General features: G+C 40.5%; 8 protein-coding genes across 14 annotated transcripts; 2 read left to right on the top strand and 6 right to left on the bottom strand.

Moving 5' to 3' along the window:
• The first annotated feature begins 4,591 nt into the window (after nucleotides 1-4,591).
• On the top strand, nucleotides 4,592-7,619 carry ccn2a (cellular communication network factor 2a). Its single transcript, XM_084952773.1, has 5 exons — nucleotides 4,592-4,886; nucleotides 5,078-5,294; nucleotides 5,391-5,666; nucleotides 5,761-5,972; nucleotides 6,070-7,619. Exons 1-5 carry the CDS (start codon nucleotides 4,824-4,826, stop codon nucleotides 6,364-6,366), a joined length of 1,065 nt encoding a protein of 354 aa, XP_084808899.1. The 5' UTR covers nucleotides 4,592-4,823; the 3' UTR covers nucleotides 6,367-7,619.
• Nucleotides 7,620-8,760: 1,141 nt separating this feature from the next.
• On the bottom strand, nucleotides 8,761-16,005 carry chga (chromogranin A). Its single transcript, XM_084952772.1, has 8 exons — nucleotides 15,751-16,005; nucleotides 15,369-15,418; nucleotides 14,500-14,593; nucleotides 12,908-12,976; nucleotides 12,756-12,824; nucleotides 11,933-12,220; nucleotides 10,786-11,180; nucleotides 8,761-9,515 (listed from the first exon to the last, which is right to left on the bottom strand). Exons 1-8 carry the CDS (start codon nucleotides 15,794-15,796, stop codon nucleotides 9,432-9,434), a joined length of 1,095 nt encoding a protein of 364 aa, XP_084808898.1. The 5' UTR covers nucleotides 15,797-16,005; the 3' UTR covers nucleotides 8,761-9,431.
• Nucleotides 16,006-16,116: 111 nt separating this feature from the next.
• Nucleotides 16,117-30,307, bottom strand: LOC146371509 (phospholipase B1, membrane-associated). 3 transcript variants are annotated; one of them, XM_084952770.1, is made up of 16 exons: nucleotides 30,087-30,307; nucleotides 29,742-29,806; nucleotides 26,789-26,879; nucleotides 26,602-26,660; nucleotides 25,932-25,999; nucleotides 25,713-25,756; nucleotides 25,480-25,600; nucleotides 25,313-25,364; nucleotides 25,152-25,232; nucleotides 24,986-25,051; nucleotides 24,781-24,872; nucleotides 24,612-24,693; nucleotides 23,305-23,406; nucleotides 23,000-23,095; nucleotides 22,793-22,864; nucleotides 16,117-17,313 (listed from the first exon to the last, which is right to left on the bottom strand). In XM_084952770.1, the coding sequence occupies exons 1-16, from the start codon at nucleotides 30,142-30,144 to the stop codon at nucleotides 17,305-17,307; spliced, it is 1,158 nt and encodes a 385-aa protein (XP_084808896.1). In that variant the 5' UTR covers nucleotides 30,145-30,307; the 3' UTR covers nucleotides 16,117-17,304. The 3 variants fall into 3 exon arrangements, with proteins under 3 accessions (XP_084808896.1, XP_084808895.1, XP_084808897.1); XM_084952769.1 differs by lacking the exon at nucleotides 16,117-17,313 and adding an exon at nucleotides 19,307-22,326; XM_084952771.1 differs by lacking the exon at nucleotides 16,117-17,313 and having other exon boundaries at nucleotides 22,792-22,864; nucleotides 22,955-23,095.
• Nucleotides 30,308-30,414: 107 nt separating this feature from the next.
• On the bottom strand, nucleotides 30,415-40,935 carry sel1l (SEL1L adaptor subunit of SYVN1 ubiquitin ligase). The gene is made up of 21 exons (XM_084952768.1): nucleotides 40,377-40,935; nucleotides 40,197-40,234; nucleotides 39,744-39,933; nucleotides 38,463-38,630; nucleotides 37,641-37,746; nucleotides 36,973-37,135; nucleotides 36,799-36,852; nucleotides 36,654-36,713; nucleotides 36,480-36,561; nucleotides 36,244-36,398; nucleotides 35,671-35,727; nucleotides 35,492-35,560; nucleotides 35,092-35,169; nucleotides 34,901-34,963; nucleotides 34,584-34,671; nucleotides 34,293-34,441; nucleotides 33,964-34,129; nucleotides 33,684-33,758; nucleotides 32,691-32,863; nucleotides 32,433-32,561; nucleotides 30,415-32,283 (listed from the first exon to the last, which is right to left on the bottom strand). Exons 1-21 carry the CDS (start codon nucleotides 40,462-40,464, stop codon nucleotides 32,017-32,019), a joined length of 2,418 nt encoding a protein of 805 aa, XP_084808894.1. The 5' UTR covers nucleotides 40,465-40,935; the 3' UTR covers nucleotides 30,415-32,016.
• Nucleotides 40,936-47,017: 6,082 nt separating this feature from the next.
• On the bottom strand, nucleotides 47,018-69,695 carry arhgap18 (Rho GTPase activating protein 18). 2 transcript variants are annotated; one of them, XM_084952951.1, is made up of 18 exons: nucleotides 69,326-69,695; nucleotides 57,853-58,117; nucleotides 57,275-57,401; nucleotides 56,587-56,669; nucleotides 56,203-56,352; nucleotides 53,699-53,762; nucleotides 53,086-53,204; nucleotides 52,432-52,503; nucleotides 52,206-52,299; nucleotides 51,880-51,971; nucleotides 51,015-51,092; nucleotides 50,296-50,455; nucleotides 50,120-50,202; nucleotides 49,815-50,021; nucleotides 49,564-49,695; nucleotides 48,669-48,790; nucleotides 48,524-48,579; nucleotides 47,018-48,345 (listed from the first exon to the last, which is right to left on the bottom strand). In XM_084952951.1, the coding sequence occupies exons 1-18, from the start codon at nucleotides 69,457-69,459 to the stop codon at nucleotides 48,254-48,256; spliced, it is 2,130 nt and encodes a 709-aa protein (XP_084809077.1). In that variant the 5' UTR covers nucleotides 69,460-69,695; the 3' UTR covers nucleotides 47,018-48,253. The 2 variants fall into 2 exon arrangements, with proteins under 2 accessions (XP_084809077.1, XP_084809076.1); XM_084952950.1 differs by having other exon boundaries at nucleotides 53,699-53,765.
• A 2,288-nt stretch (nucleotides 69,696-71,983) lies between these two features.
• On the bottom strand, nucleotides 71,984-76,828 carry fkbp6 (FKBP prolyl isomerase 6). Of its 4 annotated transcripts, none has more exons than XM_084952953.1 (9): nucleotides 76,631-76,828; nucleotides 75,041-75,158; nucleotides 74,692-74,781; nucleotides 74,387-74,604; nucleotides 74,128-74,259; nucleotides 73,818-74,015; nucleotides 73,490-73,599; nucleotides 72,632-72,732; nucleotides 71,984-72,236 (listed from the first exon to the last, which is right to left on the bottom strand). In XM_084952953.1, the coding sequence occupies exons 1-8, from the start codon at nucleotides 76,703-76,705 to the stop codon at nucleotides 72,651-72,653; spliced, it is 1,023 nt and encodes a 340-aa protein (XP_084809079.1). In that variant the 5' UTR covers nucleotides 76,706-76,828; the 3' UTR covers nucleotides 71,984-72,236; nucleotides 72,632-72,650. The 4 variants fall into 4 exon arrangements, with proteins under 4 accessions (XP_084809079.1, XP_084809081.1, XP_084809082.1 ...); XM_084952955.1 differs by having other exon boundaries at nucleotides 74,402-74,604; nucleotides 76,631-76,825; XM_084952956.1 differs by having other exon boundaries at nucleotides 74,140-74,259; nucleotides 74,402-74,604; nucleotides 76,631-76,823.
• A 410-nt stretch (nucleotides 76,829-77,238) lies between these two features.
• Nucleotides 77,239-92,946, bottom strand: tmem244 (transmembrane protein 244). Its single transcript, XM_084952958.1, has 6 exons — nucleotides 87,207-92,946; nucleotides 81,992-82,077; nucleotides 81,794-81,870; nucleotides 78,408-78,533; nucleotides 78,075-78,119; nucleotides 77,239-77,865 (listed from the first exon to the last, which is right to left on the bottom strand). The coding sequence occupies exons 1-6, from the start codon at nucleotides 87,297-87,299 to the stop codon at nucleotides 77,768-77,770; spliced, it is 525 nt and encodes a 174-aa protein (XP_084809084.1). The 5' UTR covers nucleotides 87,300-92,946; the 3' UTR covers nucleotides 77,239-77,767.
• A 2,364-nt stretch (nucleotides 92,947-95,310) lies between these two features.
• Nucleotides 95,311-113,372, top strand: tmem200a (transmembrane protein 200A). The gene is made up of 5 exons (XM_084953295.1): nucleotides 95,311-96,161; nucleotides 107,484-107,621; nucleotides 107,846-108,063; nucleotides 108,141-108,304; nucleotides 108,904-113,372. The coding sequence occupies exons 2-5, from the start codon at nucleotides 107,491-107,493 to the stop codon at nucleotides 110,026-110,028; spliced, it is 1,638 nt and encodes a 545-aa protein (XP_084809421.1). The 5' UTR covers nucleotides 95,311-96,161; nucleotides 107,484-107,490; the 3' UTR covers nucleotides 110,029-113,372.
• Nucleotides 113,373-140,306: the final 26,934 nt, after the last annotated feature.

The raw sequence follows: 140,306 nt of genomic DNA on the forward strand, positions 1-140,306 counted from the left end.
TTTTCAGAAGGCAAAGGAGGGTCCAACCTAGTTCTAGCAAAGTAGTTGGTGAGTTATTTAACATCTAACATTCACTCCAACTATAACAATCAAAAGTAAACTAGTAAACTAAACAACAGATTTTTCCACTGTGTAAAATTGTCAGTTAGCATTCAGACATGTTTAATAACAGTGGTGCTAAAAAGTACAAAGCTCTCCAGACTCCCCTGTAACACCACCACAGCTCCATTATGGATTCTAACCAACTCTCCGAGGCAAATATCTCAGTCTATACTTAGTCCTGACATATCTGAGCCTGCCACACACAGAGCCATATGTTTCCTTTGGCCACCGCAGCCATCACGTCCACACATCCAGATCTGCAAAACAGGGAGAACGCAGCCAGTCAGCCTGCTGTTATTCAGAACGAAAAAAGATTCCTGAAGCTGACAGGCCAAAGTTAGTGAGCGCTTGCTTTGACAGCATCATAACAACATCCAGAAAGATAAGTTTCCTAACCTAGGCCCAGGGTTACGGTGGCTGTCCAGGACACAGCTGACCTTAAACGAAGCAGCATTCATTCATTGTACTTTTGTTACAACTGCAAACATCTTCAAACCACATTTCTAAAAAGCAGCTTAAAAACTGCCTGTGACGCATGAATCAAAGGACTAAATAAACAGCCTGACAGACTCTAGATTACTCCGCACGTCAGATAACAATGTCAGTCAGAGTGTTGTTTGTGGCAGGAGTCTATTTCTCCATCAAGCTGTTTCCTTCAGATATCCCTGAACTTGAATTTAGGTCCTGAGGCTGTAATGACTGACAACACACGCAAACACACACGCAAACACGCAAACACACACACACACACACACACACACACACACACACACACACACACACACACACACACACACACCACACTTTCTCTCACAACTGTGGTCCAGGAGTCCCTACTGTACTGAGCCAGCACAGAGAGAGAACATATCCTTATTAGGAAAAGAGCAGACGCCCTTATATGGGGAAACTTCCTCTGTAGTAACAGCCCAGTCTGCTGGCTTTCTCACTCACATTCTTTCAGCTCCAGGTTTCTCTGGGAGTTTTTCATTTCCGATTCGCTGGCTGGAGAAGAAGCAGGGCGGCCTTTCATAAGAGTCTAGCCTGGTGTGTGATCCCCATTTTTTTGAAAAAATTAAAAAAAAAAAATACACAAACCTCCGTCTAGGCCCTTTCCTGCAATCTCCACTTTGGGGTTTGATGTAATAAAATAAGCCTGGCCAGGGACATGGCACACCTGGCCTTTCAAGTTTCTCATAGACTAAACCTCATTAGGCAGGTGAGAAGTCAGAGAGCACGCAGCCTTTGTTCTTCTCGTATTTGCCTCATGGGTCTTCGTGGGCCAGGCTGCACTTTCACTGCAGTCAGGATTTGTAATCATCATTTATCCTGACTAAGACCAAATGCAGTCAAAACTTCTTGTCAGATGTGAAACAAAATCTCCGGCCTTTTCAGAATCCTCTGAAAAATGTTGTCTTTCGGGAAGTAAGAAAAGCCGCCTAAGACTCAAATCAACAAACATCCATTTCGGGAAGTGCCACTTGGACTGAGAACATTAGTCTTTGTTCCCTTAATACTTGTCCTGCATACCTTGGCTGAGCTGCTTATTCAGCTCAGGTAACTCAGAAAACTGACCATTAGGATAATGAGCAGGATGTACACCAGATGCATTCTTTTAACTGTTTGATGAATATTGGCCAGGTTGCCAGATAAATTTAGATTTAGCCGTGGTGTAAAAACTTTCTATTTTTTTAAATAACAAAGCAAAAACAGTGACAGTAACTAAGTCACTTTTGCCACAATATTAACAGGCTGTGTTTATCACCTGTATAGGTCTGATACCTACTAATCACCACTTACTGGGCCACTCACTCCTAGACATGGATAATGTTAAGTCTTAATGTAGTTGACAAGGGTAAAATAAAAAGTGCCATGCAAAAGTCTTTAACCGTCCTTCATTTCTAGATATTTTGCTAGGAAAATCGGAAATTGCAGAAATTCACTGCAACATGCAAACATGAGCAGAGTTTAAAAGGTGCTTAAACTTAATACTTGGGATGACCACCTTTAATCATTAACTCAGCCTGAACTCTCTTAGGCAAACCTTCTTTTCATGTTTGTATTTCAGTAGTCTTCAGGAGTAGTTCTCCAGGCTTCTTATAGGACATTTAAAGCTCTTCTTTGGATGTTGGCTGCCTTTTGTTCTGTTCTCTCTCAAGATGATCCCACAGTGCTTAAAAAATGATGAGGTCTGGACTCCGGGGAGACCAGTCCATCACTGATTGTGTTCCATTGTGTGTTTTTCCATCCAGGTATGCTTCTATTACATTAGCAGTGTGTTTGGGATCACTGTCATGCTGAAAAATGAATCTGTCGACAATCACCTTCCAGATGGTATTGCATGGTGGATCAAAATGCTCTGGGTGAAATGCAATCCCAAATCCTGATAGAGCCTCCACCGTGTTTTACAGATGGCTGTAGACACTCATTGTTTACTTCTCCTGACCACCTCTGTACATCTTGTTGATTATTTTAATATTTGATGATTATTTTTACCAAAAGCATGAAAATTAGAGACCTTTTTACACTGATTTTCAGTTTGGTTCTTAGGTAGCTTGACACTTCTCTGTGTATGATTTCCTTCAGAACCACTTCCACTGAGAGCATCTCTGAAGAGTTTTAAATGAATCATGAATGAATCACCAGAAGGGCCATATGCATCTCTCAGGTCCTTTTCCTCAAATTTTGTTAAGAACACACTGCACACCATACCAAGATACGCCAAGTTTTCAGCTACTAGAGCTTTGAGAATCACCTTGTTGGCTAAAAATTTTACTATTTCATGGTTGTCAAACTGTGTTGTGTATGGAATATTTTGCAGATTCAACAATGTAAGAGATGGGACTGAATGATGCATAACAAAGTGCCTGAAGATAGAATATAAAATTGGTTGTCTGTTATGTGTAGACACAACACTGGTTCAGCTATTGAGTTTGGTGCCCTTGTTGTGCTTGTGTATTTTTTCCTCATAAAACAGTCAGGTACAAAGAATGGATTGATAATAGTGAAAAAGCACCCAATCTCCAAAGAACCTTTGAAAGCCCGAAAACCTGTTGTGAAGACTATGCATCCACTATCTTTACTGGCCAATGAAGCAAAGCAAAGTACAGAAATGTTCACCAGCCTGTTGCAGGGCTAACATAGAGATAAGCAATGATTCACATTCACAGCCAATTTAAAAATCCTAATTAACCTAACCTCATGCATTTCTTTGGGAGGAAGTTGGCAGAAAACCTGCAGATCCTGCAGAAGACCCACGCAGACACAGGGAGAACATGCATATATGCAACTCCACACAAAAAGGCCCTGTCCTGTATTGACATTCAGGACCTTCCTGATGTGAGGTGCTCACCACCCCTCCACCATGCTGAACTGCTCTTGGTGTCAGCCTCATGTGGTTGTATGTGGAACTGCAGGTTCTGTCACTGACAGTTGCCATTATTAGCACAAAGGATTCAATAATTAGCACAAATTTTCAATAATAATAAGCCGGTAATACTTTTAAAAAATCACAACTTTTACTCATAATCAGTTATTTCTGTACTTTGGAACTGGCACTGTTACTCAAACAAAGAAACCTCTCTGAGTTGCTCCACATTCGGATGAGTCTCTATCTGCAGAACAAATTCACTGAGAGAGTCTGGAAGGAATCAGGTCAGGTATATCACGTACAGCACATGAGGAGGGATTCAGAAACAAAACGCTTCATTCACGGTAATGAGTTCTTAATGATAATGTGTTTAAAAGAGTAGCTAATAATCAAATCTGCAGTCCAGCCACTGATGTCAGTGCACAAGAATGCCGCTGCAGTGTCTCAGAAATAACCACATGGGCATAGAAGACAAAGTCTCTAGACAAAAGCTGCCAGGTCTCTGTGCTGGAACAAGCACCTTGACAAATAACCAGCTCAAGTTATTGACTCAAATGAATTTCCTTTCACTAAAGGCTTGCTGTTAACGTACTAAAGTACATGCTGTCATGTGCCTTTGAAGCCAGGGCTGAGGAATGCTGTTGTGGGCTTAAAGTTTTAACCACATATTAAACTTCTTGGAGTTTGTTTAATTATTGTATGTTTCTGCTTATGAGCTTCTACCTGTTTTATTTCCACTGTCCTTCCTCCTCATCAAGTTATTCGAGGCTTCACTTTTGAACTGTTGCTGCCTTTCCCCTTTTCTTTCTTTTTGAAAAATTAATATTTATAGGTACTGGCTGTCTGTTTGTGAAGTCAGTCTTTAGGAATTCCCAGTGTGGGGTCTCAGGACTGTAACCAGACTTAACCTCCCAATCCAGATGAAAGGTGCTCTGAGAGAGAGACGGTGTTGTTTGGCCGAGCAGCAGAGCCTTGCCTTCAGACAGCAGGAATGTGGGATGTCTGGAGTGGGGGGCAGGAAGCGAGGAAAGAATGCCAAGTATGTCCATGTTTGTCCAGGGCTGGCTCTCCATTCAGCCCCCAGTGACGTGCTGCGAGGGCCAGCGGGTATAAAGGAGGCTCCACTCTGCAGTCAGAACTCAGATCAACTCTTCTACCGAAGCTAAACTCTAGCTTTCACCAAGAAAGGAAAAATAAAAAAAAGACAGTGAGCCGGAGCAGCAGTTGGGAACAAGACAAGAGATCAACTTGATCAGAAAAGTTTCTCAAGCTCAAAACTTTGATGCTAAAGGACGACTTTTTCCGAGAAGGTGTTTTTGGAAGAATCTAAATTAATTACTAAAGACAAGAGAAGATGGTTGCTGAGATGAAGAAAATGATTTTGCTGCCTCTGCTGTGCATCATGCTTTCCTACATGGTAAGTCAGAAAAAAATAATTCATTTTAGTGTTTTGGTGTAGGCTTTGGCTTTAGCTGGACTTGAATGGTGAAGCCAGTGCTTTAAACTTGTCTTAATAGGCAGTGTGTTGGATGTGTGTCTGTGTTTCTAGCACACAACATGGGTATGATATTTACCAGAGAATGTGTCTGTGTGTGTGCCTGTTTTCAGGCTGCAGGTCAGGAGTGCAGCGGCCAGTGTTCGTGCCCGTCCACCCCTCCTCAGTGCCCCCCAGGTGTCAGCCTGGTGCTGGATGGCTGTGGCTGCTGCAGGGTGTGTGCCAAACAGATGGGGGAGCTCTGCACTGAGAAAGACGTCTGTGACCCGCACAAAGGCCTCTACTGTGACTTCGGAGCTCCCAACAACAGACGCATAGGAGTTTGCACAGGTGTGCCACTCATGGCTGATCTTTTCTATGACGTCTGCAATAAATCCAATGTATGAAGCAAATCATGACCCTTCTCTTGCAAATTCTACTCGACAGCTCGAGACGGAGCCACTTGTGTGTTTGGCGGCACGGTGTACAGGAGTGGAGAGACTTTCCAGAGCAGCTGCAAGTACCAGTGTACCTGTCTGGACGGAGCCATCGGTTGTGTGCCTCTTTGCTCCATGGACATCCGGCTGCCCAGCCCAGACTGCCCCAACCCAAGGCGTGTGAAAGTGCCTGGAAAGTGTTGTGAGGAGTGGGAATGTGGTTCTTCCGACACAAAGGAGAATGAAACTCCCACCACAAAAAGCTTCATGGGCCCTGTTTTGTCTGGTAAGTGTCTGTTTTTGAAGAACACAAGGCTACAGCAGGTTACAGCATAATTAGCACTGTTTTTCTAACCCAGCGTTTCCTCCTGTGTTTACAGCATACAGGAAGGAGGAGACCTATGGCCCAGATCCTTTTATGATGAGAGAGAACTGCCTGGTTCAGACGACTGAATGGAGCGCCTGCTCGAAGACATGCGGCCTGGGAGTATCTACCAGGGTCACCAACGATAACCGTGAATGCCGCCTAGAAAAACAGACCCGGCTGTGCATGGTGAGACCATGCGAGTCTCAGCTGGAGCAGAGCATTAGGGTGAGTTCTCGTTAAACAGCACCACACTCGTGACTTTTACATATCAGTAAAAGAAACCCTGCTGAAGTTGCTCTTTCCTCTTTTTTTCCTCCTGTAGAAAGGGAAAAAGTGCATCCGTACTCCGAGAGTCTCCAAACCCATGAAGTTTGAGATCTCTGGCTGCACCACCACCAAGTCCTACAGGCCAAAGTTTTGCGGCGTCTGCCTGGACGGCCGCTGCTGCACCCCGCACAGGACCACCACCCTGCCCATGGAGTTCAAATGCCCCGATGGAGAAGTCATGAAGAAGCACATGATGTTCATCAAGTCCTGTGCCTGCCACTACAACTGCCCCGGGGAGAACGACATCTTCGAATCCATGTATTACAAGAAGATGATGGGAGACATGGCGTGAGCCGCTCCTGGACGATAGGCGCTTTTGACTTGAAAACAAACACAACTCCATCTCATTTTGCAGCTCAGTATATATGTTTATCATGTTTTATTTTGCCATTTTCTCATTGTAAAAGTAGCCCAGGCGCTCGTCTTAGTGCCTGTATGTTTTGTACAGCTGATGAACATCAGCCTCATAGACTCAGACAGAGGGTTGCTTAGCAGCTCCAAAAAATCCCTGCACTATAACTTCTTTTTTGTTTTGACAAACCTGCTGTCAGGTTTACGCCCATTTCCCTTGAAAGCCTTTTTACAAACCCGTCCATTTTACTGTATGCATTTTATACCTTATCTAAACGTTGACCTCCTCTCTAAATGAGTTGTCTAATAAGTCCCTCCACCCTCCCAGTCCAAGACCAGACCTGTAAACTCTAAGCAGCTGTAGAGGGAGCATGCAGTCCACAGCAGGCCAGTGTTCCCCTGTCCAAACAGGTCTGAATGTGTCCTTGTATGTGTGTGTGTGTTTGTGTGTGTGTGTGTGTGTGTGTGTGTCTAAATTTTAGCCTTGTCTGTGTGTACGCGTTTCACTGTGCTTACAGAGTAGAGGAAAGGTCAGAGTTTCTGCCCTGGATGAGAAAGCAAGCAGCATGCTGAGTTTAGGGTTAGATAATGGAGTACAGTGGGCTTTGCCACGGCACTGAGAAAAGAAGAAAAAAACATTTTGACTATTACTGATTCAGGTCAGAAGGAGGGGGGGGAAAAGCATCTACAGGAACAAAATGTCTATTTTGTACAAAAATAGAAGAAGAGACTGGAAGAATTGTAATTTCATTCCTTTAAAAAAAAAATACTGATGTATATACTTTGTATATATGTGTACAGTTTAAGTTAATTTAAAAAGCCAAAATGTTTTCTGTGCTTCAAAATGTATCAGTGGTGTATTTTTGGTTATTTTTTACTATTTTATTGAGAAGTGTGACAAAAATGTTACATGTTTTACTTTGTAGCTGGAAATAAAATCTTATATTTTTTATACAAACATGAACTGGTCTGTCTTTAACTTTGATCCGAGACTGAGATCCTGCTCCACAACGGCTTCATTAGCTCTTGGCTTTCAGCCGACATTTGAAAGCACATTTAACAGTAGCTCTGCTAAACTGTTAGGTTTTGACACCTTATGAACTCGTGTATCACTCACTCAGAAAAAAAATAGCCTCAGTCATCGGAGCAGGCCTTCAGGCTCAAGTGATTTAAAGGGGCGTTCAACATAAAGGATGTCTTTGTTTAAGCTAATTGAAGTAATCTATAAAAATCCCTCCATTTATCTACGACATGGATGCCTTACATATTCGTGCTGCTTTTATGCAACATGGTGCAGTGCAAGCACTCAAGAAAGCTGTGTGTCATGCAATTAAATGATGTACATAAAAGCAGACAGAAATATTATAAGAGAGGATGTTTTAAATTTAATGGCATATGCATTTATTCATGTGTTTTCTAGTTATTTTTGTAAAACACATAAAGGAAAATGGAAAAGATTCCATGCAAACATGACCATTGTGCATTTTAATCATGCTGTTGCGTTACTGGCCTTTGAAAAAAAAAGAGGTAAGAGATGGTCTAATGCTGCCATCTGGTGCCCTTTCAAACTCAACCTTAAAAACCCTGAACTATATTTGTAACAGCTGGCTGAATAGTGTAGAGATGCAAAGTTCCAAATATAACTAATACAAAATATCCAGTAAACACTATCACCATTGTCCCTGTTATCTGTGATCTCTGATTATGTTCAGTAACAAAATTTTCCTGTTGAATTTTCTGTGCAAAACCTACATTCAGATGCATTATTCAGGCATTCCAAGACTGCATTTGTCTGACTGTACATGATTCAGTTTCGAGTCATGCCTACAGTAGCTATATTTACTCGAGTTGCCAAAGAAAGCAGAACTTTCACATTTTAGTTTCTCCACTGCCCACATTGTGTTCTTGACTCCATCAAATCCATGTTTCGCTCGGCAGCTCTCGACATATTGCTGTTAAAATGCAGCATTTAAAAAACCCCAGCTAACACTGTATGATAATATCTACTCTAGATATTTTCTTCTTAATAGTAACAACCAAAGAATTTTCATATTGCTGCCAAAACCAAAGGTTAAATTGCCTGTTGAAAAAGAATGTGTCAACAGCCTGTGTGTCATGCTGATGATTCATGTTGTCAGCGTTGTCGCCCACAAACAAGCACAGACTGTATCTACACTTGTAATTTAAGTTTGCAGTGGATCCTATAGGTTTGTGTGGGTTGTGTAGATCAATCTATACAGTGTGATGGTCCTGTAATGACTCTTAATACGCTCCCTTTAATATGTTAATAATAAGCTGACTTTAGAGGCATGAAAAACAGTCACCAAATAGAGAATTCCAGATAAACTATTCAATTTATTGATTTTCTTACATAAATTCAGTACAGATCACACCCCAGACATTAATCCGCTAAAAATCACTTATTGCCTTGGCTTGATTTGCATCAACTGCATCTATGACAATCATCTAAGTCTTCTCTATCTTTAACTTTGTAAGTAAATGCGCATTCCAGAAAGAGCTTTGTACATGTATACATGCCATTACTGTACAACCTCACCTTGTAGGTGTATACCTGGATTTGCCTTAACCTTTCACAATGAATCAGTGCGCACCGTTGAAATAATCTAAAAAGCAGAAGAGATACGTTTACAGAAACAGAGACGTGATTGTCGGAGAAAATGAAGCTGAACAAGTCGCCTTTCTTCGGGAATCTTCTGAAATGTTACGCACGCAAATGCACGGTACGCGCGCACTTGTGTGTTGTTAGTATGCACGTCTAGCTGCAATGTGCATCTACTGTATGCTACTCTATGTGAACGTCACGAGTGAGGCCGCGGCGGTCGGGCCTCCTCAGGAAAAATAGCGGAAAGACAAAAATCTTGTCACACATTCACACGCTCTGTGGAAACCAGGCAGCTGGTAAAGCGGAGGAGGACGAGGAGGCAGAGGAGGTTGCGGTGTCAAACTTTGTTCCTCTCTCTCTCTCTCTCTCTCTTTCGATTTCTCTCAGCCTCGCCGCAGCTCGTGGAGTTTCTGGGCAACATTTTCAAGCTCTGACTCGATGGCTGCCAGACTTTCAATCTCAGGCTCCTGCAGGTATAATGAGAAGACAGCGTGTGAGAGAAGGGACACCAGCAGTGCAAACAATCATATTTATCCGTGGCTCGAATGTCCTATCTATTAGAGAGAGCGCAGATAACGTCCAGAATGGCATCCTTTACCTTCAATTTAATAACAACTGTGTTGCAGTTTGCATCCATCAAGGCTATTGCAGTGTAAATAGCTTCCTTTCAAGATATTGCAGGGAGTCAAGCTGTAGGAAGAATCCTGCTTTAGAAGCAAACAGGTAAAACATCCTGAGGAACAATTTCATTGCATTCAGGAAGGATTTCCTTCTTACTTGCTGAGAGAAATCCCTCATATCTAAATATGAATGTATTATTAGCAGAGTTTAGTGCTCTTGAAGACTAGAAACAGCCACACACCGTATATCAAAGATGGATGCAACTCCTAGTTCTAAGAGGAACATTCTGCATTCTTTCTAATGGCCAGCAGGGGGCGACCCCTGTGATTTCAAAAAGAAGTCTGGTTGTGCAGATGTCTGATGGAAATCTAGACTTTGGTTCCTTTGATCAGGTTTTCTGATGCATCTGTGGTCTCAATCACTGGTTTCACAGCTTATTGAATGCGACATGATGTTCTTTGGTATACTCTTATAGCTGAACAACACAGAATGGAGATGTCCATCTCTAAGATCTATGGTTTAACTCCCAAAAAGATAATCAAACACTCTACCCCCCCAAAATGGAGGGAGTACATAATCGGTTCTGTTTGTTAGCAGTCTAGCGTCCACAGTTTTCAAGATTTAATGTTCACATTTTCTTTGATGGAAGACACCCAGTAACAGCTTGAGATGATTTCATTTTGGTGAAAGTTATGTCATAGTCAAGCTCACACCAAATGTAAAAAAATCAGTATAACTTTAAACATATTTTTATAGCTTGTCTTATCAGCTTTACAACAATATGTTTAGACTCTTTATTTTTTCAGCACGTCAACTTACAATGCCACAGCGATGCTGTAACAGGCTGACGTCACCATGTTGTAATAAAAACATCATAAAACTTAAAAGTTTAAGTATCCTCTTTATGCTCTCGGTGTTCCTGTTTGTGTCATTATTAATTAGCGGTTTTATTGGAGGTTATATAAAAACAATTTCCAGTTTTTATTTTAAGCTGAGTTGTGGCTTGCTATATCTCTTAACATGTGGAAAGATTCCTTTAAGCGATTTAGCACTTTTTAATTTTTGTTTCTCGGACTGTGAATCTCACAAAAAAAAAAAAAAAAGGGGAAAGCACACCTCTGACTTTCTGCTGGCGCTCCCTTCTTCCTCCAACCCCCTCCTCTCCTCCGGTGCTCTTCGAGCAATCATCTGCAGCTCCTTCTCCTCTGGACTCTTCTGGGCATTTCTTTTCTTCTTCTCTTCCTCCTCTATCTCTTTTGAATGATGAGGCACTTCATGTTGCTCCTCCTTTGTGGCTGCTTTCTTCTTCAGCAGCAAAGGCTTGGTTGCCTTGGTCCACCGCTGTAAGCTCTCCCTGTTCCCTCGCTTTGTCTCCTCCTTACGTCCTTCCTCTTTGCCCTTGTTTTTATGGAAGAGTGAGAGCCTCTTGGTCGTCTCTTCATCTTCTTCATCGGATGTTTCGTCTTTTGATTTCTTTCTGCGTGCGTCTCTCTTCTCATCCAATCCATCATCTGGGAATATAAAAAGAGTAAGATTTATTTTTATTATTTTTCCTCACTGAAACACCTCTGCTAGGCCGCTGCCAGAAAACTCCACCATCAGCAAGATTCCACTTCTTGTAATGAAATATTTCTTGCCAGCTGGCAGCACTGGACCTCAGTAGTGCTAGCAATGCTTTATGGGAATTATCAGCATGGCTGAAGCGATCAGATGACTTGGCTGAAGCTCCATTTTGCAGAATCAGTATCACTATTTCATTTTACTCAAAATAAAACAATTTCTCTGTTGAACATTGCAGAGATAGAACGAGCTGATTGCAGTCTTGATAACTTTAGAGGGTATGGGGAGATGACTGCAGTTGTAACCGAGCGCTTGAATTTTCCAACAGTGAGCTACTCATTCATTCCTGTTGACGAGCTGTCATTTTGCCAGCCGTGCTGGCCTCGCTCCCCTGCGAGTGAGGGGGCTGAGATTCATCATGTAGATGGAAGTGCTTCCATCAATCAGCCAGCCCTGAGATAGCAAGCAGTTTCCATTTACAAGGCAGTTTTTGTTTCAGCGCCGTCTCTCTCTGTCTTAAGATCCTGCTTCTACCATTAATGTTACATCTTTTCATTTGCTTTGAGTGGCCTGTATTATCAAAATAAAAAACTCGACTGCATCTTTAGATGCCAAACTCTCAATCTCCTTTTCCAATTTCCTTATGCTACTTTTACTTTATAACACATAAATTTCAAAGGAGGACCAGGAAATGTGCGCTTGCCTTTGCTCTCCTCTTCTGAAATCTCCTCTGCTCGCTTCTTATCATAGCCTTCTTCATCTTCGTCCCTCTTTTCATCCATGCCCTCCCTCCACTCCTCTGCAGACTCAGAGACATGGCTTCCCGGGCTTTCATCACTCTCCCGTTTCACCTGCACTTCTTCAGCTTCATTGTCCCCCTGCAACTCGCTGTCTTCCATGCCTGCTTCCTTTTCATCTTTTCCAGCTCCCGTCCTCTTGGACAGGATAGATCGTTCGCCGGGGCCTCCTAAAGCCTCCAACATGGATCGATCTGAAAATAGGGGAGAGTGGGGATTTAATTTACTAGAAGAAATTGATTTTCTAGTGATGTTAAAAGAAGGCGCTTACACAAAAGTACTACAGTTTATTATGGGGTTTATTGTTGTTACCCCCATGTTTTTGATTGACAGTAGGAGGCATATGTAACCCTGACAATTTAAAAAGAGCAAAACCCATTATCTTCTTCTTTGACCACATTCAAATTGCTATCCTTGTTTTTCCTTCCCACCATTGTGTGATTGACTTTGGTACTGGCACTGATTTTTTTTTAAAAAAGCTAGGTACGCTGTTATGTGGAAGGACGTCATACATGTTCTGATTTCTTTCCCTCACAGAGCCTCAGCAGAAGTTAAATCTACCTCAGCACTTTTGATGTGTTTTTTAGCGCAACTTTGCTGAAAAACATAAATAATGGAAACTATACATCACTGTCACAGCTGCTGCATTTAACCCACCGATTAGATACGCCATAAAAAATAAGAAGCATAACCACATGATGTATAGATGTATAGGAAGGTCCAGCTCACCAGGGACATCATCTGTAGCCTGAAGGGTCGGTGCTGCTGCTGTAGGCGTATCAGCTCTCCCCCGACCACCTTAAATGAAAATGAGTCGCTCGAGCCTTCCATCATTCTTATCTTCATGCACACGTAAACGAGATGAGTAATCCGTGACTCACCTTGAGCAGCGATCTCCTGCATCTCCTTCAGAAAGTTTTGATGACGAAGGATAGTAACAAGTCGGTCATCTGCACACACACGCAACCACATTAAAATGCAAACATATAACAGTGAAGAAGAAGAAGAAAAATAGCAGATAAAAGGCAGGGAATTGATGCTGTAGGGGGTAAATCACAGGTGTACATCTTTCCCTTTTCACTGTTTTCAAAGGATTCAGAGACACGTTTTTGTGGATTCATCAGAGTTAATTGCCCTGGAATTTACTGCTTTCAAAGCAAGAGCACAATTAATCATTTGGCCCACAGAGACTCCCACAGCAGCAAGCGAGCACTTGGACTTTCTGCTGACCCACAAACAGCACTGCATATAGCATGCAGCAGCAGGAGCAAGAGACAGACACTGTACTGTATCATGTTCTTGTATCAATCAGTGATCTCTCTTTTCCTTTTACTCCTCCTCTCCATTCTCCTTTCTTTCCATCCCCTACGGTGGTGTACAGTTTCCCGCTCACAGCACCCGCTCAGTAGCAAACGCTCGATGAGTAAGGCTGTGATTGATTTTTTTTTGTGTGTGTGTTTTTTTTTTTACAACAAGGACGACATCAAGGTAAAACACCATCTATGTAACTGAATCGTCTTTACCGAGTCCTAGTGACCTCTCTGTATAAAACACTCTGCAGCAGACTTTTACCCAGCATTCACTGCATCAATCCATTAACCTTATGATCAGAGCACTATGCACTCGTTACGAGAGAACGGTGGATTTCTTCTAAAATACAGCACTTTTCCAGCAAGGCCTGGCCTCTTTTAATCCGCTCTTTTATATGGGAATAACAGCAGTGAGGGTGGGGATGATGATAATAACTGACCAGGGAAATCTGTATAAATCTATAAACAGGGAGCGACCTCTACCAGTGCCCTCGCAAATTGGTAAAGGTAAGAAATGATGTAAACATACATCCATTTTTTATTTTATTCCCATGGGGCCAAATCAGAAAATATGATATCCCAAGACATTTAGCATAGTAAGATTAAGAGAGCCATCAGTTTTGTGATGAGCAAGCACTTGGCAACAGAGGGGGAAAATGCATTATAGCTGATTACACCCTCAGATTAATGGAATGTAAAACTAAAACCTAAAACACTGCCTCGATGGGGCAATATGAAGGAAACGCACTGTGTTTCTGCAGCATGTTTAAGATATGAGGATGTTAAGAAAAGGTCAGCAGAGAGGATAACACCATCCAACAGTCTGGGAAATGTTTTTATGTGAAAATCAAAGTTTTATTGGTGTTTTTAGATGGGACAAGATAATAGCCAGACTGTGGGTTATCTTACAGTCCTTATGTGTATGCAGCCTGTGTGCAGTAGAAGAAGAGACATGCTTCAGTTTTATGTAATATTCTAACACGTAATTGCAAAATCAATTCTTTTTCATTAATAACTCATTTTTTAAGTGCATGTTGCCTGTGCTAATTTAAGCTATCAATGTAGTTGTTTGCAGCACTGAGCCATGCTAACAGCCCCTTTTAATGATAAAGGACATTTGATTATGCTCAGTGTTGCCGATCTGTCTTCCTTCTTTTGCTTACCCGTCTTCAGTGTGGCCAAACACTCCTGACTGACAGGCATGGGGTGTGGCCTCGATAGGACATCTGCCAGCGCCTCCACGATGCATTTCATCACCTGTGGATGCACACAATCCAGAATCAGAGGAGAGACAGTCCCCAAATGATCCCAAAAAAAAAAAGTGAGAATTACAGTAAAACAAGCTGCTGTTGCAAGCAAGATGAATTAAACTGAATCAAAAGCAGCATATGAGTCTGAGACTCTTTGAATGCAGCTTGTGTGCCAACTTAGCCACTAATTGAAAGATATAAATCTCTTTAGATGGGGGATCAAAATTATTTCAACTCCCATTGTGCCAATACTACATCCATACATAATTTTTCACAATCTTTTTCTTCTTCTTCTTTTTTTAAAGGTGCCCAGCTTCTTCGCACAAGACCTTTGAAGTGATCAAATTCCACATTTCCCTTTAGCAGTCTTGTCTCTCCAAACCTTATTCTGGAAAGCTCTCTCTCTCCCTCCCTCCCTCTCAGTCAGTGGATTTAGCATCCTCAAAATCATGGAGGTCAAGGCTCTCCATTGCTCTCAAATTGCTTTCTATTGATTTTTACAAAGTCAAATGTGGGTTTGCCTCACAATGAAGGTGCTTGAAGCTTTAAATTATTGGGATTAAACATTGCTAATCATTGTGTGCCTTAAGAGTGCAGCTGGAGAGCAGCTAGAAGGCAATGCAGTGGATTTGTATTATTTGTCATACTGACAAGAAGAATATCCCTGAAGTATCGATTTAAAAAGGTTAACACTAACCTGCACTAGTTTCTTTTTTGCTTTTTTGTTGCTCCAATAAAACTAATATTAGAATAGAAACCAAAAACAATAAGAAAATATTTACCTTTACGTCCTCATTCTCCAGCTGACTCGAAGTCACTGGCAATGAAAGGACTGCAAGAGAATAAGAACACAGAGAGAAAAGAAAATCATGCATGTTCATTTGTTCACATGCTTTTCATAATCCCTACAGCTCCTGTGTGTGTGCGTGTGCGCTTTTCTTTCCTCACTCGCTGTGTTACTACAAGCCTCTGGTTGTTTTAGTAACGAGAATAATTGTGCCAAAGGCGCAGGTGAATTCATTGCAATTAAAGATGCGCTTGTCGCTGTCCTCGGTGCGGAACCCCGGCAGTCACAATACTTAATGCAGATTTCCTTCAACCAACCGACTGTGTCTTCATATTGCTCAACTTCATCAAGGTTTAGCTGTCTGTTCTTTTTCTTACCGCAGCTAGACAGGATTGTCAAAAGGAACAGTCCTCTCCCGATCATGTTTGGAAACGAGGCGAAGTAGCTCTCCAGGAATAATAAAAAATAGCGAAGCTTTTATCAGAAGGTTAGGTTTCTTCCCTGTAAATCAAAGTCGGTGAATTAGGGACGCATTCTGAACAAAACTTAGCCGCCTTTCGGTATTTCTGGAGAGCTAGATTTTCTGCAGCATCGGTGACCCGACAGCCTCCGTCCTCTCCGGTCTCTCCACCAAGACCTCGCCGCAACAGCACCCTTTTTATAGCGTGAGATGGAGAGAGGAAATGACATCATCCTGGGACAAATAATTGCTGTTGTACCTGATCGTACCTCGCTGGTTGTCAGGGCGTGTGCCAGTTCAGAGTGCCTCAGGTATAAAAGTGAGCATCTCTATCCCCGTGCGCTGTTTGAGCATCGATCATGTTTTTTATCCTTTGTATGGTTTAACTGGAAGCATATGTATTTTTAAATTAATTTTTGATTGTGTAGACTTTAGCTTTGATTCAAGAGGTTTATGTTATACATTTGATTTTGAAAAAAGCAACAACCGCACAGGACAAAGACACACAACAATGAAAACAGGACAAGATAAAGGGGGGTAGACAGATGGCGGGATTTTGAATAAGTAAGAAGGAATATGAAGGGTGATGATCATCATCCTGATACATATGTTTATCCGCACAATTACCACCCACAAAAATATGGATGTATATCTGAACACATACCTATAGCTATATGTATATAAATATATACACCAAGCACTGACATGTGAAGTAAATATTACTGATTATCTCTTCATCATGGCAGCTGTCAGAGAGTAAGTGAACATTTTGTTCTAAAAGTTGATTTCTTAGAAGCAGGAAAAATGTGCAAGTGTAATTATCTGAGGAGTTTGACAAGCTGTTGTGGGGTGTTCCTGGTCTGCTGTGGTCAGTATCTATCAAAAGTGGTCCAAGGAGGGAACAGTGGTGAGTCAGTGACAGGATTGTGGACGGCCAAGACTCAATAATGCTCATGGGGAACAAAGGTAAGCCCGTGTGGTCCGAGCCAACAGATGAGCTACTGCAGCTCAAACTACCTAAACAGTTAATTTTGGTTCTGATGGTGTCAGAACACACAGTGCGTCACAGTTTGTTGTGTATGGAGCTGCATAGCTGCAGACCAGGCAGGATGCCCATACTGCCCCCTGTTCACCAAGGAAAGCACCAACAGTGGACAGATGAATATCAGAACTGGACCATGGAGCAAAAGAAGACAATCTGATGGTCCGATGAATCACACTTTCTTTTACATCACGTGGGTGGCCGGATGCGTGTAGCTCACAGGGGAACACCTGGCACAGGATCCACTGTGGGAAAAAAGCAGGCTTGTGCAGGCAGTGCGATGCTTTGGGCAATGTTCTGCTGGGAAACCTTGGGTTCTGCCCTCCATGTAGCTATTACTTTGATACGTACCACCTACCTAAGCATTGTTGCAGACCATCCTTCCTTGGAAACAGTATTCACTGATAGCTGTGTCCTCTTTCAGTAGGATCATACTCCCTGCCACAAAGCAGAAATGGTTCAGGAATGGTTAGAGGAGCACAACAGCAAGTTTGAAGTGTGGACTTCAAATACCCCAGATTTAAATCCAGTTGAGCTTCTGTGGGATGTGAACCCCAGAATTGAAGGGGGAAGTCTGCATTTCCTTCACATCTTGTTTAAAGACTATTTGATCTGGGAGCTGGCGCCAGTCCCCCTCAATCCTGTACTGAATAAGCAGTCAAGAGAATGGATGTATTGTAAATAAATGATAGTGTCTCTGTCAACATCGCTGAGTGATTCCCCATAGGACAAAGAGGGATTATCAAGCTGTATTTACTGATTGTGCCGCTTGACTGCCTAAATGTGTTGCCTGGTGATATTTTATTAAAAATTATTGCTGCCATTGTCCAGATTTGCTCATGTGAGCATGTGACCCAAATCAAACTGAGCTATGTTGCAAGGTCTGTTCATATTTAGGAACAATGCAGTATTTACCTTTCTAGATTAATATTTTATAATTACAGCATACAGTTTATTGTGCCTGTTGATACAGATAAAACAGACAACCTCTTTCTCTGAGCCAAATACACAGCCTTCTTCACACATCTATTGAATGAAGCACTCTTTTGGTAACGCCTACAATAATTTTCACCTATTTAGACAAAATTTATCACAGTGTAACACATTTAATCATCATGCACAATGCTAACTACAGAACGCAGGTGTTAAATACAACTGCAGCTGTCATTAGATACAAATACTCAGAATTGAGTATGTTTTGCTTCTGTTGTTATGAAACTGATATCAGGTTAGTTCAAAGTGCATAGCAAGAAACACTGAGTTGAAGGTTGATACCAACTGTGGATGAAGAGGTAAAAGATCTTTGTCTTCCTCATCTTTTAGCAGCTCCCTGCTCTGCATATGCCCAAACCATCTCATCCCTGCCTCTTTATCTTTGTGTCTAAACCACTCGACCTGAGCTGTTCCTCTGATGTACTTGTTTACAATCCTGTCCATTCAGGTCACCTCGAATGAAAAACACCTCCAGCTCAGCCTCCTGTCTTTCTGTCACTGCTACTGTCTCCCAACCATGCATCACAGCAGGTCTCACCACCAGCTTGTAAACCTTCCTTTTCACTCTTGCTGCTATCCTTCTGTCACAAATCACCCCTGATACTAGTCTCCAGCAACTCCACCCTGCCTGTGCGCTAATCTTCACCTCTTGTGCACTGTCTGTTGCTTTGGATGGTCGACCCCAGCTATTTGAACTCATTTACCTTTACTTCTTCTACTCCTTGCAACTTCACAATTACAGCTGTCTCCCTCTCATTCACACACACATCCTGTCTTGCTTCTATTGACTTTAATTCTTTATCTCTGCAGAGTGTACCTCCACCTCTCCAGACTCTCCTTCACCTACTTCCTGCTCTCGCTACAGATCACTTATTCCACAGAATCTCCAGGCAGACCGCGTCTGTCAGTCTGTTTTTCACCAAAGAAAACAAAAAGGAGCTCAAATGCAATCCCTGATGCAATCCCACCCGCACCTTTAACCCATCTATCCACGTCACTGTCACACTGTCCTCATACATGTCCTGCACCACCCTGACATACTTCTTTGCCACTCCTGACTTCCTCATCTCTTTCTCTAGATCTACCAACAGACAGTGCAACTCATTCTGACCTTCTCTATTCTTCTTCATCAACATTCTTAAAGCAAACATCACATCTGTAGGGCTCTTTCTCAGCACTAAGCCATACTGCTGGTCATCAGTATACTTCATCTCCAAACCTCATTTCTCCCACAGTCTAAAGACATGCATCATGTTAGGTTGTGAGCATGGATTGCTATCTCTCACAATTAGCCGTCCAACAGATTATCAACTTGTCCAGGGTGTACCCTGCCTCTTTCCCTGTGACAGCTGGGATAACCTCCAACAACCTCTGCAGAAAACGGATGGAAGGTACTATGGGGTCCTAGGCTAAAACTTTTCCAAGTTACCAAATCTCTGTTTGTTTTATTGCCCCTCCCAACCTACACCAGCCACACTGAAAGTCTATACAATGATGTCTCCACAATTACTTATGACTGCAATTTGTTTTCATCTGTTCTTCTGTCATCTTCTTCTTGTTGTTTCTGCTCCTTTAATGGCTTGCCACAGTGGAGCAATGTGCGTTAACCAATCTGTATGCAATTATCCTAAACTGCATAAATATTTGCCAAAATATATTTTATACCAATGCCCTTCCTAATGGATGATTATAATTAGAACACAGTGAAGCCTGTAAATAATGTCCCAAATAGCACCCCAATTAATTTAGGTAATTAGACCAAATCTGCCACCCGTGTAACCAATAACAACACTGAAATGGGTAATGAAATGGGTTATCTAATTACAATAACTAATTTTTACTTTAAATTTCCCTTTTGCCACAATTTACTGATAAAAACAAAAAAAATTAAAAACATGACATGACAGAAATATTTTTTTTATTTCAGTAAACCCATCAGGCTTTTACTAAGAGTAAAATAAAAATATCCCTATTAATAGTCACAAATAGTTCCATCTGTTGTGCCACCCGCCTAAATGCACACAACTCTCTCACCTTGGAAAAGCTCGTTGATGGATCCTGCTGCTGTATGAAAGCTGCAGGTGTGGAAAAAAACTCAGAGAAAACATCTTCAGGGCTGGATTTTTTACAGACGTTTCAGCATGTGAAAGATACGATGGAGCAAGTAGAGTTGGGGGTTGTTTGTGATGTTGGAGGCGGTGGGTGTGTGATCTGTGTCTGATTCACCTCCTGACCAGCGGTCTTGTCACATCAGAAGTGTCAGAATTGGCAACCCTGCACCAAGTGAAGCTTTATTATTGTTTTTTCTCCCTTTTTTAAATAATTTTAATAAGACCATATCCCTGAGCCTCCTGAGATCCGACATTAAATGATGATACATTAAAACAGCAGAAACAGTACCAGCATTTTGTCTCCATTTATAAGGAGCAGACATGCACACTGGAAAATTCTAAAACTTCTGGATGTACATGTCCTCATGAGGTCATTTTCATCTTGTTACTGACATGTTCATTAAAAAACAAACAGAGCAGAGGTTTCTAAAGTGGGAGGGGGCGTTTGGACTGTTTGCAGTTTCACATTGTGCTGCTGCACCATTCACCGACATCCCAAAGATCTCATTATGCATTCAGAGAAACAATAAAGGCCAATCTGCATCAGAGCTAGACCAGAGGATCCATATTTGTCCCGCGTAAAGTGCCAACGGCTTCGTTTAAACATGAAGACGGTTTCCTTTGAATACAATAAAAGGGTTATAATGAAATCTGAAAGCTACAAGCACTAATTGAAATTCATCAAAAAGAAGCATCCAAGAAGCAACAAAGTAAACTGGCACAAAGCAAATAAATTTGAAAGAGTTTGGGAAAAAATACATGTTAGGTGATTACAAATAATTACCTTTCTAAACTCAAGTGTTATGCGTTTTATTATAAGAAAACATTAGAAAAGGGAGGCTTTCCCCATGCAAATATGACTGTTCCTACATATATGACACATGATATACTTATACAACCCAGCTGCACCACACTGAGTACATATCATATGGTTTTCCTTTCCATTCTGGAGATAAATTGCTATTTCTGTGCACATTAAAGTAACCTGAGATTGCCTTAATATAGTTTCCACCTGCCTTTGTAATCACACTGATTCAATAGAGTCAGTGAATTCTGTATTGTAGGCTCTGTTTAACCAGAGAGTACAATACAGCCATCTGCACTGGATGATTACACCTCAGCTACTGACGCCAACCGCTGACATTTTGCGGGTAAAAGATAATGACTCCACTGCTCAGCACCCAGCAGCATGAGCAACACTTAGTGTTTTTTTGTTGTCGTTTTTTTTGTTCAGTGCAATGACTGATGGTTTGCTTTCCCTCTTTTAGTGAAGAATAATAATAATATTTCAGGCACCGGAGGATGGAGCAGTGAAAGTGGGCCAGCAGCTGCCTGGAGATCTGAGGAGCAGACCTGTGACTAAATCTTCCCCCGTTTGAGAAGTCAGAGCTGTCTGGGGAAATCTACAGCAGATGATATGAATGACAAATTTTCATGTTTAAATCATTTTTCTTTTCACTGAGCTGATCGAGGCACATTGCCAGGGTCCCTCTGCGTGAGTAAACGTGCAGAAACAAACAAGCAAACAAAAGGTTTGTTTTTTATAAAGGTAAATCTGAGTAAATTAATGAGTCTGAAAACTTTTTTTAAAAAAGGCCCAGAAGTTATTAAAGAGCACAATTTTGTGATTAAAGAAACGCTCGCTTAGTTTTTGGGCAAAGTTGTTAATATTTTATGTATGAATGTATAAATGTCACATGAATCAAAAGTAGGTCGTCATGCTTTGTTAATTACAACATTTGCAATTTGTACAAAGCAAACTTTTTATTAAAAATACATATATGCTCTAAGTCTGCTCCCCAAATGGGGGAGAAACAGAAACATCCCACTACCAGGCATGCGGTTTAACTGGTATATTGTCTTTAGCGCAGGAAAAGTTATTTAAATCTCAATTAAAAACTGTAAAAGGGTCTATTAGAAAGTCACATTTCTCAGTTCAGTTCACTTTGAAGCACAGTTCACAACAACAGTCATCTCCAGGCACTTTATTTAGTAAAAATCTGGCAATATTATAGAGACAACCCCCAACCATCTGAAGCTCCCCTATCCTCATCTCGTCCATCTCCAACATCCTCTGAGATTCAGATATTTCGGCTGCATGATTGCAATGATTGTTTGTTGTCAAATCTGTCAGTTTGCAGTCATTTCCTCCATGCTGGTGAATGGCTAAAAAACTCCTTTCGCCCACTGTGTGTTTTGCCTCGGGAAAAGGAATTAAAAGCTACATAACTCCAAACTGTGCCAGGAGGAGCAGCAGGAAGATGACTGCTGGTGATGGAGCGTCAGTCTGGAGGGGAGGTTGGTCTGACTTGGCTGCGATCGGTCGAGTGAAGATATATGGGTGTTCCTACGTATATGATATGTAATATAATAACTGTAAAACTCAGATATTGAATTAAGATTTATCACAACACAAATAATGCAGTACTGCAGAGCGTTTTGAGAAGCGTGACGCACCGTAGCCTCTTTCCCAGTCTTTCAAACAGCTCTGAGTTTCTGGTGAACTAAAATTCATTTTTATTTCACCAAGCACTCATTTATTTTAATGCAGTGTCATTTATATGCACAGCAGCATGACAAAGCAGTAACAGAGTGTTTTGAGAAGCATCTAAAGCACAGGAATCATAGCAAATGGAGAAAAAAAAAGTTCCACAGCGCTGAACTTCCTTAAATCAACAGACTTTTAAACAAACATTTAAAAACATTTTAAAACACTTTCTGAAACCTAATTTCACTGGAGGAACGTTTAGTTAATATTCAATTCTTTAGACCAATCAGGCCAAACAAAGTCAAATATGGAAAGCTAATCTTACCATAGGTGGACAGATGAGAGTGATGGGGTCAGAGAAGCTGCTCACAATCGTCTTTCCTCCCTCGGGCTGAAACTGTGAGAGAAGCAGACATGTGTATTTGAACAATTACACAGTTCACATTCATGTGAATCCTACACAATAAACCCTGAATGACTCATTGACCTTTAGCCTCTTGTGCCTTTAAATCAAATACAACTTATTGTTCACCATGTTGTTCCACAGTCCCTTGGCCAGCTCCTCATGTCCCTTTATGGTAAAATGGAAGCAGTCGTGAGTGAAGAAAGTCATATCGATCTTCCCGTTCTGCTCAGAGAGACACAAAATACACTGCGGTATAGTTTTAGTGATGGACAGCATTGTTGGTGAAACATGACTCGTGAGTTTCTCAGCCAAAACGCTACAGCTGTCACACTGGGGATCACTGATGAGTCAGTCATCGCCGCGTGATGCTTCGCACCGATTGGTCTGAAAGCAGACACTTATGTCACACTGATAGCTGTGAGATGGATTACCGGGAGGCGGGGCGGGTCCGCGTTCTTCAAAAAGGGCTGGAGAACAACGGCGAAGTCGTCCCTGAAGAAGCGGTCGCTGTACAGCAGCTTCTCGAGTCTTTTCTGCAGATGAAAGCAGCATGAGAATCAATTTGTCTCCCATTCTCCTCGCTTGTGCTGTTACAATAACAGCAAACACACAAATTACAGTGAGAGCTGCAAACATGAAATCAGCATATAATGTTTTGGGTGCAATGTACCCTGTTTGCACATTTAAGTGAGTTATCATTGGGCACAATGACAAGGCAAATTATTATGGAAGATACAGTCAAAAATGCATTTTAATGGGCATTTCTTTAAGCTTTGTTTCCTTCCAAAATAGTTCTTCTTTCAGGCTGGTAGAAAACAAATGTTTAAAATACATTTCTCTGCACTCTGTCTATTAGATATTTATAAAAATGAGTGCATGTTTAACAAGACAATTTTGGTATTCTATGGCAAACGGGCTCTATAGTGCCAGGCAGTGAGCACAGAGGTCATCTGTTTGAAGATGAAGTCTGTTTATGATTGTTTGGTCACTGCCATCCACACCATCCTCTTCCTCTTTGCACAAAGGAGGAGATACCAGTCCTGTAACTGCCTGTCTCCTGGAATCTCCTCCATGCTCTTGAGACTCTGCTGGGAGACACAGGAAACTGCCTGTGCAACCTCTGCAGGGTTCAGGTATCACCTTATGTACCAGTAGTTACACTGACCCTAGTCAAATGCTAAACTAGTGAAAACACAGGAAGAAAAGATGAGGAGTGACCTCCACTTGTAAAACCATTGCTGTTTTGGGAGTTGTGTCTCTTTGTTGCCCCTCTAGAGCACCTTTCGTTAATTTCATTAACACTAAAGCAGCTGAAACTGTTTAACAACCCTCTCTGCTACTTAACTGACTGGATCAATATGTCAGCAGTTTAGCTGATGCTATACTCTGATTAAAACATTTTTAAGCAGTGCATGTATATTTATGGCGGTTTTTCCTCATATTCTGACCCAGAAATCTCATCTCTGATAGCTCTTACATACAACAGAGTGTGCAGTTCAAGATTCTGCAGGTGTTTTACAGACGAGCTTGTTTGTGCAGCCTAACATTCAGAGTCTGCTGTACAGAACGAACACGTTGTTCCTAAAAAACATGGGATTTTTTTTATGATGCATAGAGGGATCAAAAAAGAGTCCATATTCCTTGTAATGTGGCAACCAAATGAAAGAAGAATTTATCTCCTGTACCATCTTTCCTTACATAATACATAATCTTATAACATGAAAGAAGTAAAGTGCACCTGGAATTCCAGATTGACCTCCACCAGCTCCCGCAGTTCAGGAGATCTGGCTACTGGCTCTATCAGGCACGAGCAGAAAGACCTAAATCAAAGTCAAAAAGTAAAAAGTTCAAGAAGTGTCAATCAAGCCAGAGTTGAACTTGTTCTGAGAGAGAAAGAGAGTGATCACCGCTGGAGCAAACACCCTGGGGTGGGCTTCTGCACCTCCCTCAAAGTCTGCATGGGGAGGATCTGAACCACGTTCACAATCATACGGGGAACCTGAAGCACAGCATGAAGACCTGCACTGTGGTGATTCAGCACAGCACTGACCCTCAGTCTCAGCAGACAGTAAATCCAGGGCTAAGCCTGATTTTGTTTATCCTCGACTTTACCTCATTCATAAGCATTTCCAACGAGACGGTCATATAGTGGATGAAGTTATCTACTGAAAAAAGAGCCTGGAAGTAGCGGAGATTCATCAGAGGTAATAGAAGAGGCAATATTCCATATATAGAGAGAGATTTTCTATTGAATTAAAGATAAGAGACCAAGACAGACTTTATCTTTGCAGTAATCACAGATGTCATTCATGCCCATGAGAATAGTCAAAAGCTTCCAGTCCTCTTCAAAGTTGAGACCCTAAAGGAAGAGACGACAGTCCCGTTACCTCTCCCATCCCTGTGCTGTATCATTACTGAGAAAACAAGGCCTTGCTTTACCTCGTAACCTCTCAGTGTGTCTATCAAATGTCTCGTCTGACCGGGGAGATTGCTACAAAATAAAAAATAACATGCTTCCTAAAGTGAATTAGGTCACAGCTCAGTTATTTTTGTAGAAGAATATAATTTGTTAGATTAGGCAACACAAAAGTAAGCGAAGGTCTTACAAGGTGTTGTGTCCAGTTACGGCCAAGTTGAAGCCCGTTTCACTGATATGAGCCTGCATCCCATGAACTGTCTTTCCAGGAGAAGCTCCAAGCAGATTGGGGTTAAACAGCTTGATGATATCTAAAAATGACAGCGTCAAACAGGTAAAGAAAATGAGCTGGACTTTTCTCGTTGTGAGTTTCATGGAACGATACAGTTAAGAAACAGCTCGGACACAGCAGTGACAGCTTACTTGCCAAAGTAATGACATCTTGATATTTCCCATAGCCTCCAATGCTGCAAGCAGAAAGGAAAGCAATACCAGCAGCAGAACTGTTAATGTCAGTTTAACCTTGTTTCTTACAGACTGACACTCTCATGGGGGAATACAGTTTCTAACATGTTCATGATATGAGATCAGTCTGCTTCACTTCATCCTGATTGTTATTTGTGTGAGATTTGTGACAGGCACCTCCATGACACGTGACGAAACTCAATGGGAATGCCGAGGACAGTAGTGGCGTTGGCGCCGATAGCCGTCTGGAAAAGAAGGGGCACGGCATAGAGAGATCAGGAGCCAAGGAAGAGAAGAAAAGCAGTTTTATGAGTAAGTGTTTGTGTGGGTGGTTTGTCACTCTAATTTAAACGGATCCTATTATGCCTTTCCAAATTTTCTGCCGTATACGTGCAACGCTGCCGAATCAAGGCTCAGGATGAGAACTATTATAAACTGTGAGTCATGCAACGATACACAAAGAGTCCAAGAATAAAAATATAGAGGAGATGATAACAGGTCCCCATTAACCAGCTGCAATTTGGGCATCTTCTCTTAGATTATGAAGATGTGCCGTTCTCATAAAAGCACAAAAAGAGATAATAACTAAGCTGACTGCTCTTCCGTTGGTGCAACATTTGGTTAGTAATGCAGTTTAAAGTTTATTTCCATCTCATTTGCACTCAGTCTTTATCCATCACTGTAAGCGTTTTAGCTCTTCTCACGATTGCAGCTGCCTTCTGCTCAGCAGGACTAAGCGAGTATGCAAAATGAATGAATCAACGGTCAGAGCGAGTCTATTTTTGGTCGACGTTACACTGTATCATCGGCACAGCAGAGGAAGCAGCAAACAACAAATAACACCTACTGTCAGAGAATCCCCCAAGGCGGCGATGACTTTGATATCTGCGGCCTTCACAAATTCAACTAGACAAAAGGGTGGAAGGAGGGGTGGATAGAGGGAAGGTAGAGAGGGAAAGAAAGAGAAAAAGAGCGTTAGTTCAAACTCTTGAACAACACAAGATTTGAGGTCAGCAGGTGACACCTGGACAGACCTGAGGAGGGGACAGAGGGAGAAGGACTCATGTCTGAGCACTGGAACACAGGATGCTTGAAGCTCACTGGCCGGGTTTTCTCTGGAAACTCCTAAATAAGTAAAAAGAGAGAAGCCTCGCTGTCACATCGAGACCAGTTATGTTTCCTTATGAGTCCTTATTTCCTTGTAATGACTAAAGTTTGTCTTCAGGGACTGACAATTGTTTTCTTCTTCTTTTTTGAGCGTCTTCCTACATCGGAATAAACTGTTATAAATGTTTTAAACAGTTGCGTAATGTTCTTTGTGAAAAAAGTTTAATACTGTATATGTTGATGCATTTGTGGACCAACTTTAAAATCTTCAAAAAATCTTATTGCATTAGAACGTTTTAGATACATTATATTGCCATAAGTATTTGCTCATCCACGTTCATGCGCATATGAACTTGCATGACATCCCATTCCTAATCCATAGGGTTTAATATGACGTCAGCCCACACTTTGACGCTATAACAGCTTCAGCTCTCGTGGGAATGCTTTCCACAAGGTTTATGAGTGTTTATGGTAAATTTTGAGCATTCTTTTAGAAGTGCATTTGTAAGGTCAGACGAGAAGACCCGACTCACAGTCTCCACTCTAATTCATCCCAAAGGTGTTCTATTAGGTTGAGGTCAGGACTCTGTGCAGGCCAGTCAAGTTCTTTCACACCAAACTCGCTCATCCATGTCTTTATGGACCTTGTTTTGTGCACTGATGAGCAGTTATGTTGGAATAGGAAGGGGTCAAACCCAAACTGTTCCCACAAAGTTGGGATGTGGAAGCATTAAGAGTTCCTTCCACTGGTGCTAAGGGGTCAAGTGCAACTCCTGAAAAACAACCCCACACCATAACCCCCCTCTACCAAACTTTACACTTGACACAATGCAGTCATACAAGGACTCCTGGCAACCGCCAAACCCAGATTGGTTCATTGGATTGCCAAAAGGAGAAGAGGGATTCGTCACCACTCTGGAATCCAGTGGTGGCATGCTTTGCATCCGGCATTGCTGATGTAAGGATTGGAAAAAGCTGCTCAGCCATAGAAACAAATTTCATGAAGCTCTCTACACATTGTTTTTTGAGCTAATCTGAAAGCCACGTGATGTTTGTAAGTCTGTAGCAATTGACTCTGCAGAAAGATGGCAACTATGTTCCTCAGCATCTACTGACCGCAGTCTGTTATTTTATGCGGCCTACCACAATGGAAATGTTGTTTATTTCAACATTGTTAATGTGTGATTGCTAAATATACTGTCGCTAGCTAGCAATGGTCCGCCATGTCGGTACAGCATCACGCAGCATTATGGAGCGGTGACAAAGCTGATATCTCATCTTAGTTGAACAAAAACAAGAAACTGAATTTAGGGTACATGGATGAGGGCATGTAGACTGAGACTCTTTTCACCATTAAATGATCTTTATAAATGCATTGCTCAAAAAATTAAGGAAACACTTGATGATCATAGTATAAATGTAATATCACTTTGTCCAGTTAAGAAGCATAATTAATTTCACCTGCTCCATGTGACAGAGTGAATGTTATATTGCCTGCAAGATCATCAAGCATGAGGGGTTTGGCAGTGGGTCAATTATAGTCTGGGGAGGCGTGGCCTTAGACAGGCCTCTCTACGTGAGAGCCAACAACACCCTGGCTGCTTTAAGGAACCAAGGTGATTACCTGTGGACCTTATGTGCATGCACTGGGCCCTGGGTTCCTCCTGGTGTGGGACTACGCCTGGTCTCATTCTACATTTTCATGTAGGCAGTTCCTGGGTGACAAAGGCATTAATACCACTGTCTGTACCTCATGTTTCCGAGACTGAATCTAATTGAGAACCTATGAGACATTAGTGCTTCCTGCCAAATAGCACCGCCAACTGTCCAGTAGCTCAGTGATGCCCAGCTGACAACCATCAAGCCTCTCATCAGGAGCATACCTAGATGTTGTTGGGAGTTCATAAAGGCACACTGCTAAACCACGTTATGATGCCAGATGGATCAGCCTGACTTCAGTTTTGAACTTTCATTTTTGGTTCGATTTTGAATGCAGCCCTCAAAGGATAGATGCTTGAGGTTTCCAGTGTCTGTTGGTAATAGCATTTTGTATTTAACAAGTTACACAATCTATGTCAATAAAGATTTTATACCTTTATCATGAATATTTAATTCATTACAATCACTGTGTGTGACAAATGCTCCCTTAATGTTTTGGGAGCATTGGTATTGTGGTACTTTAATACATTTTACAGCATAGCAAGTCTGAAAAACAAACAAACAGGATAATAGCAACTAAATAACTGACAGTAAGATCAGGCAAAGCTTATATTATAGTATGATGTGATCACTGTTTTTGTCCTTGTCACATGATCTGTAAATAGTGTCTCTGTATGTTTTTACTAACTTGTGAGTAACACCAACCTGCCAGAGGGTCTGCAGATGGAAATTAGCCCAAGGCTATAATCTGGCATATTTACATTTGTTAAAATGTTCATTAATATGTATTGTCCCTCTTTCTAAATAAAATAAATATAAAAACATTGAATCCAGCAGAGCACAGTGTTTGTGCATTAAGATTCTGTTGTAGATTACAGTAGGCAAACTTGAACATAACTTTCACTGCTACAGTGGAAACCTCATCTTCAGTACCTTGTTGGACTGCGTTTTTATTGATCGATCATTGTTTCACTGTCTTTGATGCGTTAGCTGTGCTTGCTGTGCACAAGTTCAGGATGCCTGCTGGGCCATGTGGTTAGTCTGGTGTGACACGATGGTAACCTACTTTTAAGAGAAAGGTTAACAATTGCTATATATTAATGTTTTTTGTCTTTCCAAGTCTGTCAACCAAGTCTTTTTGCTGTTTAAATGACAACCAAAATTTAAACTGTGTCTAACAACAAAATAAACCCTCAGAGATAAACATAGGTGAAACAGTACCTTATTGAGGGCCTCCTTGCTGTAGTGCCGAATCCCCTCTTCATACTCCAACCACCAGTCATTTCCTTTAAAGGGATCATTAACTGAAACTTTTCAAACCACTTTATAAGCCACTGATAAAGCTCATCTTTAATCAGCTAAATAAGCCCTAGTTCAAAAGTTTTTTGTCTTGACTTTGTCCTTGGTGTACATCTATAAAAACAGATGGTTGATATAAACCGCAAACAATCCATTAAAAAAAATAAATATTAAAAGGGAGGGCCCCGTTTCAGAGGCTGTTGTTACAATAAATATAGGCACACAGCCTCACGTGGGAGCTGCCCTCCTGCTTGTTCTAGCACTTACCTTTGACAGAGCAGGACGCGAGCACACACGTTGCCACAGCGATCCAAAGCCACCCCATAGTATCGCGTATGGACCAGTCAATGGGTCACCCCTACACACTGCACAATGCGACGCTCAGTTTTCACAGCATTGTCACTTTGTCTCAGCCTCAATGGCTGAGCGACAACCTACAGGTCCAATGAGAAGCGGCCGCTCTCGCTGCTGATCAATGTCAGCAACATTGCAGTGTTATGTCAGACATTTAAAGCCAAGCAGGGCACGAGCCACTTATCCAAACTACAAATGATCATCGATCCAAGCATTTCGGCAATCAAACATTCAGAACATCTTTGAAATATCCATATATCATTTATTAAATTTATAAACACGTTTTAATGGTTAAAAAAAAAAAAAAGAAGAAGAAAAAAAGAAAAGAAAAATTCTTCTCTGTAACTTTGCCCAGTGTTTTATTTCAGACCAATTGTGAGTTATGTGGGTGCCGATGTGTGAAAGCAGGAAACAGTTTGGACTTATTTCTTATCATCCTGCAAACAACACTTCGCTCTCCTTCTGGGGTTCAATCATGCATATCTATTGGCAGTTAAACACTAACTTTAGTACATTTTGTGGAAGTGAACAAATGAGAAAAAAACCCAAATGAAGTGAAAAAACAAAAATAAAAAACAAAACGAAATTTCAGATCTTGGTTCCAGAAATGCTGCATGGTCTAACCGTGGCTTCGTTTGCTTTTCAATGCAGCCTCGGATTCATGTCCGTCTGATCTCAGAAGTGTAGGCAGATTTCCAACTTGGACGTTTGGTGAGGGGGTGGAAATTGTCACGACAGCTGAAGTTTTAGAACAAAACAAAAGGGAAAAAAAAAAAAAGAAATGTGATCCACTTCCTCTACTGTAGAAACAATGCAAGGTTTAAGTTGCTGCTATCTTTAAGGCTGCTCCAGATAACAGTTGGCATTTAAAAAAAAAATAAAATACTAAGCTGCCTTTCAAAACCAGCAACAATAATTAAATCAAAAAACAGCGTTGGAAAAAAAAAAAAAAAAAAAAAAAAAAGTACACATACTGTAGTGTACAACTTCCAAAAAAGTTTAAATTCCTCTCGCTTGCTTTTTAAATGAACTTTGATGTTTCTGTACACATTTTAATCCCCGTGTGCATCAGCAAACATCACCTACTTCACAGCCCAGCTTTTCTGTCAGTGAGAACTTCCCAAACTATTGTTCTTGTACTGATGACTCAGCATAGTTTTAGTATATTTAGCACTTATTGATCTGACAACATGTCACCCAAAATAACTAATGAATGCAAAACTGCAAAGCATAAAGGAATGCAAAATTTGTTCACTCATCAGTTAGCTCAGAAAACAAGGCTAAACTCAAAGTCTGCAAGGAGATCAGAGAAGACATGCAGAGAATCAGGATTTTCTTTTACCAAGTAGACCAGCGCTAGAAATGAAAATGATTTTACTTCACATTTTCCACCCAGACTTTTTTTAAATACTGAACAAAATTGGGAATGAAGCTGTCTAACGAGTGTAATTTTCTCAGTTGAGTTCGTAATGCTTTTGATCTGGCAACCACAAGACTAATTCCATGTTGAGGACACGGAGGGAACGTCTGGCAGTATCCTGAGTCAAAAAGTACCAAGTCCAAACACTCTCTCTACTGCAGTGTTGTCCATTAACACCCACGATGTGTCGGTTTCAGCCGAAGACCAGCATATTTTAAAGGAAGAAAGAGGTGAGACTGAACAGTTCAGCAGCCATCATCAAGCCTTTTAAAAAAAAAAAACAAAAAAAAAAACCCACACACACATGGCGGGGAACAGGCAGAGTGGGCGAGGTGCTCAGAGTAGCAGGTATTCAGCTACTGGTGCTCCATGCAGTGAGCCTCTTGTCCATCTTTCACCACCCTCACTCCGTCTGCCTCCCTCTCAGTGCTGCTCCTCCTCTTCCTGGGCCGGGCCCTGCTCTGGTGTTTCTTCCTGAGCCTGGGGCTCGGCCTGGGCCTGTGGCTGTTCCTGAAGCGGTCTGGGAGGAGGCGCTGGGGCAGGTGGGCGAGGTGGCACTATGATTTGGTGTTGGCGCTGTCGGTAGGCGATGACTGTGCCTAGCAGTAGGGCGATGACCGTCATGAGGTAGAGATCCCACTCTGGGCCCAGCAGCTGGTCCAGGTCCACCTGAGAAATCAGCTCCTTTAACTGCGAGAAGCCGGAGCCAACAAGGAGGAAAAAGAAACATCATTTTTCTTTCTAATGAAGAATCTCTGAAACTATCTGAAGTACAAGACGTGTTACTCAAAACCATACGGTTAGCATGACAGCTTGTGAATTCAGGAGGAAATACTCACATTAAGATCCTGCAGGTACTGGAGAGCATAAATCAGGCCCAGTTTGCACAGAGCTAGAAAAACTGGAACCTGGGCGTCAGGACTGGCCTCAGCAGCCATGTCATAAAATCTTTTGGCTAGGTGGATGTCCTGCAGCAAAAAAAACCACGGAAAATTTCAGAATTAGAAATCAAATTAACAACCACACTGACTTTGCTAAATGACAAAGCGCAAATTTGTGACATGTTGAGAGCCAGGTGATGTTTAGTGAGTGCTCACCTGTTTGATACCCAGGCCTTTCTCATGCATGTAACCCAAGTTAAACATGGCCTGTGCGCTGTGCTGCTGCTCAGATGCCAACCTATAGTGAATGACAGCCGTCTCGTAGTCCACGTCCGTTCCGTAGCCATAGAAATGATAGTCTCCCAGTTTTATCCTTGCCACGGTGTAACCTTACAAGGACAATTACATGTGTAAGATTTGGTTTTATATGCAAACAGTCACGGCTAGAAATCTTCTGTGAACCAGCTTAGTGTTCACCACTCAGTATCTCACACTGATACACAAAGAGAGGCTGAGCTCTATTATCATAAATTATGATGCATGTGACCCCAGAGAGAATCTGTGCACCCTCAGCAGCTATGGCTGCTCAGGCATCAGCCTGTTCCACTGCACTTAGATAATATATAGCTATGGAGGATGCATGAGACACACTGGAGCTGTGATGCTCACTGTTGCCATGGCTTTTGTTATTAAGGTTGTTGGTTGTGACACGCTTGTTGATAATAAGTGCAACACAAACTATGTGCAGCGGTGTGTGTGTGTGCTGTAAATTGAGCTGGTTGTGCTGGCTGAGCATTGTAGTGAAATGTCTCCATTTCTGAAAGGATTTGGAGTTTTGGTACCACGTTGGTTACACCTGATAAAACCACAGTGGGGTCAAATTCTGTACAGCGCAATGAGACTTTCTTTGGTAACAGAACTGTGCTCAGCTAGCAGGAGTTAGACATCCACAGCAGCACAGATTCAACCACAAAAGGAGCCAAAGTTTGACTAATAACTGTTTCGCACAGCACAGCCAAGCAGAGCAGCTGTGCTCACAGCCAGTGTCTACACAGCATCACAGTTCAAACAAGGGAAATGTGCAATAAGCAATATGTTCCCAAGCTGAACATCATGACGCATCCCTAAACTTGCAGTGCACTTTGACTCTACTGCTCCGGCACACACACTGTTCACACTGACGAGGAGACAGAGCTTGTTTAAACTCACCTTGCGCTGCAGCTCTTGTCCAGTGGAGCAATGCACGAGGGTAGGTCTCATTCTCACTGAAGATCCTTGCCCCTTCTGTGTGGCATAATTCACACAAACACATGAAAAATTAAAACATTTAAAATGAGACCTGAATCTCTCTCTAACAAAGGTAAAGAGTGTAGCAGGATCATGACACTAGCATTTAAACATGGCTATAATATTGCAAGTGGTGCACATAAATTAACTGCTAAAAGCCTGCACTACCATGGTTAAATACTAATGTCTTGGTTTTTCTTACTCTGATCCAGAATGAAGGCCACGTTGCTCTGAGCCACCTCGTAGCCCTGCTCAGCCAGCAGCAGATACTGAACCAGCGCAGCGTCCATGTCGCCCTCCTTAAAGCTGCCGTAGGCTGTCATCAGGCGCTCTGACCAGCGACCACGCTCACACACATTTTTGAAAAGCTGCAAACAGGACACAGACACACAGTGTGATACACATCTCCAATTTGTATTGAAAGTGCAGATAAAAGCCACTGCTGTTAATCGATAAATGTTTGAGGAGACACCAAGTTGGAGAGACAATCTCTTAACAGTGAAAGAAGCAGCAGATTTAGGGTGGACTAACCTCTACAGCGGTGTGGCAGGAACGCATCACACCAGTACCAGTAGCATGCATCTGGGCCAAGTTGTAGAAGGCCAGGATGTGCCCAGCCTGTGAGGCCAGGTTGAAGAATTTAAGAGCCTGCTTGTAGTCACGCTTCACGCCAATGCCATCTGGGGAACAAGAGTAAGAACAAAAATGTTATTATGTGAAGAAGAGCGAAGACTGAGGACTCCTAAACAGATAGCGGGCGAGAGGAAAACTATGAAAGAATGCAGTGAGACAGTGAAGGACACACTGAGCTGTAAAACTCACTGTAATACATGGTGCCCAGCTGGAGTTGTCCATCCACCCAGCCCTGCTCTGCTGCCTTCTGGAAGTATTTGAGGGCCAGCTCGTAGTTCTGGAGACAAACACACAACTTTTCAATAGCTGCTTCAGCAGGAGAGACACTCTGACAGCTTGCCATCAAAATAAAAGCCTGTTATATAAAACTGTTTTTCTTTATTGTTTATATAAAACTTTATTTCAACTCCAAGTGCCTAAAAGTGAAGGTGAGATCTTATCTACATGTACAGATCCTATCAAAAGATATGAGACATGCTTAAAAAAAATAAAATAAAATATCTTACCACTGGCACACCTCTACCATAAAGATAGGCCATCCCCAACCCACTCTGTCCCACCGGATTACCCTGGAAAAAAAAGTAAATGAATATGTAAAAACGATTACGGCATGTTAATATTTAAAGAAAGGGTAACAGAATTCAGCTGTGAGTGAGTGAGCAAGCTCAAAGTGAATAAATTACCCAGTTATCCTTACCAGGTCAGAAGCCTTCTTGAAGTACTGCAAGGCTGTCTCATTATTCTGAGGGAGAAACTCACTGCCTTCTGAATACATCTGAGGAACAGACAGTCACAGACATAAAAGCTAAATTTTATACCTTAAACACAAATACACTTCCCTCTGTGAAAACATCAATGCCAAGCTGGTTTTATTCTAAATCTCTATAACCAAACTGTCTCTTAGGTCAACACAACACAGTGTTAAATAGATGGAAAATATGGCATTAAAAGAAAAAAAAGAAAAAACTGCTCTTGTAAGAAATGAAATTAACAAGGTGATGAATGGAAAATGTTATAAAAAGAAAGAAATGTCTGTTTAAAAAAGAAAAAGAAAAGGTGACATAACAGTGAAGTGAGTGAGCCTCCATCTCACCCACCTTTCCAAGAAAAGCCATAGCATGTGTGTTGCCTGCATTGGCTGCCTGGTTGAAGTAGTCATACGCCCTCTGTTGGACAGAAAGCAGCATACATGCATTTGACAGAGAAAACTCACAACTCACAAAATAAGCAAAACAAATAAATAAAATACAGTGGACGAAATCTATGACAAAGTTACCTGGTGATTCTGTTCTACTCCACGTCCTCCATGTAAGTGCAGCTGACCCAGGCCCACCTAAGTAAAACATTCAATTAGTAATCAAATAAAAACTACAACAAGGCTTCAGACTGATACTACCCAGCAATGACACATTATGTAGCCCTTTCACATTTAGCCATTACATAACATGCATGCATGCATAATCCAAGTCTGACCCAGATTTCAGTTCTTATACAATAAAGTAAATTAGTGCCATCCATTCAAGCTACTTCCTATTCCTGCCCACAAGAAAAAGCAAAAATGCCATATAAATAAAGAAATAATAATAAAAAAAATGTGTGGACATGCAACTATATTGTGTAGTTTTTGTTAATTCCCCACAGTCAGCAGCTTTCACAAAAGGCAGAACAGTGAAGCTGATCACAAATTCAAATGTTTTCTTTGCCACACATGTGTAGCGAGAACGATTTCTAAACTGACACAAATAAATACATTACAAACATTTTGACTGTGTGTTCAATCAACCACTGGCTCAGGTATGTCAAAGGAAAGGTCACATTAGCTCCCAATAAAAAAATTTGACCACTTTACCTGAGCTTGGACGTCCCCTTTCTCCGCTAGAAACTGGTAGTACTGGATGAGGTCTTCCTCCAACATCCCGCTGGTAGATCCCGGGTTCTCCACCTCATCGAGCAGTCTGATCCTCTGCACCGCCGAGCCCCCCGTCAGGGAAACATCGCTGGCCACTAAAGTTGGCAGAGGAAAGAGTGTTATTAGCCCAGCAAGAACTATTACTGCACTAGAATATAGTAACGCAAAACACTTACCCTGATTTGCTACAAGCCTATAATGCGTTAGTGCTGACTCACAGCTTTGGGGAACACCCACCCCTCCCCAGTATCTGTAGCCCTAATAAAACAATATAAGGAAGTGTAATTTTTATTAAAGTATACAAATAGCATGACTGTAGCATTTCTTCACTGACAGAAAAATCTGCTTACCAGAATCATGTGAGCGAGCAGGTTTCCACCCAGTGCACCAAAGGTGTAGTAAACCAAGGCCTGAAAAACAGAGAACATGGCAGAACATAAGTAACTACTGACAAACCCATATACTGTAAGACAAATCTACAGAGCATAGACGTACCTTAGCTTGACTTGAGTTAACTCCGAGCCCTGCTGCATACAGAAATCCAAGAGCCTGAAGAAAAGTAAACAGAGCAGAGTGTCACAGAGTTGCTCCTCTCAGCACAAATAACCTGCAAACAGGCTTCCAACACTTTTCTCAAGAGACGTGTATAATTATGAGCGAGATCATTACCATCTGAGCTTTAGGTGAGCCTTCCATGGCAAGCTTCTCAAACATTTCTCTGGCCTTGGTAATATTTTGGTTCATGTAATCTCCAAACAGCATGGCATACGCCACCTTCTCCATGGCTTTCTGGTGGCCTTTTTCTGCCACTTTTAGCAGCTTTTCATATAATCTGAGAAAGATAAGCAGAGTAGGCACAAGCGAAATTGAATCCACGTTCACATAAAAATAATGTGTACATGACAAGCAGTAGTGTGACAGCTAAAGCAAATAAGGATGTGCAAATGGAAGGCACGCAAGCGCTGGCTAGTAATAAAACACGCAGGAAATGGACATTGAACCCAATCGACATGTAAAATAACATCAAATATTGTCTGTGAAATAAAAAGATGACCAGAAGGCAGTAGTGGGAATATGCATTTTAACTTAAACAAATAAAAAGAAAATTGGCAAAAAATGTAACCTTGCCAAAATCTTCAATTTGAATAGAGCATCTTTACTTTTGTTCCTTTTCCGATTTTTATCTTATTACAGAGTGTGGGCAAAAACTGGAAAGCTTCTGTTTCTGCTTCATCTAAAAAAGATTTCAAATCCACATGCTTTCTATAAACTCTTCTTCAAGAGTCAAAATTAGGCTGACAACAACCAGACAAATAAACTAAAAGTAAGCCACTCACTCTTTTTTCTGAGTCTTCCTGGTGGTGGAGTTTAGCATGCGCAGGACAGTCTGATACTGCTTCTCTGCTTCCTCAGCCTGAAGCCTCTGCTGTGCCTGTTCCTCCGCTGAGGGAAAGAGAGGAGAAGCCAATCAGACTGTTTAGAGGAAATAAAGGTTTTCAAAAGGTTGGTAGCAGTAGCAGTTATACAAACAAAGTCATAATAATATCTTCAGGCTGGTTTCAGTAGTCGTTTAGTTCTACCAAGACTGTTACTGAGAAGAACAAACCATGATCAGTGACAGTTTAACACAAGAATTCATGTGTTAGGGGAAAAACATTTAAGGTCACAGTGACCTTTGATGCTGCACATTGTGTACATGTGCTAAGTTTTTGGCTAATAACAAATTGTGCATTTTTGCAACAGACTACTAGTAAAAAAACGTGCTCTTTACTGAGTTGTGTCTTATGTGTAGACAAATCGGTTCATCTGGTGGCCTAAACCAAATAGGAAGAAAAACAAAAACAAAAAAAATCCTCTGAAAATAGTCAGGTACAAGAGCTGGACTGAAAATGAGTGAAAAACCAGCCGCGTCCAAAGAAAACATTTGAAAGACCTTGAGAAAGCCTGAAAAACTATTGCTCAAGATCACTTTAAATATTAAAAGCAGGTCTGGCTCCTTGGAAGCAAAACATAATGAAATGAGGGCTGGCTCAGGACCTGTACTGTACAATGCAATATATTTAATACCAAAGCGCCGTAATGTGACTCCATTTTGGCTTTAAAATGAATCACAATATTTCATTTGTGAAGGTTTTAGAGTTTTTGAGTTTGAAACTCACTCTCACAGAAACCCCATTTCTTATCCTGGTCATAGTCGTACGTCGTGGCACACCATAGCCGTCCATCCCCCCGCCCGTCAGTGGTACACTCTATGTACTCTGTCTCCTGGAAGAGGAAGGGGAATATGCAGGGCTCTCCATGGGCTGTACCTCCATTCACCACAGGAACTGTATTTTAAAAAAACAAAAAACACACATATAAAATTTACTTGATTGAAAACAAACAAACTCTGACTGTTTTCCTTTAAAATACTGGTGGACCTGAGGTCTAAGTGAAAATATTTTTTTTTCTTTATATTCTCAAATCTTTTGGTTTTTGCTGCACCATCAACTTTGGTGTGGAAAAATAACAAAGAGACAGAGGAGTTGAAACAATTACCATAGAGTTCTCGCAACTTTACACACGCAATTACGTTAATCTGAATACATCTCCTTCACACAAGTTCAGTAATACAACTGTGCAATGAGCTAGCAGGGTAATTACAAACAATCCCCAAGTGAAATGATGTAACTGCACTGCAAGAGGAGCCACAGGTGCGAGAAGCTGTTCAGCGTCTCACGGGGGTTTAACCATTTATCAAATGTGGCTCTACCCTGAAACCACACTCAGCTTAGCTCAGAGTCAGGCAAAGTGAAAACAGGTTAACATGTTAAACACTAAACACTAAACAAAGGAAAAACATAAGAAAGAGCTTGTTTTCAATGCTGAGATCATGAGACGTGTGATAACACCACTACAAGGCACTACTACAAAAAGAAAGATTTATAGGTTCAGACTAGACATCGTTAAAATATATCACTAAGCTTTTCCTTCCATGTAGCATGCTAACATCTTAGGCTCTTTATTTTAAGAACGCATAGGGAACTATCTTCTGACAAAACATTTAACACTTTAAAGCAATCAACGATAAAGTTTGAAGCTCCAAGTCCCAAGCTGAAATCCCACTTCTTTACACTGTTATAATCAGATACCAAATAGCTCAATGGCCCATTAAAGTAGCTACATTCAGCTGTCATGACCATTTTTGGGCCATCCTGAGGGCTCTTAACATGCAACCACTTTTAAACACTGATAACATTTTCTAGTGTAAAAAGTGGGGATTAGAATATCAAAGCCATCACTGGTATAGCAGGAGATGCTAAAAACTAAATTTCTAATAATGAATACAGTAAAAACATCAGGAAGTACTTAACAACTTTGACATCTCAAACGTTAATCAACTTATTGTGATTGTTTTTCACGCCTTTGCTGTGTGGATGTTTTAAAATCTTACACCTTACCCTCTTTAGGTTTTTCCTCAACAGGAGGAGGCGGGTCAGGTAGGTCCTCCTTCTCCTCTCCTTCTAGACCCTCCGAAGAGGGCTGCGTTTCCTCTTCAGGATGGGAGTGATCAGTGGTCATAGAAGTACCTGCCACAATTTCTGGTGATAATCGAACATCTTCCTCTTCAGAGTCTGGGTCATGGTAGGACTGGAGAAATCAACAGGAGGTTATTACAAAGGATTACTTGAAGGAGGGAACTTATGCTGTATATAAAAACAATGCCTTTGCATGAGGCTCATTTGCAAAGTTAGCAGTGTGTTCAATTTCTTTTTAAGTTGAATGACTTCTTACTTTAACTTTTCTCGGCAACACGTATACAAAATCGTGTGTTACATACAACTCCCAAGAGACCAGCTTGCAAATGAGTCTATGATCAGCATTAACCATGCACCAAAGAGCCCATGACACACCTTTAACTCTGGTGCTTCGTCCTGGTGTTGCTCCTCATCTAAAAAGCATTAATGTTGCAGCAGTGAGAGATGTGTTGTTTTGATTCAGTCAAAGAAATGTAATAGACGAAAACAGGTGCTGTGACACTTTAAGACACGCGTATAGTGAGTGTTACAACACCACCGGCATTTCATACTCACCAGCTGTTACTCCTTTGATGAACACTATGAAGAGAATACCCCAAAAATAAAGTCTCCTTGCTGTTTTCAAACACTTCTTATAGCCCATTGTTGTTATTTAACAAGCTAACAATCTGCTAGCTGTGACTACTGCTATTTCTATTACTAAACATCCAGTCGCAGTCTCGGGTCACACTACGAGAAGTAGCATAAGTAAACTCCCTGTCACACACTAGTCTGAGCCGTATTCCCTCTAGATGCCAGCTTGTTTAATTTTAGCAACTGTAGCTGTTTAACAAGCTAATAGATCCCAATGTGAAGCTAAGCTAGCAGAGTAGCACCTGCTGAAATGACGTAAACCTAACAAGCTAGTTTTACATAGCCGCAACAAAGGTTAGCAAGACAGCGTTAATAATATATGCCCGCTGTTCAACTGCTCGGCCCAAAAACTGGATGACGAGTACCTCTTGACACTTCAAAATATCCACGTTTAGGGACGAAAGCCAGTAGCTTTACCCTTTGATATACACCACCCAAATACTACTTAGCGTTGAGCCCACACTACTGATCGCCACTTCCTTTTCTTGTGATTCGACCAATCACATCGCGCCTAGATTGACAGTAGCCAATAAATAGGGGCCAAAGATATGTCAGCGAATCAGATGCGTACACAGTTATGTTTCCAGTTTAGGGGCTTGTCCACGACACCAAAACACTTTAAGGAGATAATAATAATCTGGGAGGTAGAGGGTGTTGTTTGGACATGCTATTAGTTAGGATAAAAATATGCATTTTGAAGTGCTGAAGGTGAATATGTGCAAGCCTGAATGTAACTACAATAAAAAGGGAAAACCCGGACATTATGGCGTTGAATGTTTTCAGCTCCCGGGTAATCCCATGTTTACTATTTAAACACATTATCCATTTTCCATTATCTTTGATTATTTTCTTTAAATCACTGTGCAACTGCTGTTTTCGGAGCATGCATCATAAATACTGGTTAGTTACTTTAGTGGGTTTCTTTCTGTAAAGCACTGGCATTTGTGCTTTAATATTTCATTCATAGTGTAGTGGTTTAAAACTCTTATCACATATCAATTGCCATTATGCAAGTTTCAAAAAAACATCCTTCCTCAAAGTGACACTGAAAAACTTGTTTATGCGTTCATTACATCTAGGCTGGATTGTAATTCATTACAAGAGTACTGACAAGGATTAGAAAGAGACAACATATTTCTCCTACATGTCTCCTTAGAATATTTCTCCCACACTGACTTTTTTCACTGGCTCCCTGGTAAAATCAAGAATTGAATTTAAAATTTGTCCCCTCACATACAAGGTCTTGAATAACCTGGCTCCATCTTATCTTAAAGACCTCATAGTTCCATATCACCCTCTGTGCTTTCAGACTGGTGGCTTACTTCTGGTTCTGTCTGTGAAGGTTCTCAGTCATCCAGGTCATCGTAGTCAAAGGAGCTTGCAAAGAAAAGCGTCTGGACTTCTTTAAGTTACTTGAAGACGTTTCACCTCTCATCCGAGAAGCTTCTTCAGTTCTAAGGTCAAATGGTGGAGAGTCCCAGATATAAACCTAGTGGGAGTATCCCCCCACAGAGGGACAAAAGGACCCCCTGATGATCCTCTAATCGCCTGAGCCAAGGTGTGAAAGCGGGTGTGGGTCCCAATCAGCCAGAGTTTCGGGTGTGTTCATTGTGAAACCTGGCCCCACCTTATCATGCGAATTCCTGAGGTCAGATGGCCCAGGATGTGAGTGGGCGTTAAGGCGTCTGGGAAGGGATCTCAAAACTGGATTATAGATGGCAGAGAGTTGGTGTCGTAAACCCCCGCCTCTGTTCAAAGATGGTCGCTCACAGTGGACATAGATGGCTTCTTTCACTCCTCTTTCAAACCATCTGTCCTCTCTGTCCAAAATGTGAACATTGGCATCCTCGAAAGAGTGTCCTTTATCCTTAAGATGCAGATGGACTGCTGAGTCTTGTCCTGTGGAGGTGGCTCTTCTGTGTTGTGCCATGCGCTTGTGAAGTGGCTGTTTGGTCTCTCCAATGTAGAGGTCTGGGCATTTCTCGCTGCACTGTACAGCATACACCACATTGTTAAGTCTGTGTTTTGGCGTTTTGTCTTTCGGGTGAACCAGTTTTTGTCTGAGCGTGTTGCTGGGTCTGAAATGCACCGGGATGTCATGCTTGGAGAAAACTCTCCTAAGTTTTTCTGATACACCGGCTACATAGGGGATGACAATGTTGTTGCGTCTGTCCTTCTTATCCTCCCTCGCTGGTGTCTGGTCTTCTTTTCTGTGCCTCTTTGCTGACTTTAAGAACGCCCATTTAGGATAGCCGCACGTTTTGAGTGCTTCCTTTACATGTGTGTGTTCCTTCTTTTTTCCTTCAGGCTTAGAGGGAACATGTTCTGCCCGGTGGTGTAGGGTCCTAATTACTCCAAGTTTGTGTTCCAAAGGGTGATGGGAGTCAAAGAGGAGGTACTGGTCCGTGTGTGTGGGCTTCCGGTAAACTTCGATGTTGAGTTTGCCGTTCTCTTCAATGTGCACAGCGCAGTCCAGGAAAGGCAAACAGTTGTCCTTTGTGTCTTCCCTGGTGAACTTGATGTTTTTATCCACAGCGTTAATGTGCGCAGTGAAGGATTCCACTTCTTGTGTCTTGATTTTGACCCAGGTGTCGTCCACATATCTGTACCAGTGGCTGGGTACTCTTCCTTTGAAAGAGCCAAGAGCCTTCCTTTCCACTTCCTCCATGTAAAGGTTGGCTACAATAGGTGACACGGGGGAGCCCATGGCACAGCCATGTTTTTGTCTGTAAAAGCCTTCGTTGTATTTGAAATATGTAGTGGTGAGGCAGAGGTCTAACAGTGTGCAAATCTGATCGGGTGTGAAGTTGGTCCTGTCCTCCAAGGAGCTGTCTTCTTGTAGTCGTTTTCTGACAGTCTCCACGGCCTCCGTGGTGGGTATGCAAGTGAAGAGAGAGACTACATCAAAGGACACCATGGTTTCATCTGGGTCCAGGGTAAGTTTCTGGACCTTGTCAGTGAAGTCGGTGGAGTTCTTGATGTGGTGTGGGGTGTTCCCCACAAGAGGAGCAAGGATGGTAGCAAGGTGTTTAGCAATGTTATAAGTGGCTGAGTTTATGCTACTGACTATGGGTCTGAGTGGGACAGCTTCCTTGTGGATTTTAGGAAGTCCGTAGATGCAGGGTATGGCATCCCCTGGGTAAAGGCGGTGATATGTAAGGCGGTCAATAATTTTGTCCTTTTCAAAGTCTTGAAGGCAAGCTATAACTTTCTTTTTGTAGCTGCTTGTGGGGTCTCGCTTTAAGGCTTCGTAGGTATTATTGTCACTGAGGAGAGTAGTGATCTTTGTATGGTAATCTGTAGTGTTTAGGACCACGGTGCATCTTCCCTTATCAGCTGGTAAAACAGTGATGTTGTGGTCTTTGCTCAGGGAAGCGACGGCCTTCTTTTCCTGTATTGTGAGGTTGGATGGAGGGACTTTGGCACTGGAGAGCGTGGCTGAGACTTTCATCCTGATTTGCTCTGCTTCTGTCTGTGATAATTTATTAATCCGTATGGCAGATTCTGTGGCTGTGATGAGGTCCACTATGGGCAACTGTTGTGGAGAAATGGCAAAATTGAGTCCTTTGGCTAATACTCTCTTTTCAGGTTCAGTGAGAGTCCTGTCTGAAAAGTTCTTAACCCATTTCTCCTGACTGACTTCAGGTGTGTTTTCTTCTCTGGGTTGCGTAGGTTCATAAACTCAGCCACTTATAACATTGCTAAACACCTTGCTACCATCCTTGCTCCTCTTGTGGGGAACACCCCACACCACATCAAGAACTCCACCGACTTCACTGACAAGGTCCAGAAACTTACCCTGGACCCAGATGAAACCATGGTGTCCTTTGATGTAGTCTCTCTCTTCACTTGCATACCCACCACGGAGGCCGTGGAGACTGTCAGAAAACGACTACAAGAAGACAGCTCCTTGGAGGACAGGACCAACTTCACACCCGATCAGATTTGCACACTGTTAGACCTCTGCCTCACCACTACATATTTCAAATACAACGAAGGCTTTTACAGACAAAAACATGGCTGTGCCATGGGCTCCCCCGTGTCACCTATTGTAGCCAACCTTTACATGGAGGAAGTGGAAAGGAAGGCTCTTGGCTCTTTCAAAGGAAGAGTACCCAGCCACTGGTACAGATATGTGGACGACACCTGGGTCAAAATCAAGACACAAGAAGTGGAATCCTTCACTGCGCACATTAACGCTGTGGATAAAAACATCAAGTTCACCAGGGAAGACACAAAGGACAACTGTTTGCCTTTCCTGGACTGCGCTGTGCACATTGAAGAGAACGGCAAACTCAACATCGAAGTTTACCGGAAGCCCACACACACGGACCAGTACCTCCTCTTTGACTCCCATCACCCTTTGGAACACAAACTTGGAGTAATTAGGACCCTACACCACCGGGCAGAACATGTTCCCTCTAAGCCTGAAGGAAAAAAGAAGGAACACACACATGTAAAGGAAGCACTCAAAACGTGCGGCTATCCTAAATGGGCGTTCTTAAAGTCAGCAAAGAGGCACAGAAAAGAAGACCAGACACCAGCGAGGGAGGATAAGAAGGACAGACGCAACAACATTGTCATCCCCTATGTAGCCGGTGTATCAGAAAAACTTAGGAGAGTTTTCTCCAAGCATGACATCCCGGTGCATTTCAGACCCAGCAACACGCTCAGACAAAAACTGGTTCACCCGAAAGACAAAACGCCAAAACACAGACTTAACAATGTGGTGTATGCTGTACAGTGCAGCGAGAAATGCCCAGACCTCTACATTGGAGAGACCAAACAGCCACTTCACAAGCGCATGGCACAACACAGAAGAGCCACCTCCACAGGACAAGACTCAGCAGTCCATCTGCATCTTAAGGATAAAGGACACTCTTTCGAGGATGCCAATGTTCACATTTTGGACAGAGAGGACAGATGGTTTGAAAGAGGAGTGAAAGAAGCCATCTATGTCCACTGTGAGCGACCATCTTTGAACAGAGGCGGGGGTTTACGACACCAACTCTCTGCCATCTATAATCCAGTTTTGAGATCCCTTCCCAGACGCCTTAACGCCCACTCACATCCTGGGCCATCTGACCTCAGGAATTCGCATGATAAGGTGGGGCCAGGTTTCACAATGAACACACCCGAAACTCTGGCTGATTGGGACCCACACCCGCTTTCACACCTTGGCTCAGGCGATTAGAGGATCATCAGGGGGTCCTTTTGTCCCTCTGTGGGGGGATACTCCCACTAGGTTTATATCTGGGACTCTCCACCATTTGACCTTAGAACTGAAGAAGCTTCTCGGATGAGAGGTGAAACGTCTTCAAGTAACTTAAAGAAGTCCAGACGCTTTTCTTTGCAAGCTCCTTTGACTACTTCTGGTTCTGTTTGAAAGTAGAATGGGAGGGAGAACCTTCAGCTTTCAGGCTCCTCTATTTTGGAACCAGCTCCCAGACAGACGCTATCTCTACTTTTAAGATTAGGCTTAAAACTTTTCTTTTTGATTAAGCATATAGTTAGGGCCGGATCAGGTGACCTTCCCTTAGTTAGATAAGATAAACCTTTATTAGTCCCACATGTCCTGCAAAAGGTAGGCAGCTGGGAGCTTCCAATGATGCACTGTATTTCTTCTTCACTTATCTTTTTCACTCACGGTGTGTTTATACATCACTTTGCATTTGATAATTATTCTGTCTTTCTTCCACAGTGTCTTTTGTGCCGTCTCCCTCCCCTCACACCCAACTGGTCGCCGCAAATGAGCCTGGTTCTGCTGGAGGTCTCTTCCTGTAAAAGGAAGTTTTTCCTTCCCACAGTCAGCAAAGTGCTTGCTCACAGGAGAGTCTGATTGCTGAAAATTTCTCTCCATTATTTTACAATCTTTACAATATAAAGTGCCATGAGGTGACTGTTTTTGTGATTTGGCACTACATAAATAACACTGAACTAAATCGAGCACATTTACAAACAAAAGGTTTTTGGTTCAATTCCAGCTGGAGAAACAAATCCTCTTTGCAGGGCATCTGGGGTAAAAACTCTTCTAAATCAAACATGTGGAGCTACCTGCTGTGGTGACCCCTTGTGACAAGGGAGACGTCAAAAGTAGCCTTTAACTTTCTGGTTGATCGATAAGTTTCATGAAGCTTACAGGCTCAGGTGAAGAATACAAGGCCTGGAATCTGTAGTGCTGGTACATAATAAAGGTGTCAGCAGCTTTAGAATATTAGTTTAAAATTCAAAAGCACTGTGTAAATTCTTATGGATATTATATTCTGCTACAAAGTGTGGTCTGTTTGCATCTGGTGCCCTGAATCTGACTCACAGAAAACCTGTACACTAATTCAATCTTTCTGTAAAAACTGCCAAGAGCTCTGACTCAAGCCCTTTACATCCAAGCTATTGGACCTCATTATTTCTAACCACACTTTTACTCTAAGTAGGTCAGTACAACAGTGGTGGGAAACTAAATTCTCATTTGAAAATTGGAGAGATACAGGACTGCGACAGTTTTTCCAGTGTACAAGAACTTTTAAGTCATTCGGATACATAAGCACTCACACCAACAGATGTGGTAATTAATAACTGCATGTTTATTTACAGGCAGTTTTAGTGGTCATTTCAGAGGCAGTTACACAAAAACAGTTATCTGAAAAAAATCACAGTAAACAACAATACAAGGCAGAAAAAAAACAAGATATTCAAAAAAAATAAATAAATCAAAATCATTCAAAATAAACCCAAAATCATTTCTTTGAATACTCCCTAGCTATACATAAAAGAAGTGGCTCTATCGTGCAGACACAATCCTCCACAGGCTGCTGAAACTGTGAGAAACTGCACTAAATCTGATAAGACCTTTGTTGAAAACTGAGAGAAACACAAATAGATGCCAAAAAAACCCAACATAAAATGGGGATTTTTTTTTTCTATTTTTCTATTCCTGTCTAAATGCATGTTTTGCCAAAGTATAATATATCAACTCATGTCCACACTGTGGATGGTACTGAGCCAAAAATGAATAAAACAACAAATGAACAGATACGTTTGGAGCCCAGCACGTGCAAATGTATCATCCAGTCAGCAGTCCATCCCTTTAAAGCAATACTTAAAGTGAACTTGACACACACAGTACTGCATGTGTATGACGTACACATGTGCTTGTTCACATTGTAGAGTAGGGTAAAACACTCACACATCCACTGTTTTTGATCAGTTTTCTTCTACGCTAAAAAATAAACCACTACTTTACAGCACCTACCTTTCAGCTTCAGAGCCCCAAACCTCCAAAACATCCTTCCTGGTGAAATGCTCAGATTTAATGCTATTTAATAATGTGGCTGTACACATCATTTTTAGGACTTTTAATAGACATATAAACAGATTAAAAAAAAAAAAAAAATCATAATTAGCCCACAAAAATGGACCAGTATTCATTCATGACTGATTTATGATTTAATCAATATTATTTTTCTGCACCAAACTATTAATCTCTATAATCTCCTGTTAATAATAATAATAATTTTCCTTTTTTTCCCCATTGAGAAAAAAGTATGGGAATTTAAGTTGTGCAATAAACTAAAAAAGGACACGTATTTCCACATAACATAAAATCTGCTTTGATGAGTTCTTCCATTAGAAAATGTGCATTTTGTGGCAAATTTGAGGATCAGTTAAAAGTTTCTATATCTATGCTACATATGAAAACTCCAAGTGCATCCAGAACCACAGACAACAAGGCAGCGCCTCTTCTTTCAGGACACAGTGGTGGCAATTTAGAGAGGTCAAGCATGAAGCAGGGCCTGATGAACTCATCGCTGCATAGCTCTGATGACCCACTCTGCTGTAGGATTCACCTGGTAGAGGTCTTTCATATATGTTTCCCCATCTAGGCATCTTTCCTCTTTGAAGACAACAAGAAGAAGAGCAGACAGAGAGAAACATTAAACACATTGACAGCATGTACTGTCACGACTTAAAATGCATATTTGTGCCATAGAAGCTGTTTTATGAGCAAGGAAATTAATATTGTAGTGTATGTTTTTAGTTTACACATGTAGTTTTATGGGAGCAGAACTCACTGATGTTTCCGCCGATCTCATAGAGACACAAATCATCTGTTTTTACTGCCAACGAGCTGGAAGGATGAGAGAGATGAGAGACATAGTCAGAGGACATGCGGGCATGTGAGAGCTTCTCTGTTTGTGTTGTTAATATACATGTTACCTGTCCTGGCTCAGGAAGCGTGTTAACACATCACAAGCCTGCAAGTCTTCGGTAAGTTGAAGTGCCATAGAAATTTTACTGAACTGTGGTGCGTGGACTCGGATAATCCCCTGTGAGGTCTCCTGCTTGTACACAGAGTCAGAGAAGAGAAACAGACTGTCAATTACATTAGATGTAAACAGTTGAATAAAATAAGGTAATCTAAATCACTCTTCTAAATAACCCAGGTACTTACTTAAAACCTGGACTAATGACAGCTCAAGAATGTGGACTTAAAAAAATTGTGGCTCCTCTGTTTAATAAACTACAGTCAAGGTTTAGGTTCACATCACTAAAGTTATTCATCCACTAAGAATCTGTCAAGAGGAACAGATTCATTTTAACACAAGACTGCACAAAAGAAAGAACTGCCTAGAATCCCTTCAATTGCTGATTAACCAATCACTCTTGTCAGACACCCGTGAGGAAAAGAGGCCGACAGCTAATCAGGAGGATTGTGTGAGCTGCACAACGGCTCCTGTATAAATGATTTAAAAATTCAGTCATCATGATCTTCATTGTACTTTTATACAGTAACACTAGATGTCACCATTTCTCAAACTGACTGAAAATACAGTAAAATCTGTAGCCATCATAGGCAGACTGACTTGTGTGCTTTTTTCTAAATCTGTCATACATCGTCCTTATGCAAAGAAACCCTTTGTCTGCTCTGACACCTTTACCAGTAGTTTACAGGTGGTCTTCTGATAAACAAGATGTACACGGCCACCAGGTTAATGACTCTAGTCCTCTCATTTAATTGTATTACATAATACAGTGTGTTTATAATTTATAGATTTCTAATAGGATATTAAAAAAAAGTATCTCAGTGAAGCCAGGAAATTAAAACTCTTACCTCAGGGATAGTTTTCTCAGACGGTCTTTCAATGGCTATCTTCTTCAGCAGCTTCCGTACGGCTCTCTCTTTTTGCTTCCTCTGACTTTCCATATTTTGGTGCCTGACCTGATTCATAATGAACTTGGGGATCTGGATAAGACAGGCACATCACAGAGATATACTCCATTAAAACCAAAAAAATAATGGTGGTTAGTGAGTAACTAGTTTAACTACACATGCACAGCTTTAATGCTAAGATTTTTTCTTACAGTCCACAGGAGATTTTGATATCTGATTAGCAGACGGACAATGTTGGCCGTGCTGGTTGCCATGGAGAACTCCTGTTGTTCTGTAACCTTGGACCGAAAGCCTTTAAACATGAAGATGTTGGGCGCCATGACGACAGAGACATTGTTCAGGGTCATTTTATTCTTGGCCTGATTTTTAATGACACGCTGGAAAAACTCCACCAGTGCCTGCAAACATAATTTTTTATTTCACTACAAAAATAATCACGCGTCATAAAGGAATAATATAGGGAACAGAAATGTGATGACTATAAAGCCAAATTTACCTTCAAAGTGTCTCGATTGGCTTCAGGTAGCAAAAGGACAAGCAGGTTTAAAGCCTGTAGCTGCTGCTTCTTTGTGGGGAGATCTGTGAACGCACACAAATACACACAGCATGAGTGTGACACTTTGTTGCCTCACTATGTGTGTATGAAGCACTTGTCTTAAACAGGAAACATACTGTTAACAGCAATAAATGCATTGAGGTACTCCACGGTCAGTAGTGGATGGGGTAGCTCCCTGATAAACAGCTTCAAAAGGCTAGCAGCATCGTGCTGTTTCATCTGTTGCCACGAAAATGTCCCATCATAGAAGGAGGACTCAAGATCCTGGCACAGAAGCTGGAGTTGGGACAGACAGAGAGGCTTTATCAACTACAGTACAATCAACAACACTATTACTTTCACATTTCAAATAGAGAAAGAGGTGATGTCACGGGAAGGAAAAGCTCAGTTTTAAGCTGCGTTCCCACTGGAAGCGACGGTGAAGAACATTTGGTCAATTCAAGTGACCATGGGCGAAATAGCCGATGGTGACCCAAGGTAAACTTCTCAACTTCCAGGTGAGCGACTGAAGCGCCTACCAATGGAATGCAGGAAACCAATAACTGACATATGACCTAATAGTAAATATATTACAGGGTTTCTTAGGCAACCAGAACCTGGACTGTCTGCAGGTTCTGAGCTGTCAGCTTCAAAGTGATGAATGATGGGTGAAGTGTTTTTTTTTCCCCCAGTGTGGACACTGCTTAAGATGAAGGACAGTGTGGTTGGAGACGGAGTAGGGAATATATATGCTCTGGAAGTTGATGCTTTATTTTATTATGCTTGGCGTTATTATGAACCTGAGTTTTTACATTGTCTCTGTGGGAGGGGTGGTCAGCTAAATACTTGAACCAACCTTGACTCTAGTGGCTACTCCAGGGATCCGAAGAAGGCCCTCCGTGTGCAATCCTTCCTCCTCGATATGACTGATAATCTTATGACGAGAGAAAGAAAATATCATTTAAAAACACCATTAAAACAAACATAAAGCCAATGAGTTGAGTGTAAATTTTGAGGTTTGGAAATATGCTTAAATACACACACATGCAAAAAAACAAACTACGATTACAACAGAGGTTCCCAAAGTGTGGGGCCTGCCCCCTAGGGGGGGCGCAGAGTCATTGCAGGGGGCGGGGGGGGGGGGGGGGGCGGGGGTATGAAAAGAGGGGGGGAAAAAAACGTTTGGACACTGCTAGCGTAATGGACAGGTTTTTGACGGGGCTTCCACACAAACGCAAAGCAGGATATAAAGCATCGCCAAATATGTTTCCAAACCAACTTCCTTTCAAGCCAAAGACTAGAAAATATGGTGAAGCATATCTTCCCTTTGGCTTCACCTGCACAAGTGCCAAGGAGGTCTCCCCTGCAGAAATGGTTTTCCCTGCGTCTGGAGCATGCACTGGGCTCTCCAAATCACGGACAAACAGTATACCACATTCTTGATTTTTAGTTCACAAACACTTCTTATAATGACTAACTACTCCTGAAATTTTGCTCTTTATACAGTAAAGTTACAGTGGGATACAAATAATATCAGGCTGATCCTGCCACGATTTATTCCCCCCGTCCAAATCATGAACAAACAGCATCCCACAGTTGTTTATGTTTTTGAACCCATTTTGCACTTTGGGGCGAACATTGTTCTTGTAAAACAAAGGGGGGCCTAGCAAAAAAAGTTTGGGAACCACTGGATTACAATATGTGAATGTCAGTGCACTCACCTTCTGCAGTATCAATGGCACTTTGGTTCCAGGAACCCGTCTCTGGTCCTGATCCAATAAAGTGGTAAGAGGAACCCCAAACAATCCACTTTCTGCAAACACAAACAAATAGTGAGTAAAACAAAAGCACTGCACCGCACACAAGCACAGACACCATACAGGCACACATACCTTAGCTTCCTGTTTGTATGTGTGTAAATGTATTTATCTGTTGTATCTGACTGTGTAATTTGTGTAATGAGACATTTCTATTTAGGCTGTGGGGGCCATCTTGTGTGTGTGTGTGTGTGTGTAGGTGTGTAGGTGTGTGTGTGTGTGTGTTTAACCTTTAGTCTTCACTTTCAGGGCCTTGGCTGGCTTGAGGTCTATCCCAGAAGTGTCAAACAGAGCAGTCATCTCCACAAGCACCAGTCTATGCACCTGACAGAACATTACACACAGACACAGATAAACACAATGATGATACTAAACAGTAAGTGAATGTGGAGACAGCTCATCAAACACTTGTCTTGTAGGCATAGATACACAGATCACTGTGTTACATCATTTTACCTTTTTCATATCCAGAGGAGACAGGTCTCCTATTCGCGTCTGACCCGTTTTATCTGGGAGAAGCTTAAAGTTCTAGGGAGGAAAAATAAAGCTAAATTGACTTCTTATTGTATTTACATTCAGTTAGTGTAAAAATCAATTAACTGCATGATGATAGATACAGAAAAACCCTTTTCTGACATTGTATGATCAGTAGAATTGTTCTGTTATACCAGCACCAGCCACCAGATGTCACTAAGATTTAGCTCCAACACCATATCTGCTAATTGACAAAAATGCTTATCAACTTCCAACACTGTATATAGATCAAACAAACAAATTCCAACCAAACTGTAACTCAAAAACAAATCTGATTATAAGGGTCTGCAATCCAACACAAAAACAACTGTGTGTAAATAGTTTTTTCTGTGCTGCCATATCCATCTTCTGCTCTTCCTGGTAATTACTGACCTGCAACAACTTTCAAATAGCTTTGCCATGCTTGCCCGACAATGTAAATGATCAATGCATCCTCTTTTGACTCTAAAGCGCCAACGCTGTCTATTGCACAAGCACAGACATGTTCAGACAATAAGAAAATAAAGAAACACCATTAAGGAAGTGAATATGCGCATGACCTTTGTGTCCGTGTAAATTCTCAGGAATGCAGCTCACCGGTAGTTTGTCGTCAGGAGAGTTAAGGCTCCGGGTGACCTTAAAACTTTGGTGGTTGTCCCTGTAACTGAGCGCCTGCTCTGAAAACGCCACGTCAACATTCAGCTCTGTCTCCGTTTCTGTTTAGAGACACACACAATGAAGAAATAAAACTTATGACCACACATGTAGGGTAGTACAGATATGTTTATGATAGCTAAGTGCAAGTGTATACAAAGAGACAACTGGATGTGTTTTATTGGAGTATAAGAGCGCAGCGTATTAGTCACTGCAGCACTCCTATTCTCTGCAGCTTTATCTTCTCTGTTGTGGAGAACTTTGCCAGACTTATGCTTATTATACAGTCACATATATTATGTGAACATTACAAAAAATCCTGAAGAATTGTAAAAAAAGAAGAAAAAAAAGGCACGACTGTTCTCTGTTACTTCCTCTTGAATGTTCTCATATCACACAGGGACTCAGTGTTAGTTCCCAAATGTGTGTGTGTGTTGCTAGGCAGATTTTTTTTTTTTTTTTTTTTTTTTTTTGGGGGGGGTGTGTGTCTCAGTTAGTGATTTATGACACTGACTCATATTGTAAGCACGTGTCTGCATGAGTATGCTGCACATACCGGTTGAAGGGGCACCTTTCTGTCCATTCTCACTTCCTTCTTCGGATTTTTGAGGCTCCTCATCCTGCTACACACAGCACAACACACACACACAGACGTGAACAACACAGCAGTCAACAAGTTTAACAAGTCACAAATTTATAGAAAGCCCTGTTACACATTATCTTTTCTGTTAATTAGTGGACAAAGTCTGTGTGTGAGTGTGCATGAAATAAATATGAGAGGCTCAAACTGTTCAAACAGTTTGGACTAAAAGCAGATTTAAATTCAAACGTATTATTTGTTAAATTTATTTCTGATTATAAATCTTGATTCCTGTATTTTATTTTATTTTTTTAATTTATCAACGATAACTCCAGTCAACTCTTTAACCCCTACTGAATGTGCAGTGATGTCATAAAATTTGGGATTTGTTTAGGGAACTAGCAAGTGAATACTGCGAGACCTGTACTGAAGTGAAACACAAATTTGTGACCACTTCCTTTGTGGTACGTGAAATAACAGAACACTGAAAATGTTTATTTTCATGGACATCGAGTTAATTTTAACTAAAAGGGAAAACCTCATAAATGTCATTGTCAGTTCCCTTATAATTTTTCCAAAGGGCACTGACAATGCTTTGAGGATCTACATAGTCATGCATAGCAGCGTGACTGAGGCATAGGTCTATGCAAGTCAGTCAAAAGTCTGCGACCCTTGTATGTGTCTCTTTGCAACCAAAAATGGTAATCAACAACTCTAAAGTATGACGTCAGTTGAAACGTCAAAACAAATTCGCTATGAGTGTACTTTGTGTTATGCATGCTGAGTTCTGATCAGTTGTTTATAATTGAATTTGTTGTTTAGGTTGTAAAGTTGGCAGCATTAATCTCTTTTTGTCTTCTGTTGTTGCTGTGTTTTAAAGAACAGTAAAAAGAGTTGGCTTCCACCCCGTCAAAATTGGTTGTTCATCCAGTTTATCTGCTTTGGCGCCGACCCCGGTGTATGGTACAACAATCCAAATGTTGAATGTTGCATCGAACATTTAATATCCTCAATAGTTGTCATTTGGGCTGTGTAGCAGAAAGATTAGGAACACTAAACGATTTTCCACCAGCAGGACTGAAGATAAGTTACCAGCAATGATTTAAGCTTGATTTAAGACTGCGCTACCCTGTTAAACTCACAAATTACACTAGTAAGAATTCAGTGTGCTTAGTGTACCACATGGAGAGTGTACTAGCTGAAGTATCTAAATTAAGATACAGTCGTAGCCTAGAAAGTACCCCACTGTAAAACCACATCTTGTTATCCACACTATATTTATTATGCATATGTAAAAAAAAAAGTGTACAGCCAAAAGGACGATCATCACTGTCCAGATGGTAGCAAGGTGTGGTTGGGAGTTGTCTTTTGTTTTGTGCCTCTAAGCAGACACCTCATCTCATCCATAAGCTCAGGTGCCAGTGATGATCTGAGGAGTTTCAATTACTCACTTCAGAGCTTCCTGGTCTTGGGCTGTGCACATGCCACACCAGCTTGTGATGTTTCCTCTTAAGATGCTCTTTATATTACCACTACAGCTCACTGGGTTGAGCAAGGCTCCAGGAGCTGGGCTTGTTTCTGGCCTGGACCCTCCCCCTGCTTTCCTCTCTATTCTCTACTGTCTTTGACCAATAAATAATATAAATGCAAAAAAAAATATTCAGTAAGAAAGAATCATATATATTATACTTACTGCTCTTCTGTACAAGCTAGCAAGAACTTTACTGTCTTTTGCCAGGCTAAGCTAAATCAACTATTGCTCTAACTTTGTGATCAGGCATTAGAATGGCTACTCACAGCAAGAAAGCACTAGAGTCTCAATGGGGTTTGACCGACTGCAAAATACTGGGTCAATTATATTTACCAGCCAAGTATGACCCCCCCCCCCCCTTTTTACCTTCAAAAATGCTTTAAGTATTTTGTGGCACAGATGCAACAAGGTGTTGGAAATATTCCTCGGAGATTTTGTCCACACTGAAATGATAGCGTCACACGGTTGGTGCAGATTTGTTGATCTATAATGAATCTAGAATCTCCAGTTCAATCACATCCCCCAAAGGTGCTCTGTTGCATTGAGATCTGTTGACTGTGGAGGCAATTTAGGTATAATGAACTCATTCTGTTTAATGAATCAGAGATGATTTGAGCTTTGTGACATGGTGTGCTACCATGCAATAAGCAGTCATCAGGTTTTCCAGGAAAATCCCAGGAGATCAGCAGTTTCTTAAATACACAGACCAGCACGCCAGGCTCCAACAATCGTGCAGCATTCACAGTCACTGAAATCACCTTTCTTCCCCATTCTGATGCTCAGTTTGAACTTCAGCAGGTTGTCTTGAGCATGTTTACATAATGCATTGAGTCCCTGCCACGTGATTGGCTGATTAGATATCTGTGTTAATGAGCAGGTAAAAAGGTGTACCTTACAATGTGGCTGGTGAGCTGGCAGTTTGTGTCAAGCACAGTGTTGATCTGCTAACCTTATCAGGGTGTCGGAATATATCTCGAACATCAGGAAGTTGTTGCCGGTTACGTCGCCTTAAGGTCTGCTGCACTGATGCCACGCGACGTTCTACGGCTGCCGCCTGAGTCCTGGTGAGCGTGGAAAGGAAAACTGCACTGTCTTCTTCCTGTCAATACATAGATTAAGATCAAACACAAACTTAAATCTATTTGTTGTTTTCACACAATGTTTTACATTAGTCCATCTTTTTTTCTCTCATGTACATGTTTATTTGTATAAGAAGGCTTCAAACGTGACAAAGAATAAATGCTTATTTAAGATCTGACCTGAAAATATGGAACTGATTAACTGTACCTGGACTAACTTCATATTAATTCAATAAAAGATATATGATTGTCACCTGATCATGATCCACTGTGATTGAATGATCAACAAGCCGCGCTAGACCTGCTTCTGCAAGCCACGCCTCCTCCTGCTCACCCTCTGAAAGAGACAAACAGAATGAGCAATAGTGAGAAGGGAAGATGATGGGCAATTCCCTACTTGGTTGCTGAGATGATGCGGCGTTACTTAAACAAATCTACAGGTGCAGGAAAGGGAAAGGAGTGACCACATACACAAATGGCTTACATATTCTAACAGGAAGAGCGAATTTACGCTAGAAAACAATAGTCTTCACACACTAAAGGCTAAATATGACTGAAGAAATGCACAGGAAGTGCATTCCTACTGTGCAAGCCAACACAGAGCCAGTATCCACAAGTCTGAGCTGGCCCAGCAGCGGTGTGTGATAAACAGCTGGTACTTACGTCCCACATGAAACTACTTCAAAACGAGACACTTAATGTGTTTCCAAACTGTTTAAACAGAGATGCGAATGACGGCAAACGAGCAGAAAATGAGTATAAACATCGGGGTCTGAGGGAGACATACAAAGTGTTACATAAAGAGATGAATGAAAAGACTGAGCTTTCAGTGAGGAATTCCTCTTCCAGTATAGAAACAGACTTTTACATTAGAATTTGCTTGCGTCTGGACCAACACATATGTCCAAATATTTTGCCTTCATCCTTTAATGTGTATCTCACCTTCAGGAATTTTCTGCGATTCCTCCTCTTGAACTTCTCCCTCTCCCCTCTCTCCTGCGCCGCCCGAGAATGAAATATTCTCCACCTCCTTCCAATAGTCGTCCATCTGCAGCTCGTCCAAAGAGTCCTTCAAAATGAGCAGACGTGCAGAAAAATGAGGTTTTAAGCTCGCAGTTTCAGCTTCTCTGCCCCGTTTCAGCGATTAATAATTCATTTCAACGATCTTCCAGATATGATCCACAGAGATAATGAAGTAGACAGGTCTCTCAACTGGTCTCAACAAGTCTAGATGGTGGCAGCAACTGGCTGCGCCAACTGTCTGCTCTCACATAACACACATACCACACACACACACACACACACACACACTTTTCATAAAGTGTATAAGAATAAAAGCAAACCCAAGAGCTTGCGTACTGTGTCACTCCCAGTGCAACTAAGAGATGGTCAAAATACTGTACATCCTACCAGATAGCTGTAAAATACTAAAAAAAAAAATCCTATACAACGGAATATTGTAGGAATGAAATGAAGAATTTGCCCCAACAGACTGAAAGTGAACAAAATCTGCTGGCTACCTGAGAGTTGTAGCGCTGACATGCAGGCGATGGTCTCGACCTGGAATTGTGGCTGTGCCTGGGGCTGTGGCTGGAGCCAGTCTTGGGGCTGGATCCAAGCTTGGGGCTGGAGGAATGCTGGATTGCAGAATTTTGACTGGGCAGTGACATTGGCTCCGTGCTGCTGGTTTCTGTGCTGCAAGTGGTAGAAGAAGCAGAAGTGCCATATCTGTCTCCTTGTTGTCCATTCTGGCTGTGTTGCAGGGTGTACTGGCCTGTTTTGCGGCTGGAGACACATACAGACAAGAGCAGGGAGAGGTTCGTGAAACAGGTACATAATGGACAAAAGTTATAAATTCAGTCATTGGAGTTCATACACTTAGCTGGATATAGCTGCGTAAGGCATTGCTTTGCTTATTTTGAAATGCTGATTTATTAAGATTTTTATTTTTTGTGTACCATTGAAATATCAGTGTCTGTGATGCAGAGTAGCAAAAGAGGATCCCAATAAACTAAAGAAATAATATGGCAAGCCAGCAAAACGTATCATCTTGCTATCATAGTGGTCATGATGTAAGAAGGGGCAACTAGGTTTCTCTTGTAGCTGTGTACTTTGGACTTAGTAGTGACAGATGCCTTCCACCAGCACTTGTTGGAAACATGCTCTGTAAGTACACAGGTGTGTATGCACTGATATTTCCTGTACCTTTAATGACGTGAAAACAGGGCGATACAGTAACTTTGGACACGCTGGTCAAAGGCTCCAACTTAAGTTAAGCTATTAGCAAGGTCGTTTCCTAATCAGTCAGCTAATGATGCCAGCATTTGCTTGGAATAAAAATAGCACATCTCGCAGACCTTGGACTTTCCTTTGCTATACAAACACTGCAAACAAAGTTTATCACAAGGCATATTAGTGTGGCTTAGCCTAGGTTAGTTGAGATGGTGTAAATAGATAATACCTGCTAGAAATATCCTACTGATTTATATAAAGTACATTACTCTAGGTATACAATTTATCTGAACATATCTTTTCACCTTCCACATACAGTATTTCAATATCAATACTGTGTGTCATTACATCTTCCTGCTCCAATAATATATGTTTAGTCCTCTGTTTCTCCTAAAAGCCTCTCTCTTATCCTGGTTCTGCTTGAGGTCTCTTCCTCTTAAAAAAGGAGTTTTCCCTTCCCATTGTCACCAAGTGTTCGGTCTTAAAAGGGTTGTCTGATTGTGACAGTTTTCCCTCTAATTTTGTGGGGTCTTTACCTTATTATATAAAGCACCTTGAGGAGGACTGATGCTAGGGCTGTGTGATATGACCAAAATGTCATATCTCGATATAAGAATTCTATCGTCCCGATAACGATATAAATCACAAAAATGTAACATTTTCTGTAAATTCTGTGAATCTCGGGCAGCTCGACTTGCGGGAAGTGTTTCCAGCTGCGCGCCATGTACCTGGAGTCGAGTGTTTTAACCGATGCATGAAACTATACATTTTTAGACATAAGTTGTAACAGCCGCCGTTTTCTTTGTGAGTATTTATTACACGGCGTGCTGCGGGGAAAAGCCTGTTCTAACGTTTGAGTCTAAGGTTTTTTTTTTTTTAGCACCTGGCGGCTCTTTTTTACTTCTCATCCGTAAATAATCTGCTTTTTCACGTGATTCGGTTTATTTTGAAAAGTCTCAACAGGATCTTGAGCTTTATTGTGAAAGGTTTATGTGGAACATAAACAAGCGGACACGCGATGGTGTTACCGTCATTGTTGCTAACCACAACACATAAAAACAGGCGCTTGTCCTTCTGTAGTGTGGTTATATTAAATATAAGAGAAAGAGAGAACTTTAAGAAATTAATATAGCCACTACAGTGACCATCAAAACGGTGAAAAAATATTGCCGTAAACAGTTTATTTTGTGACACCACGAAACAAACGATAGCGTAAAATGAAACGATAGACGTTTTTATATCTCATCCGATATATATCGTTATATCGAACAGCCCTAACTGGTGCTTTATAAATGTTGCAAATGATCTGATGACATCACAATAGATCAGTGCAGACAGATCAGAGGTAGACTGACATCAAAATGGGGAAAAACAATATAACTGTGATACTGGCTAGCTGGCCAGTTAACAATTTTGTAATTCACTACAGTAAATGCAACCGATTTAAGATGTTCCAGGACTGCTTACTATGAACTTCTTTAAATTTGACCACAACATTAGCAACTAAAATGGAACCGCAACCAATAAATGTCATGAAAAATACGAGTTTATATTGACGATAACAAAGGTCTAGTTCAGGTCAGTGTACTAAGTTAATACAATTAGTTAATCTGAACAAGAAAGATGAGTTGTAAAGATGAGTTACTGTTTATTCCTTTTTTTCCCCTGGTACACATAGATATCACAGGCACAGGTGTCCCTCCAGTAAAAGAAGTAAAAAAGTAAAACCCAGCGAGTGCCACTCACTTTTCCCCCCCCTTGAAATTTCAGCTCCCATCACACTGACAAAAGGCCTCTTGTAACATGTGCATTTTTCTGCTGGATTTGAAAGCACACACTAAAACTGAACATTAACAATATAGAAAGTATTCATTTTTATGTTTTTTCTTGCTGATTTTAAATGTTGAATGCAACATTTCTTATGTATTTATTCTGCTTGTGCCCACTAATAAAGACACAAAGTTTTCACACCTGCTGTACTACAATTAGTAGCACCTCTGTTACTATATATTGTGTAATTACAACATCCGGGAGAAGAATAAGGGGAAAAAGGGTTAAAACGCTATTACATCAGCTTAATGAAATGTCCCAGAGCATCAGCATGGGTTCTAAACTGTGCCAACAACAGCAGCAAAGCTTTCTTCAATTATAAGATTGATTAAGCATGACAACATTTGTCTCTCTTTCCTTTAAGCAACAAGAGTTATATTGAGCAAGCCACTACACTTGTAGTGCAAGTGAAGCTCCTTAACGGTCTGTGGTTTCGGTGTCACACATCAATCAAGCTGAAAGGCTGCTTTCAACAATCTTGTCATTCATCCATCTTTTTGCAAATTATCAGTGTCATCTCATTTACCCAAAAATATAGAGCTGTACACCCGTCAGCAGGGCTTTTTAAAACATCGGACGCTACGACAACCAAACTGATTGGAACAGGCCCCTCAATTAAAAAACTACAAGTATGGCTCCTGAGTCCGAACACAGTTATTCCCGTTTCTATTAAAGGGTGCTGTCATGCACATATATAGACCTAATATTTCAAATGTATGCTTGAGAATCATTATAAAGCTCTCAAATAACAAAAAATTACTTATTAGGTGTTTGTAAGAGATGACATGTTTAGTCGGTATATACAATATGTTTATAAAGCATTAAGTCACTAATAAATGGGAGCCATTAGGTCAATTTCAATACAGTATAACACAGCAAAAATACCAAAACAAAAAAGTCCTATATAACTAATATTTTAGTTTATTTTATGTTAGAATGATATAAAATCACAACAACTTCACTTTGACATATGCTAAAGCCAACAAAGAAAAGGAGGGAGAAGAAAATCGTGTAAAGTAAAGTTGCCCTTTGTGCAAATATATGATTTACTTTCAGGTAATGAAGATAAGCAGAACGTACAAAAAAAATGCAAACACGTGCAAATGTACCAACACACGTACATGAACTCTGCACATATTCACACACTCATATACACAGGTGTTCAAAAGCAAAAGATAAGCACTGATGACTTTTAACTGAAAACTGCCATTTTCTACAAATCTCCAATGAAATGGAGGAAGTGAAAATCAGTTACTCCCAGGGGCTAAATGGGATTTCAGACAGAGCGGCACTGAGCTGATGCTCTTTATTAATTAATTTGGAATTATCACCCCAGTATTACCCTGAGGGTTCGTGCTGAGCTACGGCCACATACCACAGCAGACTTCCTGCAACACCGAGTACAACAGAGCCATAAAAACACAAGGATTTAGCTGGAAGTTCTGTGCGATACCACCGACTTCTCTTTATACTTCATCTGTGGTTTTAATTTAAAAAATAAATAAATAATAATAATCATCTCCCAGTTCATGTCCATGTTGCCTTTAAAAGTTCAGGAAGTGTGATGCTTTCATTTGTGAGGAAAGACATCAGCGTTTTCTGATGTACCTCAGAAGATGCGTTTACCCTGAAAACAGGCAGAGCTACAGGGAGTGCAGAATTATTAGGCAAGTTGTATTTTTGAGGAATAATTTTATTATTGAACAACAACCATGTTCTCAATGAACCCAAAAAACTCATTAATATCAAAGCTGAATGTTTTTGGAAGTAGTTTTTAGTTTGTTTTTAGTTTTAGCTATTTTAGGGGGATATCTGTGTGTGCAGGTGACTATTACTGTGCATAATTATTAGGCAACTTAACAAAAAACAAATATATACCCATTTCAATTATTTATTTTTACCAGTGACACCAATATAACATCTCCACATTCACAAATATACATTTCTGACATTCAAAAACAAAACAAAAACAAATCAGCGACCAATATAGCCACCTTTCTTTGCAAGGACACTCAAAAGCCTGCCATCCATGGATTCTGTCAGTGTTTTGATCTGTTCACCATCAACATTGCGTGCAGCAGCAACCACAGCCTCCCAGACACTGTTCAGAGAGGTGTACTGTTTTCCCTCCTTGTAAATCTCACATTTGATGATGGACCACAGGTTCTCAATGGGGTTCAGATCAGGTGAACAAGGAGGCCATGTCATTAGTTTTTCTTCTTTTATACCCTTTCTTGCCAGCCACGCTGTGGAGTACTTGGACGCGTGTGATGGAGCATTGTCCTGCATGAAAATCGTGTTTTTCTTGAAGGATGCAGACTTCTTCCTGTACCACTGCTTGAAGAAGGTGTCTTCCAGAAACTGGCAGTAGGACTGGGAGTTGAGCTTGACTCCATCCTCAACCCGAAAAGGCCCCACAAGCTCATCTTTGATGATACCAGCCCAAACCAGTACTCCACCTCCACCTTGCTGGCGTCTGAGTCGGACTGGAGCTCTCTGCCCTTTACCAATCCAGCCACGGGCCCATCCATCTGGCCCATCAAGACTCACTCTCATTTCATCAGTCCATAAAACCTTAGAAAAATCAGTCTTGAGATATTTCTTGGCCCAGTCTTGACGTTTCAGCTTGTGTGTCTTGTTCAGTGGTGGTCGTCTTTCAGCCTTTCTTACCTTGGCCATGTCTCTGAGTATTGCACACCTTGTGCTTTTGGGCACTCCAGTGATGTTGCAGCTCTGAAATATGGCCAAACTGGTGGCAAGTGGCATCTTGGCAGCTGCACGCTTGACTTTTCTCAGTTCATGGGCAGTTATTTTGCGCCTTGGTTTTTCCACACGCTTCTTGCGACCCTGTTGACTATTTTGAATGAAACGCCTGATTGTTCGATGATCACGCTTCAGAAGCTTTGCAATTTTGAGACTGCTGCATCCCTCTGCAAGATATCTCACTATTTTTGACTTTTCTGTGCCTGTCAAGTCCTTCTTTTGACCCATTTTGCCAAAGGAAAGGAAGTTGCCTAATAATTATGCACACCTGATATAGGGTGTTGATGTCATTAGACCACACCCCTTCTCATTACAGAGATGCACATCACCTAATATGCTTAATTGGTAGTAGGCTTTCGAGCATATACAGCTTGGAGTAAGACAACATGCATGAAGAGGATGATGTGGACAAAATACTCATTTGCCTAATAATTCTGCACTCCCTGTATGAGCTCACCACATGAGTTAATCGTTTACATATGTTGATTCAGAGCTTCACGATGAACAGTTGGACTAACTCATAAATCAGAGACGAGCAAACAAACACACACACCAAAACATGCACATTACTTTATCAGTGTTCAAATTCATTAAAGGCGTAAAGCAGCATTTGTTTTTTCTTTATAGTACATTAGATTTACAATGGAAAACATGTTTAAGCCAAATGTATGATTATGCATCAAAGTGTCTAGCAATTAGCTAATTTTAGTAGTGAAAATAATATCGACTAGTTGGATTGCTGACTGCTTTTGTAAAGACTAAGAAGTAGACACAAGTACTGAATGAGTTATATGCAGTAAGATTTAAAATTCTGGAGACCTGTGGGAAACTGACTTCCAGTGTAGTCAGTGGATATCCAGGCCAACATTTTCATTTCTGTCCAGGGGTCAGTGTCTGAAACGTGATTGTTTGATAGCATTGTGACTAAAAGCGGACGACAAACAGAAACCAGAGAGTTACCTGTACCAAAGGTCGTATTACCTACAGACTCTCCTAACCTGTTTATAGGGGTTTTATGATCCCCGGTCAATTTTATCAAACCCAGCTGTACTTTGCATTTATTAAACTCTGTGACTTGCCAGTTTCATAGGGTTTCAGAATAAACTGGTTCCTCTGGAGCTGCCAGTTTTGTTTTAAGCACTTTTGTGTTTGTTTGAAACACTTTTGATAATTGAGAAGTTAGCGTTGCTGTGGTAGACTTCTCAGTTCCTTTGGAAATGTGGCAAACGTCATGTCTGCTGAACATTGGCAAGGTTAAAGTGACACTGTGAGTATCATGCCAAGCTGGTTATCATTTAGGCATTTGCCGGCATTTTAATAATTGTATCTGACACTCAAACTCAGAATCTGACAAAAATGAACTTCAGATCGTCAGTGATCTAACTGGGTAAGACACTCCTGCCACATTTTTCATTTCAATACAATCACGTCATTCATGGAAATGTATTTACGACCTTGTTAAAAATTAACCTAAGGTTGTTGATCACTATGTAACAATCAGGTTAAACCCAAAGTTCAGGTCTGCCTCCTGTTTGTGTCTTCCTACAGTGTTAAAGTCAAGGTCGCAAAGTACACACCAAATTAATGCAAAGAAATTTGTTTAAGGCTTTGCATACAACATCACTTTGCTTCAGTGGTTCTTAACCTGGGTTCGATCGAACCCTAGGGGTTCGGTGGGTCGGTCTCAGGGGTTTGGGCAGAGCCTCCGCCGTGACATGCACGGCTCATTTTGTGCACCAGTAAAAAACATATCTACGTCTTGAATTTGAAAAAAAATCATATTTTATTTTTCACTAAAGAGGGGTTCAGTGAATTCGCATATGAAACTGGTGGGGTTCGGTACCTCCAACAAGGTTAAGAACCACTGCTTTGCTTGCTTATGCACACACACACACACACACACACACACACACACACACACACACACACACACACACACACACACACACACAGTCCGAGAGGCTCAGCAGGCTGCCCTTGCGAGCAAAACAAACACATTCTCACTTTGGCACACGTACAGTACATATACATATTATCTTTGAAGTATATAGAGTGCTGCAGTGGTGTGTATAATTGTTCTCAGTACCTTTTTCCACACCTTTTATCAGCTGCTTAGAGCTGCCGACAAAGACAGATTGCGCAAGGCCATGTGTGCGCGCGTGGACTGAAAACAGCCTATAAAAATCAATCCCATGCTGTGAGCTGCAAACAGGAATGAAAGAAAACAGTGGAACACACAAAGAGCCAGTTCAGCACACATGAGGTGAACATGAGTCAAGATCTGAGGAAGCGAATTTCCCACATGACCAGCGTGACTTTATGAATCACTCCAGTGGCACAAAACACGATTTGGTGGAGTAAATGTAGCTTTAAATGAATCAAAGCAGATGTTATATTTGCAATTTCTAACAATTGATTAAAATGCCATCTGATTTATTCAAGAAGTAACAGCTATTATTATGTTAAAGACATACGATCATATTAAATATGGAGTAAGTTACAGCCTCGGCCTGCAGCATTAAGATGAAGCTAATATTTTAAAGCATTTGTAAAACAATCTTCTACTCTTACTATAAAACACCAAATCTCTACATGTTTGCCCACCAACTCCTTCCTATACGATCTCGAATTCAGTGACCAAACTTGGCACACGGGTACATCTTAGGTCCTTGAAGGTTCTTATCTATCGCATATATTATGACATCACCACATTGCATAGCAACAACATACCAATAGGCTAAATGTTTTATTTTTACTATGTAAGCACCTCTAACACCTTAAAAAGCATTGTATTATATTATTTTGATGATAAAATCTAACTTATATCTACAAAACTTTAATATTATGATATATATGCAATCATGTTGCCAGGCAACCACTTAAAAGTGGACAAAAATCACTGACCGAACAATACTGTAGCATGTACTTGTACTTTGACTTGAGCAGCCATTTTTCTCTTGCACTTTATTTTTACCCATGTTTGGTGTCAGATACAAGGCTTGTTTTCACACAGCTGCATTCCTGCATCTATTGGGATTGACTTTTGACATATTGGGAAATGTTTATTCACTTTCTTGCTGATAGTGAGATCAAAAAGACAACACGCTCGTGTCTGTACATGCTGTAAAGAGAAGCTACAGGCAGATTTATCCCAAATGAAAACATCTGGCTTGCTTGTAAAATAATTAATCATATTTCAATTTTATTTGTTTAATAGGATAAAAATCACCTATATGTGGCTTTTGCTTTGAATGTGAAGATATCCCTTTATAAACAACCTAAAAAAAATATTGTCCATAATGTATGACATAAGATTTTAAAGGAGTGCTTGTTTCAAAACTGACTTTGGAAGGGGAAGACAATCAAACTTATTTTTAAGGCTTCAAAACACAAAGTGAACAATGGGCAGCTGAGGAAAAGGGAAGAGGATAACAAGTGTTTGTGTGTCTGTCCGTGTGTGCACGTGGGTGTGGTATTCCCATTTAGACCAACAGATGCCAGCTGCTCTTTCGGAAGACAGAGCCTAGCTCTGTTTCCCCGTCTTACACAGTTGCTGGTGTCAGCAATGACCCACTGGTTGAACAAATCATCTTCTTGTAGTTCTAATGAATCGACAATATATGACCTATCCATGTCTGTTATAGTATTCCTGATTACTAACTCCTTTGCCATGTGATTTTCTGTAGTATTCAGTTTTAGCTGCATCTCCTTAATCCTCAGCTCTTCTGTTTGTAATTTGTTTATCCTTACAGGCACCAGATTTGATCTGACCGATATGTGTTATACAGAACACAGCTGTGTGTTTGCACCCTCTGTGTTGTTGTAATTCATTTTGGCCTGATGCCTTGTAACCTTTCACTTATTTCACTTCCTGTTGTAGTGCTCTGTTGTAGAGCTAAACCGTCTGTTTTGTCACGCTAAACTTTGGGAAGTAGTGTTTTATACCAAGTCAAACGAAGCCAAAAGGTGAAGTGCCAAAAATTCCAGTTTTTCAAAATGCTGCCAGGCTCCAAGAGCGAGTCAGTCCCCCATAATTCCTGAGATTCTGAGAACTGTACAAGGGATTGAAGCTTTTTAAGTGACTGAATCTGGAACTGGTGCTGTTGATCGAAGGGTCTGTCCTGTCCAAAAAGACTGTGCTTATTGTCTGGGCACTAATAGCTAGGTACATCTATAGATGTACCTAGCTAATGTTAGCTAGCATTAGCTGCTAAATTAACATCCAGACTCTCATTCATGTATGGTTTATAAAAAGAAAAACAAAGAAAAGAAAAAAGAATGATGCATTAGCCACTATGCTAAGGCCACTGCTTCAAGAGTAGTCCAAAAATAATAATGACATCACTTTGGTAACAACCCTCTTTTATATACAGTGCATAGTTTATATATGGCAATGGAAAATGTGATATAATAGTGTAAAGTTTCCTTGCTTAGAGGGCCTGAATGTAACAAATAAAGACATCAAATGCGAGACTTGACACATTATGTCTCTCTGGCATTTCCTGATGAGGGGAAACAATGACTACAAAACTAAGCCTCCGCACGTCAACCTAGACAGGATACACATACTCTGCTTGGGAGGTGAGACAAAGGCAGCCTGTAATGTGATGCTGCTTTTCTTTTTTCTTCTAGCTACCTGGACAAGCCATCTGGAACACGCACAGAGATACACACCTACGCACAGGTGTGCGTGTTTGAATCCCAGCTGGGGCTGTTTACTTTTACCAGCCCACAGTTGGTGATGGCAGGTGTTTGCTGATGTAAATGAGCAGACTTCACATCCAGCTCAGCCTGTATGAATCAGCAAGATCCGTTATAAATAAAAGAGTAGCTATACAGTTGTTTCCGTAACACCTTAGTTCTCATTCATCGCTGTCCCAGCGACAGCACCTCTTGAATTACCGAGTCTCTTCCTCATCGTACAAGCGGACAAGAAGGTTGTCAAACCATTAAATAAAACAATAAGCCAGAAACTTAAGCTATGAAATCCAGACAAGGCACGACTACATTCTGCTGCATGAAGAGAACATCAAAACACCAAATCAGATGATGTTTTTCAGGTGGAGACTGATCACATCGAGTACTAGATTTGAAAAATCTGTGTAGGAAACAGTGACTACTGCCCTGGAGGTTTGTGGCAGCCCAACATGTAATTTATCAGTCATACATTTTACTAACCACATGACATCACAGACAATTATCATTCTGGCCTTATATTCCCACTGTTGCATGGCTCCATAGTGTTTTTTTGCCTAACAAGAGAGAGGTTACTTTTGGGGTTGCCTCAGGAAGGGCATCCGGCATATATAAAAAAAAGAAAAATCTGCCAAGTCAAACATGTATGGTTGCTCCCATGTGAATAAGAAAGCAGTTAAAAGTCGTTTCTGTATACTTTGTTACAGTTAAATTATGTCTTCAGACACTTCCGAATTATCCTGGTTTTAAACTAAAAACCAAAAACTTTTAAAGTGCAGCAACACAGGCCAAGTATAGAATAACTCTACACCCAGCTTCTATATTTTAAGTGTCAGGGATTTTCTGTTTTGAATCACAGAAAGCTGACTGTCCCATATAGATTATTTGTTTTAAGACATCTTTACAGCTGTTATTTTCATAATAGAACAATCTGTGTAATATAACATGATTTTTTTCTGTTTAAGCTGATGGAAACTAGTGAACAGGATTTACCACAGCCCAGAAGTGTGTCACCAACCACACTGACCAGGGGAATGGGATATATGAACTACGAGCTAATTTAATACTTCTGCATTTGAGTCTGTTCACTGCTTATAAAACTAGCACTTCGCAGGGGAAGACTTTTCGTAAAGCTACAGTGCTAAGGAAGAACTGTGGATTAGGTGTGAAATCTTGGCCAGCGGAACAAAACCAAGGTGAAACTTGTTATCTGCTGATTAGGAAAAAGCATAACCAAAGGCCAAGGGCGGAGTTAGGCCAGAGGGAACAATAAAAAATGTGGACTGCCTGCAAGCGCAGTACACCGGGCCACTGCTGTGTTCAGGTTAACGCAGTTAACACTCCGTCCACAGCTGAAGTTCAAAAAAAGAAAATGAGGAAAAAATAGCATTATCAACGTGACCTTTGCTCGCTTTCACACACACTTCTTTTAATGGTCTATAAGGACGGCATTACAGCTGCACACACTCCCACCTGTGTACGGTGTGCTCGGCGTCCGGTACCGGCGGACAGCTGGACTCACACGGTCCAGTTTGCTGCAACAGTTCCGCGTTGCTGTGGTAACCCGTTAAAACCACTCCCTGTGACTCCATCTGCTGCCGGCTCATGTTTCTCCCGCTTTTCGTCTTTCTTCTATTTTACACACGGCTATGACATCCGATCGCTAATCGATAGATAATCACTTTATCCGTGTATTCCTTCCATCTGTGTGCGGATTTGTTGCCGACTCATTCTCACATTTTACTCTCCTCCTCCTGGTTCTCCTCCTTCTCGTCCTCTCGGCTCCGTGTTATCGTCTTTCTCTACAACTTGTCGGTGTGTTTTCTGAGAGGCAGCGCAGGACAGGGGCTGGATTACACTCACAGACCAGCTCCGGGATTGGCCCAAACCCCGCAGGGCAAAGTTTCCGATGTGACAGCGCACCCAGCTGCTCTAACAGGGTACTGAAAGCTTCCTGTACAAATAAGCTCAAGGGGTTTTTCGAGACTTCTCCATACATCTTCCCAGTAAACACACTTTTCTCCTTAGATTTGAATTATCATCTGTCATTTATATATAGACACACACACACACACGTATGTGTATTAACAGCTTGTGGCACCATTTTTAAAAAGTTGTAAAGCAGGACAATTAAAACCATGTTTCCTACATTTTATAAAGATGGTAACTTTACATGCATTTCATGTAATGTCAACATGGTTCAGTCTAATCTGGCTCCACATTGTGTCTTTTGTCCCGACTTCCTTTCCTCACCCTCAACCCCTGGCGCCAGATAGCTGACCCTATCTGAGCATGGTTCTGCTGAAGGTTTCTTCCTGTTAAAAGGGAGTTTTTCCTTCCCACTGTTTCCAAGCACTTGCACATAGGGGGTCATCTGATTGCTGGTGGGTTTTTTTTTTTTTTTTAGATTATTGTAGCTGTATTACTTCACCTTACAATATAAAGCCCCTTGAGGCGACTGCTGTTGTGGTTTGGCTGTATATGAATAAAACTGAATTGAACTGAATGATCTACAACCCGTACAGCTAGTGGGACTTAAATGTATGTTATTTGCTCTACTATTTACAACTTAGATTAGGTGGAAGTCAATGCTCAGTGTTTTTCCACTCTGGATTGATAATGAGCAAAATAAAACTTCCTGCTAGTTTCAGCCATACAGCTTAAGGGTTCTTTATTGTCATCTTACAGTTTTGCAGCTGTTGTTTTAAAATACAGCCTAGGGTTCATGTTCGTGGGCAGCTGCTTTGGCTTTGAAATGAAGTAGTGTTTCTAATATGCAGCTTTACAAATACTTGAGGGTGTTCACACACTGACCTGAGCCTGCATTATATTAATATCCTGCAAGTTTATACTGGCACCCCCAGGAAAATTGCTTGGATCATTTTTGGATAACATAACATTTCTAGTAACCACAAATTCTAAACAATAGCTTTTAATATGTGAATAACTAAAAAAAGCTACTTGTCACGTTACTGTTCAATATGCACAACTACACTATAAAAGGTAAACTGACTACTTTTTTTCTGTGTATGCTGTTATATATGCAGTGTATACTACATGCTTATAACTGTATCATATTTCAAAGGCCCAGAGCCAGTCAGAGCTGATCACAGCACATGCACAGCAGGTAAACTACACATTTGATCCTAAATTTTGAGCACTTACAGGTAACACACATCACATAGCATGTGACCTATGTTTAAAAATAAAAAGGGTTACATACCCATATGCACACACCGGTGTACAGACACAAAAACATTACTAATTCCTTACCTGAGCTGGAGGTAGTATGTGAATCTGGAGACCATTGTTTTGTTGCCTGATTGAATTCAGTATAGCTTTGTTTCACAAAGCACAACCTACTCACCATGTGGTGGGAGTTGATAGTAAAACTGACCCACCCACACAGTGAAAATTGGATTAGTCAGAGAAGTAAATTAGATTTTTGTGCACCTCCCCACCTCTGATGTCATGCCACCACTCAACTCAGTCTCTCCATGACTTCAGTTTTATTTATCATTCACTTACTTCCTGCTTTGTTTCTTCCCTGTATCCCTCACGCTACCTCCACTTTGAGATCACTTTCATTTGGGCCTAGAGTACTGACGGCCAAAGGCAGTACAAAGGGCATCTATAACAGTAAATCTTTCAAATAAGTTTTGAAAAATGAGATAAAATTGGTAATTTTGTAATTTTTTTACACTAATAGCTCAAATAGTCCAATATCATCACAGGTTTGTTACAAACATTGCTCAGTTATGACCCTGGTACCTGCTACACTCCAGCAGTAGTATCAGAAAGGGCACCCCCTGCTGTCACTGGAGATCCTTTCTCAGGTAATTAGGTCAAGTGAAGCTCACAATTAAGCGCAAACCCTTAATGTAGCTCATCTCCCCACTCCTGTAAGCCCCCTACCCCATCTGCTTCAGTAAGAGGAAATGAATCCTGTCTGGACTGCCAGGATGGAAAAAAAAAACCCAAACAAGCCAAACAGCCGTTTTAATATTAGAATTACATCCATAATATCTGCCTACAACAGATTAGCTTGTGAGCTAATAAACTGAAGATGAAATTCAAATGAGAAAACCTTAGTTTCCAGTTAGTCAACAAAGACAAACTCTTCTAGAAGTGAACATTGTATTTTTTATTATCATCATCTCAAGATCCCAAGCAAATGCTTAATACTCCAGCAAACATGCAAGGAATATGTACAGCAGGAGTCCAAAGGAGAGAAAGGGTACTAATGAGAAACATTATTTAACAAAATATCAAAACAACACTTAATTTGAGATAATTTTGAAAGAACTGAAACAATGATTACAACCCAACTCCCTTCATAAGTAGAAAACAAATTATGAAAGGAAAACATGGTGAATCTTTAAACCTGCAACACAAACAGTGCAATAACTGAGGTCAGAGACGAAGTCAAAGACGATTTGTCCGTGCAAATGGCAAAGACTCATGAGAGCTGTAGTTTGTGTCAGATCATACAGTTAATGTTTGGTTAAATGATGAGATCCAGATCAGTAGAAGGAAACTAACCAAGAAGATTTTACTTTGAAACACAGTCTAGTATTTTTTTTTTCATGGCTTCATTAAAAGTTATTATACAGAGTGTATTTATTATAATTTATTTGTGACGACGGGTGTAGCAGGTTTAAGGGAAAAGGACAGTTACTGGCACATCACACGGAAGTCATTTTAAAATGTTAACCCTCCCATGGAGATGAGATTAAAATATATGAAAACCAGACAGAATGAATGAACAGGATTTCTCACCTCCTCCTCCTGCTGGTCCTCACATTTTCACTGAGCCCTTCAGCTCTCTAAACATCTTTGAGTACAAGTCTTTCTCTTTGTCCAGGCTGTCTTTATAGCACCTGGAACAAGAAAATGACACGTGAATATCTTCCGAGTGGTTTCACAAATGTTACAAAAGACAGTTATGATCCACTATGAGGAACACCTTGCTTGTACTGGGCTGTACCTCTTTTTGCCTTGTGTGAGCTTTGTGACATGGTATGATATCCTGCGGGAAGTTGTGGATTCAGATATGCTCTTCTGCACACATTGGCTGAGTAACAACTGGTTATTCGAGTTACTGTTGTCTTTTTAGCAGCTTGTAGCAGTCTGGCCAATGAGGCAGAAAACCACTGCTTACTGTTCATTTTCCCTTTTTTGGATCATTTCCTTTTAAACCCCAGAGATGGCCGTGTGGGAAAATTCCAGTAACTCAGCAGTTCCCAAAATACTCAGATCAGCCTGTCTGGCACCAACAATCATGGCACGTTCACAGTCACCTAAATCACCTTTCTTCCCCATTCTGATGCACAGTTTAAAGTTTAGCAGGTAGTCTTGACTATGTATAATCCAGTTTCTGCCATGTGATTGACTGATTAGACGTCTGATAGACCTTAACGAGCTGTTGAAGCAGTTAAACAGTGCACCTAAAAAGTGGTGGGTGAGTGGAGGCATTAATATAAAATTAATGTAATAGTCACGGTTGTGTGGACAGACAGAGGGCTCTAGGTCAGGTAGCTGTTACAGTTTCAGCGCACTGCTGTGCATACTGCTGCGCACAGGCCAGGAGAAACAGCTGAAGCAGCATTTATTCTAAAGTCATTAAAATCATCTTACATTGTCACTTTCCTCAGAAGGTTGTTGATGTCGCTGTCAAAGGGCTTCTGTGCTTGAGCAGATGTGAGGCAATACTGAGCACTCGCATACTCATGCAGCTCCAGGTAAGCCTAAAAGAAATGCGATTAGTGTATCAAACTGCATCTTTAACTAAGTTAATGTGTTTTGGGAGACTTGAAACACGAAAGCGTGAATAAAAATGATTTTGCTTCCTGTTTTTCCTGTGTCATCACCCCCCTTTTTTGTTTGTTTTTTTAAACCCCCCAGAGATAGTGAGGATTATTTATCTGACAGTCTGGAAGACAAACAAACAAAAGCCCCGTCCTACCTGTCCGCAGCGGAAGAGAGCCTTTGTGTTGGCAGAGTCTATCTCCAAGGCTTTGTTTCCATATTTCAGGGCTTTGTGCGGTCTTTCCAGGCGGAGCTCAGCGAGAGAAATATTCAGGTAGAGAGGAAGCAGAGCCGTCTTGATCCTCTCCTTCTCTAAATCACTCTGTGTTTCCCTGTTTCCCAGCAGCGTCATAGCCTGCAGGCAAAGCAGAGAAATATAATAAAAAAAAAAACACTTTCACCAAGAACAACTTGGCATATTAGCCATCGCAGTAAAACGTAATTAAAAATAAAAACAATTAACATACTTCAAAATGTACCTGTTTATAGCGATCTTTGGCATTGTAATATCGGTTCTGGTTGAAGAAACGGTTGCCAAAGCTCCGCAGTGTGTTGACAACTTCAAGAAGTGTGGACAGAGGAATGGTGTTCTGCTCCTCCTGAGGAGGAGAACAGAAATCAAAGACTGTTTCTGATCTGTGCTATAAAAGCAAAAAAGTAGAGGCTTTTAAGTATGTGTGGTAAAGATGCAGATCTGTCTGAGGTTGGTAGTACTAAACAGAGCACCTGCAGCCTCCCTACCAGACTCATTGCAATAAAGTCATCCACTTGTCCTGAGTCAAGGTAGTCGAGGATCTGAACCTCATACAGAACCACAGCTGCTGCGGGGATAAATGGAGGGCATCCCATTTCCCCGTAAGCATACTGAGGCTGGAGGAGGAACCGAGAGAACTCTCCTTTCTTCATGGTCAACAGACCCAGCTCCAGCCCGGCCAGTGTCACATCTGTTTGAAGAATGACTTTTAAAACTGGTATATTTCAGGCAGGAAAACAAAAAACTCACGGTTCAGCCATTGTAGAGCGTTTCTCACCTCTCCCCAACTTCATCATCCGGGGGTATTTGAGGTGAGTGGTGGTTTCAAAAGGCTGATCAGAATATTCCAGGAATCCTGAGTAATGGACTGTGTGGAAGTAAAACCAGACCATCAGTGATGTAGCAGCTCAACCAGCTCACACAATTCACAGGTTATTGCCCATAAAATGGCAAACGTGACCTTCAGGGGACAACTGGGTGCAAGGTTCATGACAATCTGAACAACACTCTACAAGAAGTAGAGATTTTTGTGAATTGTGGCTAGACAAACTAAAAATCCTGACCTCACGTATATGATAATTTACAACTGTAAGAGGCTTTAACAAGAAATGTGTACTCATACATACTCAGTACTGAAGCGTTTTCGGGGACAGGCGGGCCCTCTCCTGGCTGGACCACCTCCTTCAGGATTCCTCCATCTCCTATGATGTCATTCATCCGCGGACGTAGCTGCTCAAAAGGACTCTACGATGGAAAGAAGATTAAATAACACTTGGCAAACACACATTTTATACTCAAACACCGACTGCTGCATTCTTATGTGTGACACAAAGCTGGTATAGATTTGCTACTGAAATGTATATGTACTTCAAGGACCAAAAATGTTCATAGTGTGAGTGTAAAAATGTTTTTGAGCCAAGTGTGATTTCATATGGAATGATTCATGACCTTCACATAACAGAATTGTGCAAATGTCTATAGCACCCTTCATTTCGTTATATTTTGTTTACAAGGAGCAAGAATTTCTCATCATTTTTTAAGTGGTTCCCCAGACTTTATGGAGGTCTATCAAAGGTTTTCTTTGCTGCTCTGCTATTTTACACATTTTAGTCCAGTCCTTGTACCTAACTATTTTCAAAGTTATTATTTGTTTGTTTACAAAAAAAAGAAATCTTACTGCTTTTTAGCACACAGCGACAGTGAAAAAACAAAGCGTAGTTGTAGTAGGAGACAAGGCTCCATCCCATCTAGCTTTTAGTCATTGACGATGAACAATATGGCGCCTGTAAACGAAGACAGTGAGCAGCAGTGTATTTTTTAATAAGCCATTACACACCTGGAATGAAAATCAGTGACATGGTCTTATAGATTAATCCCAGTCTGACATTTTCGGTTCAAATTGTTGTAGGTATGTACAAAGAAATGTCAGGAAGGAAGGAGGTAGAACAGTGAGGCTCTGGGATGTTTTATAGATGACGATCTGATTGTGATACCTCATACAATAGTAGTTAGAAAACACCTTCATTTTTCAGCATGGCAATGATCCCAAACACCCCAAAACACCCACAGTCATGGACTGGCCTCCCCAGAGCTCACAGCTCAACTTTACTGAAAAAGTGTGGGCGTATCTTGATAGAGAATAGAACAAACAGCAGCCAACATCCAAAGAAGAGCTTTGACCGTCCTCCAAGAAGCCTGGAGAACTATTTCTGAAGACTACTTAAAGAAATGAATAGAAAGCTTGGTTGTGTTGTTGACAAAAACGTGGTCATACCAAATACTCGTTACAATCGTGCAAACTCTGTTTTTGCATGTTTCAATAAATTGCTGCAACTTTTACTAGCAAAATATGAAGAAAATTTAATAAAAACCTTTGCACAGCTATGTGTGTGAGGTATTTAGAGTAAATACTGTTGACACTAATCAGAATTCTCTTGCATGTAAAATCATTGTGTTGAACTGGCAGTGAAGTACATAACCAGCTGACACTTAAGGCTAACGGTGACCTGTACCTAATTTTACCAAGCTAGTTGTGTCATTTCAGACCTGGGCACTATTTAAAAATAATAGCCTACATAAAGAATATATGTTTTTTTTAGACTAGCTGTAATATTATATTATAGTGGTTATATTTTTTAGCAAAAATTCAAACTTTGCTAGCATTTGGTCAGTTAGCTGAGCTAGCAACTTTCAGGCTCGCTGACACATTTACTTACCGGAGACCTCGTTTCGAGCGGCTCCTCGTCGTTTATTAGCCTCCGCAAACTCGATATTAACCCGTTCCTTGACATTTACTCGGTGGTATGAGTTAGAACTGTTGTAAACAGCGCTGTTACACAGATAACTCTGTAAAGCCAGTTCCCTAGTTTGTTCTGGCGCTCAGGCTTGGGTTAATCACACCACGTGACCTTGACGAGCGGCCCAAACTGTGCGCAGAAGACGGGTCCAGGAAGCGTGTCTGTGCAATTTGTCTGCACATTTAGGTGAGCCAATGCCAACTATACACGGGGCTGGTATTACCAATCCCAATACTGAAACTTTTAGCATATAAATTCAGTTTATTTGGGAAGAGCACTGTATCATCATCAGTTTGCAAATTCCGCCCTTAACGAGCCTTTTGAACTATTGACTATTTTGAAACTGGGGTCTGTGTTGTTTTAACAGACACAAATCGTCATCCTACTTTAACTGCCCGTTGATATAAAAAAAAGACAGACTACAAATAGAGACACACAGATAAAAAAAGAAAAAAGAAACAATAAAAATGTCCTTGTTCATAAAACTTTTAATTCAAATTCCAAACAGATTTTAAATATTGTAAATATAACAAACATTAAAGTTATTTTTGTGTAGATGTGGACTGAGTTTATTTAGACAAAACTGTGTGGCCACAGTTGAGCAACAAATTATATGTGAATATATGTAACAAATTCTGAAGCTTACACTAACATAAGAAATAATGATAATTAAAAACAAAAAGACAAAAACTATCTATGCACACATATCAGTCAATAGATTACAGGTAGTATATAATTCACAGTTTTTCCAACTGTAACATCTGTTGCTTTAAGCTTATGTTTAAAGTTTTAAGTGTGTAAACAAATAATACAAAACTGAAATATAATAAACTGTACAGAAAAGGTAAAAAAAAAAGAAAGATGTTAAATTGACAAAAGTAGGCCATTTGTACAAAGTGGGATCAGACTATTACTTGAACTGAACTAAGCTGGTAAAGAAACAAAGTCAGTCTTGTGGTTCTCTTTAGAATATGTACAGTATAAATAACTTTATTGACATACTTTAGTTGCTAATACCAGTAATAACACTGTCTGCAGTGAAATGCTTCATTTTCATCAAAAATTCTGCAGTTCAGCCGGATAGACAAAGTTGCTTCTGAAAAATTTGTAGGCCATTAGCTGTCCTCCAAATATCATCATCACCAGGCCTGTACCTGTGGAGAGAAGAGTTAAATGACTGCAAGAGCAGCTGAATCTGCAGGCATGATGTAAGTGAGCTATAGTATGTCTGGATAGAAGAAATGTAATATCTTGAAATAGATTGGAAGCTTGAAAAACAAAGTGGATATTTTTTTGTCTTCTGCAAATGAGATTGGAGTCAGACAGAGGCACGGACAGAACAATGAAGGAGTACAAATCTTACCCAGAGCCATCCACCAGTGCTCAGCTGAAGGGAAGTCTGACATGACTGCAAAACACACCAGAATACAATTTAAATTTTGTGACAACAATTACTATCAAACTAATGAATACTGACTGTGACCTCGGGGAAAAAGATAAATATGAAAGCTTTATGCTTGGATAAACTGATTCCAGTTTAGCAGTGAACATTCAAATGAAATAGTGTCCGTGGGTTTATACGCTGAGCTGCAGCCTCTATATCCAGTTACATAACCAGGCCTCCAATCCTATCAGCTGTTCCGCTCAATTGATCCACTTTGTGTTTCTGCGTGCGTGTGTGTGTGTGTGTGTATACCTGCTACAGTCATTGCAATGTGGAGAAGTGTGACAGTTATGGCATAGTCCCAAACCCACTCCTCCACAATCCAGGCAAACACCAGTCCTCCCAAAATATAGGTCACTTCTGTGGAAATTACTCCGACTGCAGGAAGAAAGCAAAAAAGTGGCACATCACCTAACAGAGCTGCTTTTGCTTTAACAATAAACTGCTATGTCCAGTCACATGCAACTGTGATAATGCTGAGCCACTATAAAATGACATTTTCAGACTGTTATCAGCACTCCTGATACTGAGTAGGAGCCCTTCAATGTTTTGTTCAGGTCAGGAGATTCCAGAAACAACAACCAATGAAAATCAGAGGCCTGACAGGATGAAGCTGGAGCCAGGGCTGCAGCGCAGTGACACCAGGGATGTCCGGAGAGGCATGAGGATGATCGCTGGCTGCAGGCCCAGCAGTCAAATGCTAGATGGGGACATCAAGAGGGTCAACAGGCTTAAATGTTTATTTGGAAGATTTGGCACACCGCCTTGCATTAACTAGCAATGCTGCCACCACCTCCGGAGACATGTCTGGAGAAGGTCCCTGTTCTGATAACACGAGGGCCCATCCCAATGCCAGCAACTCAGCGATTGCAGTCTGGTAGCCTCTTAGTTCACACATCATGAAGGCTAACTGCTTGCAAACACACACACACACATAATACCAGGGTACACTATCAGATTCATATTCTCTGATTTCTCCAACACCTTTAAAAAAGATGACTCCTATGTAGGTTACTGCAGTGGTGTCCTGGATCATAGATTACTTTACCAGATTTTATGAGTAATTCCCATTTTTGAGCAGGACTGGAACAACACAGTACACCACGACCTGTTTACTTTCCTCTTTGAGCTGCAAGCTTGAGACTTAAAGTTCACAGCAGTCTTTTCTTGGATTAATGAGAAATAAATCATCTTATTTGAAGCTGACCTTTCTCTCCTAAGTAAGCCCATTTAGGAAAAATAACCTTGGTTATTTGGAGAATAATAAGAGAAACACGAGGAGTTCTTTCACTGTGTCAAGTTTCATCCTTAACAACCTAAATATGCAAAAAGGACATGAGAGAAAAAAGGGTTGCATTATTCTGATTTCAGAATTTTCCTGCTTTACTATCTTGAGCTTCAATCCACTATCTGCCTGGAGTCTTTCTGTGTGGAGTTTGCATGTTCACCCAATGTCTGCGTGGGTTCTCTCTGGGTACTCTCACTTTGTCCAACAGTCCAAAGTTTGTTGACAACATGACAGAGTCTATAGAACAATGTAGGTGAGAACTGTGGACTAGAAAGTCCAAATTCAATACTTCTGAAAGTTGCAGAGATTATACAAGAAAGAGAGATTATAGAAATGTAAAAAAATAATTTTCAACAGATAGTGATGACATTGATATGACTATACTGAAGAAAGTAATTCATGAAATTATGTGTCCAATTACATATATATGTAATTTATCACTCAGAACAACTAGATCAACATCTATGGTAATGGTGGAGTTAGTGTAAAATATTACCGAACATATACATAATAAAAAATATGCAGTGGGGATATTTATTGACCTGTAAGAGGCTTTTGATACAATTGACAATAAAATATTGTTACAAAAAATGGAAAGATATGATGTGAGAGGGGCCAAAAACAGCTGGTTAAAAAGTTATCTTGATGACAGACAGCAATTTGTACAAATTGCTCAGTCAAATCTGTGTGCTTGAATATTTTACCTGTGGTGTCCCACAAGGTTCAGTATTGGGTCCCAAACTATTTAATATGGCATCTGTAGAGTGACAAACTTGTGTGCATCTATGTATGTGCATATGGATATGTATAGGTATGTAAGTATGTATGTATTTATGTATGTGTTTATGTATGTATGCATTTGTATGTAGATATGTATATTGTTACCATTTTGATTAAGAAATTATATGCAAACTTAGGGGCAGGACTGGATGATCCACTGCTTCTTCTGCTCACCTTTTGTTCGGGTTTATAGATCATTATGTTGGGAATTTTTTATTTCAGTTTCCTGTGTTTGTTTGTTTGTTTTTGTTTGTTTTTTTAAATTTTAATAATTCGAAAAGAAAGAAAGAAAGAAAGAAAGAGCCCGTAGGCCTGATTGTGAGTGAGAATAGTTATCTGTCTCTCTGTGTTAGCTGTGTGATAGACTGGCAGTCTATCCAGGGTGTGCTCGCCCTATGACAGCTGTGATAGGCTCAAGCCCTTTATATATATATATTTAAACACAAGAATCCACGTGTCCCTCAAATTTAACAGTTTCCTTGTCCCAAGTTCTCAGTTATGTGCGCATTATATGCAGTAATTAAATCAGAGCCTCTTTCAGGTGCCCGCTTCTTCACAAGCGGTTGCCACAGTGGGTCTTTGAAGTCAGACAATTGTGAGAACAGATGGAATACACAACTTTTTCTTCTAGATCATATAATCAAAATATGGTCAATGTGTTTTATTTTGAATTAAAACGTATTTATTTATTTCATTTTTAGCTTCTGAAAAACTGGAAAGGAGCTAAATTATACTGTAGGTAATTTTAATTACAGCACAAGTCATTTTAAATAGTGTGTAATTCCAAGATAATTCTGTGTAAAAACGAATGACTGTAGCTTCTGTCTTTCGATGAATGCTGCAATGTGCCAGAAGATGCTTTATGAGTCTCTCTGTTGGGGCAAAAGCAAACAAATATAGAAAGGGCTAGCTCGGTCTGTCGGCTGGAGCTGCATGTAGTCATGCAAAAGAAGCTGCTATCAGAACTCCCCCCTCAGCACAGTGTTCTGGTTAGTCAGAGGAGAATTATATACTAAACATGACTCACTGCAGCACTGAACGTCACAGGACGTCCTTGCTTCCTTCTTGTGGCTGTCAAGTTACACAGTTCCTCCTCTTTCTGATGAAGTAGTATCATTTTACAATTTCTACAGTCTTGAGCAACTGTTATGAAGCAGTTCCCCCGCAGGGGTTATTAAAGTTTTTCTGATTTCCATTCAGGCTTTAATGCACTAAAAATACTTAAAGGCTACCTATCATAGTCATTTACATCTCTTTCTGTAAAAAAACAAAACAAAGAAAACCCTATATTTTACCTTTATAGTTAAATGGAAATAGAAGTAATCTATTACCACGAAATGTGTAACTATTGAACTAAAGGTACTCACTGTGGAGGAGGACTTCAATACTTGTCTCATATGTTCAATGTCTCATATGTTTTGGATTTAACCTTAAAAGTAACTGATAACCTCAGAGCTGAATAAATTCAGCATTTTGTAAAATACTGGCCTCTGAAATACAGCAGAATGTAAGTAACAGAGGTCATGAAAATGATGTGCTCCTCTAGTTTTACTTCACAACTGTAACTCACCCAGGTATTTGGGGTTCTGCCATGACGGTTGCGCGGTGTAGTCGAATGGAGCCAACAAGCTGTTGATTTCATGAACCCTGAAGACATGAAGCAAGAAAAGATAATGACGTGAGCACGAACAATAACAAGTCTATTGCAACCTGCTTATCTGTCTCTCTTATCCCACTGGGTCTCATTACTGTGTGAGTCTGAGTTTACCTGAGCAGTCCAATGCAGAGACTGACCGCGATGTAGTAGAGAGAGTAGAAGCACACCATGCACATCAACAGATTCTGCAGAACAACCTGAGGAGGGGAGAATGGAGACTAAACCATTAAAGCTAATGAAGAAGCTATAAAACCTGCTGTAGTCCAAGTTTCCTGTCCTGAAAAAAGTCTCTTTCTGAAGGAGCATAAAGAACAAACAGTAACTAAGATTCTGTGATGAAATACTACTTATTTATAATGCTGCACCTTACTGGCAGCATTTTTGCCTCATTTCTAACTGTTTATGACAGAGAGGGCAGGACAGAAATATCAAGCGTTATGGCTTTATTTTCACATTTTTCTGAGAAAACTCATCTGGAGATGTTTACCGGAAAAGACATGGGTTATCTGATATATTGCTTGGCTCCTGAAGCTGACAGAAAATCACTGCTCCTCTCCTCCATCTTCTTCTTACGTGACCCAGAAAACTCCTGACAGCAGACAGTCAATGAGTGCTCCCTAAGGCATCCTTTTATAGATGACTGACTGCAACCTTTTCAGAAAATCAGTTATATAACACCCTAGGAGGGCCGATAACACCCCTCAGGGCTGACAGTTTGGCTTGTCAGACACAGGTAAAAGTAATTACATTAAAAACTGGTTCCATTCCAGTCAGGTGTGCCGGTGCCAGCACAACGGCTCACTGGCTTGCTGGCATACTTTAATGGAATGTGATCATCGTTAATCTTATTAGTTATTGTTGTGACAAGTCAAACGTCTGCAGATAAGATGAATAACAACTTTCACTGCACTTTCGGGTAAAATAAACAGGCACTTCTGGTTTCGAAGGTAACAGGATACATGATGACGAGTCAAGCTGCTCATGTGTTTTTTTTGGACTCATTTCTTCATCACCAATGATAAATGTTAGATATCCAGTATTTCCGACAGAGCAAAGTGCAGCTTTTTGCAGTTTATGCCCCCAAACTCTGGAACATCCTACCTAAAAATGTTAGAAACTCAAACTCTAGCGATAATGCCAAGGATCTGGGATTTGAGTAGGGTAGGGTAGTCAATCAAAATCGAGTGAGCAGTGGTGCATTTCATAATACCAGCATACAGCTGTACCTACTGCTGAGTTCATCCACATTTAGTAATCTGGCAGATACAAAGAAAATTCCTATTTTCTTCATTGATGTCATACTGCCCTTACTTTCAGTTTGATCTTTCTCTATATTTCATTCTGCCCCTGTTTGTAAATATGCACTCTTTGCTGTTCTCTGTTGAATGGATCTACATCCAGAATGAAACTACACTCTTATGTTGTTCATTACCTCAGATCACAGATAAGCCTCATATATTCTCCATGTGTACACTAATGTTAGCAGAACTGCTTTCAGGTACTGCGCACCGCTCAAATAGAATGAGCTGCAAACAAGCTCCGACAGTTTCAATATCTGATGATTTTTTATAACTCTTCCAACATTTTCTCAATTCAGTTATTATTTCTTGTTTTTATTTAACCTTTGTTTATTGTTGTACGACTGTTTCTCTGTTCTGATCGTGTTCTTGTGTGATGTGTTTTCATTTTCTCAGGTCTCCCTTGGACAAGACATTGGAAACATTTTGTTTCTGTGACTGGCAGACTGATGTTTTAATATATAAAATGTAAGACATTTGCTGTAATTTCTCTTACGATTACTAAACGAACTCTCTAAAAAACATGTAAATAGGCACCTCAGGCATATACTGTTCTGTACAAAAGTCTCGTGCCACCCCTCATTTATTTATATTTTGCCAAGAAATTGGGATATTGGTTCAGCAATTTATTGAAAAGTGCAAAAAGAAATTGAAATATAGTATATAAGGCAAAAAATAGCAATTGTACAATTCTAATGAACCTGTAAGTCAATATGACTGTTACAGTGATGCCACAATGCTTCAATAAAGTTGAGGTCTGGGCTCTAGGGAGGGCAATCCATGACTGATAGTGTGTGTTTTTCCATTCATATATGCTTTAACAGCACTGGCAGTGTGTGAGAGATTATTATGCCCCCACTTCCACTGAGATCATTTCTGATGAGGCTTTAGTAAACAGTAGATGGATCAGCTGAAGGGCCAGATGCATCTCTCAGAGCTCTGTTGAGCCAACCATCCCTTTAACGTTAACTAGTAATGACTTCATGAACTTCTTCACAAATAAAATTTTTATCATTAGAGAAAAAATTACCAGTAATCATCCCACAGATGTAATATTATCTACAGCTACTCTTAGTACCATTGATGTTAAGTTAGACTCTTTTTCTCCAATTGATCTTTCTGAGTTAACTTCAATAATTACTTCCTCCAAACCATCAACGTGTCTTTTAGACCCCATTCCTACAAAACTGCTCAAAGAAGTCCTGCCATTGATTAATTCTTCGATCTTAAATATGATCAACCTATCTCTAATGGTCAGCTATGTACCACAGGCCTTCAAGCTGGCTGTGGTTAAACCTTTACTCAAAAAGCCATCTCTAGACCCAGCAGTCTTAGCTAATTATAGGCCAATCTCCAACCTTCCTTTCATATCAAAAATCCTTGAAAGAGTAGTTGTCAAACAGCTAACAGATCATCTGCAGAGGAATGGTTTATTTGAAGAGTTTCAGTCAGGTTTCAGAGCTCATCACAGCACAGAAACAGCTTTAGTGAAGGTTACAAATGATCTTCTTATGGCCTCTGACAGTGGACTCATCTCTGTGCTTGTCCTGCTAGACCTCAGTGCAGCGTTCGATACTGTCGACCATAATATCCTATTAGAGCGATTAGAACATGCTGTAGGTATTACAGGTACTGCACTGCAGTGGTTTGTATCATATCTATCTAATAGACTCCAATTTGTGCATGTAAATGGAGAGTCCTCTTCACACACTGAGGTTAATTATGGAGTTCCACAGGGTTCAGTGCTAGGACCAATTCTGTTTACATTATACATGCTTCCCTTAGGCAGCATCATTAGAAGACATAGCATACATTTTCACTGCTATGCAGATGACACCCAGCTCTATCTGTCCATGAAGCCAGATAACACACACCAATTAGTTAAACTGCAGGAATGTCTTAAAGACATAAAGACCTGGATGGCCGCTAACTTTCTGCTTCTTAATTCAGATAAAACTGAGGTTATTGTACTCGGCCCTGAAAATCTTAGAAATATGGTATCTAACCAGATTCATACTCTGGATGGCATTACCTTGGCCTCCAGTAACGCTGTGAGGAACCTTGGAGTCATTTTTGACCAGGACATGTCCTTCAACGCACATATTAAACAAATATGTAAGACTGCTTTCTTCCATTTGCGCAACATCTCTAAAATTAGAAATATCCTGTCTCAGAGTGACGCTGAAAAACTAGTTCATGCATTTATTACTTCCAGGCTGGACGACTGTAATTCATTATTATTAGGATGTCCAAAAAACTCACTGAAAAGCCTTCAGCTAATCCAAAATGCTGCAGCAAGAGTACTGACAGGGACTAGAAGGAGAGAGCAGATTTCTCCTGTTTTGGCTTCCCTTCATTGGCTTCCTGTTAAATCCAGAATTGAATTCAAAATCCTGCTCCTCACATACAAGGTCTTAAATAATCAGGCCCCATCTTATCTTAATGACCTTGTAGTACCATATCACCCTATTAGAGCACTTCGCTCTCGCTCTGCAGGCCTACTTGTTGTTCCTAGAGTATTTAAAAGTAGAATGGGAAGCAGAGCCTTCAGTTTTCAGGCCCCTCTTCTGTGGAACCAGCTTCCAGTTTGGATTCGGGAGACAGAAACTATCTCTACTTTTAAGATTAGGCTTAAAACTTTCCTTTTTGCTAAAGCATATAGTTAGGGCTGGACCAGGTGACCCTGAATCCTCCCTTAGTTATGCTGCAATAGACGTAGGCTGCCGGGGGATTCCCAAGATGCATTGAGTTTTTCCTTTCCAGTCACCTTTCTCACTCACTATGTATTAATAGACCTCTCTGCATTGAATCATATCTGTTATTAACCTCTGTCTCTCTTCCACAGCATGTATTTTATCCTGTCTTCCTTCTCTCACCCCAACCGGTCGCAGCAGATGGCCGCCCCTCCCTGAGCCTGGTTCTGCCGGAGGTTTCTTCCTGTTAAAAGGGAGTTTTTCCTTCCCACTGTCGCCAAAGTGCTTGCTCATAGGGGGTCATATGATTGTTGGGTTTTTCTCTGTATCTATGAAACGCCTTGAGGCGACTTTTGTTGTGATTTGGCGCTATATAAATAAAATTGAATTGAATTGAATCTCTCAAGTCCTGTTTTTTTGCTTGAATGATTCATAGCTCATAAGGTCTTAACTGGCTCAACAAAAACAAACAAACAAAAAGAAAAATATCCATCTGACAGGTGCAAGGACTTGACTGAAAATAAAAGGCAGCCAATGTCCAAAGACAGACTTTGAAAGACCTGGAGAACTATTGTTCAACAACACTTTAAAAACAAAAATTAAAAGTAACTAACTCCTTGGAAGCAGACTATAAAGAAAAGAGGTGTGGGTCAAGACTTTTGCACAGGACTGTAAGATAGTGTTAGCAGTTTTTACATCAGCACAAAAATGGAAAAATGCTTAACAGTTTAATATATGAATACTTTACAGACTCTGCACCTGATATGTGGCGTTAAGGTACATTAATGTACAATGTTTTCTCATCTTCCAGTATTTCTCGATTGCATTTCACAATATATTCTGAGCTCACTGGGATGTTTAGACCTTAGATACTGTCTATGATTACGTCTCACTGTATAATTCAACGGTTTGGATCACAGTGTGAGTCTGTCCAAAACCATTAAAGTAGCTGAGCTCATGCTAATACCATCAGAGACAACTTAACACTTTGGATAGCTGTCTGCTTGCCATCTTATTGCCATCTCCTGATTACAGATTATGTTTTAAAAGCATGACATAGAAATTAGCTTTGATATCTAGGAATGCAAGCCTACAACCAGATGTGCAGTGCCACATACACTTATGGATTAGAAAATATGACATTATACAAAACCACTGTTAGCTAAATGTTAATTATGTGTGTAATGAGGTGCTATAATTCAAATGATTGTCAGTAATTGTAATTTTCAGTAAGAAAATTATTACCAAGTTGGCTAAACATTTTGACCCTCCACATGCAGTAGTCTAACTGTATTCTAACCATTTTCTACATACAGTACCAGAGTGTGTCCTTACCCAGGTATCACTGGGTGTAGTCTTGAGGGAGATGGGTCCATGGCGTTTTATGAGCGTGACTCCACAGCAGCGACAGCAGTAGTCCAACAACATGAATGGTTGCTGGTCTACATGAGAGAGGCAGCATGTGTATATCTGAGTGTGTGTGAGAGCATGTTGAGGGAAGAAAGGAAGGAGGGCTGGATTAGAAGAAATGAGATTACTACTAAGAAGACTGAGTCAATCCCAAAGCGGATGAAGACAAACATATGAAGACAAACATATACATGTAGTCAGTATAGCTTTGAACACTTACACGTAAGCTAGATGAAGGATGCTGATTTTGAGACTTCAGGAAGTGCTACAGACAAAAATTTATGTGACAGTGTAGTAAACTTAATTTAGTTTATCACTCACAGGCTTTCGTTATTTTTTTATTTGTGTTCAAATAATAATGGCCTTACATTATAAAGGCAAAATGGTTCACTGAATAATAAAATCACTGATGAAAATGACTGGTTGCCTCTCCCTGAGACTGGTCTGGTCAGAGGTTTCTTCCTGTTAAAAGGGAGTTTTTCTTTCCCACGGTTGCTGAGTGCTTGCTCATAGAGGGTCGTGTGATTTTTTTCTTTCTGATATTGTTGGGTCTTTATAATATAATATAAATATAACCGTTAAACAACACCTGTTTTGAATGAGTGACTCTTGCTCAGTCTAAATGTGTAAATCATCCTTGAATTCGTTTTTTGGGGGTGGAGGTTGGGGAGAATATTAAAACTTTTATTCTGCAGTTTGTAATGTGAACACTGGGTGGCAGCATAGCCTCAAATGAACTTAACCAACACACACACACACACACACACACACACACTGGAAGAGATGATAAGAGGCACATGCAAGGGACTGGCAGCAACAGATAAGATGCTGATCATTCATATGTATATATTTGTGCTGTGTGTGTCACAAATTGTTTTTCTACGTGTCTATTTTTGGCGTAGAGAAGAAAAAGAAAAAAAGAACAGATTGGGGAAATCTGGAGGGGGGGACTGGGGGCTGCCAGCTGCTGACCATCCATCATCTGTCATGAACAGAAGCGAGAGTGTCAGACAGGAGACAGAGAAATGACAGCAGCTCCACATCCTCGTATCCTCCAGAAATTACGCAGGAAACTATATTCAACTCCTCAGCGTCACAACATGCGTATCCCTCTTTGAGTGAGCGGTAAAGCACATGCACGTGCGCCTTTGTGTGGAGTGTGGAGTTGACTTGGCTGCCACGGTAACCTGCATCATTGTAACCATGGTGATGGTGAGCAGGGGAGTAGGAGGGGGGGTTGCATGAAGAGTAAGGTGGGCGTCATAACTAGCTGTCCCTCTGCAAGCGGTTTGTGTGCTGGTACATTTTATTACCCTGAAGCTCTCAGGAAACTTCTCACACTCGTCTGTGCTTCTCTGCTAAACATTCAGAAATCAGCAGGATGGGAACTGAATGTGTGACTGTATTTTACCTTGAAGTTAAGGTGTTTGGATGATTGTATGTTTGTAACTGCTGTAATGAGGGCTAAAAGTAAAAAAAAATTGTAATCACCCCCGCATTCGGCAGCTGGGATTAAAAGAACAATCTGTCATTTTGCAAAAACACACCATTTTGCTTCCTGGCAGAACATTTCAGTGAATGACAAATGGCACGCATGCTAAATATGAAACCACAGCCACCGGGTTTGTTTAGAATGAGGAGGGAGCAAACAGTCCACCTACCAGCAAAGCTAAAGCTCACCAGTTAACACATTATTTACATATTGCTTTCACCAGTTAGCAACAGCATTAAAACCACTGACACAGTGATTAAATGACATTGATTTTCTTGCATCAGTGGCACCTGTCAAGTGGTGGGGATATATAACACAGCAAGAGAACAGTCAGTTCTTGAAACTGATGTGTTGAAAGCAGGAAAAAATGCTCAAGCATAACAATACAATCAATTCAACAGGGGCCACATTGTGATGGCTTAACCACTGGGCTGGAGCATCTTCAAAACTTGTCTTGTGGGGTGTGAAGTGATATTTAGTACCTATAAAAGGTGATCTAAGGAAAGACTGGCGAACAGTCATCAGGGTCATTAGTGTCCAAGGCTAATGGATGCCCTTGGGAAGAGAAGGCTGGCCTGTGTGCTGATATTTCACAGAAGATGCAGTGTAGCACAAGCTGCTGACAGTCTGAATGCTGGCTGTAGCAGAAAGCTGTCATAACACACAATACATCACAGACTGGAGAGTATGTTTTGGTTTGCCACAGACCGATCACAGTGCAGATCCTGAACCTGGTTAACTGCTCAAAATCCTTATAATGTTTATGTGAACATCAGAACAGCACTGTAAAGCATCTGAAGAAGGTGGCTGATCTGGTGAGTGACTTCTCCCTCTAAATCATATGTCTGTGTGAAGTCTTTACATAGAGAAGAAATGATTACAGGTTATGTTGAAGATAAATAGTAAGAAAACATGAACCTGGTATTCATGTGGATGTTGTTTTGCTGTCCTAGAAAGTTGATTCTGTTCATCTGGATGTAACACTTTCAGTAGAACAAGTTTTGTCACTCATCGGTCTCTTTTCTCCAACTTCATAAACAGTGCATTTGCTTGATCACTGAAACCAGCACCATTCACTAATAATGAGGTCAGATTCATGATCCTTAATCACCAAAATGTCATGACCAATGGCCACGGGTACTGCTCACAGAGAGTTGAGGAATGATTTAGACGTCCCCTCATGTGCCCTCCTCTTGGTTCAGACATGGTTGTTCCATTTTCACACAGATTGCCTCCTTGACTCTCTGCTTAAACCAGCATTCCTCCCTGTGCAGGATGTGTACATCCTCGTGATTGAAAGAGTGGCCACTGGCCTGTAGGTATAAATAGACTGCCAAGTCTTGGCCTGACGAGTTAGTTCTTCTCCGTTGTGCCATTTGCTTCGCCGGAGGTTGCTTGGTTTCGTTGATGTATAAATCACGGGAGTCCTCCTGGCACTTAACAGCGTACACCTTATTACTCTGTTTGCGTCGGAGGACCGGATCCTCAGGGTAGACCAATTTTGGGGGGTTTAAAAGCCACAGAGGCTCTGTTCTGAGAAGAATATGCATCTCAGCTGTTCCAATACTTCTGACATATAAGGGATCACTAAAGGTTTTCGCTCAGGCAGCAGTTGTCCTTCTTCTCTCCTGAATTGCCCGGGGCTTTCTTTAGGTGCCTTCCCAACGTTAACAAATGCCCAGCTGGGATAACCACATTTACTCAGGGCCTTCTTGATATGTTTTTCTGCTTCCCTGGTCACTGTATCTGTGTGGATGGTGTTTGCTCTCAGTTTGTGCTCCAAGTGGATAATGAGTGTCAAACCTTAAATACTGATCCGTATGTGCTGTTTTACGCTACACATCAACTTTTAAATGTTCCAGATTACTGACGGAAATCTCACTGTCTAAGAAGGCTAGCCTGTCATTTTTAATATCCTCCCTGATGAACGTGATGTGTTTATCCACCGAGTTATCTACAAACCTCAATCAAAGGCTCAGTGGTCTTCCAAGATACGATAACAGAGCCCTGTTTTCCACATCTTCTATATACAAACTGGCCACATTGGGTGAAATTGCACATGTTTCTCTCTGCAATGGAGCTGGTTTCTGTCATTATGCAAATGTACTGTTTAAAGGTTGGGCAAACCTGCAGTCAGCTGAGACTGAAGAAGTCAGTTGGATGAGTGACGAAGCATTTCTTATTCTTTACGTTTACCCTTTGCTTTTCTTTTATATGACCTTTTTCACACAAAAATTGTTCACATATAACTTGGCGAGCACAATAAAGAGGGGACTTAATGCAATCAAGCAGGCATCACCTTTTGACTTACACAAATGAAAGGATCTACTGCTGAAGTCTTAATTATAGAGACATTATTACTTTTATCAGTTCTTTCTATGCCTCGGAGAAGAATTGAGGTAGCTGTCAGTCATCTTAATCTAACCCTCAGCTGAGAAGTCAATGAGAATATCTATCAAGTTGATCTATTCATTTTGACAGTGTATCACTTGTTGCACTGTGTGAGAGACAAAAGCATCATTGCCATGAGTTAAAACTTGTCTTTGACTTTCAGAAAGCCTCAATAGCAATTCATTCATCCATTTTCTTAACTGCTTATCCAGTTCAAGGCTGTTAGGAAGGGATAGAAGCTATCCCAGCTGCCATAGGGTGAAAGGCCAGGTCCACCCTGGACAAGTCGCCAGCCTACCAAGCTCACATGTCAGGGAAACATATAACAAATTAAAACATGTGACAATGAATCTGTGTTTCAGCCCAACTCAGCTCAGGCTATCAGTGGTGACATAAGCACAGTAAAACCTTTGAAGCCCAACGGCATTTTAGATGCATTTCAAGGCATTATAAATTATTAAGCCGGCACTAAAACTAAAACCTCAAAAGGCAAACAACAGGATGTTCTCTTAGAAAATGTAACAAACCGTAAAGCTGGTCGCCTTTGCTTGTGATCCAGTCATAACAAATGAAACAGCAGCTCCAGACCTGATATGATACGAGTGTGAAAAATGGGAGCGATGACTCAGTTCAGCAGCGTGCTCCTGCAACCAAAGGGACTGTTTACACCATACAAGTGAGCTTAAACAATCTGTGCTGCATCCACCGAGGAACAGAGATGAACATGCTGCGTCTCAGCTTTTTGTCCCGCTCTGTTTTTAAGGTCTCTGAAAATCATTTCAAAACAGACCAATAGGGAGGGATACTCATGAGCTCACTTGGGCTCATTGACCTACATGTCAATATGCTCTATGTGGGAGCCGAGAGGCTGTAATATCCATGCTGTGTGTCTGAATAGCACATAACGACACACAGACGTGGTTTGCATCTTAATTTGTTTAAGATAAACACGCAGCAGGAGGAAAGAGAGGAAAGCATGAACAAATGATCAGTCAATAATGGGGAAAAAAATCATTAGTGGCTGCTTTAAATCATTTGTCAGCTTGTTTCTTTCTCCTTTAGCCAATCCTCCAATCATGGCATGTGAAATTACCTGTGAATACTGTCCTCTGGCTCCCAGCTCCCTCGCTGTCTGTCAATCTTTATTTCATCCTTGCAAATATCCTCATTTGAAATGATAAACAGTGAAAGGAATTTGAAAAATTCTCTGCTGTCTTTTTTCTCTTCTTCCCTCTACCTCTCCTTCATCAACATTTTCTCTCCACCCCCTTTTTCCAAATCTCCTCTCCTCTCAATTACATTTTCCCATTAATTATTTAGCTGCAGACTCACGTCCACAGCTGCTTACAATAAGTGTAACACCAAAAAGTCAACACATTTTGTAAATCACATAATCTCAAGAGGGCTTGTAAACAAGAAGTGTACCGGTAAACAATGTAAGGCTTTGTTTTCCCCCTCTAACTCCCACGCTCTCCCCACATCTTCTTCTGGTTCTCGCTGCCCCTCTACAGTATGTTTTCCTTTCAGTCCGTTATGGAATGTAAACAGCAACTGACTGACCACCGTGTCGAAGATGGGGCTTCATGGATAACTGTGGATATCGCCTGGAGCATGTATCGGTTTGTATTTCCAGATGAGAGTTTTTGGTATGTTATAGGATCCAGATGTTTCCACAAAAAAATCAGAAAAAGCTGCAAAGCTGCGTGTTTGAGGATTTAAATAGGCCACGTCTGTCACTGGGAGGGTGTATGTGCATGTGGCACAAGAAAACGCTATGAGCTGTCGTTCATAATTAGTGAATTTATGGTTAACTGGGCCCTGTTTAAACTTTTTACTGCTAATAAGCAACTAAACGATAATGTTTACTGACTGGTTAACAAACGGTTTACAAAGACTGTCGGGATGTTACTGCGAAATGTGAAATAGATGGAGCAAATTACTGAAATAGGTAAAAACACACTAAAATATAGTATATAAAGAAAAAAAGATTTATATTCTAATAAGCTTCAAAGTCAGTATTTGGTATGATAACCTTTATTCTTCAACACAGCCTGAACTCTCTTACGCAGATTACTTGTCATTTCTTTAAGTAGCCTCCAGAAATAGTTCTCCAGGCTTCCTGAAGGAACTTCAGAGCCCTTATTTGGATGTTGACTCCCTTTTGTTTCATTGTCTGTCCCACACTGCTTCAATAATAATGAGGTCCAGGATCCGGGGAAGCCAATCCATTACCGATTATCTTCTATTGTGGGTTTTTCTATCAGGTATGCTTTTCACTACATTAGCAGTGTGTCCATGATCCCTGTAGTGGTGAAAAATGAAGATGTTTTCCAGATGGTATTGCATGGTGGATCAAAACCTGATGGTACTTTTCTGCAATCATAATTCCACCAATTTAAAAAAGATCCCCAACACCACTGACTGAAATATAGCCCCAAACCATGACAGAGCCTCCACAGTGTTGAACACTTAGTGTTGAACTTCTACCCTGACCTCCTCCATACATACCAACTATGATTTGTACCACAAATTTTAAATTTGGATCCATAACACCTGTAGCTACTGATGCAATGCCCAGTTCCTTTGTAATTTCTCCTTCAGTTGTGCAATTTCTTCAAATGTTCTGAAGATTAATTGCACACATTTCTGGCTAATAGTGCATTGAAAATTCCTTTGTAGGTTCAAAAAATACTCTTTGTCTGTCAAACTGAGTTATCATTGGCATTCTTTTTTTTAATGCCTAAAGATAAATATAAAAATGTTTTTTAAAAAACAACAATGGTCGGTACATTTTCAGAAAGCCTGGAGAGCTATTGCTCAAGACTACAAGCAAGTCTGCTCCTTACAAGCAAAATATAGAAGTATAAACAAAATGTGGCTCAAGACTTTAAAACTGTAAAACTTTTAAGCACAGTAGACATGTCAGGTACAGATGTAGCACTTTTCTTGTGTAAACTGTTGGTGGCTTAAATACTGTGAACTCTTAGACAGCAGTTTGTGTCCTGTTTTGCTTCACTTTTTATTGTTTACTTTTGCTTTGATGGCTCTTAGTTTAACCGCCAAACTATTTTGTGAAAGTTGGGTTTAGGAAAGGATTGTGTTTTGGGTTAAGAAGAGATGAGCTTGGAGTAATGCTGTTCTTACAACTGGCACTAAAGACACGGTGTGAGTACCTGGGACACTACCAGCTTTGACTATTCAGCAGTATTCAAGGCTCTGGGTATAAGAACAAACCCACCAATCAGTAGCTCATAAAATAATACAAAAATTTTGCGATCAAGAGGGAGCAAATAATATTGATCAATCATTAATTACATAATAATTACATAATAATTAGTCATTCACACTTGTTATTGGCATGAGATGGATTGGGGTAAAGATGGTATGTAAGGGTCACATTCAGGGTAAAAAATGATGCCTATACCAGCACAAAGACTTTCGCCTCCTCTGCATGTGTATGTTCAGCTGCTCTTGAGGTTTCATTTCTCACCAACTTAATCTGAGCCATCTGAACAAATAATGGGCTCTCTGTATTTCTTACATTTTCTCTCACACACAGACACACACCTACTGCTTATTGTTAAATATCTGCCCAAATGCCTTAAATTCTCTTCTTCAGCTCCACCCAGCTGCTATACTTCCCTGAAACTCTTCCAGCTTGTAAACACAGGAAATGACACACATGCCAACATCTGTAACGTTTTTGCTGCTCTCTCTCTCTCTCTCTCTCTCTCTGTGTGTGTGTGTGTGTGTGTGTGTGTGTGTGTGTGTGTAGAAAGGAAAGCTGAGAAGTTGACAAAGACACAGCGCCGAGTGCTGCATCTGGACATCTGATGTCTATTTACATGAAAACCCGGAGAATTAAACGTGCCAGTGCCGCAGTTAGACATAAAAGCATGCTTACTCTTCCTCGGCCTTTTATGGTTACCCAGTTTTTAGACTCCTGCTGCTTACTGCGCCCACAAAGATCTGTAAAACTACTGCAAGCGGATCCATGTTTGTCTTTGCTTAGAAAGCAATGACATGTCCATCTGTTTCCCCTCAGAAATCAGTCTCGCTTCTTGTCTTCTGCGCCCTACACATGTAAGAAAGTGCCCCGCGTGGAAGCCTGCCTGCTTTCCTTTCGTAAACACGCACACGCCCGAAGCACACACATGCATATAAAAGTGCTACAGCGCGCGTACAACACATTCACCCCCATCTACCTCTCTCTCCCTCCTCTTCCTCTCTCACTCGCTCACACATTCTCACAAGCCTACAGCGCTTTTAGAAGAAATGGTTGGAGCTGCCCCTTCTCTCTGCAAGTCAGCGGAATAAAACGCGCTCTACACTTTTTACCAATTTTCTTTACACGAAACTCCTTGCTTCTAAGACGTTTTTTGTTGTTTTTTGCTGTGTTTTTTTTAAAAAAATATATTTTTCCTTCTCCCTCTTTACGCAAATTGAAGTTTTTTTTTTCCGAAAACAAGGATACCGGGAGTTTTACGCATTACATCGAGCCAGTCGAAGGACGGGTATCATATCAGCTTCCTTTGCTGTCTTTTCTCACAAATAAAACAGAGATCTCTGCTGGGGAATTACAACCACTTCGTTTAGGACTTTAAATAGGCAGAAAGGATTTTCCTTCAGTCGTAATTAGCGTGCCTCGCCACCCTCCTTGTCTCGAGCGCGCGTACTCTCCATATGGCGTAAAACGTGCCTTGCGCAGGATAAAGTCATCAGAACTGGCACTTTGAAATATTTCAGTCTCACTTGGCGAACCACAGAAGCCTAACGACCACCGTCGTCTCCGTTAATAAGGAGCTTGGATGTCAGCAAATAGTACTGCCGCTTGGGAGTGGAACCGTCTCCTGTCATCTTCATTTTCTCCAGCATGGCATCTCACTGGAAGTAGCCTTCAAAGTGGAAGATGGCTTTTTACTGTCCCTAGGTTATAGCCTAATCCCTCCGCATGCCTAATGGCACACTGACGGTGAAAACTCGGCTTTTGTAAAAAGGTAAGAGCTTAGTTGTGGTTTAAACTCTTCAAGTGGAGACGTATTCAAGCAGATTTAAGCTGACAGTTTTACAGTCTCCCTTTTATTTACATGCATATTTTACAAAGCTCAGTGTTAATATTTGAAGAATAAAAAGGTTTAACATCAGCCACAAGCCACCTGAAAGACTGATGAGTGGGGATACGTGTCATCTTACTATTATCATTTTAGGAGCTGTGCTAATCTTTGTGTGGTTTGTTTATTTGCTGTTTTATCTTGGAGGGAATCCTCTGATCATTTTACTGTGCCAAGGCTGAGATGATCCTTTGTTTAGGCCAGCCTGCTGTCTCTTGATTATCATTGGCCAACTGGTAGCCAAGAAAACGTGATGGCATGCATGTAAGCCTCCAAAGATGGATTAAAGATCATTAAAGGTCAAACAATTTTAGTGAGCCTATTGTCAGAAACCTTCAAGCAATATTAGGAGCACACAAAGATGTAACAGTAATATATGACGTTTTTTAAATGTCTTTACAAACATTTATGCAATAAACTAGCTCAGTGCTGCACAACGCATGTGCACCAGAGGCTTCTTGTTTCCACATCACACTTGAGTAGGTGGAATACGGACCACGACTGGCTTCTAGTTATGATTTTACAGAGTCGTCTCATCTATACGCACGTTAAACTCGACTTTGAGGTGAACATAGAGAAATGTGATGATTGCCTTTTCGTGGGCACATTTCTAAAGATTCAAAAGAAGAAGAATGTGGAGCACTTTAACAGGAGGTGCACCGTCACTGGTTTTATTGTGCAGCGTGAATGAAATGATTTTGAATTAAGAGTCAGCCTCACCTTGAGGGCCGTTTGAAGAACTAGGGTAACTCACTCAGCCAAATTGCTCATAATAAGACAAATTTAGCTGCCAAACACTTTGCAGAGAACTGGATCTGGGTTTAATTTGGGAATAATTAGGAAGTCAAGTGATGTGTTGGTTAATCCTCCGTCACAGATATCGTGCTAACCGGATAATCCTGTTTAAATACCCCCTTTGGTAGGTCAGCAGTTCCTTCAGTTTTTTCACTCCAAAGACCTCCTTGATGAAATAATAAGATCTTTTTGTGTGTGTGGAGAAGAACAAATTCTGGTTTGGGGTTAGAAAAAAATGTTAGTAATCAAATTAAGGAAAGCAACATCACAAATGAATAATTTCATGTTTCAGTCCAGTTTGTCCACCACTGCTGCAGGGCTGCTGGGGCCAGCTCGCGTCCCAGGATGAGTGTGGGTGACTGACTGACACTCAGAGCTGTGAGGAAGACAGAATGAGTCATTTTAATGGAATCAACAGGGGGCTCACTCCAGTTCATAAACACACAAACACGCACGCTCTTACGCCTGGCATAAGCATCCGATGATTCAATGCAAAACTTAATTCAATTAAGTAGAGAATTTATCACAGGAGGCAATGATACTGAGTCAGCGTGAAGGATATGTGCAAAAAAAGATTTTAAAAAATAAAAGGAGTATGTATCAACAAAATAACGAGGGGAAAAAACAAGATGGTGAAGGGGGTGGATGATTTGACACTCCAGCACTCGCTTCAGAAAATGCACTGCCAAAAGGTCAGCGGGAAAACATAAAGGGACATATTCCCCAGACAGATGACTCACCCCCTGACCATGAGTCTGTAGGAGTGTGGCACTACACAAACACTCGTTTCTATCTGTTTTCCTCTTTTTTTCTCTTCTTCTTATACTTCTGATAGTCTTATCTGTTCCCTTAAGAGCGCCAAGGAAACAGACATAAATCACAGCGGTCCTTTACACTGGAAAGCAGCAGCGCCAGATGTGATAAGGTTAATACGATTCAACAGGGTCTGCACAAAGTCACCTCTGGCTGATTAGACCTCTGCGTGCACAGACTGACTTTACCCACACAGATCACACTCCAGTGTGCTCTGTTGTACTTGTTAGGCTAGGAAACTTACATCATTTAATTTTTTACTACCTTTAGGAGCTTGGTGACTCCCAACCAGGCTTGTTCACTTTAAATTTTCAGCAGTACAATGTTATATTCATATTGATGAGAAGCGTAAGAGTTGCCAATTACTGCATAACGTATTCTCATCTACAACTTGTGCTGTATTTTTCTGCACTATATCCAATCGTTGTAGAAATGTTACAACAAGCAGAGTATGTGACGCTGAAGTGGTTAAAAAAATTATCATGTCGCCAGTTTTTTTCCTTTTCTCACATAATGCTGATCTTGTCAGGGTTCATGTCGTTGTCACTACTCTTGTTACTTACACCTACTAATTGGCCAAAGTGCCATGTAGCGGGTTCTGAGTTGGACAGCATGAGCTTTTCAAGGTAGGTGAAAAGCAGCAGACAAAAACAAATATTTTGTAGGACGTGCACCAGCACAATCTTTTTTAGATCAGCAGCTGATCGAGCAGATGTGGGGTGTGTTTCTGGAGCTGAGTGTGACCTCTGAACTTTCTGGAAAGGCAACTAGAGAACATGTCAGGAGTGAACAAAGTGGATTACTGAAACATCTGGCTGCATGAAAGAGATTTGTTCCCTGTGTGTATGCAGGGCACAGCATGCATAATCCATGTGTCTTCACTTTCACAGTCACTAAATGCCTGGAGAAGCAGAGAAGTCATCTGTAAGAGATCACACTAGCTAGTCCATATTACACTTGTACAGTGTTCTATAAAATACTACTATGTGCTCCTACCATAGCCAGCATAAAAGGTGGATGTAGTGACTGTGACATCACCCTCAACATGAGTTTCTGAAGCCACATTTTGAAACCTCGACATGAGTGTTTTGGTTTTGTTGCTATCGTGGTTGCAAACAATAGGATGTGATGAAGGGGGCAGGTCTGACTGTGAAGCCACACGCTTATTTAGCCAATATGACTTGTGATTGCCAATTCCATAGCTAATGAATGTGTGGTTTCATAGCACAGATAATTCTGTTTTTTTGAAACATGGTATCATCAAGATTTACAAAATGGATGTATTTTTTATTCAAAATGACCCAAAATGTATGATTGAGCCCATAAACATAAGACATTCTCCCACTTAAATAGAACCAGAAATCTTTTTTGCAACCACAGCTATCGCCATTTGGCGGCCTTCAGACACAATGCAAGCTCTTACAATTACAGTCAAACATTACAGTGTTTTGACTGCCAATGTGTTCGTTTTTGGAGCCAAATATTATCTTATATGAATGTGAAGGTGACATTTATACTAGGCAGCTTGATTAGTAAACACCATTCAGAAAATATAAGAGTGCAACACACAGACACACACATATCAACTATTTAGTGCAAAATTCCACTCACCAAGTGATGCGTGCAAATTTCTGGGATGGTCCGTACTGCACAGCAAGCCATAATGTTTGACAGACAATCCATTAGAAATGCTCCAACAGGCTTAAAGAGCATGCACGCGCACGCACACACACACACACACACTGAAGAGGCGCAGTTTAATGACTGGCAGTAGTGGACGAAGCCTAGCAGAAACAAACTGGCTCCAGAGCCCGTGCTGGGACACCTATCAGTCAAGGCAGCCATGAACCTATGTCAATTATCCAGGTGACAAAAACAAAACTTCCCCTCAGTCAGAGTTGTTATGAGTTATGAGGAGGGAATTCATATTTTGCACCCGGCTGTAAATGTGCTTTGTAGATCTGTAATTTTGGGCATTGAGAGTCTGTGGAGCCAACCTCAAGTGGAAATTTTGTTATAGTTGTGCATCGTTCTTTCACCTCCCGAGGCACCTGTTTGTTAAATTAATAAATTGTGTAAACTGCTAATATGTCGTGTTTCTTCAGACTTAAATCATCCAATCAAATAAATGGCACCAAACAAGAGTTAATAGCAGAACAATCTGTTTGGCTTTGGCACAGAAGATTTGGCACATTTTTCATGGGTGCAACCCCCATACTCAACTCTGCTCATGCATTTACAAACAGTGTAAGATTTATCGCCAAGAAACATTGTTACAGCATTGTTACATCAACCAAACGCAACATTTCCTTACTTTTTTGCTAAGTTTATACCCATCTTCATCCAGTCCAAGACGTTTTGGCTTCTATTTAGTGAGTGATCCTTATTGTGTTTTATTAATCTGTTGCTTAGCACTAATCGGCTGATATCTGTGTTATATACAGTTTATGATAACAGCCTATTGACTCTGCTCGAGAGCAGAGGAGGATCTAACTTGAATGGGCAGAGCTACGAGAGAAGCAAATAAATTGGCAAGCAGTAAATTCATTCTTATCAAATTAAGTCAGTCTTTTTCACTCTTTCATGAATTACATTATTGTCACCATTAGCGAAGGTGTACAATGAATCTGAAGTGCTTTATTTTGACATGGGAATAAAAAAAACTACAAAAAAAGCTTGATGGTATAATTGTTTAAGCTTTTTAAGCTAAAAGGACAGAACACAAAGATCTGATTTTGTTCACTTTTTTTGTTCTTAACTCCTGCAAGTTAATTTCCATCACGCCTGGCTCGAGAGCATTAAGTGAACTACATTTTAATATTCTGAATACTTGCAAAACCATTAAAAAGTCATAATTATATTCACTGAATTAAAATAAAACCACGCTATTAAGCCGTGCTGGTGTGTTGTTTCCATGTTAGACTCTCAGCTCCATGCGATTATGGCAGATGACCTTAACTTCAGCAGCGGGGGGGGGGGGCTTTGTCTGTCTCTGCATTTTCATGGCCTCAGTTAACCTCAGCAGGGAACGGCATAAACAAAAACAAATGACCCACTATAATTGTAACAGGAGACATGCAACATTGGATGCCAGATTTTCCCTCCCTAGCAAGCTCCATCTTTATCCTCCTGCTCATTCCTCTCTCATTACATCTCTCCTTGCCTCTTTCCTTCATACTCCATCTGTGTCCATATTCAGGTTCTTTCTCCATGACATGTCAGCGCACACTTCACTGCAGTGAGTCATTTGAAACAAGCTTTCCTCAGCATGCTCAGAGTACAAAAAATAAAAAGTCTCTAGAGTTTGTTAAATGTAGATCAAAGTGTCTCCTGTAGTCGCTTACTCCCTGTCTCCTTCCTCTGGCTGTGTCTCCTTCCAGTCTCACATCTTTACACTCCCTTCAGCTTCTCAGTTTCTCCTTCTATCCCACTTGTCATGTTCTCGTTCCTCTTGCACGCTGCATCATTTCCTCTCTAATGTGAGGATTTAGAGAAAGCTGGGTTGTAGAGCCTTAGCACAAATCGCATAAACAAGATGTAACTGAAACCCTGAAGGTAGCTGTGAAAAAAAAAAAAGAAATATAGGTCTTAATCTCTGGTGTGTCCCTTTCAGATTTAAAACTCTCCAGCATCCTTTCCCTCTTAATCAAACCTCTTTCACGCAGAGGTAGAGGTGGAAACAACTTAAAGGTCAACAAGTCAAAACTGGCTTAAAATAATGCATGGGGAATGCCCCTGTGTTGATAGTACACATGCTAATGATGCACCTGTCATCCCAGTGCACACAGCTGGCAGTTGCTATGGAAACGTGTCACCTAGCAGCAGCATATAGTTGCTATAGGGACAATATATCACGTGGCGTCACCTATAGATTAGCTGTTATCGGCATTATCATGCTACAAAAAAAGGAGGAGGTGTTACAATGTGCCGAGGGAACTCTCTGCCCTGAGAGATGTGATGCATCTATTTAAAACGTCTCCAAATGCTTAAATAACTTCACAGAGAATGAGTTTGCTTCCTGAAAGGGTGAGGCAAATTGCTTTAATATGTTTTCGTGCCTTACTGAAAGCACGCAAAGATAAACCTGCTGCAGCAATTTAGCAATTACTAAGGTGATCACACGAGGCCTGATTTATTATTCATTTTAGACCGATTTAGAGAACTGCCCAGCAAGGCAGCGGACTGGAAACGAAGCAGCGGGTTTTTGCATGAGTTTTGTGTGTTTCATCACTGTTTAAGCAGCAAGATCACAGTAAGTCTTTAAAATAGAAGAAGAAGAAGGACATGAACTGAATGCATGTGGCGAGCTCAATTACTGAATGCTAACTTTCATCTCTTTTGGTCACTGCACATGGAAAGCCTTTATGTGTCAGAGCCTGAGTGCATTCTCATTAGGCTGCTGGTGTTATCTGTGTGACAGCACTTCTTCTTTTCTGCTCCACTTGTTTTTTTTTTGTTGTTGTTGGTTTTTTTTTTTACTCCAGTCTTGTTAAAACTATGGATGCACTCAGCTTGTTTTCTTTTGCGGTCTTTTCACGGCTGTCAGGAAAAGCATTTTTACCCTCCTCTTGTTTTCGTCAGGCTTTTTTTTATCCTCTTTCGATCACTCATCACCCCCACTTTGTCCCAGAACAGTTGTTCCCTTTTTTTTTTGTCTTTAACTGCTTTTTTTCCCCCTCTGTGATGAAAGCATGACTCAGTGTTGCACCTTACATGAACTGATCTAAATAAATATACTCCATCCTCATTCTTTTTCTGTACTTGCATTCCTTTTGTCATCTATCCTCTACTTTCTACTCCTAACTCCAACTCTCACTACCCTTCTTCTTTGCCGCCGCCGTCCATCCTTTTTCCTCCTGTTTCGGTAAACCGAGGAAATCTCTCCCGTTGCTCTTGAAACATTTGTGTGGGTTCCTGTTTGACGCACACCGAGGAGCGAAGGGGAGAGAATCAGGGAGAGAGAGAGAGAGGCAGAGTGAGGGGGAGCACAGAAAACCTGAGAAAAGTGGCTGGTTGCGTTTGTCCTTGTGTGATTCACCATCTGTGGTGGAGAGCGCTCTCTTACAGCAGTTTTTTTTTCAACCAATAAGATGATTGACATGAAAAATACATTAAAATGTGAGAAGGAGAAAAGAGGGTAGGAGGAGAGAACGTCTGGTCTTGTGTGTGATTCACAGTTACTTTGAATACTAAAAGCTTTGTCTGATTTTGAATATTAAATCTGACTTTATTGCTTTCAGATATGCAGAAGAAAAGAAAGGAGGGAAGGGAAGGAGGGAGGGAGGGATAGAGCGAAACAGGAAAGTGACCGAATAAAATTCAATTAAAATTAGATACAGATTAAAAATAGATCGAAGAGGACAGAGGGTGGGAGGGAAGAGAGAGACAAACAAAGAGAGCGATAAGATGAGAAAGTAAGCTGGGGTGGAGAAAGAATGAAAGTAGGGGAAAGCAAACATTATTCAGGGTCACAACCAGAATGTATTAGCACACAGACAGCGGGTGAGAATGGAAGCGAGAGGGGGAGATTTACAGATTGTGCCTTCTTGGAAGAAAAAGGAAGACAGGACGGACACGTGGAAGCAAAAAAAAGAAAAGGGAAGGTCATTGGTGTATTATCATTCCCATGCTAAATCTGTGTGATCCTTTATATATACAGACATGTGCACATGCCCGAAGGCTGACATACTGTTTACAAACCTGGGAACCAAATAACTTTGTAACACACAACTACACAGAACATGTGCCTATGGTACATAAAAGTAAGTAATACAGAAAGAATGACATCACATTTGTTCTAAGTCAGGCAATATGCCTGTGATCATGAAATAATAAATACATAAGCGAGCATGTCTGATAGCACTCAGAAAGCAGAGAGAGAGGGCCATGCTAAAACTGACATTTCATGACATTTGTCTTATTATAATACGATGACGTCAGCTGGAGCTGTTATTGGTCTATCGTCACACAAAATTGAAAAATTATATCTTGAAAACTGTGGACACTAGACTGCTGACAAACAGGCAAATGGAACTGATTGCATACTCCCTGCCTTTGGGGGTAGAAGTGTTGCAAGTGCACCGTTATTAGTACAATCTACTCAGTGCTTTATACATTTACACTAGACATAGTTAGTTAGTGTATTTGCTGGTAAGCTTGTTTGTGAAATGAAAGTTTATATTACTAAAGCTACTTTTGACTGCTCCCTTGCCCCAAAGGGTCACCACAGCAGCTAGCTTCCTGAACCATCCCTTAAGGGGATTTGTGTGTGTCTAGCTGGAATTGAACAAAGAGCCATATGCCTGCCAATCAAATGTGTTAACCTCTACACCATAAGATAATCTACCGTAGCTTTAAATGATTGTGTTGCACAACGTTAAGATCATCATTCAGCAGTATCACAGCTGTTGTTTCTCCTGTTTAAAGGTTCCAGAAAAAGAGAAAACCAAAATGCAGCTAACTGGGGGAAAGTCCAAAACCCAAAGTGAGGACTCAGCGATGTAAACGGAGTACATAAGAGTCAGGAAAAAGAAGTATGTGATGCAGCATGTGAGAACCCAACTAAGGTTCAAAGACAACAAAACAAAACAAGAAAAATAGATTTAACCATTTTTGTTTATTTTTTCCATGAATTGTTAACTGAAAAACTGTGTAGAAACTGTTCATAAAAATACAGTCTTATTCAATATTGGAGACAATGAACTTGTGAAATATTGGAATGTCCAGTTGATGCCAAAATTCATCATTGTATGGCTGTTTTTGTGCTCAGGTGGGTTAACAGCACATACAAGTCAAATGTATTATTTTTAAAAAGCCCTGTTTGGGATTATCTTCTCATGGACCGTCGCATGCTTCCAGCACAGCTGCTAGTTTTAGATCACTCAATTGGAGTCCAACTTTGTTACATTGTCGTGGAGAAGCGAGGAGTCAAACCTGTGTGGCCAAAGAAACAAAAAGCAGGTTCTTTTTTTCTTTCTGTTTTAAGTGCCGACACATTATGGCATGAACAGTAGCGCAGGTTCTGGATGTTGTTCTTCAAACGTCAGGATGTTACAGCAGAGCTCTACATTAAAAGCTTCACAAATTCGCACAACCTTGTGGGAAAGGCGAGTATGCTCCTGATCCTGCTCTTGACCTTATGTGCTTCCTTCAGGCGTGGACACTCTGTCCTCTTCAAGTAAAAAGTGGTGAAAACTAGGGGTGCAACGATACACAAAATTCACGGTTCGGTTCAATACTTTGGTGTCACGGTTTGATATTTTTTCAATACAAAAAAATGTTCATGCCTTTTTAATTTGTCATTTATTAAAATTATAAATATATATTTTAACTCAAAAGTACAGTTTTTAAATTTAATGTTGCTGAAACAGCAAAATAATAAATCTATCTGATCGAGAAATCACTTATCTTTGGAAAAGAGAGTTTATTATAGAGAAATGGCTCTTTCCAAAATAAAAGCTATACTATACGCTTCTTCTGGGGTATACTCTCAGCAGCATATTAAACATATCAGGTCCCCATAAGGAGACTCCTGTGCTAACGGCTGTCTAAATGACTCGGGTAAAGTTTGTAGCATGCGTGCTTGTTGTTTTTGTCTGCTTCCACTTGTCTTTGCACTACGATGATGTCGGCGTAAATGTGCAGTCATATTCGTTGTGTTCCCACTAGTGCTGTCAGCGTTAATCTCGTTAAAATGACATAAACGCCATAACGCGGCAAATCTCCATTAACGAGTTACCGCGGATCGCCCCGTGCGTGGTGCTGGATGGCGTCAACACGTTAACAAGCTAACTGCGCTAACGCACTAGTTCCCACCAATTGAGCATTGCGTGGCACATCTGACATACTGTTTTACTTTTGTCCATGACGCGCTTACCATCAGGGTCATGGTTCACATGAAAACCAAGATTCCAAACGCCAGATCTGAATGAGGGTGGGGGAGGTTCAGTTTTGGGTAGCGTTGAGGCAGTCGCCATGTTGCAACGAGCTTAGCTTCTGTCTTGCTAGCTTGCGCTGCGCTCAGTGGATCTGCGCTCGACAGTGCAGCCTAGGCGGAGTAGTCGAACGCAGATCCACTGAGCGCTCAACACAAAATTTTGTATTGTTCGATACATATGCATACCGAACCGAAAGCACTGTATCGAACGGTTCAATATCGATACGAGTATTGTTGCACCCCTAGTGAAAACGTTGGGTCTTGCAGGGAGACTTAATTATGAGCAGCAGCAGTGGGCCTCCATACTAAGCATGGGTCAGTTTGAAAGAGAAGTTGATGCTTTTTTTTTCTCTGTGCAAGTTTGAGGATGCGAGTTCCTGAAAGAAGTCTGGAGGCGCTTGAGAGGGCAGGATGATACTCAGAACTCTGATCACACTTCACATAAACTGGGTGATTGACCTACTGATTACCTTTGGGGGCTGTAGTTTGGTAGAAAACCCTATAAACATCACAAATAAAATTAGCAGGAGTGCAAAAGAAAACCAGCGGTTGTTTGCTGCTAATTTTTACAGAGCTCACTCTGAACTGCTGAGCTGTTTTCACATTTTCATCTGAAATTTGCATTTAAATTCAGTACCAAGGTCCCTCAGCAACAAATTCAGTCAGTGTAATCCTCTTCATGTGCAACAGGACAATGCTAATGTTCATGTGAGGTCAGATTACAGGCATTTAGACCCAAATGAGTGCTTTCAAAATAAGCCTGTGTTTGTTTAAGCCCCCTTCCTTTAATAACAATAATAGATGTATGAGCAGCTGGTGAACCCAGAAACCATGATTCATTCGAATGTTATGACAGAAATGAGGCGATGTATTTTATTAAAATCTATAACTATCTATAAGCATTTTTAAAAAATGCAAATAACGACAGTAGGAAAAACAATAAACATGCAAAAGCAATAAATACAGGATGTGAATCAGAATGAAACACACTACCCAAGACTCAAATCACAAGCCAAGTATGCTTTTGGGATTTGTTTCCTTTACATCCTACAAGCATCCTGCAGGCCTGAATGTACAGCTTCATGTGCATGCACACTTGCACACTTGTCCCCATGATCGTCCTGAAGACTGACAACAAGCAGCTGAACAAAACATGAGCAGAGCAGGCTGTTGTGCTGCTTGGTGTGCTTACATCTGTATCACTGCTAGGCTCTAAAGAGTATTTCTGGGACTTGGAAAGATGCTAAAACACGCTTTCGTCATGACACACTTTCCCCGTTAAATAAATAAAACAGCTTTGAAAAAGTACATGAGGTGACACATCAGCTTTAAATCACACAAACAGAGCTGTGATCTGCACAACTGTGGGAGACGGTGTGCTACTGACTATTATGTGTCTTACACATCATATATTAGGACTACCTGGGAGACTGTGACTATGCTGAAACACATGTGCATCTGTGTTTTGATACAGTTGTGTTTTTTCCTCACTGTGACTATACTGTGCATACCTATGCCAAATACATCTTTTTTAGCAGCAGCATCTTGTAATTGCATGCACCAAGGCCCTAACAATCTCTTAGCAACAAACTGTAAACCAGTAATGTGGATGCTGATTAGACAGTAGAATTTAAAAGTCATTAACTCCTAATTTGTGTCTGCAGGTGAAGAATGACTGCAGCGGCAGGTGTGCTAACAGGCTTGGCCAAGCTAAAGCGCCAGGACTCTGCTCGCTCTCAGCATCGGCCCGTACCACTGACATCGCCGGGCCTGGGACACGCCGCCCCCGAGGCCGCTCCTAGGTGATTGTCATGTGCATTCATTTTAACACAGTAGACAGAACTATGAATTAGCCTTTTAAATTGCTGCCTCTGCAGCAGGAAAGAGGATATTGTCACAAAAGCTAATGTGTGTTGGTGAAATTGCTTCTGCAGTCTCTGAAAATTTGCTGTATTTGTTACCCATTGATGTTAAACTGTTGCCTCCAAAAATCATTTGTGTTTTCTTGCCATCCTTTTTCATTTAGGAAGAGGAAGAGGCGTACCGATGTCGTAGTGGTGCGAGGTAGACTCCGTCTCTACTCCGCATCTGGGTTTTTCCTCCTTCTGGGACTAATCATCTTGGCCATAGGGATTGGCATGGCGACGCTAGGTTACTGGCCTCACAGTAAAGCCATACTCGCTGGAGGAGGAACTGGAGTCAAGACAGAAAAGGATGCAGCCAATGCGAGCCACAATGGGCAAGGTGAAGAAGGGTGACTAGAAAACTGCTGGCAAATGTTTGTTCCTCTCGTGGCTCATCTCGCTGTTTTGTGGTTTTAGGTACGCCTTCCAAGGAGACTGAGAGCGCTCTGATGCGATTCCTAGGACAGCATCTTCACTCTGAGAGGATGAAGATGCTTGGGCCCTTCACCATGGGCATTGGGATTTTTATTTTCATCTGTGCTAATGCAATACTTCACGAAAACAGAGACAGGGAAACCAAGGTAAGGCTGAAATCATCGCATCAGGATGTGCACAGTCGAAATACTGAAACACTGTATGGGAAACAAAGAAGTTGGAAGGTTTTTGTGGGTAATGCAACTTTAGTTTTTGCATAATCTGCTTCAAAAGTAGGTTCTTTAGAAATATTTCCATCAAATGTTTCTAAATTTAAAAGCCAGAATTTGTAGTTAATATTTCTTCCCTGTCACTGATTCTTGTTTCTGTCCCTCCTCCACTCTCTACAAAATAAAGGGCATGTACACTCTAGTCATCCATATTCATCATCTCCATAACATGCAGATCAGACTTCTCCCAGTCTCCTTCCACCTTTAGCTCTGCAATTTTCCCTCTGATCAAATTCACTCTGTTTCCATGCTCTCTTCTTCTCTCCTTTGATTCAATTATCCCTCTCCTTCTCCCTTCCCTTTACTGGTAATCCTTGTGAGAAACATGTCCCCCAAGGCCACACGGTGGCAACGTGCACAAATTTAAAACTACAGGGAGATAATGTGTTTTAATGAAACGCTTCAAATATTTTCAGGTAATCTAAAATAAATGCTGCTGCTGCTACTTCTGCTAATACGATTTTCATTTTCTGTAGATCATCCATATGAGAGACATGTACTCCACAGTCATCGATATCCACCGCCTCAGGCAGAAAGAGCAAAAGCAACACCAACACCGGAACAGCACCTGTGTGAGAGAGGTCGGAGATCTTCGAGTCTTCGGCTGCGATACTGCCGCACGGTTAGCCAGCAACTCTCTCCTAGCCTTCTCTCGTGCTGGAAGCATTGCCGGAGGAGGTAGAGGTTCTACAGAAGAGGAGGAGGTGTTGTTAGGGGATGAGGAGTATCACAGACGTAGAGAACAGGCTAAGATGGATTGCAACTTTGCAGGGCTATTGGCACCCCTCTATAAGGATCGCCCATTTTGTGGCCCTGGGGTCGGGCTGGTTCATTCGGATTCCATGCGTCACCAGTGGTCAGCGGATGGAGATGGAGAGAGGGGAGGACACCATGCACGCTCTATTGTCTCCTCCTCTATCTCTGCATTTACGCTCCCTGTTATAAAACTCAACAACTGTGTTATTGATGAGCCGGAGATGGAGGCAATAACTGAAGAGGACAGAGGAGGAGAGAGAAGAGAAGGAGAGAGGTTGCAGCCTCTGACCTCCGTGGAGTCTCTGGTGGTTCCCGTGGCATCTGTTGCCAAGGCCTCCAAACCACCGGGCCTACACAGGAGTAACTCCGCCTCCTCCTCATCCCGCTGCTCCTCCTTATCCTCGTCCTCCCTCTCCCCTGCTCCCTCCTCTACCTCAGGCTGCTGGCTTTCCCCGGGAGCAGCAAAGAGTGACTTTGGCTCCAACTCCTCTCTGCACATGCTCAACAGCCATTCCAAATCTCTGGACTTGGAGCGCAGACCGAGCATGCTTAGCGTAAACCCAGAGCAGCGGAAGCACCCCAGCTGGCCCCGACTTGACCGCAGCAACAGCAGCCGTAGTAACAGCGGCAGTCGGGGCAGCACCAAAGGCTACAAGCGGCTGGAGGACAGAGAAGAACAAGGAGATCGGCTCTTGGAGGTGTCACAGTCTGTGGCAGCAAGGCGCGACTATAGTAAGCGCGAGAAGCTGCTAATGATATCCAGGTCGCATAATAACCTGAGCTTTGAGCATGATGAGTTTAATAGCAGCACACTGAAGAGAGGCAGCTCTGAGACTCGGTTCTGATCGCACTGAACTAGAGGTTGATGACAGTTCTGTCCTGTTCTGTAAATTGCCCTCCACACAGTATGAATGTACAGCTTGTGCTGGAGGAAACTGACAAGTTTAATGGCTACACTGTGCAGAGAGGAAACTCAAGCAGTTTCAAGAAAGCCTGTTTTTATGAGCAGCAGGTTGTAGAGTAATGGAACAACTTGCACAGTGAAAGAGTTCAGGTCTATTGTCAGTCAGACACAATGGGTCTACTGCATTAGGGTGACATTAGTTGATCTACGACAGTGATTCCTAATCCAGGGCACATCTGCGGTAGGTTAGCCAAGGAGTATATGAAAAGACTAGCTCAGCTGTTACCATTAAATAAAAGAATTAGTGGACCTGAGGAACTTTAGGCAGTGAAGGGAAAACTTCGGATAAGCAGAAATGTTTACAAAAGATAAAATGGTTAAAAGTGATTAAAAGTGGATAACTCACTAAGTGTATAGCTAATAGTTGGAACTATTAGCCAACAGCATGCACAAAGAAAACGATGTTATGAGCTAAACAGGGTGGATAACAAGCTGAAATACTGTACAGTAGCTAGCTAAATTCATAAATGTTGTCAATTATTTTGCTGATGCTACTAAATTGTCAGCTTTCAGTATTGATTAATCCAATGAAATAACAATACAAAAGTAGGCTGAAAGAATTTGAATTGTTACCTTAACATAAAAATAAGATCGCTAGCCATATAAATAAATAGGGGAAATTGGTCAATCGTCTGTGAAAATAGTGGATAAATGATTAAAATAGTCATCTAATAGTCCTGGACTAATCATTGAGAAATTTGAACATGAAGGGTTTAACCAAAGAAGAGTTTTTTTCAGTTCAGAGGGGTGAACTACAATGTGAGATTAATGGGTTAGCAAGCTATGTTAAGATAAAGGTCAGAGTATTCTGTGTCATGAACTTTGGTTCATGACTTTTACCTGGATAAATCACCATGGTTACTTGTGCTAAATCACCATGGTTACTTATGCTGAACACAAAACTTATTTTGTTTTGTTAGGACAGCTAAAGCAAAGAAAGCCTGACTGGGTTGAACATCCTGTGTAGTATACTCCTCAGGACTGTTGGGATATGTAAGATGAAAAAGGTTGGATAAATGAAAAAAGCTCATTTGCACTAATGAGCTTGAAAGTCAATATTTGGTATGAGCACCATTATTCATCACACAGCCTGAACTCTTTTAGGCAAGTTTTGTTATTATATCTTTAAGTTGTGTTCAGGAATAGTTCTCCAGGCTCCTTTAGGGATATTCAAAGATCTTCTTTGGATGTTGGCTGCCTTTCATTGTGCTCTTTGTCTGTTTCAATAATGTTGATGTCCGGGCTCTGGGGAGGCCAATCCATGACTGATAGTGTTTCACTGTGTCTTTTTCCATCCATATATGCTTTAAGAGCACTGCATTGGCAGTGTGTTTGGGATTATTGTCATACTGAAAAATTAAGCTATTGCCAATTAGATGCTTTCCCGAAGGCATTGCATGGTGGATCTAAATCGGATCATACTTTTCTGAATTCTTAAATCAATCAGTGTTGACGAGATCCCAACTCCACTGGCAGAAATGCAGCCCCAAACCAAAACAGACCCTCAATTGTGTACAGATGGCTGTAGACTTTCACTGTTCTGCATGCTGATGACAATTTGAAGCAGCACATTTTACATGTCTTAGCTACTCCATAAGACCTGTTACCATTGATTTGTCTTCCTCTTGTCCAGTTTCCAAGAATCCTTTAAGGATATACTGCACACCATGCTGAGATATGCCGAGTTTCTAGCTAATACTATTAATATTTCTGCACAAATACTATTTTATGCCTGTCAAACTGTGATATCTTTGACATTCCTCATAGACTAAAGGAATGGGAACAAATGATGCGTTTTTGTGACAGGGTGCTAGCGATACAATGTGAAATTGGTTCTTTGCTAAGTTGTTTGTTACGTATGGAAACAACACTGACTACTCCCTTGAGTTAGGTGCCTTTTTTATGCTTAAATTATTCATAGGTCAGTGTTAAGCAGCTTAAATTACAACCAAGAAGTAATGGTCAGGTACAAGGACTGGACTAAAAAATAAAAAGCAGCCAATGTCCAAAGAAATGAGAATTGCTCATGACCACTTATTAATTACAAAAAAGTCCCCCTCAAGGGATTAATAATTTTTTATATATATTTTATATTCCCCTTGCTATAAGAGCTGTTTAACACCCAAATTTCTCATCCGTGGGATAATAAAGGTTTATTCTAATAAAATACATCACATCAGTCTGCTTAATATCATATTAAGAAATCATTTCTGAAGTTTTACCATCACTGAGACAATATAACCAGCACTGCTACATAAGGTTTTATACATATAAATCACCTGTTGCACAAAGGGTCCCGTAAGACGAAGGAAGTTACTACAATGCCAGTGGGCTCTGCAACAGAGATATAAATCAAATAAAGATAGTAGCCTGGGAAATACAACAAAGAAGTCATGATGTCCTGCAGTATTACACTCCATCTCTAAACTAGAAATAAAAACCTCAGTCTATGGCTCTGCTACAGGCATTTCAAGGTTATTTTTACAAAATTAATGTAATGGATATCATTCAGGATATTCAGTCATACAGTTATCTTTCTGTGTACTATCATAAAACTGAGTGTATGAGAAAACCATGGTTCATCTTGTGCATCAGCCACAGTATTTTTTTTCAGTCAAAACAGAACATTAGTTATTTCTGATCAACAATCAAAAATAAGTTAATGTTTGTCTATATCTAAAAATCTGTAATTAGGATAACAGAGACAATTCGACTCTTTCTGTATCTGATTTCTTATTTAATAAATGTTTGAACCTGTATAAAAAATAGTTCTGAGTAATAGAAAATTTGAACCCACATTTATTTATCTTGTGCTGTCTTTATAAAACCAGAGATCTGTATCATTCAAGTGTTGTTTCCTTTTATTTGATCACATTTTTATGATGGTTTGTTTTGAGGAATTCCTGTTCTTGGATATCTAATTGAGTTTACATGAATTTGCATTCATATTGTTCAATGGTTTTGGTTTGTTAGTGACCTCTGATCCTTCTGAACACATGTGTAAATCTTTTTAGGAAACTTGTAATGTGTGTAATGAGTAACACACCTTATTTTGAGATCTAACATGATGTACCCTCCCACTCAGTGCCACATACTGTATGAGTGTTAAAGAGGAACCCCTTTTAAAAGTGCAGAAATCTTTTCAGAGAGCTTTAATGGTCCCCCACAGTCTATGGGTCACTGTCGAATTTTAGCTTCACTAAATAAACTGTATTTTTACTGATATCTGTTTTGTCCTATTGGATGTATTTAAAGCAATTCCAATTATGCATGGATTTACACATAATAGCTCTTCTGTCGCCTTTTTCATGGATTGTGGGAGGCAAAAACGTCTCTTAGGCCAGCACACAAACACACACGTGCACACACACCGTGCACCAACATACCATCTGACCCCCTCACTTAAGTAAGCTGTCCAAATATACCTCGAATTTCCATTCTCTGCCTCTTTCACTCACTCTTTCTCCTTCGCTGCATGCAAAATAACAAACAAAGGTCTGGATGAGTCATCACCAATTATCAGTCTGTGGCTCTGTGGGATAACACACACAAACTTGCGCAACACCCTCTCAAGGACCAAGGACTATTTACATCAGAGCATGCGAACATATTTTTTCTAAAATGCATCAAGCAAAGCACGCAGACACATGAGCACACGCAAATGTGCATTTACAATGGAATTCAAAAGCAGAAGGATGATGACGATGTCATTTTAGCCCGAATACGTCAAAAAGTCAACTAAAGCTAAATCTAAGTTAAGCATCTTGTTGTGGGTTCGCTGCCTGTACCAAAATCTGATCAGATGGACTCAAGAAACCATTTGTCAGTGCAACTTACTACATTCTAATAATGTCATTTGAGCTCATTTTAAACTGAACCTGGACAAAGTTCAGGTTATTGTGCATGCTTAGCATTTAAATAACATTCATCAATTATGTTTAATAAATGCCTCAGCTGTTTATTCACAACTAGTAGCTTGCAATTTCAGTCAATTTCTCCTTTCATTTTAGCGAACGTTTCATTATAGCTTATGTTTTTGGTAGCAGATGCCTGTGTCAGCCTGTTTGTAAACACAATACCTCGAAAGGTTTAGAATTAATTCTAATAAAACTTGTAGGGGTGTAGAGTGGGGTCATGTTGACAATCCATTAAAATTTGACTCATATCCACCGAGGTCTTCAAGGTCAACGTAATAATTTATCGGTCAAAAATAGACAAAAAGCCTTATAACTTAGAAACTGTGATATATTGTCAACATATAAAAAATATTGTGAGATTTAAAATATCATGACACATGTGACCTCTCCTTCAAGGTCAATAGACTGATTTGTCAAGAACAAGTTGTCTTGGGATACTATTTGAGAATAGTTGATTAATTTTATTATGAATTTTGAAGTTTAAATACATAGCAATTTGAATACATTTACAATGTTCTTGAATAATTTAGAAACTAAACTAAACTAAGAAAATATTATAAATAAGCTAAAATATTTAATATATCATTTGATATTTATTACTAAGCAAGACTTAAAGACTTTTATTCATTTTTAAAGAATGAAATAAATGCTGCACATTTCATACAAAATAATTATACTCAAAACTGTGTCAGGTATGTTAAAATGGATTCAACAGGGCAAATAACAAAATCCTGCCCTTTGTGCTTGTTTTTACTGCACTATAAAGTATGTTTAATGAGAACATGTTGGCATGGGGTACAAAATCAGTGTATACAAAAAACAATGATACTATTCCTTAAAAAGGTAATTCACACTGAGAGTCAGCTGCATTGGCAGAGGTCTGCATTCTTGGAGTGCTTCTTGTTTATCATGTTATCTCGCTATTTTAACAGTTTAACCGCTAACAATGTAATATAATGTATAATAATAATAATAATAAATACTTTTATTAATCCCCTTAGGGAAATTAGTCCTCTGCATTTAACCTATTTACTCAGTGAAGCCGTGGGCAGCCACCAATCCAGCACCCGGGGAACAGTGTGTTGGTACAGTACCTTGCTCGGGGGTACCTTAGGGTAGCCGTTCAGTGGATTCGAACCCCTGACCTTCCGATCATGGGGCGACCACTATATTAACTTTTTGCTGTACTATCAGTATTGACATTTATAACTAAAACTTAGATATAGTTTGTTACCCTGAGGGCACTTTGCAATTTCCCTTTTGGCAACACATGTTTGGAAGCCACAAACACAATCAGCTGCTCCTAGAAGAGTTGGGAAGAGCATAAACAAACAAAAAAGTAAATAAACACCTACATATAACAAATGTTAAGGAAATATGTTTCCATTTCATGTATCTGAAAGACAAAAAAGTATCACCAAATATTGGTAAATATCTAAATATCAGTTTCGGTATCAGCCTTAAAAGTCCTATTTCGATCAGGCACTATAACATTATTTTGTAATTTCTGTTTTTGTCCACTGAGTTGAGTTGATACACCTCGGGGCACTTGGCTGTTTCAGCGTAGATATACCCAGTTAGGTCACATACTGGTTTTGTAAGACTGTGGTCCAGTAACTATCCCTAATATTTAGACCTGCATCTCCCTCCTCACCTTACGGTTTAAATAAAAAACAAGTCATGTTTCTCCGAAAGTGGTGTCAATGTAGTGGCACACAGGTAAATCAAACTTCCACTAAATGTGTTTTAGTTGCTAACAGCAACACTTACCTTGCCCCTTAAGCCAGATGGTTGACTGGTGAAAGTTGCTCAAGAAGTGCTCCAACTGTTTTACATAGATATAGAAATAAATCCTTAGTGCATCAACAGCTCGTGTGGCCAAATCCCTTTTTTTTCTGTGTGTGTAACTGTGATCAACCAGAGCAGGGCACACGTGCGATCCCTCATGAGCTGTGCAGCTGATGTGTTACGGAGCGAGACAGCTCACGCCTTCTCACCTCCTCGGCTGTGCCACACACTTCAGCTTGCTGAGGAGCTCGGGCTTTTAATCTCCCAGCCTTTCAACGTTTCAGTCGATTTATGTACTGCTATAGCTTTGCTTACTTTGCAGCAGTTTACTTCAATTGCTGGACTGAACTTAAGTGATTTCTTGAGTAGCCGCATGGTTACTGATGCATAATGAAATAAACCCAGATCAAACACATTGGTGTAGCCCTGCCTCTCGCCTAATGGCAGCTGGGATAAGCTCCAGCCCTCCTAAATTAGATAAGTGGAAGAGAATGAATGGGTGGATTGATGGGTGGCTATTATAGTGCAGGCTGAACAATAACTGTACTAGACTTCATGAGTATCAATATATACTGTTCAAAACAATGAAAGGAACACTATGAAAACACATCAGAACTCAAACAATGAAACAGATCTATATTTATACTATACTGATATGGACTGGGGTGATCTGTTAAGAATGGAATGAAAGGATAGAAATGGAAATTTGCAACCTACAGAACTCAAAGATACCTTGAAAAGTGTCAAAATGAAGCGATGGGCTAGTCCATTTTCATTGTAGGAACTCAAAATGGTACTCACGAGTTTGTTTGGCCCCCCAGTGTGACCTCTGCCGGGCTTGTAGAGGTGTGTGTGCCCTCTATGGATATGCCTCCCCACATCGTTACAGACCCACCACCAAACCAGTCATGCTGAACGTTGTTACAGGCAGCACGTTCTCCATGGTTTCTTAAGACCTTTTAACGTTTGTCCCATGTATTCAGGGTAAATGCACTCTCATCTTGTCAATCTCATCAGATTCAGGTCCACATTCTTGCATCTCATTCCTCAATATCTGCACAAAACAACTTGAAGCTACTAAAAATGAACTGAGGGCATGGCTATACCTACATTTTTAAGGATTAACATGTATAAAAGACTGAGCTTATATGTGCTATGGTCTGAAAGCACTGAAAGATTAACACATTGTTAGTCATATTCTGTCACTCTGTACTTTCAGACCCGTCTGTAAACGTCCCAAGGTCCCTAGAGCAGCAATGGCATTTTGCAATACACGGAATAAAAAACTGAAAAAAAGCCACAAATGACAGAGTGGAGGCAAATAGAATTGAAGTTCATACTTCATAAAAAGTACGGACAAGGAAGTAAAACATATTAATTTCTTTTTCTTTGTCATGTTCGCTTGAACAGTGATTGACAGAAGGTATGACTCTGTATTAAGGTATCAATGTGGAACTAACGTGCAGATAGGGCTGCACAAACACATACAGATCATCAATTACTTAATCTGCTTTATTCACATGTATCCACGTCAACAGATTAACCCCATTTCAACAGGGCTTAATTTGGGTGCGTTTCTGTGTATTTTATTGCATTAAAAATCAGACATTAGCAGCATGTGCGCTTAGTGCTACTCCCTTGTGTTTTTGCCAGCAACAACAGCAGTGATGTGGGCAGTTTACTGACATAATCATCTAATAAACAGACTAATTACCACGACACATCTGGAGGGTAAATTGAATGGTTTGCAGATTAGCAGAGTAGGAACGGCTGCCAGGAGGGTGAACAGCGTTAACACAGCTGTCACAGATAATAGCAACGCATCGTGTATTGGGATGAGCCATGCTGAATTAGTAATGGAAGTGACTCATCCGTTCGGAAGCATGTTGGTTTCTGGAGCGGTGAATGCCGGACTGGATTTTCTTTTATAAGGTTAAAAAAAAGCAAAGGACTATTTTTTTTAAATTGTTTTTTTATCCAGACAAAATCCTCCACTGGATGTTGCAGATTTTCACTTTCAGATGCAGCTTTATAATGGTGCCTTTATGTGTTTGAAGAATATCAAAGGCCAGTTCCTTCCCTAAATACGGCCACATGTTTTGGTGGCTGTCACGGTGTTTAAAGAAACCTCACTGCGTGTTGTTATTATATCACTCTGAAGCCTCTTCCAGTTGTTCCCGATCCCTTTGCGCCGAATCCCGAGTAATTAGGCAGAAAACGGAGTTTCCCTGCCGCGTGTCATTGAAAGAGCCTTGTGGCTATAGTTCCAGTGTGCTAGAGTGTGTTTGTACGTTTATCTGTGGGTTTGTGCGCTTGCCACGAAGCAGCAGTAGGGGTGCCAGCCTTGTTGCCATAGCAGCCCATGATGTGCTCTGGACCCCTGCCTGAGGAGTAAACTCACTCACAGAAATGAACGCAAACTGAGCTTTTTATAAAAACATAATAACCCCCCAACAACCAGTCATTTAATGAAGCCAAAATATAAATTATAAGAGTTAAATAGAGTTTTAATCCTGTGGCTCGATCCAATAGGCTCCTGTACTGTCCCACAGTGATAACAGACAGATCAGGTAAGGCCTGAAAGGTTTACGTGTGCTTGACCTGAATGTGTCGAAGCACAGCTGACAGAGTAAAGCGATGAAGTACACTTTATAAATAAATGAAAGAAATGCATTCTAAATATAGGCAGAGACAAGCCCCCTTATTCCCATATCTGTTCCAGTGCTGCTTTGGTAAGCCAAAAGTCTCAAGAGGAGCTGTTCTGAAAAGCTGCAGGGGTGCGCGCCCCTCTTTACTGCAGCAGAGATCAAAATTTACTAATAGCAGCATTATGGCTTTCAACTTCTAAAACTGGCTTTGACCTTTCCAGCTTCATCCTCACATGTTGTTTTAGCGTCTAAAGTTAGAAAGGGTTTATGACATTTTGCTTTTTTTATGTGTCGTAATGTAGGGAGCTAAATGCAGTTCGTTTTGGTGGAGGGTTGTTCATCATTCAGGAGGATTTTGGGTACGAAGAAAACCCACAACATGTATATTTTATGTATCTTGGACCAAGAAAGCTTTATAAAAAAGCTCCCAGTGACACGTACATGATGTCTAACTTATGCAAGATTAAAACTAAGAGGAACAACATTACAGTGGTGTTACTTTGGAGCTTGTTAATGTCATTTCTCAGCTTGTGTGAGTCTGCAAGGCATAAGATTGGCTGACATTTACCTATATCGTTACAGAAAATATTTGAGGTCAGCTCGACTTTACATTAGTCACTCATTACTTCTGTCACTCAGCATGGTGCAAAATGGCATTTTGCCATGAAGACGCTGTGGTGTTCCAGCTGTAGAAAATGGACAAAGTCAACTCTTAACACTTCTCTTCTCTAATGTGTTAATTGTCACATTTAATGAATTAGTCTTTTTTTGTTCACCACTGGTCCAGCAAGCGGCCCACTGGGAATCCTCCCAAAGCTTCCACTCTGGCACCGCATCACAATACATGAAAAATAATATTGTGACTATTTGAAAATGTGGCCCAAGATACTTCATGTACATAAAGAAATGATCAAAGAAGAATATTAGTTAAGACGTTTAAGAAAAATCTATATACCTAAAAATGCTGAACCATATACTTTTTTGATGTTAATGCACCATGCACCTCAGCACTCGACCTCAGTGTAGGGCTAAGTGCATGTTTTGTTTGTTTGTTTGTTTGTTTTTTACACCTATGGTAATGGGACTGACAACACTTGAATTTAAAGATTTGGAGGTGTGGCCCTATACTTTTGTCCATATAGCATATTTATAGCTGCTGTCATTCTGTGTAACTACCAAGGTTATGCTCACCTTTGGTGCACTTTTCTGAAAGCAGATGAGCTAAAGAGTAAAATAACCTACTCTATTAGCATACTCATGATTATTAATCACAATCCAGCATAATATCTTCAAAATCTGATTTTCTTGGATTGAAAATGCTGTTTTTTACTGCTTAGTATTAGTTTTCTATTCACCTTTTCAACCCAAATAAACACGTTTTGGGCGGTACCGGGAGGGAAGGAAGTCGTTTCTTTCCTGTGCAAATGCTAAGAAACAAAAATTCAGTCACATGTTGTTGCTTTCAGTAAAACATTTGAAAGTAAACTGTGCATCAGGACTCAACAATACCTCTGGAGTGAGACAAAGACAAACAACTGTGTATGGTCCACATCTACACATCAGCTATGCCCGAGAATCAAATTAATTTGACAGTGATATAAGGATATCTAAAAATACTTTGATGCCTCTGCAGCAAAGCTCATTAGAGAGAACACACACACACACACGCGCACACACACACACACTGTGCCAATACCAGGTGAGTCACTAGTGGGCTTTGCATCTGTTTCATATTACTTTCTAAATACAGACTCTGCCTTTCTAGTTCTCCTCCCATCTGTTTCTTCTCTCTCTTGTGGTTTCCTGTTTCTTACCTCCTCATTTCCCCCACACTCACCCGCCACCTTCACCATCGCTTCTCCTCTCTTCCTACCTGCCTTTCAATTATTCCTTCTCCCTCCCCTGTTCTTGTATTCTCCCATACTCCCTCCACTTCACGCCTTCTGCCTCTACTGTATGTCTCTGATCCCCTGCTTCCCACCGCTGTACTCTCTCTCCTTTCCATGGACATGACAGCAGAAACTAGCAGAGAGCTCCAACATAAGCTGTTGACTAAGGGCCTGAGTGTGGTAATATTTCACACACTCTTCAGTGAGTGCTACTCAGACAGGCAGGTGGAGAGAGCCACTAATGAGAAAACCTTTGAGACTATAATGGTACAAATGAGAGAAATAGATAAATCTGCCCGAGTGCCACTATCTCAGTTATTTGTTGCTCTGGATAGTCCTGTCTGCTGTCTCTTATTCCAAACAACAGGATGTGATATCATTACATGACATTTTGAGATAATCACGTCAGGTTTTCCTGCTAAACATAAATGTTTAGGTACAGTGTATTTCTTTTAATGAGGTTTCCCTGAAGTAGCTGTACTCGGATTTAATCAAGCAAACATCAGTACAAATATTAAATGGGTAATGAGGGATACAGCACAATATATTTGATTGGACTCGCTTTTTAAGTGTCTGAAGTCGATGAACAGTAGTGGACACAAGGAGCAGAGAGAAAGAGACTCATGGGAAATTAATGCTTTGTGAAGGTTTGTAATGGACACATCCATGGGTATAGAGTGAGCCAGTGTGGGTGGACTGACAGAGAGGTCACATAACTAACCGTTCTTGTGAGTGTGTGTGTTTTGTTCTTTGTGTGAATGTTTGTGGTCTCCATGAGGGACTGGAATGACTCTTACAAGTCAGCAAACTAAAAGCTTTGCCACGCAATGCTCACCTCTACGTCTACATAAGACATGCAGTGTACACTAACTGTACACTGCATGCAAAACACACACACACACACACACACAGGGACACCCAGCTGTTGCAGGAGGATTTGCAGTCTCTGTTCTCATTAATAACCTACAGTGGATGCATGAATGAGCTAATCTGTGTGTAAGCGTACATGTCTGTGAATGAGGCTGTTAAAAGTACTTTTACACATGCATTCATGAGCATGTATGAGACCATCCTATTCTGACTTACGCTTTTACAAAAATGCACACACATTCTTACGTTTATGTGGAAGTGAATATGTGTGCAGAGGTCAGTGTGTGCGTGCTTACACTGTGAAACCCCTGTATTTCCTTTCTTTCCAGGCTTGATCTGCCTAATCAACCAATCAAAAGGAAGCAACCCACATCTGTCTTAACGAGGCAATTAAATTAGTGCTACTGAAAGGAACAGCCTCAGGGCTCTCACACCCCCTCCTCCTGATGCTCCTCTCGTTTTCTCCTCTTCCAGCTTTCTCTCTCTCTTTCTCTGTCTTAATTGCTATTCCCTCTCTCCAGCATCTACCCCACTGCAGCCCCCTCGCTGTTTCTCTTATTTCCTTCATTCATCATTTTTGCTTCTTTCTATATTCTTCTATGCACTTCTCTCTTTCTGGCCCCACGTTCCCCTCCGTTCTAATACCAGCTATTGTCCTCGTTTGTCTGTTCTTACTACTCGCCTAATTGTAGTTATCAGTCATGTACCTTGTTACAGAGCTGCTAAATTGGCCACAGGAAATACAAACAGTGCAATTGTGGCTGTGTCCGCACAGTGTGCATTCAGGGCACACAGCGCTAAGTATAGGTCATCTACCTATTAGCTGTGCTAAGTGTCAAACATGTAATCAGTGGAAATGGGCACATAAAATGATAGAAAATAGACCTGAAAGGTCGAAATAGGGTTTTAGTCTATATTTGTGGCTGTAAATATGTTGCAAAGTGAAGTTATTTTAACTTTCCAGAGATTTACTTGCTTTTGGAGTCAGCCTCATGTGACCATTCAAGTCACTGCACTTTCTGGTACTTAGACATTGCATTCACTCTGCATATAACCTACTTACTATATTACAGTATTGGCGAGTTCACACTGTTGTCCAAGAAGTTTCAGCTAAAGTTAAAAAAAACTGAAAGTTTAAAAAAGGGAGAATGAAGTAATCAATTGTGTATGAGATATAGCCTACAGATGGGAAATAGATCAAAATAGAAAAATGATGTTGGAAGAGCTTGAAGAATTACTGGTAGAGTTTGCAGAGTTCAATAAAACCCTGGTGAACCAATAGAAAAATAAATAAAACCTTAAAAAAACACAATCCCTATGATGATGATGGTGTCCTTCCTATGTTTATACTCATCAAACATTTGGTGAGCTTTCATGCTTTGTGTATTGATAATTATATTCATAAACAACTGTAACCTGCTTTGTACTTTAACGACTTAGCATGATATACAGGACATTTACAGTTTGTGTTTCATGTATTGCTTCATGCTTGCAACTCAGAGCAAACAGCTCTTCCAACACTGAAGCAGATGGAACGCAACAGAAGACCAAGCACGGAATAAAATGCAGTAATGAGACAACAACAAAAAAATGACCATCACAGTCAGATGACCGTAGGTCCACGCTGACTAATGAATCCTGGTTTCTGTTCTCACATGCTGATGGTGGGTTGAGAAATTGGCATAAATAACCACAACCAAAAATCTGCTGTGAGTTGGGTGAACATCGCACGCTGTTAACAATCGTGGAGTTGTGGAGTTCTCCTGATAGAAACTAAGTGGGAGTGTGTCTAAGATGCTTTTGAAACAATCTATTATTGACCTTTAGTCCATATTGGTTTTACAGATATTTAAATGGTTTTGTTTAAATAACTACGATTGAAGAATTTCCAAGAAATCTGCTGCTAAATTAATTCCCCTTCAACATGCAAAAAAGCATCTGTAGTGTTTCTGAAGCTCCTGATCTTCCTTCTTCTATACTGGGTGTCTGATCAGGTGTTTATAATTTCCTCGACTGGCAAGACATGGATTCAACCTACTTACTATATTACAGTATTGGCGAGTTCACATTGTTGTCCAAGAAGTTTCAGCTAAAATGAAAAAAACCCTGAAAGTTTAAAAAAGGGAGAATGAAGTAATCAATTGTGTATGAGATATAGCCTACAGATGGGAAATAGATCAAAGTAGAAAAATGATGTTGGGAGAGCTTGAAGAATTCCTGGTAGAGTTCAATAAAACCCTGGTGAACCAATAGAAAAATAAATAAAACCTTAAAAAAACACAATCCTTATGATGATGATGGTGTCCTTCCTATGTTTATACTCATCAAACAGATTGAAGAATTTCCAAGAAATCTGCTGCTAAATTAATTCCCCTTCAACATGCAAAAAAGCATCTGTAGTGTTTCTGAATCTCCTGATCTTCCTTCTTCTATACTGGGTGTCTGATCAGTTGTTTATAATTTCCTCGACTGGCAAGACATGGATAGGAACATGAGCATCCACATACAACAATACAAAATACAAAACAACCTACAACAAGTCTATAAATATAAACCACATAAAAAAAAAAACACACAAGCAAGATATCAAAATTGCTCTAATCCCATAACAGGTATCCAGATGAAATGTTGTGCCATAGATCTGAGAACCAATGTGTGTATTTAAACTGAAGTAATCTGAATGCCTCATTGGCCTTTTTACATAAATAAAAGCCAGTGTTTTGTGGTGGTTAGTGATGTGCCATCCTGAGCATTTTAGCCATCGCATCATTGTGTTTTCAGACTCGATGTGAAGATGTTGGCATGGATCTGACTCAGAAACATCAGTACACTGCGAGTTCTTATGGTATTGAATTGTCAGCACAGCCTCATTTATTTGTTTTCTCTTTTTTTCCAAATGGGCCATGCTTATAAAACAAAAATGGTGTTTTATTCAACTAACAACTGAGAAACTACACTCATCAGGAATGTGTCTATTAAGGTCACAAGTCAGATGAGTAATCTGTAGTAAGTCTGACTTTTCTCTGAGGGAAGAATTCAGACCTAAGAAAATCTCACCTTTAAACATAAATATGCATGAATATGCAGTTAATGGGTCAACTGTTTGCTGTGTTCTGTGTTCAAAGGGTCACCATAGCAGCTCTGCGTGTTCGATTTGCTCTGCAGATTTTTACACCAGGAGGACCTTTTCTGACACAGTCCCCATGGGATTTGTGTCTCCTCCTGGAAATGAAGCAGGGATCTTCCACTTGTTAGAAATGTGCACACTGCTACAATGAAACACTGTTACCCTTTTTTGACCAAAGTTAGAAAGTAAGAGGTGGGTGAGCTCATATGGTTTCGTTTCTTTCCTCAAAAGATCACAGAGAAATGTAATATTCTGTGATTAGAGCGTGACAATCTTGTTTCTATTATGTGTGGAAATATGAATAATGCATATGTGATATGATTCAGGATAGCTGGAGGACCAAAACTAAGTTTGTCTTTGTACAAACAGAAATTGGATACAAATTGTCTCAATTTGTCAGAGATAGAGACAGTGGAGAGATCAGTATTGTTTCCAGTTGTCTGGGATAATTGCTTCACTTGGGACAATGATGCCGCAGATACTGTGCGTGCACACACACACGCACACACACACACACACACACACACACACACACACACACACACACACACACACACACATATTACCATTACGACAATTGGCTCTAACAGTTAACAGAAATGTCCACTGTTGTTGAAAGCAACAATTGGCTTTGTAAGATATGCCTCATATACACAGGCACGGTGCACGCTGCATGTACGCCGGTGTGTTCTCTGTAGTCGTTTAGTTGCCACAGTTACCACTTATCTACAGGACAAAATTACTAAAAATCACACACAATGGCATGTTAAGTGTTTACAGTCGGTTATCACGGTGGAATCCGTGATAACCGACAAAACAACAACAGAACCATGAGAGGGCAATAATACTAGAGGCAGATGTGACATTAAAACCAAAATACAAAACACATGTTTAACATGGAGACAAATGCAATGGGAAAAATGTTACATAACGGTTTGTGCACGATATAGCAGTAAATGCAATCTTTCAAATGCACCCTTGCCTCACGGTTATGAGTATGGTTTTTTTGTCAGATGCCGCTGGCGTGACAGAGATATGTACAAAAGGTCCCGGAGCTTCAGGGTCTTGACACACTGTTTGCAGCAGTATTGGACCCCAAGAGATAACAGTGTGTTTATAAGAGGCCAAAAAGTCTCTATAACCAAGTCTACATGGAAGGAACATGGCTTGGGTTACAAGATGTCCTTTTCACTTCACTAACCCTTCTGTTATTGTCACAAATCCTCTACTGACACCAAAGGACACCTTGTGCATACTTTGGGACACCAGCGCTGTTGATTGCATGAAAACAGGATGATCTATTAGACTGGAAAAACTCTTAAAGAAAAAGCCTTTGCACAAAGTCACAAAGAGGATCAATCAATGCGCATATAGTCCTGTGAAAAACTATTTACCCCCTTCCTGTTTACGTTTAGTCTTTTTGTATTTTTGTCCTAGTTAAATCTTTCAGATCATTAACAAACTCTAATATTAAACAAAGATAACATAAATATATACAAAATGCAGTTTTTAAATGACGATTTTGTTTATTCGGGAAAAAAAGGCTATGCAAACCATCCTGACACTGCGTGAAAAAGTATTTGCCTGCACTGTTAAATCATGAATTAACTGTGATTAACCACATTATTGGAAAGTTGAGTTCAACTTCAGTAGCCACATGGTGGCCTGATTACTGCCAGATCTGTTGAATCAAGAAATCACGTAAATAGAACATGTCTCAAAGTGAAGCAGCTAAAAGATATGAAAAAGCAAGACATTATGCCACAATCTCAAGAAACACCCGAGAAACAAAATCACTGACATCTGTCGCTCTAGAAAGGGTTAAAGGGCCAATTTTAAGGTTTGCCGACTTCAGCGAACCTCAGTTAAAGCCATTATCCACAAACTGGAGCAGCGGTGAAGCTTCTCTGGAGTGGCCACTCTACCCAAATTACTCCAAGAGCACATCAACGACTAATCCAGGAGGTCACAGAAGAACCCAGAACAACAACTAAATAACTGCAGGCCTCACTTGCCTCCGTTAAGGTCATAATTTAACAATATTTATATTAACAAAATTTAACAAAATAACGATCTCTCCACACAACACTGTTGAGAAATGTTGATAATTATGTCACAGCTTATGTGGGTATGACTGTCTTAATCGACGATAAAGTAGATAAAGTGCATTTACCTGCAAAGTAAAAAACAAAAACAAGCAAAAAAAAGAACACAGCAGTAGAAATCGCACATCACATTCCAGTTTGTTGAGTTGGAAAGACGTAAAAGGTCAATATAAAAAAAAAAGTACTTCACTCCTCGTGTGTGATGCATACAAACATGCTAACATTAACCTTTTTCCCCTTTCTTGTCTGCATGTCTCTCTCTGATAAACACACACGAGTCCACTTTGAGTTATGAATTATACACACGTCGACCTACAAAGAACTTAAAAGCTGCGTGTGTGTGTGTGTGTGTGTGTGTGTGTGTGTGTGTGTGTGTGTGTGTGTGTGTGTGTGTGTGTGTGTGTGTGTGTGTGTGTGTGTGTGTGTGAGTGTTTGGGAGAGAGGAATAAAGAGAGAAACTGACATATACACACGCAGCAGGATCAAGTCTTTGATTCTGGGTGTAAGCCTCCTGTCAGCTCAGCCAATCCAGGTTAAGTTCATCCAAGGACAACATCCAAGTTCAAATCACATCATGTCTTAAAATACAACAGCAGGAATAAAAGCACATGCAGGGTTTTGGCGAGGAAAATTGCTCTAACTGGCAGGATCAACAGCCCAGGTGTACCATTTTCAATCAGCATACTGCCACACCACCCTTTGTCTCAAATTATAACAAAAATTTGCCCAAAGGTTTCATACAGATGTGAAGACATTCAGATAGATACACAGATGATAATAGTACTCTGAGGTAGAAAGGGGCTGTTAAATCTACAGACTGTGGATCAGTTTAAAAAAACTGTTCACACATGTGCACATAAGACATTCTTAAAACTGCTGCTTGTCAGTGAGACAAAATAGGACCAAAAATGAATGATTTTTGTTATGTTAGTATTACATATTTGTTTCAGCCAGCACAACTTTGAAACACATGTATATTCACTGGTTGGTATAGTAATCAGAAGTATGTTCTGTCTCTGCAATATGCTCCTCTGACTGGACTTGAAATGTAGAAAATGTATTCACCTCCTGAATATTTAAATATACTGGTGGGAGGGGGGGGGGGGTTCGTAACCAAACTGAGAGTGAAAACAAAATATTCTGTGTTTGCGCAGAGAAAAGTGCACATAAATCATTAGATTAAATGTAATTTGTGTTAAAAATGTTATTTCTATTCATTTACTTGCTTATTAATTAAAAAAAATAGATATGACACTTATATTAAAATATTTAATAAAAGACATAAATCCAAATTTTCTTTTTTTAATGAACTCGACTCTATAATCCTCCCTTAAGCTGACTCATTATTCGATCTTGTTCTGCTTCTTTTCCTGCCTCTGCTGCCTTTTCATTAAAAGCAATAACAGGAAAATAAGTGAACATGCAATGCACACGATCACGAAGGATAACTTGATTTGTACATAAGACAGCCGTGAGCAAAATGATCACAATAAAATTACATGTGAGAATAGAAAAAGCACTTTGCACAAATAGAGTGAGGTTACAGCAACACACTATTATTAATAACCACTATAAAGAAACATAGTCATAGCAGCAAGCTGAGGCAATGACGATAACAATTAAAAAAGTACTACCATAGATGTTACTGTGGAAACAAGGTAATGGACAAATGACATTGCTGTTATACTTCTTTGAAATCTGCTGCTTTGAGTGCAAGCACAGTTGATGCAGAAGTATCTGAGACAAGTCTGAACAATTTCAATAATTAGCAGGCATTTCCACACAGACTCTAATGACTTAGACACCACTCAGAACCAAGCAGACACCAGCAGACCCTTGTGGATTCACGGACACGCAAAGTATAATCGCAACTGAAATCCAGCTGTTGTCAGAAGTTTATATCCACACATCATGGCCGTGAATGTCATGGTAAGTTTGGGCTTTTAACGATTTCTTTGAACTGTTTTCCAGGGTGGAATGATTGCGTCCTATCTTCCTCCCCTCACCTCAACCCGTTGTGGCAGATGGCGGCCCTTCCCTGAGTGTGCTTCTGCCAGACGTTTTTTCCTTGCAAAAGGGAGGTTTTAGTTCCTGCTGTCACCAAAAGAGGGCATATGATTGTTGGGGTATTTTTCTGTGGGGTCTTTACCTTACAATACAAAGCACCTCGAGGCAACTCTTGTTGTGATTGGACGTTATATAAATAAAACTGAACTGAATTGAGTTAATTAGTATAGCAAACATCTTTAGTGAATAAAAACAAGGATTAGATGCACAAATTTGAATTTGATCATTTATCATGAATTTTCTCTAATGTACACAGGGTCAAAAGTATACATAGACCCCCTATCACAGTAAAGTTCTTTCCAGAAAGTGTCATCATTTTCCATGTATATAATCTGTAAAATCTGAGCTTCTGCACTGACTCATTGAAATGGTGATAAAAACCAACATAGTTGTACATTTGTACCCAGCCAAGCAATGTTCATACAGTTAAGAAAACTAACACGTAATGTGTGATACGTTATATTTTTTTGATTAATTGACCTAAATCTGCTTTTGATGAGCATCGCAAAGGTGAGAATAGCGAGTAGAAACCAACCATAAGCATGCTCAGTACAGCAAACTTTAAAACTTAAAATCTCTTGTTAAAAAATGTCTGTTGATCATTTTGTTCTTTTTCTCCATATTTTTACTCACCAACAGCAAAAAAAAAAAAAGAAGAAGACACCGTATTTAAAATACATTAACTGAAGGCAAATTATTTGAAGTATGAAGTATGTTCACCATTAAAACCCAATTTCATTAAACATATGGCTCAATTTGAAAATCCAAGACGAAGCATATGTGATTCCGTCATTAGGGCTACATTTCACATCAACCAAAGTAAAAAAAATAAAATAAAATTCCTAAAACATATCCCAATAACGAGAGAACTCAATTTATGGCTGAGCTTAAGCTATAATGGTTAATGATTTTTTAAACATTTAAATGAAAACAAACGATGACGTCATGATTTTGTCAAATGTGATAAAGACAAAAGCTGTGAATGAAATACATATTTTAAAAAGTATGTTTTTTAAACGTTCTTTGGTCTATTCATAAGGGGCTTGGAGGTTTTCTGTCTAACTGCTTTTAAAATAAGACATCTGAGCTCAGCAGTAGATTTTCTGTGGGCTGATATCATCATGCTGGATATTTCTTCAACAAAAATATCCACATTACACTGATGTTCAACACCTTTATCTGACACTTCCCTCTCAAGAAATACAACATTATTCACTGCAGTTGAGCTAATATTTTTTAAAGAATCATGACACAAAGATAACAGGTAACAGAGTCAACAGCAGTCGCTGGGCAAGGAAAAGAAACCTTTATTTAAGATAAAGGGGGTCCTTTTGTCCCTCTGTGGGGGGATACTCCCACTAGGTTTATATCTGGGACTCTCCACCATTTGACCTTAGAACTGAAGAAGCTTCTCGGATGAGAGGTGAAACGTCTTCAAGTAACTTAAAGAAGTCCAGACGCTTTTCTTTGCAAGCTCCTTTGACTACGATGACCTGGATGACTGAGAACCTTCACAGACTTATTTAAGATAAACACATTTTATTTCTTCTCTGTATTCAGAATCAAGATCTGGTGCCGCTTCTCAGTAAAGGATAACCTCATCTCCCTAAAACATAAAACACTTTGTTTAATAGTGTACAGAGCACTACAGTTGAATGCAACGATTTAAATGAGCGCTCTGCGGTTTTCCAGCATTTTTTTGTGGATCGAATTACACAAATATCAGCAGGAACCCATCCTTTCAAAACATCTGACTTATATCAAAATCGCTGTTTCATTGATACAAGTATTGCTTAAGGTAATACAGATGATGTTGAAATGCTCCTTAATGAGGTAGGAAAGTCTAGTATGAATGGATTTATCTATTCAGTATAATCTCTACGGTGCCTAGACAATATAATGGTGTTTATATCAGCTCCATTAATCCTTTCTAAACGTATCATGTGAATCACACCCTTTTATGTAATTAATCTGCAAGTGTGCTTTTGCATAGTTTACCATATACTTTTTGTATAATGATAATACTATAAATTATGATAATAATAATAATAGTTAATGTTTTTAATTAAAAACAATGTATGTATAATCTATGACAATAGGCCTAAACCCTGAAACACACTGGCAACCCTGTTACCCAACTTTTACAGGGTTGCCAGGTAACAGATATTTTAGACCATTGTGTTAACTGCTAGGTACTAACATGTCATCTCATGACCTTAATCAACTTGTGTTTAAAAAACGTTTACTTTTTAGTAAAAGTAAAGGTTTGTGCAGACAAAGACAAATTATTGAAGGGAAGAAGAAACTTGATACATACTGCATTTAAAAATCTCCCCACCAAAACGATGGAAATCATTTTGTGTTGGCTTCGCAGCTTTGGGGCAAACTGTTGCTGAATTATAGTGTTTCATAGGGTCAGATTTCTCAGACACAGATAAAGGGAATAACTGAATTCATATTATTGACCCAAACAGTTAATGGTGAAATTTTAACATACAAAAACATGCATCTTAGTTTTAATTTGAACATTTAGAAAATCAGGCAACATTCAAAACAAAATGTTCCCCAATATAAAACTGCTAATTGGTTGAAGCAGCTGTTGAGTAAAATTCATACATACAACCTATGGACATGAAGCGTACGCCACATATGATCCATTTTCACCAGATTGAAATTTGTAACAAGACAAGGAGTTTATAGCCATGCTGGATGCTGTGTGAGGCTGTGCTAAACAATAGTAGATGACATATATTCACTGCTGTAATGTTTTCAGTAGCTTAGATTAGAGAGTTAATATGCTAACATGCTAAACTCCAAGTACAGCTGAGACTCATAACAGATTCTCCATTCTCATATCTGTCGCTCTACCTTGTTACTTATACATCGTCTTGGCCTTTCATCTTCACAGATGATCACAACGTTCAAAGAAGAGCTTCCTTGTTTTTGCTGCTCTCCTTTTCACCCGCTTCATCTTCCCACTCCGTCTGCTTCTCTGGTCTCTGCATTTAGGCGTCCTTCCTTCTCTCTCATCTCCTTTATTCCTAAAAATCCTCTAGCACCCCTCTGTAAATCCTCTCCCAAATTAGTAATAACTGAAACAGAGGATTAGAGACACTGTGATCCTCTGTTTAATCCTCAATTTATTCTTAAAGGGATACCTTCATTAGGGGGATATTTCCAAAGCTTTCCATTTCAAAGGCTAAACGTAAGAAATCCATTTTCAAAAAAAAAGAGGGGAAAAAATGAAGGACAACTGAGGTGCGTGTGTGTTTTTGAACTTGCACAATATGGTTTAAATTCAACCACAGTGGTTCACCAGATGCTTCATCATTTAAGTGTTTGCACTTACAGCTACACAAAGCCACATTTCATGCACGTTTCCAAAGAGAAATCAGAGACAGCTACTTGGAAAACCACCTGGTTTCTACTGACTTAACGATACCAAGGGGATGTAAGCAATGAGAGGAGTAATGACGCGTACACGCAAAAAGAGCGATTGTACACTTTCAAAGAAGCCGTGATTCATTAAAATAATGCGTGCGTGGAAAGTAGTTGATATTTCACTCGTTGGCCTCATCGTCTCAGCACGTCGTGGACCTCAGCAGAGAAACATATGTCTTACCATAGTATCAACAAACATGATTTCATCCTATGATTAAAAGACATCATTACTAAAACAATAACAACATAACTCATCTGTTTAACATCCAAATAAGTTCAAGCAGGAACATCTAACATCTGTTAACATCTGTTTATGGCCCTTACATGTGCAAAGTTTCATGATACTTAATGTACAATAGTAGACTCCCATAATGTTTTAATGTTTTGTATTTATTCATTTATTTTTGGTGAAATATAGCAACTCAAACATGAAATGACAGGGAGGAAGAAAGGAAACAAAGATGTCCCACTGTAGATAGGAGTCTTTCCTGACTTGGATCTATTATAATAATCAATAAAGGGTTCCCATCTTGCATAAAATAAATCAATTTTATTTCTTCTTGATGAGAATTTGATCTTTTCTGTAAGTGGTTTATTCACTCAATGAGCTGGTGGTTTCTTTTGTTTCCAGTTCAACAAAATGAGTCATCGCGCCAGCATTAACACAAATCAGACCAACATGTACTGATTGTTTGACAATTTTCGTGTGGCTGCTTTTACCCCAAATAGTCCCAGGACCAGGTCCAAAGTAATCTGCTTCTAAAGAACCTCAGAAAAGGTCTCAAATGTTGAATTAGTATGAATTAGTCCAAAAGCTTGAAATGTTTGGGAAGTTCCAGAATGTATGAGCTACAGAGACTGATGTTTGTCCACACATGTCTTTTGCACTTTTCTTTAAACTTCTTCTTGTTTTTTATCTTCTTCCTTTATAAGATCATTACAGCAGATCATCTGCTTTTATCTTCTTCTGTCACACCAATCCTCTTCATGTCCTCCTTCATTAAATCTATTACACCCCCTTTGTGGTCTTCCTTTTTTCCTTCTGTCAGCAGCTCCATCTTCAACATCCTTTTCCCAAATTATCCACCATCTCTTTCTTGTACACATCCAAACCATCTCTACCTTGCCTCTCTCACTTTGTCTCCAAATCACTGAACCTGACTGTCTCTCTGATGTCCTCATTTCCAATCCAGTTCATTCTGGTCACTCCCAATAACAATCTCACATCATAGCAAGTCTCTGTACTGTCTTATAAACCTTCCCTTTCACTTTTGCTGTTTTCTCTTTCATTCATAAATCTCCCCAGGTACTCATCTCCACCCTATCAACCCTCCCCCCACTCATTTCTTAACCTCTCTTGTGCACTTTCTGTTGCTTTGATCTCTGGATAATCCCAGATATTTAAACTCATCAACCATTATTACATGTTCTCCTTGCAACTTCAACTTTTCACCTATCTCTCTCTCTCATTCACACACATCTTTTCTCTCTTACTTAAACAGACTTTCATTAACTTTCTCTCCAGTGCATACCTCCAACTCTCCAGGCTGTCTTCCACCTGCTCCCTAACTCACCACAGTGTCATCTGCAAACATCATAGTGGATGGAAGATTCTTGCCTGACGTTATCTATCAACCTACCCATCTCCACTGCATATGAGTTATATTTTAGCAGCTAAAACATGCATGACACTACAGACAGACCTTTTGTCTATTATTATCTAAACCTGCCCCTGAAATTGTTTAGGTGAGGATGGATCCTGATTATTTTAGTAATCTCTCTTTTTGCCTCTTTCTGTCAGCTGCTAACATTTTTGGTTTTTAATTAAATGTGCTGACAACTATTGAGCTTCTGCTCAGATTGCTACATCCCACAACTCGAACTCAGATAAACAGTAGAAAATGGATGGATGGATGGAAGTTATATGTTCAGGAGTGATTCAAATGGCTCCATCCTGTTTATGCCAGCTTTTTCTTCTTTCCTGGTGTCTGTGAACCCTGATTTTGCTGTACACAACAATAAACTCTTTTTTAAAGCACGCTCGTCTTAGAGTGGGCCTGTTATGTTAATGTCTAGCTCCACATTTCCCATCTTTCTCCTGTACACTAGCTTTGCATAATTCATAGTCCAGAATAATCCATATTTATCTTCTCCAGGGCCTTGATCCAGTCTCTTTGTCAAGACATTTTAGCTCTCTCCCCCCTCCCTTTAAGCCAACAATCTTCTGATTGGCTGCCTCTTGTAAGCAGGCTTTTAACAATAGGCTGGTCGGGCTTCTGTGGTCTTTCCCGTAGCTGTGTCCCTGAGATGACTACATGAAAGATATCCACGCTCACTGACATCATACAGATCCAGGAATATTAAAACTGTCTGAAACTAAGTGTGTAATTCAGTGTAAAGCCAGAGTTTTTGTTTTAAACTTTAACTATGTTTAATAGCATATCCATGACAAAAAATAAGGAAGCATAGCTGCCTCATCATCCATAACTCGTTATCCAACATCTTGTCACTGAGTCTTCAACGTAGCAAAGCTTACATGGTGTCAAAGGCAAAGTCATGCTGGACAAATTGCCAGTCCACCACAAGCTGCGAGTCAGTGCTAACCATTGCTCCACAGCCCCCCCTAGCTGTTCTCGCCTGCAGTGGTTGTTGCATAAAATGAATTTCAAATATGAACATAGTGTAAAACAGGCAGGGGGTAAAAGGACAACAGGGACTCAAATGGTGGATAAGAAGAGACAGGGAAACAAATGAAAGTGAAACTGAAACAGTGGCGCGCTAAACCCATTTCCATTTTCCTCACCCTCTTTATCTCTCCTTGCTACCATTGTAACTTCCTCACTTCAGCTGGGAAACTCTTCTCTCCTCTCCCATAATACCCCCCCCCCCCCCCCCCCCCCCTTTTTGTCTGAGGTTCAATGACCCCACTCAGTACAAGAGCATCATCAGGGGGATGAGATAACCTTTTAGTCCATCCTTTTAATCTCTCTCACACATATCCTCTCTTTGTCTATGTATTTCTGTTTCCATCCATCCCCCTCATGCTTCTCAGTCAGTATATCCAGTTCCTGCCCCACTGCGTGTGCATAAATGTACAGCAGACTCAAATGTCAGAGTAACTAATACAACAGAATTCAATTACAACCCACCTCTGCTCTCTCGCTGTCTGAGGTGAATTAATGATCGTGCATATTACATAAAATTTGTAAGTAAAAGTTTTTTCTCTCACTATCTCACCCGTGTCCTCCCTCTCCTCCATAAAGAGCCTTCTTGGCTTCTTGGCAGTCAATGTGGCTGTGTCAGAAAAAAATATCAAAGTTACTGCAATCCTTAATGCAGCTTATTGTTTCTTTGTTTCTGGCAAGCAGCATGAGTCGTTTTGCTTTACACCTAAATGCCTTGTTGACCTTTCAAGTCTCACAGGGGCACACACACCCATTTATGCACAACTTTGTTCTCCTGCAATTACTCTCCACATACTGCCACTGCAGAAAAGAATAACTTTCTAAATTTAGGAAACCATGAGAAGTCAGGCCAGGGTTTCCCTAAATCTAGCTTCATGCGTACAGTTTATGAAAGGGGTGTAGCTGGTAAATGACCTGATGATCATAAACATGGATGCTAAGGGTACCTGCAGCAGAGTGGGCAATCTTAAAAAGATGAAAACTATGATATTAGAAAAAAGATTACAGTAGTATATAACCGAACATTAGTTACAGTTATATACTACTGTAAGACCCTCCAGTATTCCAGTAGTAAGACTAGGGGATCTTCGAGCAGTATAGTATTATGCTCTATATGCTATGTACACAGTGTGAATGTGTGTGCAGTTTAAGCACTTTGGTCAGTAACACTGGAAAACGCAACTATAATAATACTGTTTAACATTTTTGAAGACAGGAAAGAACACCATCAAAAATGCCAACTGTGATACTTATCTATAACAGCACTATGATTTACAAACAAGGCAATCTCATAGATTACGATCCTTATTTCATTAAATTAATGTTTAGCTGTGTATAAGACACGCCCACACCGCCTTCTTTCAGCAGCAGCCATGGCGGTGTTTCACAGTCTGAAAGCAAGTGAAAAAAATAAATATAAAAACAAAATTCAACACCAGGCTTAGTCTACATGCAAATTTAATATAAGGTTCACAAGCACAGATAGATTTCCTGTTTTGAAATAATTTTTTTAATCCTTATGTAACGATACACACGTTGCATAGTTATTTGTGGCCCGCGGACCAAAATCAAGGAATAAAGTTGTGTTTAACAATCTATGTTCATTGCTATTTTCGGGAAAGAAAAAACATTTTAGATGCACTTAAAACCTTATTACTTTCTCAGCACTGAGGTCAGGGGATTATCTAGGTATGGTGACACCATTTTCCAGAGAACTGATTGGTCAGAAGGAAGTGTTTTCATATCTTTTAACGAAAATCTCAAACATACCCTTCTCTGGAGCAGGATAGGTCTGCAGCATGAGTTACCATGGCAATGTACCCCAGTAAGAATGAAACGCCACTGTGATACTGAAAACCAAGGGTTTATCCTGAAGTTACCTCCTTCATATTACAGGCCATACATTGTGGTGCAACAATGTATGGGCGGATGTTAGGATTACACGGAGGTACATGATTGCCCAGAGGGTAACTAAGACCACCTGATCAGATTCTTAAACCCAGCCCATCAGATTAGGTTCACCTTTCATCAGCTAAAACGTTTATTAAAACTAATCTGTACTTCAGCTTTCTCAGCAACTCACCATTAAAATACTGACCACATAGTTTGACTCAAGCAGACATTAGCAGACTTACAGTTGCAGTAACTGTAACACAGCCGATATGTTATGGCGATGCCGAACGCCATATATCAAGGGTGTTCCTCGGTGTGTCAGCCAAAAGGCCACAGTTACCATTTCATTTGGATTTTAGTGTTTTGTTTTGCTTTGGCTGACTTAACAGCTGATTTTTATTTTCATTTAAATCTACAGACATTTAAACAACCTGTTTCGGAGCCGCGAAAGAAACAAACAATAAAAAAGAAAAACAGGAGTTTGCAGACATGTTCGGTATTCTGAGCTGAAGCTTGAAGAAAACCTTCTGAAGCCATGTGAGAATTAAATAAAGGTATGTAGTTTTGGGTGCAATGTGTCACTGTAATCACTTTACAGTTTTCAGTAACGCAGCAATGTAATATGTTACTGCTCTAAATGAACTAATCGCTGTACAGTTACAATTATGTGTTGCTCACGTTACAAAGGTTGTGCTACAGTCAGCTGATTTTGGTTTGTGTGCGGAAGGAGGAAAATGGTGAAGCTGTCTAAAGCGTGACCATGACTTTTATTTTTCATACAGAAAAAGACAAGAGAGGAATGGTTAAAGTGCAAACTCCATTCAGGATGAAAGCAGCTGGATTATACTGATGACACAACTTTATTGCAAGCACCTGCAGAGACAGCATGCTAACGCAAAGTAAGCAAAGAACCCAGAGTGATGTTAAAGCTGAGTGTATGCAGACCCCAGCCCAGCAGCCGGAGCCTGAACTTCATCAGGTAACAAAGGCAGTGTTGGGAGGTCAGGTTCCAGCCTGTTTCTATCTGTTCATGATTTTAAGTAGCATCACCACGGAGATAGTTTTAATTTCATTTCACGTTCACGTTGTATTCATACGTAAGTACTAAAAGAAATATCTATTTGTGTCCTTATTAGGATAGGGATTTGTGTTGGTGTTTGGAACTGCAGCTTGTAAGTGATGATAATTACGTTACATTCCGGTCATTCAACAGAACGTCCTGTATTACTATTAAAAAAGGTAACGAGTAATGTGTAATACATGTTACCTTTACGTTACGAAGGAGCCATTAATACTTATTCATACAGTAAAAATACTTTTATAAATTCAGCAATCGAAGGGACACGGAACAATGGATCAGCAGCAGAATTGGGCAGTTTCTCATATCAGCTCATGTTGATCCATTTAGGACACACACATATCTCCTCCACATCTCTCCCGGAGGCAATATTTCCTTTGTTTCACATTTCCAGCTGGTATATTATATCCGTTTATCTGCGCCACAACTGTAATTAATCACAGCGATTAGAAGGCTGCAGCTCTGTGTCTACGAAGTGAAGCTTATAGGATTAAGTCGGAAATATGAAGTTCTAACTTTATCTCAGCTCTGAGGTGTTTTTGTGTTTGTGTGTTGAAACACAATGGTAATGAGCTGATAAGGAGCGTCACCGCCTCCATGTTTGTGCATGTAAATATAATAAAGGACATTAGTTACTTTCAAGCTGCTCCTGATGCTAAATTATCAAAAAGTAGTGAGGATTAGCTGATACAATGGTTTTCTCTTCCTGCTTCCATCGTTGGTGTCAGCCTCTCTTGAGCTTTCCTTCTGTTTTATTACTCTCTGTCCTCACCTTTGTTCTCTACTCACTTTTAATTCAATCTAAATGAGCTCCCCTAAACTAAAAAAATGTATGAAAGTACACTCTCAGCCTCATCTCCTCCTCTCTAGTCTACTTTCCTCACTTCCAATTGTTTTCTCTCACCCCTACCTCCTCCAATTCTTTTTCCCTTGGGTCTATTTCATCATATCTCTCCTGCATCCACCCACCGAGTCTCTCTAACACTCGCATTCCCAGTCTTTCCTCGCTGTCTGGTCCAGCCTGTTCTGACTCCTCCTCCTGTCTCTCCTCTTGTCAATCACTTCCCTTTTTAAAAAACAGCCTAATAAACACATTAATTACCTCCATCAGTTTTCGGTCTCTCTCTCGTTCCCCCACCCCATGACTGTGTGTTTATCTCTCAGCGTCTCTGCCTGACAAAGCAATAAATTAAATTAGCAGAAGATAAAATGCCAAATATTCTCTGCATGTCGTTCATTTCATCTTCTTTCACTTCCATCACTTCTTCCTCTCACTCTGTCTCACACTTCCACCCACCATTGCCTCTTGGTTTTTTTTCTTCTTGCTATTAGTCTGTGCTGCACATCTAATCTCTCTGAACACACTTCCTCAATCCTCTTTCCCATTTTCTTCTTTTTTGAATTTCCCTTGGACCTGTCTGTCCAACTGCAGACTAATTCTTGTGAAATATACCTTCATGCCACCATTACACTGAAGCATCAAAAAACAAAAGAGCGACTGAGCAGTAATGAAATGACCTGGACTGTAGGTGTGTGTGTGTGTGTGCACGTTGGCAGGAATAGCTGCAGTATCTGTTATTTGTCGGAAAAACCATCACCCTGCATGACTTTGCTCTTACTATTTTTTATTTGTCTGACTGCTGCTGACTCGCCTCAATTTTCTTTCACTCTTTTCAATTCCGAAACCCTGCTCCGCTCGCCTCTGCTCTTTTCTTCTTTTACACTCGGCTGAAAAACAGGCATCAATAACCAGAGGCAAAGCAGACTGTGTGTACAGTACGGTGTGAGATTTAAATAAAAACAACAAATGTACACTCCCTGGTGACTCCATTAGGTACATGCATACAGTGCATGAGGTGTTACCAAGGTCATAGTGAGCAGTGGTGTGGTACTGGACATGAATTAATCTCCCCCTCGGACATTTCAGTAAAAGCAAATATTATTGTTGTAAACATCGAACTAATGGCTGAGCTTGTATTTTGGATTTTGTTACACTGTATTTCTAAAGTAGCGACTGCTCAGCTTGCATGACTCAAAGATGTAACAATCTCCGACTATGTATGTTCCACTCTGACAGGTAAGACGACGCCTGGATGATTTGAGCGATGTGATTTCATCTGTTTTCATTGCTAAAACATGGATAATCAAGTTCGGGATGGGAAAGCTGTTTGATCAGTGCAAGAAAATAACAAAGTGGAGCTACACCAAAATTGAAACAGATCACAGAAGGGCTTTGATGAACGGCTGTCTCCACAGTGCTTGATGATGTAATTTGGGGGATTTTTTTTATCAAAGAGAAGGAAGTTATAACAGTGTCTGCAACCAGAAGGACAAGATGCAAAATAATAAAATCAGGGTACAGGTGACAGGGTTTAATAAGGTGTTCTAAAATCCCAACCACTGCATGCCAGAGTTACCGGATCTCCTTACTAAATGGGTCAAGCATTCAGGGTTTACTTTTAATTTGTCTTTACATAAACATATTGCTTTGTGAAAGCGCGGTGCAGTTTTATGGTCGGCAACAAGAAAACTGCACTCAGTTCATTTCCTTGCTTCACCTCCATAACAGCGTCTTTAATACACAACGCAGGAGCAATTTAATCCTCTGCAGCTCCACGGGAACTGATGTTCACTGCCTCAAAACTGTAATCA

Source organism: Perissodus microlepis, chromosome 15 (genome assembly GCF_051167445.1).
Source record: "Perissodus microlepis isolate ML-2025 ecotype Zambia chromosome 15, ASM5116744v1, whole genome shotgun sequence".
NCBI classification, from domain to species: Eukaryota; Metazoa; Chordata; class Actinopteri; order Cichliformes; family Cichlidae; genus Perissodus; species Perissodus microlepis.

Coding starts and splice junctions, on each gene's coding strand:
- ccn2a (XM_084952773.1), top strand. CDS start 4,824: ATGGTTGCTGAGATGAAGAAAATGATTTTGCTGCCTCTGCTGTGCATC. Junction 5,295..5,390: donor ACGCATAGGAGTTTGCACAG/GTGTGCCACTCA, acceptor TCTACTCGACAG/CTCGAGACGGAGCCACTTGT. Junction 5,973..6,069: donor AGCTGGAGCAGAGCATTAGG/GTGAGTTCTCGT, acceptor TTCCTCCTGTAG/AAAGGGAAAAAGTGCATCCG.
- chga (XM_084952772.1), bottom strand. CDS start 15,796: ATGATCGGGAGAGGACTGTTCCTTTTGACAATCCTGTCTAGCTGCG. Junction 12,977..14,499: donor TTTGGCCACACTGAAGACGG/GTAAGCAAAAGA, acceptor GTGTGTGTGCAG/ATGACCGACTTGTTACTATC. Junction 12,825..12,907: donor GCAGGAGATCGCTGCTCAAG/GTGAGTCACGGA, acceptor TTTTCATTTAAG/GTGGTCGGGGGAGAGCTGAT.
- LOC146371509 (XM_084952769.1), bottom strand. CDS start 30,144: ATGGGGTGGCTTTGGATCGCTGTGGCAACGTGTGTGCTCGCGTCCTGC. Junction 25,601..25,712: donor AGATGTCATTACTTTGGCAA/GTAAGCTGTCAC, acceptor TGTCATTTTTAG/ATATCATCAAGCTGTTTAAC. Junction 25,233..25,312: donor ACACACTGAGAGGTTACGAG/GTAAAGCAAGGC, acceptor CTCTTCCTTTAG/GGTCTCAACTTTGAAGAGGA.
- sel1l (XM_084952768.1), bottom strand. CDS start 40,464: ATGGGCTATAAGAAGTGTTTGAAAACAGCAAGGAGACTTTATTTTTGG. Junction 36,853..36,972: donor GCTCACCTAAAGCTCAGATG/GTAATGATCTCG, acceptor ACTTTTCTTCAG/GCTCTTGGATTTCTGTATGC. Junction 32,864..33,683: donor GACAAGAGCTGCAGCGCAAG/GTGAGTTTAAAC, acceptor TGTCCTTGTAAG/GTTACACCGTGGCAAGGATA.
- arhgap18 (XM_084952950.1), bottom strand. CDS start 69,459: ATGAGCCGGCAGCAGATGGAGTCACAGGGAGTGGTTTTAACGGGTTAC. Junction 51,093..51,879: donor TGCCATTGATACTGCAGAAG/GTGAGTGCACTG, acceptor TCTCGTCATAAG/ATTATCAGTCATATCGAGGA. Junction 48,791..49,563: donor CTGAGAAAACTATCCCTGAG/GTAAGAGTTTTA, acceptor GTGTACAAGCAG/GAGACCTCACAGGGGATTAT.
- fkbp6 (XM_084952953.1), bottom strand. CDS start 76,705: ATGTCAAGGAACGGGTTAATATCGAGTTTGCGGAGGCTAATAAACGAC. Junction 75,159..76,630: donor CGCTCGAAACGAGGTCTCCG/GTAAGTAAATGT, acceptor TTTCCATCGTAG/AGTCCTTTTGAGCAGCTACG. Junction 74,016..74,127: donor ATAAACAGGTACATTTTGAA/GTATGTTAATTG, acceptor CTTTGCCTGCAG/GCTATGACGCTGCTGGGAAA.
- tmem244 (XM_084952958.1), bottom strand. CDS start 87,299: ATGTTGTTGGACTACTGCTGTCGCTGCTGTGGAGTCACGCTCATAAAA. Junction 82,078..87,206: donor CTACACCCAGTGATACCTGG/GTAAGGACACAC, acceptor TCCCCTCCTCAG/GTTGTTCTGCAGAATCTGTT. Junction 78,534..81,793: donor GCAGAACCCCAAATACCTGG/GTGAGTTACAGT, acceptor TTCTTCCTGCAG/TCGGAGTAATTTCCACAGAA.
- tmem200a (XM_084953295.1), top strand. CDS start 107,491: ATGACTGCAGCGGCAGGTGTGCTAACAGGCTTGGCCAAGCTAAAGCGC. Junction 107,622..107,845: donor GCCCCCGAGGCCGCTCCTAG/GTGATTGTCATG, acceptor TTTTTCATTTAG/GAAGAGGAAGAGGCGTACCG. Junction 108,305..108,903: donor ACAGAGACAGGGAAACCAAG/GTAAGGCTGAAA, acceptor CATTTTCTGTAG/ATCATCCATATGAGAGACAT.